The 143,814-nt window shown below is 40.9% G+C and overlaps 1 protein-coding gene and 1 pseudogene across 2 annotated transcripts; both read left to right on the top strand.

Annotated features, from left to right (window-relative positions):
* The first annotated feature begins 38,042 nt into the window (after positions 1-38,042).
* On the top strand, positions 38,043-123,850 carry ranbp9 (RAN binding protein 9). 2 transcript variants are annotated; one of them, XM_041183604.1, is made up of 14 exons: positions 38,043-38,492; positions 54,733-54,844; positions 68,279-68,331; positions 70,856-71,023; positions 75,896-75,918; positions 89,656-89,840; positions 91,208-91,320; positions 92,403-92,511; positions 93,080-93,276; positions 102,751-102,901; positions 105,141-105,262; positions 108,394-108,485; positions 115,845-115,956; positions 122,588-123,850. In XM_041183604.1, the coding sequence occupies exons 1-14, from the start codon at positions 38,303-38,305 to the stop codon at positions 122,716-122,718; spliced, it is 1,758 nt and encodes a 585-aa protein (XP_041039538.1). In that variant the 5' UTR covers positions 38,043-38,302; the 3' UTR covers positions 122,719-123,850. The 2 variants fall into 2 exon arrangements, with proteins under 2 accessions (XP_041039538.1, XP_041039537.1); XM_041183603.1 differs by having other exon boundaries at positions 38,045-38,492; positions 108,394-108,545.
* On the top strand, positions 51,710-51,828 carry LOC121276642 (annotated as a pseudogene).
* Positions 123,851-143,814: the final 19,964 nt, after the last annotated feature.

Genomic DNA, 143,814 nt, shown 5'->3' with positions numbered 1-143,814 from the left:
ATGAGTAGAAAAACAGTGATGTTGCCGAGCAACAGGATTCCAGAAAGGCAGGTCCCTTACACATACACACACACAAGCTAGAAACAGCAGTTTGTTTTGGAAGCTGTTGGAGTTCATGTTTTGAAGACAGCTGCCAAGCAGAAGCAACCTAGAGGTCTCAGATAGCCAGTTCCAAGCTAAAGCTGATTGAAAGTAGCTGCCAGGAGAAACTGATGAAACAAGAACAGATAGCTAGTCCCAAGCTAAAAGAAAGCCTCCAAAATCCGGGGCAGTGAAACAGGGGAAAGTCCCAAGAAGACCTAGCCAAAGGAAGGACAGGAACCTGGAAAAAACTCTATTAAGTGAAGTTAAGAGTGAGGGCCAGAGAAAGAGGCTCCAAGCTTCAAATTTAAAGAAACAAAAGCTGCAGAAAGCACATTTAAAGCAAGAACAGCTTGCAAGAGGCAAAAGGTCCAAAGAGACAACTGAAGGTCTGTAACTCATGTTATGGGCATGTGATGCAGTGGTGTACTGTTGGTGGCTAAGTCAGTGAGAGAATGTGCTTGGCAGACAGCTTGAATGCATGTGGTGACCCAGAGAAGAGGACCATCAAGAGAGTTCAAAACCCTGGAGGTGAACCTTTGCAGAAGGCAACTAAGAGAAAGTATCGGTTTGGGAGAATATTCCAAGGTGAGGTTTTGCAGAGTGGAAATTGAAACCCTTTGTGTAAAAGACAGAGTGCAGTGAGACCGGTTAGCTCACAGTGTGACAAGCGTCCAGGCAGAGCTGAGGGGAGATCCATAGCACCTGGTTGAGGTGGCATCTGTCACTTGGCTTCAGACTTTCACTTGGTTTCAGAGTATGGTGTGTCTGACCACAGAGTGCCTATTGGTCTACATAGACTGTGTACTTACTGTGAACATTAGAGTATAAAATAGCTTTATAACTTGTGTTATCCTTACAAATCTGTATATTGAAGGTTTGGTTGTGGGTGAAGGAGTATTGTAACATAATTCATCTTTTCTTGTTGAATAAATGTTTTATTCTTTTGTTAAAGTTCATCAGCTGACTCCTGTGACTCTGTTCAGTAGCTACTTTCCATGTATCTAAACAAATAAAAGTTAGGATCTATCAGCTGGGATCCACCCTGGGATCAGGATTGTCCAGTGGTAACCTCAACTGGGGATCGTAACTATTGTGATGGTCAATAAATGTGCTTGAGAGGGAAAAATATATACAGATTGGCATGGCATTATTCACAGTGGGCCATATATGTATGCCATTGTCAAAGAACATGATACATACATCCAGTGAAAGAGTTTGGAAGAAACCTACCCAGTGACTAGTTCCTGAAGATATATTTTCTTGCCAACTGACATAGTTCCATTCGCATAAATGTTTTTGAGACAATTTAAATCAAAGTCCCCTTCTAGCATTTAGAAAATATTATGAAATAAAAGCTTTTTTCATACTGTCTCAAGCTCTAGCTGTGTGTTTCTCTCACTAAAGTAAAAATAGGCTCTTGAAAATATCTCTCCTGTCCAAACTTAACTTCCAAAGTTCATGTGTTAGCTTGTTTTGAGGTTATCTGGAAAAACTAGTTTTGCTGAAGCTTCCAACATTTAGTTATACAACATAGTTTACCTGCTGGAAATCATACTGCGCATTTACTGGTGTTGCCATGTGCTGGCAATTGTAAGCACTCATGTTTGCTGGCAGATATAGGCCAGAATTTTACAGCTGGCGCTCTGTCAGGCGAGTGTCCCGATGTTAGCGCGTCTGCATGCAATATTGAGATTGGCAGGTGCACACTGAGATCGGAGTTTCACCCACCGACGATTAAAGGGCCAATTAAGGCCATCAAAAAGCCTATTGACTGAGATTTTATGTTGCCTGTGCAATTTTGCACTCGTTGCACAGGCCAAAAGGGCAGGATAAAAGACCCCCTGAGCTCAAGCACTTTTATTCTATTTGTGATTTTGCTGCTGTCATATTTCTGAGTTTTGCCAGATTACCCTTTGATTGCCCTAGCTTTCTAAGCTGGTTCACCTACAAATCGGTGCCAAAGTTTTAACAAAATATATCAGTCTGTACAAACCATGGGGAACATTGACATTTACAAAAGATATTGGCCTTAAAAATCCATGGCCATTTGGCATATTATTATTGTAATTATATTAGGGGGGGCTTGACCTGAGGGTAGAGGCTCTGAACATCAGACTCCCCATGATCCAGGCATTCATTATGACCCAGCATACAGATACTGCAGCTTTGCCATCTGTGATGTCCCAACTGACCCAGCAGTAGACATGGAATATGACCAGATCCCTGCATAATTCAAAACAGTTTTTTAAAAAGGATTCCCCTACAAAAAGGAACAACCACATTTGTTTACAGCCCCAGCAGCCCCTCCCTCACTTCGCCCTGCATCACACCACTAGCCCTAGCTGCAACAGCTCAGCCGGGCAGTCCAGAGCTGCTACAATAGCAGGTAGACCAGGTGCGACCTTGTTGGCAGAGGTGTGTATCATATTGGAGCATTCTGCTCTCTCAAGTTCAGTAGGTTATGGGTTCAAGTCCCACTCCAGAGAGTTGAGTACATGGGCTTACAGTCCCAGCTCAGACCTGAGTGAGTGCTGCACTGTTGGTGGTGCCAGTGTTCAAGTGAGATGTTAATCTGAGACCACGTCTACCCTCTAAGATGGATGTAAAAGATCCAACATTGCTGTCTGTTGGAGCTTGCTGTGCACAAATTGGCTGGCTGGCACATTTTCCACATTATAGTAGTGATTACATGGTGAGGCATTCTGGGATGTCCTGAAGTCATGAAAGGTGTTTGAGAAATGCTTATTCATTATCTTTTCTTTCTTCACTGATGTAAGTAGATGAAGGCACCACCCCTCAGCAACTCTTTCCTCCTCCTTTCTCCCCCACCCACAGCTTCCTCACTGCTGCCACAAAGTTTAGTTGGTTCAGTGGCAGATACTGGGCAGGACCTGTAGATTTTCGAGGCATACTTCAGAGCAAATACAGTAAGTCAGCAAAGGTTTTAGTCAAGATCAGTTCATAGCCGAAAAGCCACTGTATTAATACCAAATTTGTTTCCATGTTGTGTGACCTATCTGTTTTTCCACTGGAAGTTTAATTGATGTTACCAAAGTCCTGGGGAATACCATTGCCCAACTCATTCTCATCCCTGCCTGCACTGTCAGGCCAACTGGAAGACATGTTTCATGCTGAGTGAGCTTTTATTGGCCACCTGGCGTGAAATCGCATTGAGAATGCAACCTCACCCGGGAGCTAATTCTACAGCTGCTTCTGGGCCTGCAGACGTTGTGCCCACGCCAACTATGAAATTCAGGCCATAGTTACATGTCTTTAGTTATAGACTGGGTAGAGTACCAACTCAGACTCCTAGATTTTTCAGAGGCTGGGGCCTCCTAGTAGTTAAGTTTATTGTATAATCTTTATTTCTTAATGTCCTATGTTGCAAACTTTATTTTCACAATTGTCAATCCTGATAACTGCACCCAACAATGGAGCATTTTCAAAAAGTTTTCTTATGTTTCCTGCTTGTCCATTGTTACTTTTATATATGCTGGATAGGGTTCTACAATTTTGATTCATGTATTTGCTATCTATGCAGTTCTGATTTGCTATTTGAATATTAAAGCTAATCAATTTGAGTCAATGAAAGAGTGATGCAGGATTGGGGAATGGATGTAGTTGTACAGTTTTTTAATATGTTTGAATTTCCTCGTGCATTGTTCATGGTGAGTGGGAGAACACACCTTTTCAGAACAAAAGGATATTATGCCTTTAATGCAGAGTATTGTACTGGGATCCCAAATTTACAACAATATATTAATAGTTGCTTAGAAGTACAGAACTTGAGTATTACTGAAAAAGAGCCATGCTGCTGAAGCTTCTTGTCTGGCCTGATGAGTGCAAGACGAAAAGCTTCAACAGCATGCTCTTTTGTTAAACAATATATTAACTACATATCATTCTGCTAGTTTTGGTGTTAGTTTGAGGATCAAATTCTATGACTAGGTAAGTTGCCTGGGGAGGTGGCAGTACTAAAATCTGTGATGGGGATTATAATAACATGGCTATTGAATATTGATACTTAACATGACTATTCACCACGGGTCTATATCAGATCTGATATGTACCTCCGCTCCAATTGTTTCACCTTTGCGTCATATGCCTTGGTTGCTAACAGGCATAGTACTTCAAAGGTACATCATTAACTCTAAACTGCTTGGGGATCTCCTAAGGTTGGAAATAAAAGAACAATGCAAATCCATAAGAACTGTGGGGTGAAATGTGAACTCTCACAACATGAGAGAGGAAGGTTCTGAAGTCTAGCAGGATGTGAGGGAAAAATAGAATTTGGAGAGGTTTCTTGAGATGTCCCCTGAGATCTGTTTTAGTTGACTCATAGAAAATGGATGTATTTGTTTTTTCAGACAACAGACAAACACATGGCTTGCTGACAAACAACCCATGGTATTCTAATTTTCTAAAATGATCCCAAACTATTCAAATGTTCATATTTGAGGCCATTACCATGAGAGGCTGATCAGAGAGATACAGGGCTCTAGTGGGGGAAGAATTGGAAAGAAATGGCTTGATATTTCATTCCCAAAAATATTGAATCATGTTCCTGGAGCTGCAGCTGTATAAACAGATCTTCTGTAATAATGATGCTGTGGAATTTAATATCTAAATAGAGTACAAGTGTAATTCACTCTGCCTATTTCTTTATTCCCCTTCTCTCTGCTGTGTATGTTTCAGCTGAACTCTTTCTGAAGTTAAAAAATGTTACTTGCTTTCATTTTGCATAGAAATTTCTGACTAGCCACAGGTGTGCTTACTGCATTACCATTTTACCCAGATGTCGTAATTTTAGTCAAAAAGCTTTCGGTAAATGTACTACTAGACATGTACCACCATTCAGTCTCTTGGCCCTTTTACCAATGTCTAGAATTTGAACATGAATTTATCCATCTTTGTGGAGGATCTAGGTTTTTGACCAGCAGTTGCAAGACTAGTGCTTTAATTTTTTTGGATTGGTGAGGTAAGTGAGCATTGTCAAAAAATTGCGGATACCAGACCCATTCATGCTCTGCATCCAGAGAATGGTTAGATGCTGCTTGCTTTCACCCTGATGCTGGAACTGCTGATTATTGGTTGCATTTGTTTTCTTTAGGCCTGGAGCAGGTTTCCTGAGTGGTCGAGTTGACCACAAACAAAGCTCCCCTTTTCATATAGTATGGAAGATGCCTTTACCTGCATTGGACTTCATTTCAGTAGATAACCTACTACTGGGGAAGTGGTGGTGTAGTGGTAATGTCACTGGACCGAGATCCAGGGTAATTCTCTGGGGGCTTGGGTTCAAATCCCACCATGGCAGATAGTGAAATTTGAATTAAATAAAATATCTGGAATTAGAAGTCCATGAAATTGTTGTAAAAACCATCTGGTTCACTGATGTTCCTTAGGGAAGGAAATCTAAGCCTACTTCAGACTCATGGCAATACCATTCAGTTCTCAAGGGCAATTAGGGCTGAGCAATAAATGTTGCAACTGCCACATCCTGTGAATAAAACAAAAGACAATAAGCATTAACCAGTGATGAAAAATACTTGCATTCTGCTTTTGGTTTCATTAACATATTAATAAACGTACAAAATGTATGCCACATTGGGTAAGATTGATTTAAAATGTAAGCTCAAATTCATTTTAAATGCATTTTCATTTGTTTTCAAATCATTTAGTAAAGCAAACTTCATTACTACATGGTGAACAGAAACAATTTGACTTCCATCCAAGAAAAATTCAAACAAAATAAAACAGACATTTAAATCAACTATTTGACTGCCTTTCTCGAATAAATATTCAGCTTAAATCTTAAATTTTACTGGAATAGAGCTGTTAAAATTAATGTTCCTATTTTTGAATTACCTGAAAAAACAAAATTTCATGAATAGAGATATCCTGCCTATTGCAGTGAGAGAGTTATGGTGGTGCATGCTGTGAAATGTTACTCTTTTTGATTGGAACTTAAAAGAACTTTGCAATTATGAAGTGGTAATTCTGGGAAATATATCAATAGTAAGCCTAGATTTTAGTCTTGAGGTGAGCCCTTTAAGTAAAAGCCTTAATGTGTATGCTCAGAAACAAAAGATGATCTTAAGAGTAGGTTTAATACTGTTATGATGAGTATGCAATTTTTAAAATGATTTTGTGCTACAACCCTTATTTTCGAGTCCTGAATTGATCAGCTGACGAAATAAACAGGAAGCAAAATATATTTCAAGAATGCTTTTAAATGTGTTGGTTTGCTACCTTTTGTTGGCATCTTGATTGCTGGCCATTTTTGATTTGTATTTTTTTAATGTTATGATTGGTTTTCATTCCTCCATGCTACGTGCTGAGATGGTGTCTTTCTGTTCAGGTGTAATTTATTAAGTACAACATTTCAGTAAACAAGGTTCAAGTGTAATATAGAAATCTTCATTTGTGTGATGGACAGAAAGTGCATGCTTCTGTCAGGTGAAGCTTCTATGTCGACAAGCGGACTCCAACAAGCCTCAGTTTGAAACAAAAACAAAAATAGCTGGAAAAACTCAGTAGGTCTGACAGCATCTGCGGAGAGGAATACAGTTAACGTTTTGAGTCCATATGACTCTTCATCAGAACTAAGGAAAAATAGAAATGAGGTGAAAAAATGCTGGATGAGGGGAGTGGGACAGGTAGAGCTGGATAGAGGGCCAGTGATAGGTGGATGCAAAGAAGAGATTGCCAAAGATGTCATAGACAAAAGGACAAAGGGGTGTTGATGGTGGTGATATTAGCTAAGGAATGTGCTAATGGTGACATTAAGGGTAGAAAGCAGGACGAGCAAGTGACAGGTAGCCCTAGTAGAAGTGGGGTGGGGGGGAAGGGATCAAAGTAGGCTAAAAGGTGGAGATAAAACAATGGATGCAAATAAATTTAAATATAATAGAAATAGGTGGGAAAAGAAAAATATATTTTAAAAAAACATTTTCTTTTAATTATAAATTATTGGAAAAAGATGGATCGGAAAGGGGGTGGGGAATGGAGGAGAGAATTCATGAACTGAAGTTGTTGAACTCAATGTTCAGTCCGAAAGGCTGTGTCTAGTTGGAAGATGAGGTGCTGTTCCTCCAGTTTGCGTTGAGCTTCACGGGAACTTTGCAGCAGGCCAAGGATGGACATGAGGGCCTGAGAGCAGGGTGGTGTGTTGAAATGGCAAGCGACAGGGAGGTCTGGGTCATGCTTGCGGACAGACCGAAGGTGTTTCACAAAGCGGTGACCCAGTCTGCATTTGGTCTCTCCAATGTAGAGGAGACCACATTGGGAGCAGCGAATGCAGTAGACTAAATTGAGGGAAGTGCAAGTGAAGTGCTGCTTCACTTGAAAGGAGTGTTTGGGCCCTTGGACGGTGAGGAGAGGGGAAGTAAAGGAGCAGGTGTTGTACCTTCTGCGGTTGCATGGGAAGGTGCCGCGGGAGGGGGCTGAGGTGTAGGGGGTGATGGAGGAGTGGACCAGGGTGTCCCGGAGGGAATGGTCCCTGCGGAATGCTGACGGGGGGATGGGCGGTTGGGGGGAGTGGTGAAGGGAAGATGTATTTGGTGGGGGCATCATGCTGGAGTTGGCAGAAATGGCGCAAGATGATCCTTTGAATGCAGAGGCTGGTGGGGTGATAAATGAGGACAAGGGGGACCCTATTATGGTTCTGGGAGGAAGAGGAAGGTATGAGGGTGGATGCGCGGGAGATGGGCTGGACATGGTCGAGGGCCCTGTCAACCACCGTGGGTGGAAAACCTTGGTTATGGAAGAAGGAAGACATGTCAGAGGAACTGTTTTGGAAAGTGGCATCATCAGAACAGATGCGACGGAGGCGAAGGAACTGAGAGAATGGGATGGAGTCCTTACAGGAAGCGGGGTGTGAGGAGCTGTAGTCGAGGTAGCTGTGGGAGTTGGTAGGCTTGTAATGAATATTGGTGGACAGTCTATCACCAGAAATTGAGACAGAGAGGTCAAGGAAGGGAAAGGACGTGTCAGCGATGGACCATGTGAAAATGATGGAGGGGTGGAGCCTCAATTTGAAATTATGCAGGCATGAATAGAGGGCTTTTAATTTGTTAATGAGATTTGGATGAGTTTGCTAAGCCATTATTTCTTGCCCATCCTTAGTTGCCTAGAAAGGTGGTGATGGACTGTCATCTTAAAAAGTTCCAATCCTTATGATGGTGGTCCCGCAGTGTTGTTGGAAGAAAATTCTATGATTTTAATCCAGTGAATGTGAAGAAAGGGTTCCTGCTTCTCAACTTGCATGGCTGGGGCTTATGGTTAAAGTAAGCTGTTGAACTACTGCTGTATATTCGGTATGTCATGTAACACACTTGCAGCAGAAGAAATGCATGTAGAATTCAGTTATTAGATTGTTATGGCCTTATTGTGTCGAGATAAAGGTGGGTTTTCCACCACACTCTGGAGGCTTGTTAATGATAGAGTGGCTTTGAAGGATCAAAAGGTAAGTCACTGGTCAGAGTACCCATCTTTGTCTGTCTTTAAAGTTTCTAATCAGTGACTCCTGAGACTGCTTATCCAACATCCAGTACTTCTTCCAATTAAACATTGAGAAGATTGAAACCATTGTGTTTGGTCCTTGTTCCAGACTCCATTCCCTACCTACTAATTCTATCTCCCCAGCATCCGTCTGAAACTAAGCAAGTATGTTCGAAACCTTGATGTTATATTTGACCTCAAGATGAAATTCCAACTACATATTTGTACCATCACTAAGATCACTAAGACTGCTTACTCCCACCTCCATAACATCACCCAACTTCACCTCGGCCTCAGCTAATCTGCTGCTGAAACCCTCATGCCTTTGATTCTTCCAGACTTGACTATTCCAATGCACTCCTGACTGGAATCCTACCTTCTACCCTCTGTAAACTTGAGGCTTTTCATCTCTTAACTCACACCATGTCCAATTCACCTATCACACTTGTGCACATTGACCTACAATGGCTCCTGGTCAAGCATTGCCTTGATTTGAAAATTCTCGTCTTGTTTTTCAAATCCTTCCAAGGCCTCACCTCTCCCTATCTCTCTACTCTCTGCCATGCCCACAATGATCAGATATATGCTCTCCTCTTAATTTTGGCCTCTCGAACATCTCCAATTTTAATCATTCTATCATTGGTGGCAGCACCTTTGGTTGCTGAGGCCCTAAGCTCTGAAATACCCTCCCTACACCTCTATGCCTCTCCACCTCAATTTCCTGACAACATATCACATCTGCATTGCTTTACATCCTGAAATGAAGTCAGTGTGAAAGGTACTTCACCCCCACTTGCCAAAGGTAAAGAAGAAAATTGACTCAATGTTGAAGCAAGGGGCTATTACAACTGTGACAGAACCAACAAGCTGGTACTCGGGGTGGTCCCAGTACAAAATCCAATAGATCTATCAGAATTTGTGCAGATCGTACCCAGCTGAACAAAGCAGTTGAATGCAAAGTTCATCCTATGTCATCTGTGGACGAGAGCTTAGCAAAACTGGGAAAGAGTTCAATCTTCATGAAGCTAGATACAAATAGTGGTTTTTGGCAACTACCCTTGATGAAAAGGCTAATTTGCTCACAACCTTCATTACACTGTTTGGGACGTTTTGTTTTAACAGGTTAACATTCGGCATCACATCAGTGCCAGAAATCTTCCAGAAGACAATTGCACAAATCCTAGAAGGGCTGGAGGAAGCCGTGGGTCACATGGATGATGTCCTGATCCATGGATCTACTCAGACAGAACATGACACCAGAGTGCAAGCTGTACTACAATGCCTACAGGAAGCAAGACTTACACTCAACAACAAATGTGAATTCTTGCAGCCAAGGTCAAGTTTCTTGGGCATATTGTGGAATCATCAGGTGTCAGAGTTGATTCACAGACACAAGAGAAATCAAGGATTTTTCAGCTCTTCAGAACATGACTGAACACATTCATGGGTATGGTAAACCAAGTCGTAAAATTCTTGCCCAACCTAGCTATTGTCAATGAGCCACTACGTCAGCTGTTATGACAAGACATGGTGCTGGGAGGAAACACAACTGTTCTTTTGAGAAAATAAAAGGGATACTGCTATCACCTAATGTTTTAGCTCACTATGACCCAGAGCTTCTTCTATAGGATGCTGTACTCCTTCCGATACAAACTGATGGAAAACTTAGACCAGTTTATTATACATCCCGTTCACTGACAGAGACTGAGCATTGATATGCAGTGATAGAGAAAGAAACAGTAGCTGCTACATGGGCTTGCGAAAAGCTTGCAGATTATGTTCTTGATCTCCACTTCAAGATAGAGATAGACCACAAACCCTTAATGACATTCTTAAATTCTAAGGAGTTAGTGAAAATGCCTCCACAAGTACAACGATTCAGACTGATGATGATGAGGTTTGATGCAAAGACGAAATATGTTCCAGGAATACAGCAGACGCTTTGTCCTGTATCCCAGTGGCAAGGCCTGAACAAGGTGATGTAACCCTTGTTGAAGAGGTAGAAATCTTTGCATCAACAACTCAGCGACTGAATGAATTCAGAGATGCATAGAAATCTGACAAAGAATGTGCTCAGGTCAGAGAGTGCTGTGTCAAAGTATGGCCAGTATACATGCTAGACAATCCCATTTTCAGACAGTACTGTGAACAGATGGGACACCTCAGTGTAATTGATGATTTGCTTATCTGTGATGAGAGATTGGTTATTCTGAGAGTTTTGAGACTTGATATACTGCACCGATTGCACCAAGGATATTTGGGCATCACAAACTGTCGAGCCAGAGCAAGATATTCTGTTTGGTGGCCAGGTCTCTCAAAATTGTTGGAAGAAATTAACTATTATTTATGCTATTCATCATCAGGAGTAAAGGGAAACATTGATGTCATCTTCCTTTCCTTCAAGACCATGGGAATATCTTGGGATGGACCTCTTTGAACACAGAGGTAAGATGTTCTTGATAATAGTAGATGACTACTCAAGATGAATAGAAGTCAACCAAATGCAGGTCACATTCTGAAGCAGTGATTACATTGTTGAAGGAGATTTTTGCAACACATCAAACCCTAGACCTTGTAATCTCAGACAACAAACCACAGTTCCCCAATGAGTACTTTAAAAAGTTCTTAATTATTATTTATGCTATTCATCATCAGGAGACAAGGGAAACATTGATGTCATCTTCCTTTCCTTCAAGACCATGGGAACATCTTGGGATGGACCTTTTTGAACACAGAGATAAGATGTTCTTGATAATAGTAGATGACTACTCAAGATGGATAGAAGTCAACCACTTGTAGGTCACATTCTAAAGCAGTGATTACATTGTTGAAGGAGATTTTTGCAACCCCTCCAACCCCAGACCTTGTAATCTCAGCCAACAAATCACAGTTCCCCAATGAATACTTTAAGTAGTTCACAACATCATATGGATTTGTCCATTCTACCAGTTCACCAAGATACCTGCAAGCCAATGGTGAAAGTATTGCAAAAAAGAATGATGATATCCAACTTGCACTTCTGAGTTATCATTCAATTCCACTTGAAAATGGTTTAGCACCATGTGAACTCCTCACAGTGTGAAGACTGACAATGCAACTCCTTACTCTCCCACACACACGAATGCCATGAGTACAAGCTTGGAAAAAGTGAAGGAGAAAGAGGACAAATATCATTCCAACCAGATGTGGAACTTCGTCAAATGTCACCAAGCATGAAAACTATCAGACCTCCAACCAGGAGAGTCAGTTTGGATCTGAGACCAAACTCACTATGGACAAGTGGTTGAACAGAGACCACATCCACCGCCCTCACTCATTCCAACTGAAAATTGTACAGTGAGATGGAACAGACATGCATTAGTTCCCCACGGAAGCAACCTCCTACTCAGCTACCCAACTGAATAGACCAAAGATGCTGTGCGAGATCCAGATGACAACCAGATTGATGAATCAGAGTCATGTACAAATTCTCCTTTTGCCCAGCTGAGCCTGAGAGATCACATGCAGGACTCAAATCCCCTATCACCTCCAAAGGAGCACTGGACCTGTTCAGGTAGTTTGGTGAAACCACCACAGCAATTGTCCCTATAAAAAAGAAATTGAAGTCAGAGGTACACGGGAGATGTAGTAGAATAGGGAGAATCAGAGACTTTGGGGAGGTGTAGCATAAGGGGTTAATTGTAACTGTGATATGCTAATGTGACACAGTATATACCATCACAGGAAGTGATGCAGTGTCTCATGATCTTGCTCTCTCTTGATTGAAAGATGAAGCCACTGTAAGATGTGTTCCATTAAAGTTAATGTTTTCCTTACCTCAGCAGACTCTGTAAATATTCTATGTTAGCGCAAGACCAAGAATATTATAGGGCAAAGCATGATCATTAGATCCAACTGATGGCTCAGTTGGTACATTACATAAGTGTAGCAGATGAAGTTCAGTGTAGGAAAGTTTCTTTTTTGGGCCTAAGATAGATCAGAGCATTTTCTAAATGGTGAGAAGCTAGGAACTGTGGAGATACAGAGACCTAGTACAGAACTCACTGAAAGCTAGTGACAAGTACAAAAATATAATTTAAAACGCTGGTGGGATGCAGGTTTTATCTAAAGGTGGATGAAATATAAAGAGATGGAAGTTATGTTATGGTTAAATAAAGCTCTGGCTATACTTCATTTAAAGTACTGTGTTCAGTTCTGGACACCACACCTCAGGAAGGATATGTTGGCTTTGAAGGAGGTGCAGCACAGATTTACCAAAATGATAACAGGGCTAAAAATCTTATAGGGATAGATTGCATAGATTACATGTTTGCATTCCCTTAATATCGAAGATTAAGAGGTGATCTAATTGAAGTCTTTGACATAATTAATGACATTGATATGATAAATAAAGAGAAACAATATTTTCTGGTAGGGCGCTTCTAGAACAAGGGATCGTAATCTTCAAATTAGAGCCAGGCCATTCAGGGGTGATCTTCAATTGAAGATTTCAAGACTAAGATTGATAGATTTTTATTGGGCAAAGGTATTAAGAGTTACTGAACAAAGGCAGGTAGTGGAGGTTAAGGTACACCTTCTTGAAATCAAGTTAATAATATTGTAAAGATCAGTTAAATTCAATCAAAATTAATGCTTTTTTGACATTGAATCAAAAATGCACTGTTCAGAAGTCCTACATTTTGTCCAGCTCCAGTTTGGGCCCTTACTACACAAGAACAAGAGGCTTTGTAATCTTGAAGCTGCTCCCTGTAGGCGAACTTTAACAAAAGATTCTGAAACTGTTATTAAATTGCAAGTGCTTCTTTCTTATTGATCTGTGCCTGACAGATCATATTCCTTGAGGATTAAATAGTGGAAGGTTTGCACAGAGATTTGACAATTTGGATGCACTGTAAGTGAGTTAATATATTGGAATGCTTTCACTATATTGAAGATTATTCCACTTTCACTATACAACTGTGCCAAGACTTCATGTGATCCTAAACTAATTCTGGCATGGTGATGAAACAGGCAATGTAACTGATTTCCAAACTAAGTTGGAATTGAAAACATGCATCAATCTCTTAAACATAGCCCCACACTCAATGTTATTCATATCTTTTTGCTGTAACTGGCTCCTCGGTTGCTTGGAAACCATTTCAAATGCCTAAGCATTAACACTTTGGAGTTGTAAAAAGGATAAAAATGTTAAATACTGTGCAGAGCACAGTGAATATCTGTTTCTGGCTCATCTTTGGGCACAGGGGATGTTTGTAGCTTTGAAGAAACAATTTTCTACAATATTTTCTTTTATAGTTCTATTTTCCACAAAACTCTGTTAAAGTTAGCATTCTTTAAAAAGATCGGTAATTTTTGGGGGGAGGGAGAAGCTAAGCATTTAACCAAATTAAGCTTTAAATCTGCCATTTAGTGCTTTCTATTGATTATTTCAATGAATATGAGGTACACTTAACAACATTTTTAGTTTTCTAGTTTAATGAAGGGCTAACCTGTCTTTTATCTCTACAAATGCTGACTGACCAGCTGTGCGTTTCCAGTATTTTTGGTTTTTATTTCAGATTTCAAGGATTTGCAGATTTTCTCGTACTGTTTGGTTTGCTGCCATTTCTGTTCTAGGAATGCCAGCCTTGAAGTTCTGTTTTTATCATTATGCTTCTTGTTCTCTTTTGGTATCTTTTATCTTATTCACCATCATTGTAATCCTTTCATCCTTTACATTATATAACAATATTTGCTGTTTATGAATTTTAAGTTTAGTTTTGATTTATTCATGTTAAAGAATTCTCTCTGTCCTCAACTTCTCATGGCAACTCTTAACTAAGGAATTCTGGGAGCCTAGGTTACTTTCTTTGCCAAAACTTGAGTACAAACCATGTCCTGTTTTACAGTTCAATAGATATTTATTTTGAAAATAATAAACTGACAGAAGTATGCATGGAGAAAGCTACAACAGTCAAGAGCTACAGCATAGAACCACATGATTTAATAAGCCAGGAACTGGCATTAAAACTATGCTAGATGCGTCTTATAAATGCCTACTGATGCCAACATTGAGTATTTAGAAATTGAAGTTAGCTCCCAAATCCAGTCACAAATGCTAAAGACTTGCAAATTTATCGCAAATTGGTATATTATGTCTTTTTGGCACCTCCCGTGTGGCGTTTGAGTATCAAATACTTGTTTGTACTTTTTGTCACAGAGATTCCCCAACTAATGGAAGCAATCTCTGTGTCAACCCCCTTCAGAATCTTGACAGTTTAATGATATATTAAGTGGAATAGAAAAGTTAACCCTGACTATTGGGTACTAAACGATGCCTTGCAGATCCTGGGAATGGAGAATTTCGGTTATGAAGGTAGATTGTCGGGGGGGGGGTGGGTGCGGTTGTGGTTGGGATTATTTTCATTGGAGACGAGAAGGCTGAGAGGAGATCTGAGAGAGATATTCAAAATCATGGATAGTGAGAAACTGTTCCCATTCATGAAAAAATCAAGAACAAGAGGGCACAGTTTTAAAGTAATTGGCAAAAAAAACAAAAGCGTTATTAAAAAGAACTTTTTCACGCAGAAGGCAGTTAAGGTCTGGAATGTACTACCTGAAAGTGTGGTGGAGGCACGTTCAATTGAAGCATTCGAAGGGAATTAGACTGTTATTTGAAAAGGAACAATGTGCTGGGCTGCTGGGCAGGAGAATGGTACTAGGTGAATTACTCATGTGGAGAGCTGGTGCAGACATGATGGGCTGAATGGCCTCCTTCTGTACTATAATAATTCTGTGATTCTGTGAGCAGAATTGTTATGGCACATAAGGATGCTACTCGGCCCATCATGTCTGCCCCAGCTCTCCGAATGAGAAACTCGCCTCATTCCATTCTCCCGCCTTCTCTCTGCAACCCTGCTTATCCTTTCTTTTCAATTAACAGCCTTGTCCTTGTGTCCACTGGAACCTTGCTCAAATGTAAACGTTAGATTTTCTTGAAAATATTGTTAACAGCGCAATTCCTACTCGTCTCCCAGACTCCAACCACTAATTTCTAGTTCTTGCACCCAAAGCTGCAACAATAAACATTATAGCAGATAAAGAACAAAAGAAAGACTTGCATTTTTACTATGCCTTTCAAGTTGGGAAATCAGGCCCAACATGCATTTGAAATTGCAATGGTTAGTTTATACTATGTTTTAGCTAAAATTAATTTGCATAATCAACTTAAAATATTCATTGCACAGCATGATAGAATGTAATGATTTTTTCTTTCTATTAAAATGTATTAATTCATGTAACCTGGCGCAGTTTTATTAGATCCATTTTCAGCTGTATTATCACCAAATATAAGAATTTTAATAAGGGTGAAGTGTCCTTTACCTATGGGCAACATGATTTAAAATCAATGGAAATTACTTTTATAAAGCTATACTGAACCATTCAATACTTTCATCAGAGTACACTAGCCATTTTCTTGGAAAATTATTATTTTTGATATAAAAAATGATTTTACAATACGCCTACAAGTTCCTGTGCACCGAAGAAAATGACTGTAATTTCAAGAATTTTCCAGAACCTGTGCAATCACTGGACTCTTGCAGTTTCGACTTGAGGGTGCAGCTAGTTTGTGGGCGGGACCTGATTCAGGCAAATTGAATCTTGAACCATTGTAAAATATAGCAGAAAACATGAGCACAAGTGGTTCGGGTGTAACTCAATTATATATGAAATCCCTGGATCTTTTGCACTGGCTTAGTTATGCCACTCAAATTATGCTGATATAACTATCTGAAAGATCAGCAACTTACATTTATATAGTGCCCTTAATGCACTTGGGCTGGAGGAGATTGCAGAGATTAGGACAAGGAAGTTTTTGAAAACAAGGATGAGAATTTCTAAACTGCAGCGTTGGGTGACTGAGAGCCAATGTAGGTCAACAAGTTGGGATTTGTTGCAAATTAAGGTAAAGGCAACAGAATTTTGGGAGAACTCAAGTTTACAACAGGTGCAAGGTGCAAAGCTGTCCAGGAGAGCATTTTAAAATTCAAGCCTCAGGATAATAAAGACATGGATGAGGGTTTCCACAGAAGATGAGCTGAGGTGGGGTGGAAATGGGCGATGTTACAGAAGTGAAAGTAGGCAGTCTTGGTGATGGAGCAGATATTGAGTCAGAAGCTCACCTCAGTGTCAGACAGTACACCAAGGTTGCAAATTGTCTGGTTCAGCCTCAGAAAGTGGCCAGCGAGAGTAATGGAGTTAGTGGCTAGCGAAGAGTTTATGGTGGGGACTGAAGAGGATGGCACACAAAAACAATCAGAAAATTAATCCTGTTTTATTGCCTTAAAGTTATTTATTTTTTATCTGTGATACAGAACTCCTTGTGAATTTCTGTATTTAACCACTTCAACTGAATAGACCTACTGGGAAATGTCCATTACTTCTCCATATATTCTTTATTTAAGTTTTATTTGGGCATTGATATTCCATTGGTTTGTGGTTATATTAGATGATTGTGTGACTTGTTTCTCATAAAAGATCCTAATCAATGTGCAAATCAATCAAACAAGATAGTTTTAGTTTTTAACAGTCTGGCATGAAAATGGACATTTCAATGATCCGTTGTGCTTGAGAAACACTTTGTGACACCTTGTTGTACTGTCCAATGTGTCAGCATTGTGAATTCAATTACAGATACTCAGATTTCAGTTGCAGAGTTAGTGAGGGATCAGGGAGTGTGGGGGTAGTGGGGGGTGGTGGGTGGTGCTCAAGGCCCTTCTAATAGCTTTGGAGGACCATCAAGAACAGTCAGCATGGTTTTGTTAAGCAGAGATCATGTCTGATCAATTTGATTGAATTTTTCGAAGAGGTGACCGGTGTGTAGATGAGGGCAATGTATTTCACATAGTCTGCTTGGACTTCAGTGAGGCTTTTGATTAAGGTCCCGCATGGGAGACTGATAATGAAGGTAAGAGCCCATGGGATCCAAGGCAATTTGGCAAATTGGATCCTGAATTGGCTGAGTGGCAGGAAGCAGAGTGTGATGGTCGAGGGCTGTTTTTGTGACCGGATGCCTGTGTCCAGTGGGGTTCCACAGGGATCGGTGTTGGGTCACTTGCTGTTTGTGGTATATATAAATGATTTAGACTTGAATGTAGGAGGGTTGATCAGTAATTTTGGGGTAAATAGTGAGGAGGACAGCCTTAGATTACAGGAGGATATAGACGGGCTGGTCAGATGGGCTAATCAGTGGCAAATGGAATTTAATCCGGATAAGTGTGAAGCGATGCACTTGGGCAGGACAAACAAAGCACAGGAATACACGATGAATGGTAGGACCCTGGGAAGTACCGAGGATCAGAGGGACCTTGGTGTGCATACCCACTGGTCCCTTCAGGTAGCAGGACAGGTAGATAAGGTGGTTGAGAAGGCATATGGGATACTTGCCTTTATTAGCTGAGGCATAGAATAGAAGAGCAGGGCAGTTATGCTGGAACTGTATAAAATGCTGTTGGGCCACAGCTAGAGTATTGCATACAGTTCTGGAATCCGCATTATAGGAAGGATGTGATTGCACTGGAGAGAGTGCAGAGGAGATTTACCAGGATGTTGCCTGGGTTGGATTGAGTAGACTGGGGTTATTTTCCCTGGAGCGGAGGAGATTGAGAGGGTACATGATTGAGGTGCACAAAATTATGAGGGGCATATATAGGGTAGACAGAAAGGAACTTTTCCCTTTGGTGGAGGGATCAATAACCAGGGGACATAGATTTAAGGCAAGGAGCAGGAGGTTTAGAGAAGAGGTGAGGAAGAATCTTTTCACCCAGAGGGTGGTGGGAATCTGGAATTCACTGCCTGAAAGGGTGGTAGAGGCAGAAACCCTCATAACATTTGAGAAGTATTTGGATGTGCACTTGCGATGCCATGGCATACAAGGCTATGGGCCTAGTGCGGGAAAATTGGATTATAATAGCTAGATACTTGTTTGACCAGTGCAAACTCAATGGGCCAAAGGGACTTTTTCTGTGCTGCAGACGTCTATGATTCTATGACCACCCCAAAATTCTCTGTCACCTGTCTTTGGCCTCTGGGTTCAGCCTGCAGTTCTAGGGCTTGGCCCTCAGACTAGGTATGTTGGCACTCTCCAGTTCCCACCTCAGTCCCCTTCCTCCTAAGTCAGTCAGATGTCGAGTTTGACCCCCATTCCCCTAGTTGGCCAAACCTACCTCTGCTACTGTCGCACTCCAAAAAGTTTCCTTTCTTCATTGGAAGTGCCAACTGTACATGGAGCATAAACATTTCAAATAGTTGATAACCTGTTGATCAAATGAAAGTGAGAGACGGAGTTATCTATTACCTTATGTTTTTGAATAATTTCAAAGGGTTAAGATAGTATTCCTTTGGGAAGTCTGTTTTATCGGCAGTCAGTTTCAGTGTTCCAGCCAGAAGAGAAGTTCTATGTTCAAACTTTGAACCCACCAACAGAGAAAATAGATCAGTTTTAGGCTGTAGTCTGTTTAACAGCATTAGAACTTAGCTAATTATAATACATTGAATTCTTTTTTTAAATTCATTTTTACAGGATGTGGGTGTTGCTGGCTAGACCAGCATTTATTGCCCTTCTCTAATTTCCCTTGAGAAGGTGGTGGTGAGCTGCCTTTTTGAACAGCAGCAGTCCTTGTAGCTTTAGGGAGGGAGTTCCAGGATTTTGACCCAGCGACAGTGAAGGAATGGAGATATATTTCCCAGTCAAGATGGTGAGCGGCTGGGATGGGAACTTGCAGACGGTGGTGTTCTCTTTTGTCTGCTGCCCTTGTCCTTCTAGATGGTGGAGGTTCTGGGTTTGGAAGGTGCTGCCTAACGAGCCTTGGTGAGTTTCTGCAGTACACCTTGTAGATGGTACACACTGCTGCCACTGTTCTTTGGGGATGGAGGGAGTGAATATTTGTGGAAGGGTGCTAATTAAGCAGGCTGCTTTGTCATAAATGGTTTCAAGCTTCGTGAGTGTTGTTGGAGCTGCACTCGTCCAGATAAGTGGAGAGAATTCCATCACATTCCCTGATTTGTACCTTGTAGATGGTGCACAGGCTTGGGGGAGTCAGGAGGTGAGTTACTCGCCGCAAGATTCATAGTCTCTGACCTGCTCTTGTAGCCACAGTATTTATGTGGCTAGTCCAGTTCAGTTTCTGGTCAATGGTAGCCCCCAGGATGATGATCGTGAGGGATTCAGCAATTGTAATGATATTGAATGTTAAGGGGTGATGGTTAGATCCTCTCTTGTTGGAGATGTCATTGCCTGGCACTTGTGCTGCGTGAATGTTACTTGCCACTTGTCAACCCAAGCCTAGATATTGTCTAGGTCTTGCTACATTTGGACATGGACTGCTTCAGTATCTGAGGAGTTGTGAATGGTGCTGAGCATTGTGCAATCAGCAGCGAACATCCCCACTTCTGACCTTATGATGGAAGGAAGGTCATTGATGAAGCAGCTGAAGATGGTTGGGCCTAGGACACTACCCTAAGGAACTCCTGCAGTGATGTCCTGGAACTGAGATAATTGACCTCCAACAACCACAACCATCTTCCTTTGTGCTAGGTATGACTCCAACCAGCGTAGAGTTTTACCCTTGATTTCCATTCACTCCAGTTTTGCTAGGGCTTCTTGATATCACACTCAATCGATGTCAAGGGCTGTTACTCTCACATCACCTCTTTTGTCCATGTTTGAACCAAGACTGCAGTGAGGTCAGAAGTTGAGTGACCTTGGTGGAACCCAAACTGAACATCAGTGAGCAGGTTATTGCTAAGCAAGTGCTGCTTGTAGCACTGTTGATAACCCCTGTCAGCACTTTACTGATGATCAAGAGTAGACTGATGGGACAGTAATTAGCTGTGTTGGATTTGTCCTGCTTCTTGTGTACAGGTCATACCTGGGCAATTTTCCACATTGCTGGGTTGATGTCAGTGTTGTAGCTTGGCAAGGGGCACCGTAGGTTCTGGAACACAAGTCTACAGAACTATTGTCGGAGCCCAGAGACTTTGCAGTATCCAGTGCCTTCAACCATTTCTTGTTATCACTTGGAGTGAATTGAATTGGCTGAAGACCGGCATCTGCAATGTTGGGGACCTCCGGAGTAGGCTGAGATGGATCATCCACTCGGCAGTTCTGGCTGAAGATTGTTGTGAATGTTTCAGCCTTGTCTTTTACATTGATGTGCTGGGCTCCTCCATCATTGAAGATGGAGATATTTGTGGACTCTCCTCCTCCAGTGAGTTGTTTAATTGTCCATCACCATTCATGACTGGATGTGGCAGGACTGCAGAACTTAGATCTGATCCATTGGGTGTGGAATTGCTTAGCTCTGTCTATCACTTGCTACTTATGCTATTTGGCAGGTAGTCCTGTGTTGCAGCTTCACCGGGTTGATACCTCATGTTTAGAAATGCCTGGTGCTGCTCCTGGCATGCCTTCCTGCACTCTTCATTGAACCAGGTTTGATCTCCTGGATTGGTGGTAATGGTAGAATTGGGGATATGCTGGGCCATGAGGTTACAGATTGTGGTTGATTACAATTCTGCTGCTGCTGATGGCCCACAATGCCTCATGGATGTCCAGTCTTGAGTTGCTAGATCTGCTTGGAATCTATCCCATTTAGGACAGTGGTAGTACCACATAATACAATGGAGGACATCCTCAATGCGAAGAAGGGGCTTCGTCTCCACAACAACTGTGCGGTGGTCACTCCTACTGATGCTGTCATGGACAGATGCATCTGCAGAAGGCAGGTTGGTGACGATGAGTTCAAGTATATTTTTCCCTCTTGTTGGTTCCTTCAGCACCTGAGGCAGACCCAATCTAGCAGCTATGTCCTTTAGGACACAGCCAGCTCAATCTGTGGTGGTGCTAACCAGTCACTCTTGGTGATGGACATTGAAGGCCCCCACCCAGAGTACGTTCTGCGCCCTTGAACCTTCAGTGCATAGAGGAGCACTGATTCATCAGCTGAGGGAGGGTAGTACGTGGTAATCAGCTTGACCTGATGCCATGAGACTTTATAGAGTCTGGAGTCAATGTTGAGGCCTCCCAGGGCAACTCCCTCCCGACTGTATACCACTATACTGCCACCTCTGCTGGGTCTGTCCTGCTGGTGATGGTGGCGTCTGGGACATTATCTGTAAGGTATGACACCTTGAGTATGACTATGTCAGGCTGTTGCTTGACTAGTCTGTTCTCTCACTTTTGGCACAAGCCCCCAGATGTTAGTAAGGAGGACTTTGCAGGGTTGACAGAGCTGGGTCTGCCATTGTCATTTCCGGTGCCTAGGTCAATGCCGGGTGATCCATCCGGTTTTTATTGGCTTTTAGCAGTTTGAAACAACTGAATTACTTGCCAGGTCATTTCAGAGTCAACCATATTACTGTGGATCTGGAGTCACATGTAGGCCAGATCAGATAAGGACAGCAAATTTCCTTCCTTAAGGACATTAGTGAACTAGGTGGGTTTTTATGACAATGGTTTCATGGTCATCATTTTGGTCATCAGACTTTTAGTTCCAGATTTTTATTGAACTTATTGTGGTGGGATTCAAACCTGGGTCCCCACAGCATTACCCTGGGTCTCTAGATTACAGTGACAATACCACTACACCACTGCCTCTCCTTCTGAAGTCTAAGGAAGTTAGAGGGTTAGAGCCTTACTCCACACATGCTCTCAGACCTGTTGAGCATTTCCAACATTTCCTGTTTTTATTTTAGATTTACATCATTTGCAATACTTTGAAACAAAAGCTAAATTCTTGTACAAAAGCAAACTCTATGTGTAGAGAGAATGTGAAATGGGGATTTATTATTTTATCCATTGGGCAGAATAGTGAAGTTTATGATTCATTAAACTGATCTATTCAATAAAACGATCTATTGCTTTCAAGCTGGAATCTGTTTTTTCCAAGGAGAATCATGTGATACATTTGCGCAGACATATATTGTTTACATGGGTATTGGGTAGACTATGACATGCTCCAGATGGGGGGGATTGCAAGGTTCACATAAAATGCTGAACCGGTGAAAATATCTAGGATGAAAATTGGAAACGTGATAACTTGCTTCCTTCTTTACACTTCCAATATATCCTAATGCTCTCTAGTCCTAGAAAAAAATCTACCCTCTAATTCACTAATTCACAATTTCTTATCCTCCAGCTTGTCACCTATACTAAAGTTTAACACTTCCATCAAACTGCTTCAGAACTGCCATTCTTCTGCTTTCAATAATTGAAAGGTGTCTAAATTAGTGATTGAAGCTGCCAGAAAATCAGCAATCAAGAGCCCCATCAGCAGGTTCATATATGGACATTGATTCAGATGTGCCAAACACAAATGAGCTTCAGTTGAAGGATTGAAAAAAAGACCTACTGGATAACTGCTGCACAAATAACTAATCAGTGTCCAAGCATAGTGACGGCAGATCAGAGGGAGGATGAAACAATTACATATGTTAAAGCACAGTTAATAATCCTATACTTGTTTCTGAGAGAATAATCATACAATTGAATCACTGGAAGAATTCATGATGCACATGGATGAAACTGAAATACTGAGAATTATTCAAAATGTTTATGTTAGTTCACTAGCAGGAAAATGGATCCACAATGAATTGCAGCCATAAAAACAATTAACATTAAACATTACTTGGGAACACTCAAGTCCTTTTAATATTAGTTTTACAATAAAGTATGTTTGCAATTTTATGGGTACAAATTAGTAACAGTAAAGTCAGCCAACACTTAATTTTTTAACATCTATTTCATTCTAAATAACACAAGGACGATTAAAACAAGGTACAGTTAACATGATTGCCTTATCAATGAAACATCATTGTTCCTTTCCAGGTACACTATTCTCGGAAAGTGGACAGCAATGGCCAATGGGGCAGGTCAATGTCACTGGGTGGCCATAATGCAGAGTTGCACTAGATAATTCACTTTTATTTCACAAACCATATTGTCACCAGTAACTGCTTCTGCTATGTTAATAATTGCGTTTTATATAATTAAAAGCCTACTCAGAATTTGGAGTTGACATGAGGTGAAGAGGCAATGTATCGGCTGGTGTATGTACAAATTTCAAATTGATAGGTATACCTCTAATAATGATATTAGTCAATGTAACAATTGTTGGTCTTCAAGTGAAAAGGGCACTGTGGGTTTAAACACAGTAGTTAGACCAGTGAGTGCTACCATAGTCAGTTATCTATTTCAGTGTTCTAGTCTGAAAAAGAGGATTCTGATCTTCATATCAGTTGTAGCCCATTGGCAACCTCACTAGCAACAGCCTCAGTGATTAAGCCAATGGTAGTATAAGGATGTTCGGCAGAGGGATGGATGTGGGACTGGAGAACAATACTGTTCATGGTATGCTGTAGAGAGTCACATGATAATAGACTATCTGTGGATTAGAGTCTGGAAGAAGCCATCATGGACACAGCACCAATACATGGCAGTACCTTGCAGATGTATATAGTTAAGGATTACCAATAAATGGTTTATGTTCAAGCATACAAGCATTCAGACCTCCTAATGCAACACCAAACAACCTTACAACATGGTGGCAATAAAGGATGGACCCCGAAATCCCAGGGAAGCTGGAGAAAGAATGCAGAATCTCAAAGCACGAAGGGCTAAAGAAACTGAAGCCTGACCTGAAAGAAGTGTGCCTAAATTGAAGACACAGTTGGAGATCACCTTAAAGGAAATTGAAGACATAGTTGGAGATCACCTAAAATACATTCCATTGCAGATGTGGAGGGAATGTGGAGGTCCATTTCCAGACCTGATCGAACGTAGAGTCAAGGGACCTACCTAGATCAAGAAAGGCTTCAAAAAAATTCAAAAAAGGGAAAGAAGGTTGAAAAGCAGATGAATCCACTATGCAGATGAAAAGTAGAACCTGAGTGAATGCAGAGTCAAGGGACCTGGCCAAATCACAAGAAGGGTGAGCAAAATACAGTAAAAAAAAACTGAAATTACCTTTTAAAATAGGCAGCGATTGGGATCAGAAAATCCAGGGTGCAGCTTCATGAAAGCTGTAGCAACGGGTCCACAGCCATAACATGAGATGGCCGAGCTCGACTGAAAATAAAGGGTTTTTAAAATGACAGGCAGAGTTTTAAAAAATCACCTTCCAGTTGATTCCCAGGCTTGGAGGGGCTGATGGCTGATGCAGATGACTTGTTTTGACATTTCCTGGAGAATCGATTAGTTTGAAAGAAAACAACCCTGTCGATGCAGCTGGAGTTTGCCAAACCCGACAAAGCACAGGAAGAGCAGAGAGAAGGAAAAAATCTGTGGAGCCATCTTGAAGAGTAAAAAAATTAAAGCAGTACTCACCTGCTGTAAAAAAAGGGCCAAAGATAGTAAATTAAAACTACCAGACCAGTGAGTGCTACCATAGTCAGTTATCTATTTCAGTGTTCTAGCCTTTGGCAAGGACCAAACCAGACCCAAAATTGGGTGCCTTGGAGAAGAAAATGTTTAGATTATAGTACATCAGGATTAAGCAACAAATCAGAACATGTGCAGGTTAATACCTTTTTATACTTGTTTGGTGTATTTGCCGAAGAAGTAATCCTAAGACAAGGTATAGATGAATCCTCAACTACACTTAATGAGATATTAAAAGCCTTTGACAAGTATTTTAAACTCCGTGTTGTAGAGAGCGCAGACCTTAAAAGAACACCCCCAATAAAGCACCAAAAGGGCAAAGAGACTCCGGAGTGGAGTAGACAGGAGTCCCCAGGGCGAGAGACAGGAGACCCCCAGAGCAAGGGAGACAAGAGATCCCAGGCTAAGGGTGACAATGCCTAAGCAAAATGCAAAATGATCACAGACCATGTCAGTGCAATAAAGTGCACAAGCTGAAGAGTTTATGCAGAAGAAAGAAGAGGCTGAGAAGTAGTCGAAAGGATAAAAAAGAAAGCTTTTTGAAAATGCCAAAACATTACCCAAACTGCAACAGCAGGTGTCAGTGCAGAGTGAGCAGCTGGCCATGAATAAAGGAAAGCTATGTGAGATAACAGAAAAGAAACAAAACCTGCAAAAAGAAAATGATACAATTCCAAAGGAAAATGTTTCTAATAAAGCTGAGTTGAAATAACTCAACCAGAAGTACAACCAAGCACAACGGCAGGCCGAAAAAGTACTCAAAGAAGTTGTTGCCCTGAAAGACTCTTTGTAGCATCAATGTGTCGCCCTGGATAAACATGAGGGGCTAAAAAAGATGTTGAATGCTACTTCAGCAAAAGCTGTGTTGGAACTATCAGTAGCATCTAATCAATGCACTGAAGCACACCATGAGTTGGCAAGAGGCTAACAAAAAAATAAACAGGTGAAAGAATAGCTAATTATCCTTCAAGATCAAATGCAAAAGGAGCACATAAGCCTTCAGCAGCATGAAGAAATGAAGACTGTCTTGAACAGCAGAATGGAAGAATAGCAGAAGATAGTAGGCTTTGCAAAGAAAAGGAAAGCCTGGCGATGGACCTTCACACGCTACAAGGATCCTCAGATCAAAATTCATTCCCCTGGAAAATTACAAAAAAAAGCAAAATGAATTTAATGTCACCCTGAACGAACTGAAGAACCAGTTGGCAGAAAAGACTCAACAACATTCAACAATCCAGGAGGATGCCAAGAAAGAGTCTGAAGAGCTGAAGAATCAGCTGAATGGAAAAGAGGAGATATTGAAAGGAAAAGTCTTATATCCTTCCAAGTTGCGAGTGGAAAATGAAGCTATGAGTAGCACAGTTACAGAACTGAAACAAGTTAAGATTTTGCTGGAGACAGACCTGGCCAACAGTGAAACCAAAATGAAAGGCAAGGACAAAGCTCTGCTGCAGGTGGAGAAAGAAAAGACAGAAATAAGATTGGAAAATGTAAATCCAACCCTGAAAGTCAAGGAACTAGACGAAAAAGCACTCTGTGCCTCAAACATACTGAGAACCATTGAGTTGTTGATAAATGACACAGTTGAAATGAAAACCAAGAATTGAGAATGTCAAGAAAAAGTTGAACAGTTGCAAGAGAAAGTAGAAGTTCTCACAAAGGAGTGTGAAGAGCGTTGGAAACAATTAGCAGACTCTAAATTAAAGAATGTGAGCTTGAAGGATAGCACACATGAATTAGGCTCTGCTAAGGCAAAACTGTTCAGTTTAGAAAACCAACTTTCATGTACAAAAGATGACTTTGCTAATGAAAAATTAAAACTGGATGGAATTCAGCATCATGCAAAGAGTAATGAAATTGTTGAAGTTCGATCCAATCTGAGATGCGCAGTATGGAAGAGCAAATACAGGCTTTAAAATCAGATGACTCTGAAACAAAGGCAACTGAATATACCAGAGTAGCTGCTGAGCTGAATGAAAAGATTCATAAGCTTGAAAAAGGATTGGAAGATGAGAGAGTAAACAAATATTTGGCTGAAATTGTGCAACAAGTGGAAGTTAATGTTCCATTTTTGAAACATCAAAGTCCAACAAGAACATGATGGACTCAATGGAAAAAGAAAATCTGAGTCCGCTATAGGAATGAAGAGTGAACATTTCCTTTGGAAGGAATGGGACAAACCCACAGTGTCTGAACAAATCAGACAAGTTGTCAATAAAGAGAAACTCAGATCGAAAGAGCGCAATAAGTAAATCCGAGGAGAGTCCAAGAGGGAAACCCTGGGACAGGCAATCAGCAGCACCTAGAGGAGAGTGTGAGAGGAGGACCCCGAGCCAGGCAGTCAGCAGCACCTAGCACCTAACATCACAGAAGAAACACAAATTCATTGGTTGGCGAGAACACTCCCTGTTAGGGAGTGTCAGCAAGTGCCCAAGAATTAGAAAAGCAAATTCTTTTTAAAAGAAGGAGCTACTTACATTTAAGTAAGAAACACAAGCAATAGGGAAATCAAGTTAAGTCGAAGCCAGGTAAAAGGAAGTTGCTTAAGTATATATATTGCATACTCTGGGGGTAGTGTATTGAGATGGATAGAAAACTGGTTGGCAGACAGGAAACAAAGAGTAGGAATAAACGGGTCTTTTTCCGAATGGCAGGCAGTGACTAGATGGGTACCACAGGGATCGGTGCAGGGACCCCAGCTATTCACAAGATGTATTAATGATTTAGATGAGGGAGCTAACTGTGATATCTCCAAAGTTGCAGATGACACAAAGCTGGGTGGGAGGGTGAGCTGTGAGGAGGGTGCAGAGATGCTTCAGTGTGATTTGGACAAGCTGAGTGAGTGGGCAAATGCATGGCAGATGCAATATAATGTGGATAAATGTGAGGTTATCCAATTTGGTAGCAAAAATAGGAAGGCATATTATTATCTGAATGGCTATAAGTTGAGAGAGGGGAATGTACAACGAGACCTGGGTGTCCTCAAACACCAGTTGCTGAAGGTAAGCATGCAGGTGCAGCAGGAGGTAAAGAAGACAAATGGTATGTTGGCCTTCATAGTGAGAAGATTCGAGTACAGGAGCAAGGATGTCTTGCTGCAATTATACAGTGCCTTGGTGAGAGCATACTTGGAATATTGTGTGCAGTTTTGGTCTCCTTATCTGAGGAAAGATGTTCTTGCTATATTTGGAGATATTACAGTTAGCTCCCTCATCTAAATCATTAATATATATTGTGAATAGCTGGGGTCCCAGCACCGATCCCTGTGGTACCCAACTAGTCACTGCCTGCCATTCGGAAAAAGACCCGTTTACTCCTACTCTTTGTTTCCTGTCTGCCAACCAGTTTTCTATCCATCTCAATACACTACCCCAGAGTATGCAATTTATATACTTATGCAACTTCCTTTTACTTGGCCTCGACTTAACTTTATTTCAGCAAAGGTTTACCAGACTGATTCCTGGGATGGCGGGACTGACATTTGAGGAGACATTGAGTCGGTTAGGATTATATTCACTGGAGTTCAGAAGAATGAGGGGGGATCTCACAGAAAACTATAAAATTCTAACAGGATTAGACATGGTAAATGCAGGAAGGATGTGGTGGGGGAGTCCAGAACCAGGGGTCACAGTCTGAGGATGTGGGGTAGACCATTTAGGACTGAGATGAGGAGAAATTTCTTCACCCAGAGAGGGGTGAGCCTGTGGAATTCGCTACTACAGAAAATAGTTGAGGTCAAAACATTGTATGTTTTCAAGAAGCAGTAGGATATAGTTCTTGGGGCAAAAGGGATCAAAGGATATGGGGAGAAAGCAGGAGCAGGCTATTGAGTTGGATGATCAGCCATGATCATACTGAATGGCGGAGCAGGCTCGAAGGGTTGAATGGCCTACTCCTGCTCCTATTTTCTATGTTTCTATGTAAACCAAAGTAAAATAAAGTTAACGCAAGAGAAGAAAGTTGAAACCATGGCAGGACAGCTCGGTCATGTGGAATGCTTGTTTTGTAATATGTGGGAAATTGTGGTGACTACCAGTGTCTTAGATAACCACATATGCAGGAAGTGTCACCAGCTGCAGAACCTTGAGCTCTGGGTTTCGGAGCTTGAGTGGCGTCTGGAATCACTGTGGCACATCTGCGAGGCTGAGAGCTACGTGGATAGCATATTCAGAGAGGTGGTCACACCGCAGTTTAGGAGCCTGGAGGCAGAAACAAAATGCGTGACTGCCAGGCAGTCCAAGAAAATTAGGCAGGTAGTACAGGAGCTCCCTGGGATCTCACTCACCTATTGATTTTCCTTTTTAGATAATTGGTTCCTTGGCCGAGTGCAGTCAGAGCCAAGTTTGTGGCACCACAGGCAGCTCTGCTGTACAGGAGGGGAGAAAGGAGAGGGGGAGAGCAGTAGTAATAGGGGATTTATTAGTTTGAGGAACAAACAGGCATTTCTGTGGCTGTAGACACGACTCCAGGATGGCATGTTGCCTCCCTGGTGTCAGGGTCAAGGATATTATGGAGGAGCTACAGAACATTCTTCTGGGGGAAGGTGATCAGCCAGAGGTCATGGTCCACATTGGTACCAGTGATTTAGGCAGGAAAGGGGATGAGGTCCTGAAAGCAGACTTTGGGGAGCTAGGAAGGAGATTGAAAAGCAGGATCTCTAAAACAGTAATTTCAGGATTACTCTCAGTCTCTCTTGCAAGTATAGAAATAGGAGGATTGCGTGAACAAACACGTGGCAGGAAAGCTGGTGTAGGAGGGAAAGTGTCAGATTTCTGAGGCATTGGGACTGGTTCTGGGAAAGGTGGGACCTGTACAAGCTGGATGGTCTTTACCTGAACAGGACTGGGATGAATATCCTCGCAGGGAGATTTGTTAATGCTGTTTGGGGTCGGTGGGGGGGGTGGTTTTAAACTAGATTGACAGTGGGATGGGAACTTGAGGGCAAATTTAGAGCAGAGAACTGGAGATGGAGAATTAATGAGTGACTCCAAAAGACAGAAGCAGCACACCTTAAAAAGTGTCCAGCACAAGAATTTGGCAGTTTTAGAAGGTATAAATGTAAATGCAAGGAGCATAGAAAATAAAGCTGATGAGCTGAGGGCACAGATAGACACAAGGCAGCATTTTTCATCACTATAAAGGAAACTTAGCTTGGAGGGACAAAAATGTCAGTTCAACATCCCTGGATATAGAGATTTCAGGCAGGAAAGGAAGATAAAAAAAAGTTGGGGGTGTAGCATCACTGGTTAAAGAATCAGTTGTGAGGCAGGATGAAATACTAAATGAAGCATCAAATGAGGCCATATGGGTTGAGCTCAGAAATAAAAAAGGGGCAGCCTCACTGCTGAGAGTGTACTATCGACGCCCAAATAGTTGAAGGGAGTTAGAAGGGCAAATATGTAGACAGATTTTTGAGTGCAAAAACAATAGGGCAGTAATCATTAGGGACTTCAACTATCCTAATATTGATTGGGGTACAAACAGTGTGAAGGGCAGAGAAGGCACAAAATTTTTGAAATGCATTCAAGAAAAGTTTTTTAGCCAGCACGTAACAAGCCCAGTGAGAGGGGGTGCAATTCTAGATCTAGTCTTAGGAAATGGACTGCAGCAGTTCAAGAAGGCAACTCACCACCACCTTCTCAAGGGTAGCTAGGGATGGGCAATAAATGCTGGCCCAGCTAGCGAAGCCCAGATCCTGCAAATGAATAAAAAAAAATGAAGCTGGGCAAGTGGATGAATGAGCAGTGGGGCCCATTTTAGAGATAATAAGCATAACATAGTTAGATTTAGCATCATTATGGAAAAGGACAAAGATAGAAGTTTCTATAGGTATGTGAAGAAAAAAAGATTGGTTAAGCCAAACGTAGGTCCCTTACAGCCAGAAACAGGGAAGTTTATAATGGGGAATAAAGAAATGGCTGACCAACTAAATACATACTTTGATTCTGTCTTCACAAAGGAGGACACAAATAACATACCAGAAATGTTGGGGAACACAGGGTTTAGTGAGAGGGACAAACTGAAAGAAATCAGTATTAGTAGGGAAACGATGTTGGGGAAATTGATGGGATTGAAGGCCGATAAAACCCTGGGGTCTGATAATCTACATCTCAGAGTACTTAAGGAAGTGGCCCGAGAAATGGTGGACGCATTGGTGGTCATCTTCTGAGAGTCTATAGACTCTGGAACAGTTCCTACAGATTGGAGGGTAGCTAATGTAACCCCACTATTTGAAGAGGGAGGTAGAGAGAAAACAGGGAATTATAGACCAGTCAGCCTGACGTCAGTAGTGGGGAAAATTCTAGAGTCCATTAAAAAAGATTTAATGGCTGAGCACGTGGAAAACAGTGGCAGAATCAGACAGAGTCAGCATGGATTTATGAAAGGGAAACCATGCTTGACAAACCTACTGGAATTTTTCAAGGGTGTAACTAGTAGAATTCATGAGGGGGAGCCAGTGGATGTGGTTTATTTGGACTTTCAGAAGGCTTTCAACAAAGTCCCACATAAGAGATTGGCGTTAAAAATTAAAGCGCATGGGATTGGGGGTAGTGTATTGAGATGGATAGAAAACTGGTTGGCAGACAGGAAACAAAGAGTAGGAGTAAACGGGTCTTTTTCTGAATGGCAGGCAGTGACTAGTGGGGTACCACAGGGATCGGTGCTGGGACCCCAGCTGTTCACAATATAGATATTAATGACTTAGATGAGGGAAGTAAATGTAATATCTCCAAATTTGCAGATGACACAAAGCTGGACGGGAGGGTGAGCTGTGAGGAGGATGCGGAGATGCTTCAGTGTGATTTGGACAAACTGAGTAAGTGGGCAAATGCATGACAGATGCAGTATAATGTGGATACATGTGAGGTTAACCATTTTGGTAGCAAAAACAGGAAGCCAGATTATTATCTGAATGGCTATAAATTGAGGGAGGGAAATGTGCAATAAGATCTGGGTGTCCTTGTACACCAGCTGCTGAAGGTAAGCATGCAGGTGCAGCAGGTGGTATAGAAGGCAAATGGTATGTTGGCCTTCATAGTGAGAGGATTCGAGTACAGGAACAGGGATGTCTTGCTGCAATTGTACAGGGCCTTGGTGAGACCATACTTGGAATATTGTGTGCAGTTTTGGTCTCTTTATCTGAGGAAGGATGTACTTGCTATAGAGGGAGTGCAGCGAAGGTTTACCAGACTGATTCCTAGGATGGGGGGACTGACATATGAGGAGTGCTTAAGTCGATTAGGATTATATTCGCTGGAGTTCAGAAGAATGAGGGGGGATCTCATAGAAACCTATAAAATTCTAACAGGACTAGACAGGGTAGATGCAGGAAGGATGTTCCCGATGGTGGGAGAGTCCAGAACCAGGGGTCACAGTCTGAGGATATGGGGTAGACCATTTAGGACTGAGATGAGGAGAAATTTCTTCACCCAGAGAGTGGTGAGCCTGTGGAATTCGTTACCACAGAAAATAGTTGAGACAAAAACATGGTATGTTTTCAAGAAGGCATTAGATACAGCTCTTGAGGCGAAAGGGATTAAAGGGTCTGGGGAGAAAACGGGGGCAGGCTATTGAGTTGGATGATCAACCATGATCATAATTAATGGTGGAGCAGGCTCAAAGGGCCGAATGGCCTACTCCATCTCCTGGTTTCTATGAATGGGAGTAAAATTTTGAAATTGGCGGAAGACAAATTTTACAAAGCTGAGAGGTGAGCTGGTGAGAGTGGATTGGATTAGAAGAAAAAACTGTTAAATCAATGGGAGGCATTCAAAGGCAAAATTCTATAGGCACAATGTAGGCATGTTCCCCCAAAGAAAAAGGGTGGTGCTGCCAAATCTAGAGCCCCCTGGTTATCCAGAAGCATACAGGCCAAGATAAAGGAGAAAAAGAAAGCTTATGACAGTCACAAAATATTTTTTTAATTCATTCACGGGATGTGGGCTTTGCTGGCTGAGCCAGCATTTATTGCCCATCCCTAGTTGCCCTTGAGAAGGTGGTCGTGAACTGCCCTCTTGAACCACTGCAGTCCATGTGGTGTAGGTACACCCACAGTGCTGTTGGGAAGGGAGTTCCAGGATTTTGACCCAGTGACAGTGAATGAACGACAATATATTTCCAAGTCAGGATGGTGAGTGACTTGGAGGGTAACTTCAAGGTGGTGGTGTTCCCATCTGTCTGCTGCCCTTGTCCTTCTAGATGGTAGTGGTGGTGCATCTGGAAGGTAGTGTCTTAGGAGCCTTGGTGAATTCCTGCAGTGCATCTTGTAGATGGCGCACACTGCGGCCATTGTACGTCGATGATGGAGGGAGTGAACGTTTGCGGATGTCGTGCCAATCAAGTGGGCTGCTTTGTCCTGGATGGTGTCAAGTTTCTTGAGTGTCATGGGAGTTGCACTCAGCCAGGCAAGTGGGAGTATTCCATCACACTCCTGACTTGTGCCTTGTAGATGGTGGACAGGCTTTGGGGAGTCAGGAGGTGAGTTATTCATCACAGGATTCCCAGCCTCCTACCTGCGCCTGTAGCCACAATATTTATATGGCTACCGAGTTCAGTTGCTGGTCAATGGTAACTCCCAGGATGTTGATAGTGGGGGATTCAGCGATTGTTAAGGGGTGATGGTTAGATCCTCTCTTGTTGGAGATGGTCATTGCCTGGCACTTGTGCTGTGCGAATGTTACTTGCCACTTGTCAGCCCAAGCCTGAATATTGTCCAGGTCTTGCTGCATTTGGACATGAACTACTTCAGTATCTTAAGAGTCGCAAATGGTGCTAAACATTTTGCAATCATCAGCGAACATCCCCACTTCTGACCTTAAGATGGAAGGAAGGTCATTGATGAAGCAGCTGAAGGTGGTTGGGTCTGGGGCACTACCCTGAGGAACTCCTGCAGTGATGTCCTAGAACTGAGATGACCAATCTCCAACAACCACAATCATCTTCCTTTGTGCTAGGTATGACTCCAACCAGTAGAGAGTTTTCCCACTGATTCCCATTGACTTCAGATTTGCCCCAGAAATAATTCTGCAAGACAGGATAAACTGTCACTTAGAAAGGATTTGCCTAATACTGTAGAAAGCCTAGAGGAGTATAGAAAGTACAGGGCTGAAGTAACAATGGAAATTAGGAAAGCAAAGAGAGGATACAAAAAATTATTGGTAGGTAAAATCAAAGAAAATCCTAAGATGTTTTACCAGTACATTAAGAGCAAGAGAATAACTAAGGAAAAGGTAGGGCCTATCAGAGATGTACATAGTAACTTGTGGGTTGATGCAGAAGATGTGGGCAGGGTTCTGAATGAGGACTGTCTTCATTAAGAAGAGGAATGATGCAAACATTCTAGCTAATGAGGAGGAGTGTGAAATATTAGATACAATAAGCATAGTGAGAGAGGAAGTACTGGAGGGACTGGCATCCTTGAAGGCGGATAAATCACCAGGGCCAGATGGATTGTATCCCAGGCTGTTGAAAGAAGCCAGGGAGGAAATAATGGATGATCTGAGGATCATTTTTCAATCCTCACTAGGAGAGGTCCTAGAGGATTGGAGGCATGCGAATGTTGTACCCTTATTTAAAATGGGTGCAAGGTTAGGCCAGAAAATTATAGGTCAGTCAGTCTGACTTCAGTGGTGAGCAAGCTATTGGAAACAATTCTGAGAGACAGGATAAACTTAGAAAGGATTGATCAGGGATAGTCAGTATGGTTTTTGTTAGGGGAAGCTCTTATCTTGCTAACTTAATAGATATTTTGAGGAAGGAGAAGTGATGAGGGTAGTGCAGCGGATGTTGTCTACATGGATTTCAGTATGGTATTTGACAAGGTCCTACATGGCAGACTGGTCAGGAAAGTGAGATCTCAAGGCATAGAAGGGAAGGTGGCGGGTTGGATCCAAAATTGGCTCAGTGGCAGGAAACAAAGGGTAATGGTCGAAGGATGTTTTTGCAAATTTAAGCTGTTTCCATTGGTGTTCCACAGGGCACAGTGTTGGGGCCCTTGCTGTTGTTGTATATATTAATGATTTAGGTTAAATGTGGGAGGCATAATTGGGCAATTTGGAGATGACACACAATTGGCCATGTAGTTGATAGGGAAGAGGATAGCTGTCGACTCCAGAGTGATATCAATGGTTGAGTGGGCGGAGAAGTGGCAAATGGAATTAAATCCAGAAAAGTGTTAGGGAGGGCAAACAAAACAAGGGTATACTCAATAATTGAGAAGTTATTGAGAGGGGTTGAGGCAGTGAGAGACCGTGAAGTGCATGTCCACATGTCCTTGAAAGTGGCAGGACAGGTGGACAAGGTGGTCAAGAAAGCATATGGAATGTTTTCCTTTATTGGGCGAGGTATTGAATACAAAAGCAGGGATGTAATGATGGAACTGTATAAAATGCTGGTTAGGCCACAGCTGGAATATTGTGTACAGTTCTGGTCACCACATTACAGGAAGGACATAATTGCTCTAGAGACAGTGCAAAGGAGATTTACAAGAATGTTACCAGAGCTTGAAAATTGCAGCTATGAGGAGAGATTAGATAGGATAGGGTTGTTTTCCTTAGAACAGAGGAGGCTAAGGGGTGACATAATTGAGGTGCACAAAATTAGGAGGAGCCCTGATAGGGTACACAGGAAAGTCTTATTTCCCCTAGCTGAGGGGTCAATTACCAGTAGGGATAGATTTAAGGTAATTGGTAGAAGGATTAGAGGGGACATGACAAAAAGCTTTTTCACTGGTGGACATCTGGAATTCACTGCCTAAGTTGGTGGTTGAGGCTGAAACATTCAACTCATTTAAAAGGTGCCTGTATCTGCATCTGAAGTGCTGTAAACCTGCAAGGTTACGGACCATGTGCTGGAAAGTGGGATTAAAATGAGCGGCTAGTTTCTATTTCTCTTTTTGGCCGGTGCAGGCATGAGGGGCTGAATGGTCTCTTTCTGCACCATTATTTTTCTATGGATCTAAATGGAGAGAACCAAGTGCTGGAAACACAGAGTACTCCAATTTCAATGCCAAACTAATAAAGCAACCCAAAACAACTGAGACTACCATTCCTCCAAAAATGACAGAATGAGATCTGGAAGAATTATAAAGCCTCCAGATCGTCTAAATTTATAAAGTCAGAGACTTGGGGGGGAGGGGAGTGATGGGGGATAAGAAGTAGCAAGTAAAGAAGTTTGTATTGTAAATATATTGGGGTAAGGACTTGGGAGCAGGTCTAGTATAAGGATGTTCAGCAGAGCAAGGGTTAATGTGGGACTGGAGAACAGTACTGCCCATGGTATGATATAGACAGTCATATGATGGTAGGCTTTGTGTAGCAGAGTCTGGAGGGAGACAGCACCCAGGTAGGGCAGTACCTTGGAACTGTACATAGTTATGGGTTACCAACAAATGTTTTATGTTCAACCATACAAGCCTCCAGATCTCTTAGTGAGACACCAAATAACCTTACAACACCAACTAACAAGGATCTTGTAATGATGCTACTCTTGTCAAACTGCCTATACCTACAATAATTTGTGCAAACCAGGAGCATGCTTCAAAGAGCCGTACACACACAGAAGCACATCATGCCATAGCAGAGAACTGAAACATGCACAAATTGCAATACCAGATGTTGATTTTCAAAGGGGGTGGGGGAGGGGTTGGAAAATAGTCAGATAACAAATAAAGCATCAGAAGAGTAGGGGATTATCCCATGTCTTGGCTGATATTTATCCCTCAATCAACATTACAAATCAGGTTAACTTGTCATTATCACCTTGCTGCATTTTAACTGGTCATTATCACCTTGCTGCATATAAATTGGTTGCCCATTTCCTACATTACAAAACCGACTACACTTCAAAAGTATTTAATTGGCTTTAGAGTGCTCTTGGACATACTACCTCGTGAAAAGCCCAATATAGGTGCAAGTCTTTTTTTCTTTCACACACACACACACCCACACCAAAGATAGGGAGCACCATCCCAAGTGGTGTCAATCAAGCCACAGCCCCTCAGGTCCTGGGGAAGCTGACCTCGATCACTGCGCAACTACCTCCAGCACAGCTGCTGCTTCAGCCCTTATCCTGTCCCAACCTTACCCCAATCACGAATAGAACTCTGCCCCAGGCATGACCCTAAGATTCCTGTTGCTTGTCATTTAAATTCTCCACCATGTCCCCACTCTGACATCTCCTTGGCCTGCTACAGTATTCCAATGAAGCTCAATGCAAATTCAATAAACTGCATCTCATCTTTGAACTTGGCACTCTACAGCCTTCTGGACTGAACATTGAATTCAACAATTTTAGATCAAAACCTCTGCCTCCATCTTTCATTTTTTTGCTGGTTTGGTTTTCCTTGTTTCCTTTTTTAATTCCTTCACTTTGCATTCTGATGGCTGCTCCTCATCTGGACACATCTTTTGTCCCTTTATCCACTACCATGAAATCTTTTGTTATTTAGCCTCTTCTTCTCTCTACGGTATCACAGACCTTCCCTTTTGTTCTTCCCCTTTCACTTCCTTAAAGTCTATTCATTTCTATCTTTCCTTAATTCTGATGAAGGGTCATTATTAACCTGAAATGTTAACCCTATTTTTCTCCACAAACGCTGCCTGACCTGCTGAGTAATCCCATGTTTTATTTCTGCCCCAGGAGAGCCGGCACTGTCCATCGGAACCCTGACAGCTCTTCCCCCACCAGTCCTGCACAACCCCACTTCTTTCCTTCACCTATTACCCCGCAGCCCCTTCCCCTCCACCTATTACTCCGCAGCACCCCCCACAAGCCTGCACAGCCCCACTCTTGAACCCCCACCCCCAATCCTTCTCCAGTTCTGCACAGCTCCACTCCCTGAACCCTATCTATTACCCCCTGCCTTTACTCACTCCCTGATCCCCTGTCTACAGCCCCCAGCCCCGCCCTCTAAGCCTTTGGCTCCGCCCCCTGGCCGCGTTGGCTGTGCGGCTTCGAGCGGGCAGCCAATGAGGAGTTGGTTAGCGGCGGCCTGTCAGTGAGAGGAGACAGGCGGATAGACGGACGGAGTAGCTCGGATGCAGCAGGAGCGGCTTGGTTGGGGACGGGACGGGACGGGACGGGACGGGGGAGGGAGGCTGGCTCTGAGTGAGTGAGCGGCGGGTACATAAGGTGCGGCCGCGGAGCGGGGACAGCAACAGTCGCCGCTCCGGGTTTCTCAGCCTCCTCATCCGGGGCTCAGGGCCCTATTCGGACCGGCTCAGCCAGGCCCGGCCCGTTCCACATCTACCCACAGCCCAGGCTCAGGGCTCGGCCTTCCCCATCCCTCACATACCCGCATCCATGGCCGGACTGTCGGCGGCGCACGGAGAGTCGGCTCTCAACCTCCAGGAGAAGGAGCTCACCGAGCGCTTCAAGCGCCTCTACCCGGCTGTCAATGAGCAGGAGACGCCGCTGCCGAGATGTTGGAGCCCGAAGGACAAGTACAGCTACATTGGCCTGTCTCAGAACAACCTGCGGGTCCATTACAAAGGTAAGCGGATAGGGCCTGGCACCCAGGGGCGGCCTGACACTGGTACTGAGCCCAGCTAAAGGGCAAAGAGGGTGGATGGCAACCTGAGCTCATAGGCACCGACTGCCAGGCAGGCCCCTGGCCCCACATAGCAACAGTTAACACAGGTAGAGAGGCAACCGAAGCGCAGCAAATACCGACACAGGGGTCAGGTCTCGCACCTCAGTCACATACAACTGATGGAATAAGGCGAGTGCCAAAATTCACTGCGGCACCGATCTAGGTACAGGCCGAGACTTGTACAGAACAGTTCGGACCTCCAGACTTCCGTACACAATGAGGAAATGGGTGTGGGGGTTGGCGGAGAAGCGGGCCTTGAACACCATAACCGTAAATAATATCTGTGCTTTGGCCTGTTCAGGTTATTTGTTGAGCACTATCAACAGAATTAAGTGCCGTTCAAATACTTGATGGGTATAAAGAGGCAATTCGTAGAAAAAGACTTGAACCTAAACATATCTTACACTAACATTTTTAAAATACACTGCACATATGTAGAAAACAAAGCTAATTGCACAAAAAAATCACTTAGATGAAAATGGCCCTAACTGCTAAATGATTGTGGAATATGAGTGAAACCGTTTATATATTCTCAGTAATAGTTATTTAAATTAACAAACTTTTAAACCAAGCACATTATGGTAAATCAAGTCTGTGGCAAAGGAATGGCTCTGCACATGTCAGAGACATGTAAGAAGATATTATGTGAACAACTGGTAATCTTAGTTTAAAAAAATTAAACCAAATAAAGGTTTTTAAACAGAACCAGAGATGTGGAAGCAAGAGCAGATCAACATTGACAGTTAAGTAGGACTCAGGCTGTAATGAGTTACAGTGCTACTTTTCTCATTTTTGGATGGAGGGTGAGAGCAAGAGAAGAATGACCTGGCTATGAAATCAGTCTGAATAGAATGAATGACTGATCTGTTTGCATCCCGGGTAAGATGAGTTTGAGCAAATGGGCTGAGTTCTTCACAATCTTCAGTGCAAAACCCCACAGCAATTCTATAATCTTACAGTGAAAAATCATAAGGAATGGATAGATTGAAAATTGAGGGGAATGAAAAAAAAGGGCAGAGCTAGATTCTTTCAGAGGTTCTAAATTTTAGTTTCATGGCTGCATGTGTGTCTGCAAACAGTGTAAAAGGTACTAATGTCGGCATAAATATGCTAACCAATGTATTGCTCTTAATGTATATGCAATCCTTTTCTGTTTGACCATTTTGGACTTGCATGGATCTGAATGTCCCAGCAGTCAAGCCATAGAGAAGAGATTAATTGACTTGGAACCAAGAATCATAGTTATAGTTTTGGATATTTTTTGTTCAATATTTTTAAAATAGTCCCATTGAAATGTAAACGAGAAACTGGCAACAGCTCACAAATTTTCTTTAATGTGCTAAAAATTTTAATCACAGCTTTGAATTTTTTGATCAGGATTCATGGTATGTCTTGTGTGTGAATCCTGGGTAACTTTATACTTAATTCGTTAACAATTAGACTTTGTAAACTTAATTTCATTGTACAGTAAGAATATAGGTGAGAAATACCTCTCGAGGATGAAAAATTTAATGAAGCTGATTTCATACCAAATCAAAACAGAAAATGATTTGGACCCTGTGCCTATGTGATTTTTTTTGGTGGATGTGTATTACTTACATTTTGTCTGCCATCTTGTCAAATCAAACTTAATGTTGTGATTTGCTTCACATATTCTGCTCAAGCATCATCAGCTTGTATTCAGATTTTTTTTTACAAATATCTCTTGTTGTCTCCCTTCCCCCATGTACTCAGATGTCAGGGTAATATTATCTGTGCTTTTAATTTGAGGTATCGGTACTCGATGATGTCACTTGAACGCAAAGTGTTCCATTCTGCAGAATGACACCAAAGCACAACTGCAGTTGTTTACCAAGTAAATTATTTAGTGAATGGAGTATTGTATTTATTGCTTCTCAGAAACCAGTCTACGATGATCCTTTTTTTTAGGTCTTAGCATTGTCCCATCTTGGTGTTGAAGGAACCTATGACCCCAGTGAGATTCATTGTTAGGTAACGTCAAGTATTTGTGTATTGCTATAACAGAACTTAATTCAAATTTTGGAAATGAAATTCTAAAGGTAAACTGGATCTCGCTCAACCCATCATTCTAGTGTTGCACTGTAGATGAATCTAATCATCTACAAATAATACCATGGGATCTTTAACTTCTACCTGAACCATTGGAACAAGATAGGTTTCATGCAAAGTGCAGATCTTCTTTTAAGGCCTTGGCACTGTACAGAAGTGTCAAGTGAAGTTATGTACTGTACTCGAATCCTGGGATGAGGCTCAACTTCTTAACCTGCTGACTTGGGTGTGAGGTCCATCGTCCAAACCAAGTTGATTCCATTAATGCAACATGGTAATCACAACACCAATTTGAGTAAAATAATGAGGTGAGGCCCTATTTCTGTATAAGCTGACATTGACAACAAACTGGAAATCAAGCAAAAAAACTGCAGATGCTGGACACCTGACTGTGTTTCCTGCATTTTTTGTTTCAGATCAGGTATCATTTGAGAACTCAGATGAGTTGGAAGTCTCAAGCATTAGATGAGTGAAGTTTCAGGTGTATGCCCTTTCTCTGCACAAAGGGTGTGTATCTGAAATGATACCTTACCCATTCTTTTTACAGATGCTGCCTGAACTACTGAATGTTTCTAGTAATTTGAAACAATTTGTCTTTTAACCCTGTAAATGGAAGATTGTATATTCATTGTAGGTGTTATTGGTTGAGGCAAGGGTGATATCCAGGCTAACAGTTCTTCCTCAGTTAACCACCAAAACAGATTATCCAGTATTCATTCACTTGCTGTTTCTGGAACACCATTTGCCAGTTTGCGTAGCAACCCTTAACCCTTTATTTTGTTTTGGAGACAGCTTGCTATCCATTCTGCTACTTAGCCCTGACTTCATATGCTCTGACCTTAGTCATGAGTTTACTCTTGTGGTACCTTATCAAAGATCTTTTGAAAATCCAAATATATTGCATCTACTACATTACCCTTGTCGACCCTTGCTTTTACTACTTCAAAGAATTCAATAAGGTTGGTCAGGTATGTCCTTCCCATTTGAAATCTGTGCTGATTACTCTTTTTTATATTTTCAGCTTATAGATGTTTATCAGTTACATCTTTGAGTAAAGATTCCCTTATCTCTCCTACCACCGACATTCAACTAACTGATCTATAGTTCCTTGGATGAGTTTTCTCGCCATTCTTGAAATATAATAACATTAGCTGTCCAAAATTCCTTGGGTGTAATTCCCTTTTGTAATGAATTTTTATATATGTATGTAATTTTGCCTCTGATATTTATTCCCCAACTTCTTTAAATATGAATGAATGCAATCCAGTTGACCAAGGGTTTTACCCTTGCTAACTTTGATTAGTTTATCAATTATCTCCTCCCCTCCCCCTTGCACAATTTTCAATCTTAAATATCTATAATTTTCTTTTGCTCTTTTCTTTTATCATCTTTCCCACATTTAATCACCCTGGTAAATAATGAGGCAAAGTCACTATTCAATGTTTCTACCATTTGCTGTGAGTTTACCCTCTGTGGCCTTGTCCTGATTTTTCTTCTGTGTGTCTGAGAATCCTATTTTTATATTCCTTGATCATTTAATTTTTTATGTCTTCTTTGCTTTCCTAATTTTTCTTAATGTCGTCTTTCCGAACCTATCAATGCGCTTTTGGCATCCTCTTTGTTTACATGTTTGATGTATGCCTTTTTCTTTAGTTTCAATTTTACTCACATATTTTTATTCATTCATATTTCGTTATTGGTTACTTTTTTTTAACAGAACATATATTTGTCCTGAACTCTATTGACTTTTTTTCTAAATATTTCCCACTGTTATTCAATCTCTTTGTCATTTTATTTTTCCAGTTTATCTTCCTCCGATCCATTTTCATCCCTCAAAATCAGTTTCTTTTCTCCATGTATTACTATGGACTTTGTCTTTTTTATGTCTTTCTCAATCATTATTTTAAACTTATGTTATGATCGCTATTGCCTAGATATTCCCCCACACTTACTTCTCTTATCTGCTCTGGTTCATTTTCATTACTAGATCTAGCAGTGAATCCTGTCTGGTTGGGCCTCTTGCATACTAGGTAAGAAAGGAGTCCTGAAAAAAGTGTTCTTGTGTTTGGGATGTGTGTTTTTTTTTTCTATTTGTAGCATTGTCTGGAGCCACTGGGTTCAACTGAAAAGTTATTGACAGAGGAATAACCTGTGCAATTGTATTGACATATTACAGTTTATTATTGGGCAATTATTAATATTCTTATAGCATTTTAAAATTTCATAATAAATATATGGCATTGGAATTTACCATATGTTTAGCATATTGAGATTTTTTAATACTGCCATATTAGTATTATGCATTGGGCTCCTGGCAGCAGCATTGTGAGATAGCACACAGCAACCCTTGGAATTGCACCAAACAGTGATGCATTTCATTAAATAGCACAGTGGAGTTAGATGTGAGGTTAGAAAGAGAAGGAAATAAACACATTGTACAGTGTTTCATGGATGTTGCAAACAATGAGAATGTATCTTTTTGCACCACCACGTATAGAAAGTTTAGGTATGCTGCAATGAAAAACTTGTCCCCTATTGTGCAATACTGCATTGCATCTGTATAGTTTTTGTTGATGTATAATCACAGAATCATAAGATCACTTAACATTGGTTTGTGCTGGTATTAACAAAAAATCAAGTTGATTTGTCTCTAGTAGACTAACCTGATAGTCCGTTGAGATGATAAGGTAGTAGTGGAATGATGAAATGTTTAAAGCTAATTGTTAAAACCCAATGGACCCTCTATATTTCATCGTAGCATTTCTGCACTGCATCCAAAACTGTTAGATACTAATACAAAAGTAAAATACTGCAGAGCCCGGAGATCGAAAATAAAAATGGAAAATGCTGGAAGTACTCAGCAGGTCAGGCAACATCTGTGGAAAAAGGAACAGAGTTAAAATTTCAGGTTGAGGATCTTACAACAGAGCTGTTAGATTTTCGCTTTGTTTTTCAGATTGTCCATACGTGTTATGTAAGATCATAAGAAATAAGAGCAGGAGGAGGCCATTTAGCTCATCGAGCGTCCTCTGCCATTCCTGATAAAATCATGGCTGATTTGACTGTGGCCTTAACTCGACTTTCCTGCTTGTCCCTTCCCCCTCTATTATCCCGACTCTCTTGTAGACCAAAAACCTAACTCAGTCTTGAATATATTCAGTGACCCAGCCTCCATTGCTCTTTGTGGAAGACAATTCCAAAGATGAACAACCCTAAGAGAAGAAATTCCTCCTCATCTCTGCCTTAAATGAGAGACCCCTTATTTTTGTACTAGTTCAGGATTCCCCATGAGGGGAATGTCAGTATGTTTCATCATTTTACATTCTATAATTGATTTTTTTTGTTAATTTGAAATTTTGAATATATATTTTAACGATCTTGTTAGAGTTTTATTGGTTATTTTCTATTTTTGTTTTATGAAAAAGTAAAATCAGCTGTGAAAACCTCCACAAAGTAGATCATTTTGTTTCATCCCAAATTCAGTTGTTTGTTTTATTTTGTTAAAATTAATGTTTCCTTTGCATTGTGGTTAGAACCATAGAAAAGTTACAGCACAGAAGGAGGCCATTTGGCCCATCGTGTCCATGCCAGCCCGAGGACACCCAGGTGTCCTTTCTAATCCTACCTTCCTGCACCCGGCCCATAGCCCTGCAGCTTACAGCGCTTAAGGTGCAGATCCAGGTACTTCTTAAAAGAGTTTAGAGTTTCTGCCTCTACCACCAACTTGGGCAGCGAATTCCAGACACCCACTACCCCCTGCGTAAAAAAATTTCTTCCTCATGTCCCTCCCTACACCTTCTGCCACTTATCTTGAATCTCTGTCTAGAATTCTCCACCAAGGGAAACAATTTTATCCTGTCCACTCTATCTATTCCCCTCATAATTTTGTACACCTCAATCAAGTCACCTCTCAGCCTTCTTTGTTCTAAGGAAAATAACCCCAACCTATCCAAACTCTCCTCGTTGCTGCACTTTTCTAATTTTGGCAACATTCTTGTAAACCTCCTCTGCACTCTCTCCAGAGCTATTATGTCCTTCCTGTAATGTGGTGACCAGAACTGTTGTGGTCTCACCAGTATTTTATACAATTCCAACATTATATCCTTTTATATTCTATACCTCTGCCAATGAAGGAGAGCATTCCATATGCCTTCTTTACTTGGTTGCTACATAAAATAGTACATTATTTCAGATGAAGCTATTAATTTTTTAGTTTTCTTTTGACATTTTAGGGCTTTTTGTCTTTAAAGCATTAAACTTTGTGTACAGATTATACTTTAAAAAAAAATACAGGGCCTATCATAGCAGATGGTCATGATGGAGGGCATTGGCAAGAGTAGTTTGGGCTGGGAACAAAGTGTAAGTGGTAGTACACTAAGAACTGAATGCATGGTTTTTGGTGTTATAGTCTGTTTCCATCTCAATTGCTAATTCCCCACTTTAACAGCTATAAACTATGAGAAGAGTCTCCCCCACTCTACGATTCTCAGGTGAAGACATTTCCAAAGCAATGTCCTACCTCTTGCAACATTGGGAATGGGAATCATTCAATATTGAATGGGGCACTAGAATCTGTACTAGGCAAGCCATGGCAAATTTACTTTCAAAGACATTTCTCCACCGAGTTCTGGTACCTCTGCTGCCACTGCTTTTGCCATTTGGGTGATCCAAGGCTCTTTACCCCTTGCCCATGCAAATCCTATAGGCCCAGGACCACCTCCTCCGTTTTCATTATGCAGTTGTTTTAGGCTCCTCTTCCTCAATGGATACTGGAAGTTTATAGTTAAAGTGTCCCTTTTCAAACTTGACCTAATTTTCCAACAAAAATTGGCAGTGTTATGTTTTGATATGAATGTAAATTAGCCATTTAGGAATGTGAGGCAAGACATGATTAGACTTGCTGCAGAAATTAGATTTTGAGGTGCTTTGGGTTCTAGAGCCCATTATTGTGTGTAAATTTTTTAAAAATTAATTTATGGGATGTAGATGTCTGGCTAGGCCAGCATTTATTGCCCATCCCTAATTTCCCTTGAGAAGGTGATAGTGAGCTCCCTCCTTGAACTACTTCAGTCCCTGTGGTCTAGATACAATCACAGTGCTGTTAGGGATGGAGTTCCAGGATTTTGACCCAATGACAGCGAAGGAATGGCGATATATTCCCAAGTCAGGATGGTGAGTGGCTTGGAGGGGAGCTTGCACGTGGTGGTGTTCCCGTGTATTTGCTGCCTTTGTCCTTCTAGATGGTAGCAGTCGTGGGTTTGGAAGGTGCTGCCTAAGGAGCCTTGGTGAGTTTCTGCAGTGCATCTTGTAGATGGTGCACATTGCTGCCACTGTTCATTGATGGTGAAGAGAGTGAAGGTTTGTGGAAGGGGTGCCAATCAAGCAGGCTGTTTTGTCCTGGATGGTGTTAAGCTTCTTGAGTGTTATTGGAGCTGTACTCATCCAGGTGAGTGGAGAGTATTCCATTACACTCCTGACTTGTGCCTTGTTGATGATAGACAGGCTTTGGGGAGTCAAGAGATGAGTTACTTGCCGCAGGACTCCTAGCCTCTGTTCTGCTGTTGTAGCCACAATATTTATATGGCTAGTCCAGTTCAGTTTCTGGTCAATGGTAACCTCCTGGATGTTGATAGTGGGGAATTCAAAATGGTAACGCCTTTGAATATCAAGAGGCGATGGTTAGATTCTCTCTTGTTGGGGATGGCCATTGCCTGGCACTTGAGTGGTGCGAATGTTACTTATCACTTGTCAGCCCAAGCCTGGATATTGTCCAATACTTGCTGCTTTTGTTCAAAATTTAGAGATTAATGCATTCCTATTACAGTGGCGTAATGTTGATCATTGAAGACTCAGATGATATTATGTTCCACAAGAGTAAAATCTGATCGATGCACCTGTAAGAACTTTGACATTGTGTTACATCCTTGAGCTCTCATACAAACATACATTGGTAATTTTATAAAATTTCACTTAGTGATTCTATTTCTGAACTGGGAAGAAGACTACTTTTGCGTCTTTAATTTTATGGCATTATAGCAGTTGAATTCTGCAATCATATATTGCAGGAGGAAAGCAAAATTGGTGGGGCCTTAAGCCTGTGTTATTTCCTGTCATATGACCTACTGCCTGACAAATATGGCATGTTGTGAGACAGTTGATGCCAACAGCTAGAGAATCATAGAATGGAGACAGCACAATGGAGTTGCACTTGTGCTGGTTCTCTGTGAGACAACTCAGCTGGTCTTATTCCCCCCTGCCTTTTGCACATAACCCTGCAAATTCTTTATCTTGAGAAAACCATGATTGAATCTGCCCCCAACACACCCTCAAGCAGTGAATTCCAGATCTTAATCATACTCTGTGAGGAGGGGAAATAAAAGTTTTTCTCTGGTTCTTTTGCTGATCACTTTAAATTGGTGTCCTCTTGTTCATGACCCTTCCACCAGTGGGAACAGTTTCTCCCTGCCCGGACCCCTCGTGATTTTGAACACCTCTATCAAATGCGTTCTCAACCTTCTCTAAGGAGAATGGTCCCAGCTTTGCCAATCTGTCAATATAACTGAAGTCTCCTATCCCTGGGACCATTCTTAAAATCTTTTCTCCTCCTTCTCCAATGTCTTCACATCCTTCCTAAAGTGATGCCCAGAATTGTACGCTCCTTCATTTGAGGCTGAACCAGAATTTTATTAAAGCTCACCATACCCTTGCTTTGTACTCTCTACTTCTGTTAATAAAACCAAGGATCCCTTATGCCGTATTAACTGCTTTTTCAGTCTGCCCTGCCACCTTCAATGATTTGTGCACATGTTCCCCCAAGTGTCTCTGTTCCTTCGTGCCCTTCAGAATTGTGCTCTTTTATTTTGCCTTTCCTTGTTCTTCTATCAAAATATATCACTTCAGACTTCATTGAATTCATCTGCTATATGTCTCCCCATTCCACAGTTTATCTCTGTTCTCTTGAAGTCTATCACTATCTTCCTCACAGTTTATGACTCTGGAGAACACCACTTCTTACCTTACTCCAGTCCAAAAAAAACAATAGTGCACCATTACTTTGTTTCCTGTCATTCGGACAGCTTTGCATCCTGGCAGTCAATGTGTCTTTTATTTGATAGGCTTCAACTTTGCTAACAAGTCTGTTATGTGGCACTTTATCAAACACCTTTTGGAAGTCCCTGTGTACCTCATCAACCCTCTCTGTTAACTCATTGAAAAAATTCAATCAAATTAGTTAAACAAAATTTGCACATTTGCCCAAGTGACTATTATTTTCTCCCTGGTTATCATTTCTAAAAGCTTTCCCACCATAGAAGTTAAAGTGACCTGTAGTTGCTGAGCTTATCCATTTACCCTTTTTTTAATCAAGGATGTTACATTTGCAATGTCTTAAACATTTCCTTCAGGAGTGAAAAGCCTGTTAATCTGTAAGAATTTATTCGCAGAATTGTTACAGTGTAGAAGGAGGTCATTCGGCCTATTGTGTCTGCACCGGCTCTCTGAGCATTTTAACTTAGTGCCAATCTCCTGCCTTTTCCCCATAACCCTACACATTGTTTCTATTTAGGTAATTATCCAATGCCCTCTTGAATGCCTCAATTGAACCTGCCTCCACCACACTTCCAACCAGTGCATTCCAAAACCTAGCTACTTGCTATGTATAAAGTATTTTCTCACCTCGCATTTACTTCTTTTGCAAAACACCTTAAAGCTGTACCCTCAGGTTCTTGATCTGTTTACGAGCAGGAACAGTTTCTCCCTAGCTACTCTGTCCAGGTCCCTCATTATTTTGAAAATTCTATCAAGTCTTCTCTCAGCCTTCTCCTCTCCAAGGAAAACAGTCCCAACTTCTCCAATCTTTCATCGTAACTGAAGTGTCTCATCCCTGGAACCATTCTCATAAACCTCTTATGCAGTCTCTCCAATGTATTCACATTCTTCCTATAGTGTGGCTCCCAGAACTGAACACAATACTCCAGCAGAAGTCTAACCAGTGTCTTATATAAGTTCTTCATAACCTCCCTGCTCTTGTACTTTATGTCCCTATTAATGAAGTCTAGAATACTGTATGCTTTAGAACCAGCTCCCTACCTGTCCTTCTACCTTTAATGACTTATGTACATTTACACCCGGGTCTCTCTTTACACCTGCACACCCTTTAGAATAGTATCCTTTAGTTTATACTGTCTTTCCATGTTTTTTGTACCAAAGCATGTCACCTCACACTTCTCCACATTGAACTTTATCTGCCACCCATCTGCCTGCTGTGTCGATGTGTCATTGTCCTTTTGAAGTTCTACACTCCTCCTCACAGTTGACAATTCTCTCAAGCTTTGTGTCGTATATCAGGAAGAGCAAGGGTCTCAATACCGACCCCTGGGGAACTCCACTACAAACCTTCTTCCAGTCCGAAAAATACCCATTAGTCATTACTCTCTGTTTCCTAACCCTCAGCCAATTTTGTATCTACATTTCTACAGTCCCTTTTATTCCATGACCTATAACTTTCCTCACAACTCTGTTTTGTGGCACTGTATCAAATGCCTTGTGGAAGTCCATATATACCGCATCAACGACCTTGACCGCATCAACATCTCTGTTACCTCTTCAAAAAACTCCAAATTAGTAAGACACGATTTTCCTTTAACATATCCACGCTGATTCTTCTGAATCAATCCAAATTTTTCCATGTGACTATTAATTCTATCCTGAATAATTGTTTCCAGACGTTTCCCCACCACTGAAGTTAAACTGACTAGTTTGTAATTGCAGGGCAGATCTTTACAACCTTTTTTTGAATAAGGGCGTAATGTTTGCAATTCTCCAGTCGTCCAGCACTTCCCCCAACTCCAGGGAACATTGAAAGATTATTGCTGGTGCCTCTGCGGTCTCCACTCTTACTTCCTTCAATATTCTTGGATGCATCTCATCTGGTCCCGGTGCCTTATCAACTTTAAGTATCAACGACTTATCCAATATCTCCTTATCAATTTTAAACCCTTCTAGTGACTGTGTTTCCTCCTCTGTCACCATGGCCTGGACAGCATCCACCTCGTAAGTAAAGACAGTTGCAAAGTATTAACTTAACATCTCAGCCATGCTTCCTGCCACCATGTGTAAATCCCCTTTTTGATCCCTAATCGGCCCTTGTCTTCCTTTTGCCACCCTTTTACTGTTGCTGTGCTTATAGAATACTTTGGATTTCCCTTTATGTTGGCTGCCAGTCTTTTCTCATAATCCCTCTTCGCTTCTTGTATTTGCTTTGTCACATCACTTCTGAACCTTCTGTATTCAGCTTGGTTCTCAATTGTATTTGCTACCTGAAACCTGTTGTAAGAACACTTTTTCTTCTTGAACTTAATTTCGATCTCCTTTGTCATCCAGGGAGCTCTGGATTCGTTTGTCTTCCCTTCCCTTTTGAGGGAACATACTTTGACTGTGGGAAGGTAGCCCATTGCTCAGCTGCTATTTTTCCCACCAACCTTTGGTTCCAGCCTATCCGGCCCAGCTCCATTCTTGCCCCAGTGAAGCCCGCACTGTGCCAGTTGATTATTCTTACTCTGGATTGACCAAAACCCTTTTCCACTGCAACCCTAAACCTTATGATACAATGATCACTGTCACCTAAATGTTGCCTTACAGTCACTTGATCTACTTGGCCCATCTTATTCCCAAGAACCAGGTCTAGTAGTGCCTCCTTTCTTGTTGGACTGGACACATACTGCTGTAGGAAATTCTCCTGAATACTTATTAACTGCAATTGCACTGAAAATCTTTATTTGGCTATTTCCCTTCCTTTTACACATCTTGAATTACTTACTTTACAGATAATAAGTTGAACCAGAAAAGTAGGAGGGACATTTGCTGAACATTTTTTGAAGTTCCAAAAAAGAATATTGAATTATATAGTGTGTGAATGTTTACATAATTTATTAGATTAAGAAGCTTCTTCAGGAAGATTCACTCCACTGCAGAGGTCAATTGAACCTTCTAAACTTGCACAATGAGCAAAAGATTGGCAAATGAAGCTCAACACAATGTGAGGTAGTACATTGTGGTAGGAAGAATAGAGGTCACATATTACTTGAAGGTGCAAGCGTGGGTGGGATGGAGGAACAAAGGGATCTCAGAGTACAAATACACTAATCACTAAAAGTTGTGCCACAGGTTAGTAAGGCCATGAAAACAAACCAAACATGGCTATATTTGTTGAGGGATACCATTCAAAAGTAGGGAAGTTATGCTAAACCTATATTGAATTTTGGTTAGATGATGCTTAAGAGTACTCCATGGAGATCTTGTTGCCATATTATAAAAATTATATGGGGACACTGGAGAGGTTGCAGAGAAGATTTACAAGGATGATACCAGAAATCTGCGGATATATGTATAAGGAAAGGATTGACAGGCCTGGTCTCTTTTGTCTTCAGAAAAAAAAGTTGCGGGGAGACCTAATAGAGGTCTTTAAAATTAAGAAAGGTTTTGAGTGGATACAGAGAGAATGTTTCCTTTTGTGAGGAAGAGCCTAGCTAGAGGCTACCAATATCAGTCACCAAGACATCCAATAGGGATTTCAGAAGAAACTTCTTTAACTGTAGTGAAGTGAGAATGTGAAACTTTCTACCACAGATTGGTTGAAGCAAATAGGGTAGATGCATTTAAGGAGAAGCTAGGCAAGTATTTGAGGAAGAAGAGAATAGATGGCTACAATGGTAGATTTATGAGAAAAGATGGGAGGAGGTTCAGGTGGAGCATGGACACTAGTATGGATTAATTGGGCAGAATGCCCTGTTTCTGTGCTATATATCCTCTGTGGGTTCACATTTCAAGGTTAGTGCCAATGGCTTCACAGTTAACTCACAGCCCATATGCACTCTTGGAGATTGCAGCATGTAAATAGAATTCGGATGAGGTGTTAAACCACTTGTTCAGGTGGGCATAAATGAGATGTCGAACAGCTGGGCACCAGGATACAACAAATGCTATAGCATCCCAGCTGTCTGCTGAAGACCTGTGCTCCAGAATTAGCTGCATCTCCAGCCAAGCTGTTCCAGTACAGCTATACTAGTCTGAAAATGCCCGATTTTGTCTGATCTTGGAAGCTAAGCAGATTCAGGCCTGGCTAGTACTTGGGTGGGAGACCGCCTTGGAATACCAGGTGCAGTGGGCTTTTTATACAGAAATCTGAAAACCATGGTCTCGCTCGTCAGTTGAAGGTTTTGCTTAACTAAAAGAACTACAACATTGGCATCTACCTGACAATGTGGAAAATTGCCCAGGTATGTCCTGTCCCCAAAAAGCAGAACAAATTCAATCTGGTCAATTACCACCCTGTGAGAATTCTGTCAATCATCAGCAAAGTGATGGAGTAATTAACAGTGTTAACAAGTAATACTAATTCACCAATTACCTGCCTGCCAATGCCCAGTTGGGTTCCGTCAAGACCATTCTGCTTCAGATGTCATTATGGCCTAGGTGCAAACATGGACCAAAAAGTGAATTCCTAAGATGAGGTGAGAGCGTCTGCCTTTGACATCAAGCAGCATTTGACTAAATGAGACATCAAGGAACTCTAGCAAAATTGAAGTCAATGGGAATTGGGGCAGTTGGTGGGTGAAAAACTCCACTGGTTGGAGTCATACCTAGTTCAAAGGAAGATTGTATGGCTGTTAGAGGCCTGTTATGTCAGCCACAGTGCATTGCTGCAGCAGTTACTTAGGATGATGTCCTAGGCCCAATGATCTTCAGTTACTTCATTAATGACCTTCTGCCCTCCAACACTCCTGAATTAATTTTTATTTAAAAAAAAAAAAATCCTGTGACCCTATTCAAAGATGGGCAGGAAGTTCTCCCAATATCCTGATCAATACCCTCCACAAACTGTCACCACAAAACAGATTGGCTGAGTATTTATCTAATTTCCTGTTTGTGGTTTCTTGCTATGAACTTATTGGGTTGTTATGGTTGCCCTTCAAAAATACTTCATCAGTTAAGAAGTCGTTTGAGATGCCCTGAAGGGTGCCATATAAATCCAAATTAACATTTCATGTACATATTTGCAACTTTTTATTTCAAGAAATTAATCATTATTTCCCAGCCCTTGAACATATTATGCTATTTGATCTTAAAACTAATTGTGAGTAATGTCTTTCTTCCTGTATTGCATGGAGAATAAAATGCAAGAAAGAGTAAACAACAATATGCATTCTAGAAACTGAAGGCAAACTGCATCCTGCATTATAGAAGAAGGAAAGAACTAGCATTTATATAGTGGTTTATAAGTCCCCCATAATGTTCCAAACAACTTGCCAATCTAATAAAACTGGAAATGCTGGAAAAACTCCGCAGAGCCTGCAGCATTTGTGGAAAGAGAAATGGAGTCAGCGTTTCGAGTCTGACTTTTCTTCAGACTTGAAGCGTTAACTTTGTTTCTCTCTCCACAGATGCTGCCGGACCTGAGCTTCTCCAGCATTTTCTATTTTTATGTCAGATTTCCAGCATCTGCAGCATTTTGCTTTTAACTTGCCTTTATATACCATTGAAGACGCCTCAAGTTGGCTTAAAATGTAGACAAAAGCACCAACTTAATTATGCACAGCAAGATCCCAAAATATGCAATTTAGTAAATGACCAAATGATCTTTTTTATTTGTGGTAAGGGATGGATGTGGGCCTGGTAACTAAAAGAGCTCCCTGCTCTTTGGGTCTTTTATTTAGGTTCAACCACTGTTTAATGGCAATTCCAACAATGCAGCACTCCTTCAGTACTGCACTGAAATGTTAACCTAAATTACATACTCGCATGACCATAGTGGGATTCGAATCATATACAACCTTCTAATTCCAAGTTGAGAGCCTCCTGAATTAACCAAAATGACATGCAGAATTATATTATGTGCCTGATATTAAGAAGCATTTGCTGCTGTTGAGAATTCCAGCTTTGATGTGTATTGTTTCTACTTCACTAAATATGATGTTTTTCAGCTAGTTAAGAGTGTATTATGGATGTTATCTTTGACTCTTGATGTTGCTCTCATATGTTTTTTTTTAAAAGATTTACTGTCTACAACTTTCACTGTTGGTAGAATCTGAAATAGTCAGGGTACGTAGTTCTTTGTCCAAGTTGAAAATATTTTCAATTTTGAGTTTAATTTGTCTTTATAAAGAAATATAACTCTCTTGGTCATGGGGTTATTCATTGGACACTGATATATTTGAGAGGACTTATACAGGTGGGTAATGATTAATCTATATAGTGACTTGAGTACGAACTTAATTTGTTTATACATTCTGAATGCTTAGATTTTTAAATTAACAAATGCAAGATGCAAAGAAATAGTATCTGCAGTCTCAATTGGATATGATCTTTAATGTGTTTTTTTTACTCCATTCTGCATTTAATTCAATTTTGATACTTTTCCCCACTTGGCATTGATCATGCTTTCAGAATTAGGGTCTTTAATCTGCATGGCTATTCATAGTGGGGTTTAATATAGCCCAGCTAAGAAGATGACTATTGATTTGAAATAGTTATTCTATTCATGTCAGCATTGGGTGTTTGATTTTTTTCTAAGCTTTTGTTAAATATTTGAGTAGCAGTAATAAATCTACAGCTTTTTAAAACCTGTAATTAAAATTATAAATCACTGGTTGTACAAATGGTTATAATTGAAGATTAGGTTGTAAACCTCTGTTGTTGTCCTGTAAGCTGCCCTTGCTGAGCCTACTTTGCTCCAGGACATCCATTTATTGTTTAATTTGCTCCCTGTGGAAATTCCTACAGTCACTTTGCTTTTAACTGCTGATTTCTAACTTCAGAATTGGATTTAAGTTGTTTTTGTAAGTGTCTTTTTTTGAATCTCGATCTAAATTTATTTTTCAATAATTTGAGTGAAGGAAGTGAAGCATTAAAAAAAGGACAGTTACCTGTAACATATTACTCCCTTGAAGCATGTGCCATCTAGATTTCCATTGGTTAACTTACTATGAATGATTGCTAGGACATTTTCCACACATAATAGAATTTTTAATAATATGTTACAAGCTCAATTTTGCTCTAAATTTTGTGCCTTCAGGTCATGGTAAAACCCCAAAAGATGCAGCTTCAGTCCGTGCAATGTATCCTATCCCTGCTGCTTGTGGGATTTACTACTTCGAGGTGAAGATAGTCAGTAAAGGACGAGATGGGTAAGAGTGAATGAATTTCTGTGCTTTGTTTATTTCATTGCAGAAATTTGCCATGTAATATATATTTGAGCCATTTTTAAAAATGCAGTGTTCCTGTAGGGTAAATGCCAAGTTTGATTTCTGGGGACAGTTGAGTACATTTAAGGACATAATCTTCATTCATGAAAGTTTGTCAGCCAGCTAACCTTTAGCAAGGCACCAGCAGCTGCCAGTTCTCAGCTAAACTTGCATTTATATAGCATCCTGGTACATCCTCGGGACATCCATGGTATTATTTCTGCAGTGCAATCACTTGTTATGTAGGCAGGTGTACCAGCCATATATGCACAGTGAGATTCCACAAACAATGAATGAAAAGACTGACCAGTTAACCTGTTTTGGTGATGTTAAAAGGGGAATGTTAGATAAATGCAAAGGAGTGTCTTTTGAAAAGTGCCGTGTGATCTTTAAAATCCATTAGCTAGATGGGTCCTGGAATTAACAACTCATCCCAAAAATAATAAATCTGATCAGTACATTACGGAAGTGTTCATTAAGTTTGTTCCTGGAAAAGCTTCTTTTTGCCCTTCCCCAAGAATCACTTAGCACTACACTTCCATATCCTCAATTGCCTACCCACTGGCCTTCATTCCTGAAGATTTTGTCAATCTACTAAACTGCTCCCTCATCTCTATTTTTGATGCCCTTGTGCCCAGCAAAACCTTTCTGCTTTCCTATCCCAGTCCTTTCCCCGGTATGGTCTCAATTTCACCCCTACCCCCACCCCCACCCAACCGCCTCATGCCAAGGGGTGCGGACATGAGTATATCTGGTGACAAACTAGTTTATCTGGTCTATGTCAAACACTCTCAGGCCTCACTCCCTTCTGCAAAAACTGCCTACTACTTCATGATCATCTTGAAGAGTGAAGACAATCCCAGGTTCTTTTCTCCACTGCCTACTGTCTCCTTAAACCCTTGCTCTGCCCACTAAGCCTTCAAGCATGTATGTCCAGATACTTACATGGAAGCTGGAAAGATGCGGGTGAAATCAAAAACAGCTGAAGAATCTACCAAAGCTGAGGGTGTGAGAGGCCTCATTAACGTTTTGTAGATCTGTCTCCCGCCCAGCAACTGGCCACGTTGATAGCCAGGCCTATGGGTGATAGGGAAGGTGGGCTGAGACTCCCATGACTGGGTGGGTGGCGGAGATAGCAATTGGAGCTAGTTGGTGAATGGCTAGACAGCAGAGCTGGAAGAATTTAAGGCTTTGTTGTAGGGCTTGGTGGGTGTATACTGCTGATCCTCCTGGCCCACAACTTGTGCTGAAAGAACCACTTACCTTGGAAGTGGAAGCTGAATGTTCTCTATATCATTGACAAGTAAACTACAAGCCTGACATCTGTCATAGAGAAATTGATAGAATCCATTATTAAGGAAGTTATAGCAGGACATCTAAAATATTGTGATGTGATCAGGCATAATTTGGCTTTGTGAAAGGGAAATTGTGTTTAACTAATTTGTTAGAGTATTTTGAGTAACAAGCAAGGTGGATAAAGGTGAACCTGTAGATGTGAGGTATTTGGATTTCCAAAAGGCATTTGATAAGGCAACGCATCAAAGGTTACTAACAAGATAGAACATGGTATGGGGGTAACATATTAGCGTAGATAAAGGATTGGTTAGCTAACAGGTAGCAGAGAGCAGGGATCAAAGTTTTTATTTTCGGGTTGGCAAACTGTAACTAGTCGGGTGCTACAGGGATCAGTGCTGGGCCCTCCGCTATTTACAATCTACTTCAATAATTTGGATGAAGGGACCAAATGAATGGTAGCTAAATTTGTTGATGACACCAAGATAGGTAGGAAAGTAAGTTGTCAAGAGGAAGTAGAGAGTCTGCAAAGAGATGTAGACAGACAGGTTAAATAAATGGGCAAATGGCGATGGAGTATAATGTGGGAAAATGTGAACTTGTCCACTTTGGCAGAAAGAATAGATAAGCAGTATACTATTTAAGTGGAAAGAGATTGCAAAACGTGGTGTTACAGAGGGATCTGGATTCTTGGTACGAATCACAAAAAGTTAGCATGCAGATACAGCAAGTGATTGGAAGGCAAATGGAATGTTGGTGTTCATTGCAAGGTGAATGGAATATAAAAGTGGGGATGTTTTGCTGCAGCTGTATAGGGCTTTGGTGAGACCATATCTGGAATACTGTGTACAGTTTTGGTCTCTTATTTGAGAAAATATATACTTGTGTTAGAAGCATAAGACATAGGAGCAGAAGTAGGCCATTTGGCCCATTGAGCCTGCTCCGCCATTCAATGAGATCATGGCTGATCTAATAATCCTCAATTGCTGCCTTTTCCTCCATAATCCTTGATTCCCTTACTGATTAAAAACCTGTCTATTTCAGCCTTGAATATACTTAACAGCCCAGCCTCTACAGCCGTCTGCGGTAAAGAATTCCACAGATTGACCACCCTCAGAGAAGAAATTCTTCCTCATCTGTCTTAAATGGATGACCCCTTACTCTGAGATTATGGCCTCTGGTCCTAGACTTCCACAAGGGGAAACAACCTCTCAGCATCCACCCTGTCAAGCCCCCTAAGAATCTTATATGTTTCAATAACGTCGCCTTCATTCTTTGGAACGCCAATGAGTACAGGCCCAACCTACTCAACCCGTCCTTATAAGAAAATCACTCCATATCCAGGATCAGCCTTGTGAACCTTCTCTCAACCGCCTCCAATGCCAGTATATTTTTCCTTAGATAAGGGGATCAAAACTGTTCACAATATTCTAGGTATGGTCTAACTAGTGCCTTGTACAGCTTTAGCAAGACTTCCCTATTTTTATACTCCGTTGCTTTTTAAATAAAGGCCAATATCCATTTGCCTTACCTATTATCTGCTGAACTTGTATGCTAGCTTTTTGTGATTCATGCACAAGGGCTGTCAAATCCCTGTGTGCTGCAGCTTTCTTCAGCCTTTCTCAATTTAAATAATATTCAGCTCCTCTATTCTTCCTGTCAAAGTGCATAACCTTACATTTTCCCACATTATATTCCATCTGCCAAGGTTTTGCCCACTTGTTTAAGCAGTACAGAGAAGGTTGACTTGACTCATTCCTGGGTTAAAGGCCTTATCCTATGAACTAAGGTTCAACAGGTTGGGCCTATAACTTTTTGGGTAAGAAGAATGAGAGGTGCTCTTATTGAAAAATATGAGATCCTGAGGGGACTTGATAAGGTCAGTACTGGGACAATGTTTCCACTTGTGGGGGAGACTAAAATTATCGCACGTTATTTAAGAATATGAGGTTTCCCTTTGAAGACAGAGATGAGAAGAATTGTTTTCTCTAAGGGCCATTAGAACGTGGAATTATCTTCCCCCAGAGAGCTGTGGAGGCTGGGTCATTGGATTTATTCAAGGCCGAGTTAGATATTTTTAATAGACAAAGGAGTCGATGGTTGTTTATTCTTTTATGGGATGTGGGTATCGAAGGCTGGAGCAGCATTTATTGCTCATCCCTAATTGCCTTTGAGGTGGTGGTGAGCTGCCTTCTTGAACTGCTGCAGTCCATGTGGTGTATGTACACCCACAGTGCTGTTAGGTAGGGAGTTCCAGGATTTTGACCCAATGACACTGAAGGACCGGCATTATAGTTCCAAGTCAAGATGGTGCATGGCTTAGAAGGGAACTTGCAGGTGGAGGTGTTCCAATGCATCTGGGGCCCTTGTCCTTCTAGGTGGTAAAGTTAGGGTGTTTGAGAGATACTGTCAAAGGAGCCTTGAGTTGCTGCAGTGCAATTTGTAGATGGTGCATACTGCTGCCAATGTTCGTCAATGTTGGAAGGAGTGAATGTTAAAGGTGGATAGGGTGGCAATCGAGTGGCTGCTTTGTGCCAGATGGTGTCAAGCTTTTGAGTATTGTTGGAGCTGCCTTCTTCCAGGCAAGTGGAGCGTATGCCATCATGTTCCTGACTTGTGCCTTGTAGATGGTCAATGGGCTTTGGGGAGCCAGGAGGTGAGCTACTCGCCAGAGTTCCTAGCCTCTGACCTACTTTTGTAGCCACAGTATCTGTATGGCTGGTCCAGTTCTATTTCTGGTCAACGTTAACACCCAAAATGTTGATAGTGGGGGATTCAGCGTTGGTAATGCCATTGAATGTCATGGTGTTGAATTCCCTCTTGTTGAAAGTGGTCATTGCCTGGCACTTGTGAGGCACGAATGGTACTTGCCAGTTGTCAGCCCAAGCCTGAATGTTGTCCGGGTCGTGCTGCATTTCGGCATGAACTACTTCAGTTTCTGAGGAGTCACGGATAGTGCTGAACATTGTGCAACCATCAGCAAATATCCCCACTTATGATGGAGGGAAGATCATTGATCAAGCAGATGAAGATAGTTGGACTAGGATACCACCCTGAGGAACTCCTGCAATGATGCCCTGGAACAGATATGATTGACCTCCAACAACTATAACCATTTTCTTTGTGCTGAGTATGACTCCAATCAGTGGAACTTTTCCCCCCTGATTCCCATTGACTCCAGTTTTGCCTGGGATTCTTGATTCCACACTCAGTCAAATGCTGCCTTGATGTCAGGGCAGTCACTCTCACCTCACCCCTGAGCTCAGGTCTTTTGTCCATATTTGGACTAAAGCTATGATGAGGTCAGGAGCTGAATGGGCCTGGTGGAACACAAACTGAGCATTAGTGAGCAGGTTATTACTGAGTAAGTGTCATTTTATAGCGCAGTTGATGACCCTTTCCATTACTTTACTGATGATCAAGAGTACACTGATAGGGCGGTAATTGGATTTGTTAGGTTGGAGTTTGTCCTGCTTTTTGTGGACAGGACATACCTGGGCAGTTGCCACATTGCAGGGTAGATGCCAGTGTTGTAGCCATACTGGAACAGCTTGACTAAGGCCACAACTAGTTCTGGAGCATGTCTTCGGTACTATTACTGGAATGTTGTCATGCCTGCTTTTGCAGTATCCATTGTCTTCAGCCATTTTTTGACATCACATGGAGCGAATCATAGTGGCTGAAGACTGGCAGCTGTGATGCAGAGACCTCCAGATGAGGGTGAGATAGATCATCCACTCGGCACTTCTGGCTGAAGATTGTTGCAAATACTTCAGCCTTGTCTTTTGCACTGATGTGCTAGTCTTCTCCCATGATTGAGGATGGGGATATTTGTGGAGCTGCCTCCTCCTGTTAGTAGTTGTTTAATTGTCCACTACCATTCATGATTGGATGTGGCTGGACTGCAGAGCTTAGATCTGATCTGTTGGTTGTGGGATTGCTTAGCTCTGTTTGTTACATGCTGTTTTCACTGTTTGGCATGCTAGTAGTCCTGTGTTGTAGTTTCACCAGGTTGACATCTAATTTTTGGGCATGTCTGGAGCTGCTACTGGCTTGGCCTCCTGCACCCTTCATTGAATCAGGCTTGATCCTCCAATTTAATGGTAGAGTGGGGGATATGCTGGGGCCATGAGGTTACAGGTTATGGCTGTATACAATGCTGCTGCTGATGACCCACAGTGCTTCATGGATACTCAGTTTTAAGTTGTTGGATCTGTTTGAAATCTATCCCATTTAGCATGGCGGTGATGCCACACAACACAATGGAGCATATCCTCGAGGTGAAGATGGTACTTTGTCTCCACAAGGACTTTCTGGTGGTCACTCCCGCTGATACTGTTATGGACAGATGCACCTGTGATAGGTAGATGGGTGATGATGAACACAATTAAGTTTTTCCACTTGTTGGTACCCTCACCATCTGCCACAGGCCCAATCTAGCACTAGTTAGGACTTGGCCAGCTCGGTCAGTAGTGGTGTTACTCAGCCACTCTTGGTGATGGGCATTGAAGTCCCCCACCCAGAGTACATTCTGTGCACTTGCCACCATTAGTGCTAACTCCAAGTTCAACATGGAGGAGTACTGATTCATCAGCTGAGGGGGGCATGGGGGATAGGTGATAGCAGGATGCTTCCTTGCCCATGTATGACCTGATGCCATGCGACTTCATGTGATCCAGTTTCAATGTTGAGGACTTGCAGGGCAACTTTTTCCTAACTGTATACCATTATGCTACCATCCTGAATGAGTTTGTGCTGTTGGTGGGACAGGACGTACCTAGAGATGGTGGTGGTGGTGTCTGGGACATTGACTAAGATGTGATTCTGTGAATTTGACTGTGTCAGGCTGGTGCTTGACTAGTCTGTGGGATAGCTCTCCAATTTTGACAAAAGCCCCCAGATGTTAATAAAGAGGCCTTTGCAGGGTTGACAGGGCTGAGTTTGCCATTTGTTGTTTCCAGTGCCTGAGTCAATACCTGGTGATCCCTCTAGTTTCATTCCTCCTTGTAGACTTTGTAGCGGTCTTGATACAACTAAGTGGCTTGCTAGACCATTTAAGAGTCAACCACATTACTGCGGATCTGGAGTCACATGTAGGCCAGACCAGGTAAGGACGCAAGATTTCCTTCACTAAAAGGCATTAGTGAACCAGATGGGTTTTTCGACAATGGTTTCATGGTCACCTTTACCGAGACTAGCTATTTTTAATTCCAGATGTGTTAATTGAATTCAAAATGCAGCAGCTGCCGTGATGGGATTCAAATCCATGTACCCAAAGCCTTAGCCTGGGCCTCTGGATTGCTAGTCCAGTGACATTACCGCTACGCCACTGTCTGCGGGGAGGGGAGGCCAAGACAGGAAAGTGGAGTTTAGACCACAACCAGATCAACCATGATCTTATTGAATGGCAGAGTATAATGAAGAGCCTACACCTGAGTCCTATGTTCCTATGACCCCTGTGAAACCCGTGCAGCAGCAGTAAATTTTGAGTTGGGTCCCAGTTGGACTGTGGAACCCTCATTTTAAATGTTATTTAAGTGCCCTGCCTATCTTGGATATCTTCATATCTGCCGCCAAGGCAGGTTGGGTTCACATTGCCTGTGTCTTCCTTTTAAACACCTCTTCCGTTCATCACAAATGGGATGAATATCAAGGCCATAGTCATTACGGTCTGTAAGTCCTTGCTTAAGTATCTTCACTTCCCTCTCCTTTTAATACCCTTCTTCGACTGCACCATTGGATATCCTGCATAATATATTCTTCTATTGTTCAATATTCATTCATTTCTGATTATGCCTCTGTAAAAAGCCTTAAAACATTATTTTACTCTAAGGCATTATATAAATGTTTTTTGTAGCCTTTATTTAAATGCTAAAACTTGAAGCAGGGCTTGTACTCACAATCTGTTGCTACCGAGGTAAGAGTGCTACCAACAAAGTCAAACTAAAAGATAGTGTCTCTGCCATGATACAGTTCTGCAGACCCCAGCAGCCCAACCTAGGTAGGGAGTATCATCAGGCTATTGGGTTGGAGGCTTTTGGCATTGCAGCTGAGCTGGAGAATGGAGAATTAAGTACACTTTTTCTAACAATAGTCACTAGGTAATGAGCAATAGCAAGAAATTAAATTGTCTTACTTTCCTTTCCATGTCAAGGGCACTGAAACCAGCTGTATCAGCTGCTGCATTGTGGCTGAATCAGCACAAATTGTGATTAAACTGTAGCTTGAAACAGTAATGTGTGAAAGCTTTGGAAAGTAGGAAAAGACAAGTGGCTCAGCCAGTGGTTAATTTAGATAACAATAGTGGACTCTGCTTGTGTTGTACTAGGGAATTAAAGGAGGTAGGAAAATTGAGATATTTAACTTGCAACCTCTTCCTTCAGATTGATCAACTGATATTTTAGCTCATATTCTTTGAGTTTAGAATGTTAAACAGTGATATAATTGTGGTATTTCAAATGATAAAGAAATTTACTGGGGTAGCTACATATATATTATTTCCTCTGGTAAAGAAATCTAGAATTAGACGATATAATCTTAAAATTAAAGTTAGGCTATTCAGGGGTGAAATCAGGAGCATTTTTTTATACAAAAGGTAGGTTCATACAAGTTTCATACAAATTTTGAATTTGCTTCTTCCAAAAGACTGGACTTTGGGTCCCAGGTTAGTTGAAAATGTCATGACTGAGATTGATTGAGTTTTGTAAAGTACCATATCCAGAGATATGGAGCAAAGGCAGGAAACTGAGTTGAGGTACATACCAGCCATGATCTAATTGAATAGGGGAGCAGGTACAAGGGGCTGATTTAAAAAAATATATATATATTTATTCATGAGCTGTGGGTGTCGCTGGCAAAGTCAACAATTATTGCCCACCCTAACTACACTTGAAAAGGTGGTGATGAGCCACTGCCTTGAACCACCATGGTCCATCTGGTGTAGGTACATCCTGTTAGGAAGGGAGTTCTAGGATTTTAACCCGGTGATGATGAAGGAATGCCAATATAGTTCCAAGTTAGGATGGTATGTGGCTTGGAGGGGAACTTGCAGGTGGTGTTGTTCCCATAGTGTCTTGGTTCTTCTAGGGAGTAGAGGTCATGGGTTTGGAAGATGCTGTTAAAGGAGTACAGGTGAGCTGCTGCAGTATAGCTTCTAGATTCAACACACTGCTGCCATGGGGGAGTGAATGTCTAAGCAGGTAGATGGGTGTTAATCAAGTGGACTAATTTGTTTTGAATGGTGTTGAACTACTTGAATATTGTTGGAGCTGCATTCATCCAGGCCAATTGGAGAGTATTCTATCACACTCCTGACTTATGCATTGTAGTTGGTGGGCAGGCTTTTGGAGGTCACAGGTGAGTTAGTCACTTCAGAATTCCCAGCCTCTGATCTTGAAGGTGGTGCTGAGTCATCTCCTTGAGCCATTGTGTTGTCCTTGTGTTGGCAAACCTATCCACACAGGCCAATGAATGGCCTACCCCTGTCCCTATGTTTCTCAGTATAGTTTAGATCTGGCCAATAACCCGCCAGCACTCTTGCTCTGAATGCAAAAAAATATAATTCAGCTGTTATTGTCTTTGACCAACTTATTTTGGTTTCAACTAAGATTCTTCAAGCAATTGTGTTTATTCCTGGTAAAGATTAACTGCTGATTTGAACATTTTAGTTGAAAAATTTTAAACTTAGCTGGTTTTTATGATGAAATACTGTGTTTAGAGAAGCTGAATTTAAATACCAAGCTAGAATGCCAATAGCCTAAAAGATGAGGTTTTGTTAGCATTTGGACACCCCTGCACACAAAGATATGTCATTTTGATGTCAAATACATTTTACTTGGTGTTGGCTTCCCAATTAAAAGAAATGCAATGTGAATGGCAAAATCGCTAGTGTGACTGAACACCAAGTTTGGGAAGAGTTAAAAAGGTAAACAAGGAAGTTATGATTAGCTGACTCCATGATTGAACTTGGAAAGCACGGGAGGAGGAGAGGGGGGAGAATGAGTTCAGTTGGAGTAGGAGACAGTGCTACAAACGTTAATTTTGAAATGTGCCTGTGTATGCGTGTGATCCCTTCTCTTTCCATCTTATAATGGGCAACTGAGCAAAGGCCTGAAGAATGTTAACCATTTCTTATGGAGAGAGGGAAACAAAATGACTGGCCTTTTTTGTCCTAAAATCATAGAATGAGCACAGAAAGAGACCATGTGGCCGATTGTGCCAGATTTTTTTTTTAGTAGAGCTATCCAATTAGTCCCACTTTTGCACTTTCCCCATGGTCCTGTATTTTTTTCCTTCACGTATTTATCCAATTCGCATCTGAACCTGCTTTCAAGAAGTACATTCCAGGTCATTACTCACTGTGCAAACAAAAGGCAAAAAAAAAAGAGACGACAATCTGTGTCCTTTGGTTAAGATCCTTCTGCCACTGGAAGTGTTTCTTCTATTAAAACCATTCATGATTTTGAATGCTACCTTCTTAATCTCCTTTGCTGTTGGGAAAACAACCCCAGCTTGACCAGTATCTCCACATCTCTGACGTCCCTCATACCTGGCACCATTTTAGCTGGCTCCAAAGCTTTGACACCCTGCAACTCTGGGCATTCAATTTTTGGAGCACAGTGTTTCAGTTGAGGCCTAATAAGTGTTTCATAATGTTTTAGGATTTTTCTTGCTTTTGTATTTCATGCATCTTAATAAAACGAGGGATCCCTTTTTTTATCAGACATCTCAACCAGTCCTGCCACCTCTAAAGTGTGTGTATATGCTCCCAGGTGTCTTTGCTCTTTAAACTTTAAAATAATGCCCTGTGCACCCAAGTCCAGTAATTAATATGTATCAAAATGAGCAGAGGTCCTAATACCAATATTACACCCCTGGTTAAGATAAGGAGAGGGAAGACCTCAGCAACTACACGCCGGGCAGCCTTACATTGGTGGTGGGGAAACTTGTAGGGACAATAATCCAGGACAAAATGAATCAGGATTTGGAAAAGTACAGGCCCTCCAGTCTGAAAACCTACCGTTTACCATGACACTTTGCTTTCTGTTCCTTAGCCAATTTTGCACCAACATTGGACAGGTCAACGTACCAGCGTTGATACTGTCCCTTTTATTTAATCCATTAAGCTTTAATTTTGCTAACAAGTCTATTATGTAGTATTCTATCAAATGCCGCCTTTGAAAATTCGTGTGCACATCAACTATCTAACCTCTCTGATTCTTTAGCGAAGAACTCAATCAAGTTGGTTAGACATGAGTTTGTTTTAATATATCTGTGCTGAATTTCATTTATTAGCCCCTACTTTTCCAAAGGCCAATTAATTTTGTCCTGGATTATTGTCTCCCCATCACTGAAGTAGGGCTGACTGGCCTGTAGTTGCCGAGTTTGTCCCTCTCCCCATGGGTCCTCTGTCACTACTTCCTTATCTAAGGAGAATTGGGAGATTATGGCCAAAGCATCTGCAATTTTGCAGCCTTGCTTCCCTCAGTAACTGAGGATGCATCCCATTCAGCCTGGATGACTGTCTTCTACTTGGAGGCCTACTATCCTTTTCAGTACTTCCCTGGTATCTATCTCCATCCTATCCAATTTCTCTATCTCTTCCTTTCACTGTGACATTGACAGCATCCTCTTCTAGTAGAGATGTGAAGTATTCATTTAGTACCACAGCCATGTCTTATGTTCCCATGACAAAATGTCCTTTTAGGTACTACCTAATTGGCCCCACCGTTCTTAGATTATCCTTTTACTATTTACATGTTTATAAAAAGATTGCTGAGTTTCCTGTTGCGTGAAGCACTAATCTATTCTCATACTCTCAACTCCTCAATCCCCATTTTAGATCTCCTCTGTACTTTCTATATTCAGCTTGATTCCCTACTGTATTACATAAGCCTCCTTGTTCTGTCTCATTTTAATCTGTATATCTTTTGTCATCCAGGAGCTTTAGTTTTGGATGCAATCCAAAGATTATTACCTCTGTGGCCCTGCTCTTTGATTTCCTCCTGAGCTTCTGAGTGCAGGATCTCAATCCTTTTCCTTCCTATGTCATTGATATCTACATGGGCCATGGCTGTCCTCCTTGTCCCTGCTTCCTTAAAATGCTCTGCATTCTTTCAGTGGTGTCTTGTACCCTAGCACCAGGGAGGCTGAGATTTTTATTTTTATTTTTACACCAGACCATGTAGGACTTGTGCAACGGCATCAGAAACATCTGCTGACTGTTGAATCCTTTATGACCATGGCATTTCTACACTGGTGTGCATTCGTTCACCCCATGTTGCTGTTTGTATGCTCTAGACTGCACTCCAATGAGGTCTCATCACCTTCACTGATATTCAGCCCAGAAGATTCCTTTTAGTGCCTACCATTTCCTACCTGCTGTGTGGCCAACCAACTTACTATCCTTCTGAACCCTCCCTAGCTGTGGGCTGACCACCACCTGGAATGCATCTAGGAAATTGTTTTTCATGTGCCCTGCAGTGACTCCTATCATGTTAAATGTAATTTGGGGGCAAGAGGAGAACATAATTTTGGAATGCCTGTGACTAAATGTGAAGGGATGGAAGGAAGAGAATTAAATATCAACTATGCCATTCTGATTTGAGAGAGAACTAGAAAGCCATGAAACTTGTTGGAAGATCAGAGTTTAGAGATGCATTATGAACTTTGAAGATATGACTCTTTGACAGAGTATTTGTTTTGTTAAAATAGGCATTTGCTAACATGGTAACTTGATATGCAGCTTGTAGTGCCAGTATGATGACTCAAAATTACAAGATGTCTTCAAGACTGCAAGTTCTGCCAGGTCCTTGTAAAGGAGCTGGTTTAGGAGTTGGAAACTGATCCACACCTTTTGTATGCAAGGATAATGAAGCAAAAATACCCCACACCTCAGTGACTTCTCCTTTTTCTCCATTCCCTCACCTACCTCCTGCTCCCCTACTTTTAAGGAACACTTGAATTCTTTCTGGTGTAAGGAGGCAATTCAGTGCTGTTGTTACTATATCTAACTCTCAATCTCCTTCTTAACAAGTATCAATTGAATTTCCTTTTTAAAGGCATCCATTGATTCCAAATTAACTACTGCTTCTTGGAGTCAGTTCAATACATCCACTCTACTGTTGAGATTGGAAACAGATTTTTCTAATCTGTAATCTTGCTTGAGGCTTGCAAATTTTGTATGTGTGCTCTTCTGCCCTGGGTTTGATACCACTTGCATAACTTTCCCACTTCAATATTAAACTATTTTAAAGGTCAGTATTTTTTCGAATGAAGATAAGTTTCAATTGCTTGAACTTTCCTTCTTATTTCTCTCAAAGCCTAGCGTTGTTCTGGCCACTCACCTAAATAATTTTTAACGCATCTGTATTCTTTGAAATGGGGCCGAACAAACATACTCCATAATGTTGAGATTTTCATTGATCTACAATGGTAGCATTGCTTGTTCTGATTTGTTAATATTCATTAAGTTAATTATTAATTAATTGCTGATTGTCTTTGAATGTTCAGGACACTGGTAGATGCAGAAATCATCAAACATTGTCATCTTTAACCTCAATATCTAAATTGATAGGAACCTTCAATTCTCATTTGGAAACATTACAATTGCATTGTGTAGAACCACTTCTAATAGAAGCAGTTGTGCATGTCTTTGCTTTCATTGATGTGGAATATGCTCCGGTGTGCATCGATGTGAACAGCCAAATTGCAGTAATACACAGCTGCAAGTTTTGTTTTCAGATTGCAAGTTTTTCCTAATGACTAAGGGAAGTGTGCATAGCCAAGAATGTGAAAGTGGCTAGCTAGAAAATATAGTGACCAACTGCTTTCTTACCACTTGAGCCATCAGTGCCAAGACAGCATGCCTCTTGGGGTATCACTACATTGGTGGATGCACTAATACTGGCTCAGATGGTGCTAATGTTGGTTGCCAACAGCAGCAGCGGTATGTATGGTAAGTTAAGCTGATAAGTATTCGAGTTACCTCAGGGCTTTATGCAACAATCTTATAAAAATGTTGTGCAGAAAGGTAACTGTGTAAACTTCATTGACTGAAGAAACTTAAGAATGATTTTATTACAGGTACATGGGCATTGGGCTTTCTGCTCAAGGTGTCAACATGAACAGACTACCAGGTAGGTGCTTCATTTTAGATTGCTTCTTAAAGGATCACAATGTTTGTAACTCTGGAAACCTGAAATATAAACAGCTCATCAATAAGCACTGAAAAGAGGAGAGAACTGGAAGGATGCTCCTGATGTTCCTCTGACTTACTGCTTCACCTACTGTCTTATCTTATTCTGACCTTCCCACCTTTTGATCTCGAGGACTGTACCAGCCAAACTCAGTGCAGACTTTAGGAACATTAACCTTGATTTTAAAACCCCAACAACAGACGAGAGAGGGGCAGGGTTTAAAACATCAGGTAATCTAACTCCATTTTGATCTTGATATAATTTTAAGTGCAGGAATCAGGCCAAGGATGAGGCTCCCGCACAAAGCAGTCGGTGTCTAATTAGCATGAAAGTAGTGACATATTGACATCATTGATGCTGCGATTTAAATTTAATAGTGCATGAGGGGAAGAAGACCTGTCCTGCAGGGTTACCGCCTGATGATCCAAGGTGGGAGTTGCAGGCTCCCAAAGTTGAGTGGCTATTTTAGCACACTCTGTGGGCCAGGAGAAGCAGGAGTTTCCCACTGACCCCGGTCACCCCCCACTGTCCATAATTGGCCCTCCAAAGAAATCAACAGCCTCTTCTCTGATTAACGAGAAGCTGTTTCAAGGGGAGGTGATGGCGTAGTGGTATTGTCACTAACTAAAAATCCAGAGACCCAGGGTAATTCTCTGGGGACCAGGGTTCGAATCCTGCTGTGGCAAATGGTGGAATTTAAATAAAAGTCTAATGTTGATCGTGAAACCAGTTGTTGTAAAAACCCATATGGTTCATTAATGTCCTTTAGGGAAGAAAATCTTAGTCCTTACCTGGTCTGGCCGACATGTGACTCCAGACCCACAGCAATGTGGTTGACGCTTAGCTGCCTTCTGAACAAGGGCCGTTAGGGATGGATAATTAATGCTGGCGTGGCCAGCGACATCCACATCTAATGAATAAAAAAAAGCTAAGTATGCCTCAACATGGCACTAGAAGAAGAACCTGTGTTCCCATGCTCTTATGATTAACATGCCCGATTTATACTGTATTTTTTAGAAGAAAGATACTTTTTTAATTTCAAATTATTAAAAAGCTCATTAATTCTACTCTTTTGGATGTGGGTAAATTTCAACAGCTTCAGCTGCCCTTTTCTGCATACCCACCTTTTCCCAGAGCATGTGGCCGTCACTGTGCCATAGTAAACTTAACATATGGAAGTCATATCTTGCCGAAAGACTGTATGTTATTTATCCTCAGTTATAGAAGTAATTTTATTTTTCTAATTCAATATGGTGTTCCCCCTATCATGTAGTTTTGAGGTAATTTTAGGGCATAAAACTTAGTCTGTTTATGAGCACTCCTTAATTTTACAAGGATGGAAGCATGTTATTGAATCTATATTAATTAAAAATTATAACCAATGGATTGAACTATTTACAATGTCTTATTGTGTTGATTCTATTACAACACAAATTGTATCTAAGCAATCTACAAGAAAATGTTACAAGGCATACCTGCATCAAAGTGCGAATTATTTTTCAATATTCTAATGGACCTAATGTGTTTCTAGCACTTCAAAAAATGCTACAGATCTGAAATAAAGACATAGGCTCAGATTTTTCGGCCCTCTCGCAGGTGGGACCGGATGATTCTGGTGGTGGGTGGGTACAGAAAATTCTGCCCATTATTTTTCACCTTTAATAATGATGCAGCCACATGTATTTTTTTCTTTATAAGAACCTCTACCTATCCATCTCTATTTTGTCCTTAAAAACCCTCTTTAAATCCCAACTCTTTTGACCTTCATGCTTTCTAAATTTCCTCTCGACTCCAATTCCAGTGTTAACTAATTACGATTCCATAAAGTGCTTTGGGATTTCTTTTAGGCTACAGGTACGAAACAAATGCAAGATATTGTAAACGTGGAGACAATAGTCTGGTGCATTTGCTTTGATCAATACCTGCTCTTCTTTCCCCCAACACCCCCATCCAGTCACCTTGTGTCTGTACCTACTTCCTGTCAACTTTTTCTATTTATAGATATGGGATATAAGAATTTATAATGGAAACTATGTAATTATCGTACTGTAATTAAACCCTCCTTCCACCTGAAAACTACATTTTGGTTTTGTCTCACCAAGTGTAGTGCCAGGGGAGATTGACTAATATGTTTTATGAAAGTGCTTACACAAAAAAAAACACTTTTTTTATCTTTACTTTGAAGTTTCTACTGCCTTGGATTTGGAATTATATTGATAGCTGAGCACTTTGGGTGGAATGGCAGGGTGGGGGGAAAGGGAGTTGTTTTCTGCAAGAATTGATGAGGACAAACTGCTTTTCAAATAAATTAACATATTTAGTTGTGTGGGTCCAATAACCAATTTAGTCACCAATTGCTTTAAAATCAGTAGTTTGAAATCTGTTTGAAACTGCTGTATTCCAGAGTACATATTCATGTTTAGCATTATACTGTTTGTTTATTAATGTGAAACTTTCGTTTTAGGCTGGGATAAGCATTCATATGGTTACCATGGGGATGATGGTCATTCATTCTGTTCCTCTGGGACTGGACAGCCCTATGGACCAACCTTTACAACTGGAGATGTAATTGGGTGCTGCGTAAATCTGATCAATAATACCTGTTTCTACACAAAGAATGGTCACAGTTTAGGTATGAATTTATAAGGATAATTCAGGTTTATGTAGAATGTTAAACATTTGCATGATCAAGTCATTGAAATTTAAGTAATTCTTTCACTTTTACACTTTAAATGCAATTCAGGAATTTCTGAGCTCAAGAACTTTAATTCTGATTCTCAGAGATAAGAGCTTCATTTATACTTGGAAGGAGCATTTTGAACATAATGCTAAGAAATGTTTAAAATTGAAATAATTCATTGTATGGTGTTGTATTAATGGAAGGACATAGGTTTACACATTTTGCTTTACTTACTTACCCACCCTGCCCTTTCTTAATTTAGCTAGCTGTCAATCCCTGGTAACAATTGTTATCTGCCTGAATGCTGTCCTTGTTCAATTCTTTGGTAATTAGAGTGATGTTTGTAGAAGCAGTGTAAAAATGTCTTTGATTCCTCATCGGCTCTCTATCCTATCCTTGTTCCTCATATTCTTTTGGAGTGTTTAAATATCTTTGTGCAAGTGAGGAATGCTATAGAATGCAAGTTGCTGTCTCTTGGCGTGTTGGGGAAAAGAAATTGTACATAGGCTAATAGCACAGTAACAAAGATGAAGAGACAAGATTTTGTTTTAACAGTATTGAACTCTTCTGTTAGTCCCAGGCTTTGAGTTGATTAACTTGATTTGGAAAAGGGGTGGATTTTGCAACGGGGGAGTATGTTTTCACTCATTTGTATTTGCTCACATCACTGCTCCTGGCTAATGTGGTCTGAAATCTATGTTTACACGTTTTTGTTTTTCAAATCCATAGCTCCTAATCTTTGGTTCTGGAAGAATAGATAGTGTTGTAATAAACCAAACGTAGATGTCTGGTGGCCAAAGATATCAGTTCATGATCAGCATTTCCCCACTAAACCTTTTTTTAAAAAGACATTCGACTCTCAATCTACCTTGTTTTTAAAGTTATTTCTTTGGATGCCTTCTATCATGGGAGACTGCCAAGGCTCTTCTCCAAGCTATTATTACTTATATGGCTCTGAAACTGGTTTTTTTAGCTCCAACAAGAATCTTTGATCATGTTGGGTTTGTTTACTGCAAAATGAGGGCTTGATGCTTTGACCATGGGGACATGGGAGGAAAACTTTCTGGTGCACAAGATCTGGCCCAGGCAGACTGCTACGCCCATAAAGCGGAAAGTTTCTGGTTTGTTACAGGTCCAGATAAACTTGATGAAAGAATCTTGTGCAGATAAGTTTATTCAATGGAGAGCTGTCAGCATCTATTCCTCACCACTTGCTAAAATACTGTTAACCTGCCTAGAATCATCCATTTCTCAGTTTGCTCACCTAAACTAAACAAGTTTTATGAGAGTTAGATACTCTTCAACTTGTAGATCTTTTCCCCACTCGTGTTGCAATGACATGCCAAGGAGTAGAATACTATTTTTTTTATTTCAAAATTTGACTTAGGCAGATTCCCTCAAATCTTGGACCTGCATGATAACTTGGATCACCTTCTCGCTGAAGTACTTGAGAGAGGAGAGTTCATTTGTAATCTTTTTTAACCACCCCCGCAAAAAAAAAGTAGCCTTTGAATGAACCAGATCAGCGCATTTATTTTACCTGAATGTTTATTCTTGAAGCTTCAGTTATTCTTAAGCCTCATCTTGGATTCAGTGAGCTAAGGGAGTTGAAATCATTCCTTTTTCAGTTTTTTAATTGCTTACCAAAGTACTCCTAACTCATTGAGTGAGATCTTTTTTAACTTGTTCAGCTGAACGAAATAGATTTTAGGAAGGATAGATGCCCAAATTTGTAGATATTTTCCCTCCCACTGATATTGTAATATCATGCAAAGAGTTGAATGCCACTTTTTTAACATTCTGAAATTTGGTTAGTGCTGATTTTATCCATTAGCAGTATATTTTGTGTAGAAACTCGAGTATTGTTTTCATCCCCAGTGAAGATTTAGGAACTGATGTGATTTTGTGATGTGCATCAGAATGGTGATGTGGATAATAGAATCTTTCTCCATACTAAGGTTTTAAACACATGACATTTGACCTAATCAGCATTTTAAGAATGGATCTTGCTGGGCTCTTAGGTTGTGGAATTGGACCAAATCTACAGCAACTGCGATTTTCGAGCAAGGCTATTATACTTTTTTGATGTTAAAATAAGTTCATATTTGGGCAGTACTGATATCAGGCTTGCCCAAGGTGATTTTTGTTTTTACACATTAGTCAAATTAATGGATAGTATCTCTGATTTTTATCCCAAAACACCTATAAAAATTCTAGTACTAAAAACTGAATTTGACTTTGTTAATCACAATCAGCTGGCATGTCCAATGCTGAAATCTGCAGAGCACGTTATTGGTTTTTATCTTTTTACATTCTTGGAGAGCTGAGGCAGGCTATCCTTTGTGCCTAGTAATTTCAAGGAGAGTGTTCAAAGGGAGTCCTTTGTTTTGTCACACATTTTAAATAGTGTAAGTTCTTTATTCTTAGATCATTGGTGATGTAAGATCACCTTCCCCTGACTCTGACTTCTGGGTAACTTGAACTAAAAGAGAATTGACTTGATCCTTTTGCTCTAGGTGACAGAGCATGTTGCTTTTTTATAAATTAACCAGATGTAGTTGAAGGAAAGTATAAGATTTGAAAGCTGTGAAATCGGTGTTAATTTTTTTCTTTGTAATTGGGTGGCTAAATCCATCACCTGAAACAGAGATACTTTTAATCAAGCTCTTAATGAAGCACGTACAGACATAGAATAATCATTTTTTAACTGTATGTATGTAAATGCATTTTTCACATATGCATGCACACTATGAAGTATGGTGTTTGTGGGAAGTGTGCATCGATGCATATAGGAACTGACCTAATCTGGCGATTCCTTTTTTTTTTGCCCCTATATCCAATCTAAGGTGAGTCCACCTTGGATGTCGCCATTATGCCAGATTGGAGATGAGGCTGATAGTCCTGTTGGAATCTTTAGGGAGGTGGTGAATTTTGCTCCAAGTTGTATACAGTAACACTAGGGTACTTGAGGCTCTCCAATCTTGAAGACCAGAACTCAATTACTTGGACTTTGGCTAGCCAAAAACGCTCTGAAATTTTCAATGAAATTTTTATTGTTGGGCTTCTTTCCCAACTTCTTTTAGAATTTGATCTTGTTTTTGATTAATTCTGGTGTCTGGAGTACTATTGCCTTAAAAATAACCAGAAAATGTTTTTAGCTTCTCAAGGAATTCATTTAGAAATGCATGTGGGCTGAATCTTTTTCCACAAGCCTGGTGAGTTCTAATTCAGGCTCTAAATAATACCTGTCAAGATGTTGGACTAGGCGCCCTGGAAACGAAGGTGAGGCTTATGGGGTTCTTATCATTTCCTTCTGAAGGTATGCACATTTCTTGGTGGAAAGTCTTTGACTTTTTTAGCCATCCATTTAAGCTCATTGTTCTGTTTAAGGACAATGTCAGATAACTAAAGGTAGCACAAGGGTTGGAACCTGCAGTCTTGGTGCTGTCACCAAGTTTTAAAATGTAGAACTTCATAACATATAATTTTTTTATTTTAAAAAGTAGCAATATCCTAATCTTGGATCGAAATGACCTAAGGAGAAACTATGAATTTCAAAAGTACTCTAACAGTTTGGTTGCCATGTTGCAAGATTATCGTTTTGCCACCAGCGCCATTTGATCTAAATTGAGTGGGTTCTACACTTTTAACTTGTTCTATGGTGTGTGTGTGTGTGTGTGTGTATTATGTACCATCTTCCAAACTGTATCTGACATTGGTCCACATTTCTGCTGTTGGCAATTATGGTTTAATGTAGCGGAAGAGTTATCAATGCAATTGTCAGGAACTAGCTTCCTTCAGTTACATTCCTAAAAGATATTTTCTCAATCTGGCATGTTTTTAGAGCTACTTCTTCATGGATTTACCCAGCCCCCAATTTCAAAAAGTGTTTAAATTATGTTATAGAGGCAATTGCAAAGAGGCATATGCTTTTCTCATCAGCTGCAGGTCAGTAAAATGCAAGTGCTACTCAAATATTTGCCTATTAATAGAAATCCAAAGTTTGATCTTGATGGTTTAGTGAGTAGCTGAGCCATTTAGACCAAGAAGGTTCTTGATTATTACTGAGTTATTTGATGTGACGTGGCTTTGTAGTGGCGATAGAGGGAAGGGTCGCTATTTGCCTCTGCCCTAATTTCCTATTTTAAAGAAAAACTAGTTCTTGCTCTACATTGCTGTTCAGTGGTCCCTGTTGGAAGTGCTTGTGAGGTCTGGAAGCCTGATTTTAGTTTTGTTTTCCTATCTCACCATGATCAGTCATTTGAAACTTGCTGTATCAGCGCATAAGTAAAAAATGACCATTTTGCACAATGTACTGGAGGACGGTCATGAGGCCATACCCCAGCAATAGGTTGATGTTTGCAGGAGAGAATGGGAAGAAATTTAGGAGAATTTTAAAAACAAATTTAAATTAATATCAATTGTTCGATGTATAGTACGCACTTTAATCAATCTGCTTCAATATTGCTTTTGAGCTATTTTACCTTTTAAAGTGTTAAAACAGGTTGCTATTAATATTGCTGGATGGTTATGCATAATCTTGTTGGTCGTCTTCAAACTGAGTCATATAAGGTGACACCAGATCTCTGTTGAAAATGGCAGCTCCGACAAATGGCTAATCCAATTAAATCAGCACATTGAGTTGCATATGAAGACTGAGTAAAAATTATAAGAATCCTGCAGTACTAATACTGGTGTACAAGTTTTCTTTTCCCCATGAGAGTAGTAGTCATTGAGAAGTGAGACTTTCACACTTGTATAGAAAACTAGTAAGACGCAGGGGTCTGTTGTTACTTACATGCTGATATTTTCTTTTTACCACAGGTATTGCTTTTACAGATCTACCGGTAAGACAATTCTTTTTACAATATTTTTTCTAAGCTCGTTCCTATGTATACAAACACAAAATGCTGCAGATGCTGGAAATATGGAAGAAAAACAGAAAATATTAGACATATTCAGCAGGTCAGGCAGCATCTATGGAGAGAAACAGTTGACGTTTCAGGTTGATGATCCAAGGTCAGCAACCTGAAACGTTAACTCTGTTTCTTTCCACAGACGTTGCCTGATCTGCTGAGTATTTCCAGCATTATCTGTTTTCATTTCTTATTTATGTATTTATTTTAAACTATGTTTGAGCATGGGTGACTGAACAATTTTATAACTTTTGTCAAATTCCTGTTACAACTGACTTGATTACAAATGTTTTAGGGCACTAAATTTCCATATTGTCTTGCCTTATGTCGCTTCATTTAAATTTTGGGTAGTTTGAATTCATTTTTGGTGCAGAAAAATAGCTTCAAAATTTTGCCAGATGTGACATGCTTTTTGGGTGGTTTTTTTTTACTTCATTCTTGATTATCATTCTGATAGGCAGGGCAATTATCAAACTTGAATCACATTACGGTTCTCTGTGAAATCATAAGGTTCTGCCCTATCCTCTAGTGTCATGTTCATTCCAGAATTAAATAATGCTCTAGAGCAGCGGCTTCAATAAAAGACCTCTGCTGTTCTTCAGGGGTGGAATTCTTCTGGCAACCAGAGGGTGATTATTGTGATCAATGGACTTGACAACTTGAAGACTTTCCTTGGGGGATAATGAAGAGGAAAAAGAAGAGCACAAATTGTGGTCTAGTGGGTCCCAGTTGCAAATTGGAATATCTTTCTGGAATCTCTGTTTGACATTCATCGTTAGTAGCTGAGTTTTTAGGATACTTTCTCTTTCTAAGTGGACAGTTAGTAAATAGTTTAGGAGAATTTAGGCCTATGCTCCCTCCTGTTTCCCACAGTCTTTTCTCAGCTACCCTGGCACCATCAGGAAATAATGGAGTTGCTATTCAACTGAAAGGATCACTCTGACCTTCCAGCTGATGTCCAACATGCATGTTGTTAAAACATCCAGCCCACTTTTCTGTGTCCTAGGCTGGTTCAGCACACTCCTGACTTGTGTTTTGTAGATGGTGACAGGCTTTTGGGAGTCAGAAGGTGAGTTACTCACTACAGAATTTCTAGCCTCTGACCTCTGTAGCCACAGTATTTATACAGCTGGTCCAGTTAAGTTTCTGGTCAGTGGTAACCCCCAGGATGTTGATGATGGGGAATTCAGAAATGTCAAGAGGCGATGGTTGGATTCTCTCTTGTGGAGATGATCATTGCCTGGCACTTGTGTGGCGCAAATGTTATTTGCCACTTATCAGCCTCAGCCTGAATGTTGTCCATGTCTTGCTGCAGATGGTCATTGACTAATTCAGTATTTTTAGAGTCACGAATGGTACTGAACATTGTGCATTTATCAGCAAAAATCCCTAACTCTGACCTCATGATGGAGGAAGGCTGTTGATGAGCTGAAGATAGTTGGACCTTGGACACTACCCTAAGGAGCTCCTGTAGTAATGTACTGGAACTGAAATGATTGACCTTCAGCAACTATAACCATCTCCCTTTGTTTTAGATATGACTCCAAACAGTGGAGGGTTTCCCCCCAGTTCCTGTTGACTTCAGTTTTGCTAGGGCTCCTTGATACCATAGCTCTCATCTCTGGGGTTCAACTCTTTTGTCCATGTTTGGACCAAGGCTGTCATGAGGTCAGGAGCTGAGTGCCTCTGGTGGAACCCAAATTTTGCGTCAGTGAGCACATTATTGCTGTGCAAATGCCACTTGATAGCACTGTTGATAACTCCTTCCATCACTTTATTGATGATCCAGAGTAGACTGATGGGGTGGTAATTGGCCGGGTTGGATTTGTCCTGCTTTTTCTGTACAGTACATTCCTGGGCAATTTTCAACATTGTCGTGCTGTAGCTGTACTGGAACAGCTTGGCTAGTGGAGTGGCTAGTTCTGGAGCACAAGTTTTCAATACTATTGACAGAATGTTGTCAGGGTCCATACCCATTGCAGTATCCAGTGCCTTCAGCTATTTCTTGATATCACCTGGAGTGAATCAAGTTGGCTGAAGACTGGCAGCTGTGCAAGGTTACAGGGATAAGGCAGGGGAGTGGGATTAGGTAGAATGCTCTTTCAGCAAGCCAGTGCAGACTTAAGGGACCGAAAGGCCTCCTTCTGTAATATAAGGATTCTGTGATGCTCAGCATCTCCGGAGGAGATTGATGATCACTTGGCACTTCTGGTTGTGGATGGGTGTAAATGCTTCAGCCTTGCCTTTGCATTGATATGCTAGCCTCCTCCATCAATAAGGATGGTGATGTTTGTGGAGCTGTCTCGTCCATTAGTTGTTTAATTTTCCACCACCAGTCACAACTGGATGTGGTAGGACTACAGAGCTTAGATCTGATCCCTTGGTTGCGGGATCGCTTAGCTCTGTTTATTGCGTGCTGATTTCGCTTGACATGCAACTAGTCCTGTGTTGTAGCTTCACCAGGTTGACATCTCACTTTTTTAGGTATGTCTGTTGCTGTTCCTGGCATGCCCTCCGGTAATTATCATTGAACCAAGGTTGATCCCCCAGCTTGATGGTAATGGTAGAGTGGAGGAAATGTCGGGCTATGATGTTACAGATTGTGGCTGAATGAATGCTGATAGCCCACAGCGCCTCATGGATGCCCAGTTTTGTGGTGCTAGATCTGTTTGATATCTATTCCATTTAACATTGTGGTGGTGCCACTCAACACAATTGCGGGTGTCCTCAATGTGAAGACAAGACTTCGTCTCTGCAAGGACTGTACTCATATTGTGATGGGCAGCTACATCTGCGAGAAGTAAACTGGCGAGGATGAGGTCAAGTAGCTCTTTCCCTCTGGTTGGTTCCTGCCGCAGACCCAGTCCCAGAACTGTGTCCTTTGGGACTTGGTTGCTCAGTCCACAGTAGTGCTACTCTTGATGCTGGATGCCACCCTCAGTGCTTCTTCCAATTGGTGTTCAACGTGGAAGAGTACTGATTCATCAGCTGAGGGGAAGTGTGGGGGTTGCCACCTCTAGTGGGCCTGTCCTGCCAGTGGGACAGGACATTCCCAGGAATGATGTTGGTGCTGTTTGGGATATTGTAAGGTAAAATTTGGTGAATATGACTGTCAGGTTGTTGCTTAACTAGTCTGTGGGTCGGCTCTCCCATTGGAAGAATTATTGAGAAATAGAGGGCGCTAGTGATTGGCAAAGGAATCAAAGGCAACATGAGAAAAAAACTTTTATATGCAGTGAATAGTTATGTCTTGGGATGCACTGTCTGATAGACTGGTGTGGCAGCTGATTCCGTCATGGCTTTCGAAAAGGAATTAGATAAGCATCTGAAGAGAATAATTTGCAGGACTACAATAAAAAGGTGGAGAGTGGGACCAGCTCAATTGCTCTTGGGGACAGCAGGCATGAGCTCAATGGGCTGCTTCTCTCCTGTAACTACTCTTTGATTCTATGAAACAGTGGAGGCCCCAAGAGGCTTAGGAGTCCAAGTACACAGATCATTAACCCCGTGAAAATAATCAAATAGCTAACAGAATGCTGGCCTTTATATCTGGAAGATTAGAATACAAGGGATTAGAGATGATATTCAGTTGTACAAAGGCCAGATTAGACCACAACTGGAGTAGTTTGAACTGTTCTGAGCACCAGGCCCTAGGAAAGATATATGGGCTTGGAGAGAATGCAGTATAGAATTACTAGATTGATACCTGGACCCCATGGTTTGGACTGAGGGAAGATTGGACAGACCGAGTTTGTGTCCCTTGGAATTTAGAAGTTAAGTGGTATTTTGAAGTATTCAAGATGTTAAGTGGAACAGATTGGGTTGTTTGGCAGAATCTCTTTCCTTTAGGTAGGGAGTCTATGCTAGGGTGTGTGGTTAAAACATTTAGAGCCAGGCCTTTCAGGAGTGAAATTAGGAAACGCTTAATGCAAAGGGTTATAGAAGCTAGGAGCACTCTTCTGCAAACAAAACTTAATGCTAGATCATTTGTTAAATTTAAATCTGAGATTGATTTTTGTTCGTCCAAATTATTGTGATTTGGGACAAAAGTCGGTATATGGATTTAGAATGCAGACCAGCCATGATCTTATTGATGGCAGAACAGGTTTGAGGGGTTAAATGGCCTACTCTTATTCCTATGTTCCTCAAAGAAGACCATACCCAACATACATGGCCTATAGGCAGAGGATAAACCTGCTCAAAGAATGAACACCAGTGTCTTAGGAGACTTAGGGTGTTGCACGTGGTGGTGGCAGGCACTTGTAGTCTGCTGGAACAAGATCTGATGCCGACTAAACCTGTGGTCATGCTTTACCAATGGTTAAGAAAGTCATCATTGCACTCAACATTTTTGCTTCTGGATCCTTCCGGAGTTTTGCCAGAACATTTGCAGAATCTCTTAGTTGGCAACCCAGAAATGCATAAGACAATGCATGTCAATCATGTCTACTTTGCCTGTAATGACATCAGTCAGAGTGAGCAGGTGTTGGGATTTGCTCCTCTGGCTGGCTTTCCACATGTGCAGGGCGCCGTCAACTACACACAAGTAGCAATTAAGGCACCCATAGATCACCCAGGAGTATTCGTAAACTGCAATGGCTTTCACTCTCATCAGTGTTCAACTGCAAGAACATTTTTATTCAGGTATGTGCAAGATTTCTGGGCAGCTGCAATAATGCATTCACCCTATGACAGTCTGTGTTCCCAAATGTCTTTGCACCCGGAGGCAAGGTTGCTGGTTGAGTACTTGAAGACAAGTGATATCCAATTAAAATTTGCTGCTGATACCTCTCAGAAACTTGAGGAATGAAGCCCAGAAATGCAATAATAAATATCAAACAACCACCAGATGTGTCATTAAACAAGCCATTGGTATGCTGAAGATACACTTTCAGGAGCTTGGGGGGACCTGGAGGCAGCCTTCAGTACGTACCATCCAGTGCTTCCCAGCAACAAGACTTGGATCTGCAGGAGGAACAAAGCCTATGGAAAATTCCGAGGTGGAGCAGGCGATGAGGGCAGCGCAGCACCAGCGGCGCACATTGCTGCATGGGATGCCCTGATTATTGCCAAATTCACTTAGCTTCTGCCAGTGCACTTGTCCCACAAGCTCATGCAAAAAACCATTTTAGACTGTCACCATCCTTCCCATCACCCCCAAAAAATGCCACTAACTGGGAGTCCTCAACAACGACTCCGGCCCCCAAGAAGTCTCATGGCATCAGATGAAACATGGGCAAGGAAACCTCCTGCAAATTACCACGTACCACTCCCCCTGCTCAGCTGATGAATAAGTACTCTTCCATGTTGAACACTACTTGGAGGAAGCACTGAGGGTGGCAAGGGTGCAGAATGTACTCTGGGTAGGGGACTTAAATGTCCATCATCAAGAGCGGCTAATAGTGCCATCACAGACTGAGCTGGCCGAATCCTAAAGGACATAGCTGCTAGACTGGGTCTGCAGCAGGTGGTGAGGGAAGTACATACTTGACCTCATCCCCACCAATCTGTCGACTGTAGTTGCATTTGCCCATGACAGTATCAGTAGGGTGATCACCACACAGTCCTTCCGGAGACCAAGTCCTGTCTATATATTGAGCATACCCTCCATTGTATTGCGTGACACTACCACCATGCTAAATGGGATAGATTTTGAACAGATCTAGCAACCCGAAACTGGGCAACCATGAGGTGCTGTGGGCCATCAGCAGCAGAATTCTACTCAACTACAATCTGGAACCTCATGGCCCAGCATTTCCCTACTCTACCATTACCTCTGAGCCAGGGGATCAACCCTGGTTCAGTGAAGAGTGCAGGAGGATATGCCAGGAGCAGCACCGGGTATACCTAAAAATGAGGTGTCAGCCTGGTGAAGCTACAACACAGGACTACTTGTGTGTCACACAGCATAAGCAGCAAGTGATAGACAGAGCTAAGCGACTCCACAACCAACAGATCAGGTCTAAGCTCTTCAGTCCTGCCACAGCCAGTTGTCAATGGTGGTGGACAATTAAACAACTCACTGGAGGAGGAGGCTCCACAAATATCTCCATCCTCCATGATGGAGATCCCATCACATCAGTGCAAAAGATAAAGCTGAAGCGTTCGCGCCAATTTTTAGCCAGAAGTGCTGAGTGGATGATCCATCTCTGCTTCCTCCAGAGGTCCCCAGCATTACAGATGCCAGTCTCCAGCCAATTCGATTCACTCCATTTGATATCAAAATATGTTTGATACTGCAAAGCCTATGGTCCCTGACAATATTCCAGCAATAGTACTGAAGGCTTGTGCTCCAGAGCCTGCTGTGCCCCTAGCCAAGTTATTCCAGTACATTTACAACACTGGCATCTACCTGGCAATGTGGAAAATTGCCCAGGTATATCCTGTACACAAAAAGCAGGACAAATCCAACCCGGCCAATTACCGCCCCATCAGTCTACTCTCCATCATGAGTAAAGTGATGATGGATCATCAACAGTGCTATCAAGCAGCACTTGCTTAACAATAACGACTCACTGATTTGGGTTCCACCAGGGTCATCAACTTCTGACCTCATTACTACCTTGGTTCAAACATGGACAAAAGAGCTGAATTCCATAGATGAGGTGAGAGTGACTGCCCTTGACATCAAGGCAGTATTTGAACGAGTGTGGCATCAGGGAGTCCTAGCAAAACTGAAATAATTGAGAATCGGGGAAAACTCTCCACTGTTTGGAGTCATACCTAGCGCAGAGGAAGATGGTTGTGGGTGTTGGAGGTTAATCATCTCCGTTCCAGGGTATCACTGCAGGAGTTCCTTGGGGCCAACCATCTTGTTCCTAGGCTCAACCATCTTCAGCTGCTTCATCAATGGTCTGCCTTTCATCATAAGATCAGAAGCGGGTATGTGCAATCACCAGTGAACAATGTTCAGCACCATTTGAGACTCCTCGGTTACTGAAGCTGTCCATGTCCAAGTATAGCAAGACCTGGACAATATTCAGGATGGACTGACAAGCGGCAAGTGCATTTACACCACAAGTGCCAGGCATTGACGACCCCCCCACCACCCCCCACTATCAACCTCCTGGGGGTTACCATTGGTCAGAAACTGAACTGGACCAGCCATATAAATACTGTGGCTACAAGAGCAGGTCAGAGGCTAGGAATCCTGTGGCAAGTAACTCACCTCCTGACTCCTCAAAGCCTATCCACCATCTACAAGGCACAAGTCAGGAGTGTGATGGAATACTCTCCACTTGCCTGTATGAGTGCAGCTCCAACAACATTCAAGAAGCCTGACACTGTCCATGATAAAGCAGCCCGCCTGATTGGCACCCCTTCCGAAAACATTCACTCCCTCCACCACCATCAACGAACAGTAGCAGCAGTGTGTACCATCTGCAAGATGCACTGCAGAAACTCACCGTGGCTCCTTAGGCAGCACCTTCCAAAACCCACGACTGCTATCATCTAGAAGGACAAGGTCAGCAGATACATGGGAACATCACCATCTGGAAGTTCCCCTTCAAGCCACTCACCATCCTGACTTGGAAATATATCGTCGTTCTGTTGCTGGGTGAAAATCCTGGAATTCCCTAACAGTACTGTGGGTGCACACCACAGGGGCTGCAGCGGTTCAAGAAGGCAGCTCACCACCACCACCTCGATGATAATTAGGGATGGGCAATAAATGCTGGCAGGGTCAGTGTTGCCCACATCCTGTAAATGAATTTTAAAAATCTAATAAAGCTGTCCTGTCAAAAACTAAGCACCCTCCTCACACTCCCCATTGATTGCTGTTAATTCAGATCCTCCCATTCATCAGCAAACAACTGAAAAGGCCACATGCCATCAGCAAACGAGAATGCCAACATGAGAAAGTAACGCAAAGCAGTAATAATGTGCTTCAAATTAAGAAAAGACATTTAATACCACAATGCAAAAGACATCCACGTGCCTACCTTTGTACAACTGCAAATCTTTATTATTTTTTTTCTCGTGCTTCTACGTGATGCAACCTTTATGGCTTGAAGGAGGTTGAGGAAGCTGCTCACACCTTTGCTCTGACTGTTGAGACCCTCTTGGCTGATGTCCTCTGGGTTTTGGAGCCTTTTAAACACTGCCAAACATCACCCTATCTGTGCAAGTGCACTCTCTACCTACCTTCGAAACATGATGCAGTATGTTGGATGTTGACTAGGGGCTGGAGTAGGCTGGGGCACTGCACAAGGAGTGAAAGCTGTTTGTGGGGAGTTCTCATTTCCTTGTGCCTTTTCATTACCATTCCTTTCACAGACCAGCAACACTCCCATGCTGCCAATTGCTGGAGGACACTTTGCTGCAGATCAGGGGGGTGCTGCAAGGTCAAGGCTGGGATATTAATTCACCTTTTTTTAGGTGAAATCCAGAGTTTGCATACCCTTGTTGAAGGCCTGCATTGTACCTGTTCAATTGCCTCATTTGATACTCCATCAATTGACCACTTTATCCATGGAAGAAAACACCAACCCAATGGCCTGCCACAGAATCCCACTCATTCTTGAGGCATACATCTAGAAAATCATTGCAATCATGTACATTGTGCAATATGCGCCCAGGAATTTCAAGCACGATCCCTACAGCTGTTTAATGATTATCCTCTTCAACAATGGTTCCTGGGATACTTCATCTGTGTCTAGCTGAGCAGAGTTTGGAGAAGCCTGTGCCCACCAAAGAGGACTCGCCACTACCGTCCCTGAAGACCCCATCTACTCTTCCTCACTTGAGGTGTGAGTCATCTTTTGAAAACCTAACTATCTCTTACTAGTCCCATTGACCTGTGAGTATCTGAGCTGGTGCATGATTTGTGTAAGTCCTGTGACGGTGCACCCTCAAGGAATTAAGTTCCTTGAGGAGTTGTCTGCAACTTCAACCAACTGCTGGATTCATGAGGATCCTGTGGGGGATAAAAGATGTGATAGAATACAAGGTAAGAATGTTGGAAGTTACTCATTATAAATATGTTTCATTTGCTGTTGACACCATGTCAACATGACTGAGTATCATATGCCATGTAACTGTCTGATATTTAATCCTATGACTGGTTAGTTGTGAGCTCCCCATATCTGATGACCAGGCATGTCAGGACTCTGCTGATCTCTGTTGCTGCCTCCCCCAAAGTTATTAGTGAGGTGGCTGGACAGCCACCTCCGGTTCTCTGCTTCCTGCTCTGCTCTCTCCTGCAAGGAAGGAAAGAAGATTCCTTTGAGTGAGAATAATGGCGTATTGATTGGATGGAGAGAATTTATTGAGGGTGACTGAGTGAGAGGCATGACATTAAATAAAGGGATGAATGCCTGTGATGGATGGATAGATGGAGACATAAGGAAGAGCATAGACAGAAGAATGAGAGCACTTGATGCTGAGGAGTATTGTGCTGCAGTAGGCTTGAGAAGGTAGAGTGAGAGGGTTGGGATGATATGCGCATCTGGATGTAGGTGAATGTGTCCCTGCTCTCTCTTTCCTGTGCTTGCTACATCATTAAACTCCTTCCTGCTTTGGTTACAGGAGCATGACATTAAGCTCCTGCTGTTGGCCTATTCTGCCACTTCCAACCTTGCTAACTTGGTTTCGCAAGCAGGCTTGCTCCTCCCATTGGTAGGGAAGAACATCACCCACTGGATCCCCACAGCCCCAGCCCACAACCAGGCATCTGTGTAGCTTTGACCATCTTGCTCCCATTTCTGACCTTCCTCGTTTCCAACTCCCTCAACTTGCATATTTGGATTGTCCTTTCAAATACTGGAGTTGACATCATGTCACCTGGGCCATTATCATGCCTGCCAGCTTATCTGCACGTTAAAGTCCAGCCTTGTGTACAATGTATTTGAAATCTTTCACTAAATTTGTCTTCTGGTCCCATTAGCCAGACTTTCCTTGAAATAATATTCTGGAATGAAAACAGAAAATGCTGGATTCAGATAGGATTGTTAAATGGGGAAAAGATACAGAAATACCATAAAGTAGGTTCCGATGAAAAGTTATTGACCTGAAATATTAACACTCTTTTTCTCTGCACAAATGTGTTTGACCTGCTGAATATTTCCAGCATTTTCGGTTATAATTTTGGAATTCTCACATCTGCAGTATTTGGCTTTTGTAATATTCTGGATTCGCTTCAGCACTTCTATATGCATTGATGAGGCATTCAACCAATAGACAAGTGTGTTTTTGTTGTCTTCCCTCTTCCTTTACGGATGCATTCATTTGTTTGAGGCTGAAATGGAGTTAAATTCAAGCTTACCTCTTGCTGTTTCTTGCAATGAATAAAGCATCATTAATATATTGGAAAAGGCAAGGAAATGGGATTTAAGGAAGATGCTTTGGCTGAATTGATAAAAGTATAATTGTGGTAGGGTGCAGTGATGCTTTCATCTTTTGGAACGTAGATATGGGGCTATGTGTTTGCTGGCCAGATCTCTGTACTGTAACTGCCAAGCTATAGTACCAATTTTTTTCCCTTGGATCTGGTGGGGGAGATGGTAGCATAGTGGTAATGTCACTGGACTAATAATCCAGAGGTCCAGACTAATGCCCTGGAGACATGGGTCCATGACATCTGGTCGAATTTAAATAGGTGCGATAGACTGGTTGAATAACTTTAATGCTATGATTTCTATGATTCTGTTTAAATGGAACGAAGTATGTATTTGAAAGTGCATCATTTCTGCAAGGGTGTTTCTTGGATCAGAAAACTTGGATCTTTTAATGTAAACATTCTAAATTTGAGGGAGTTGGAAATCCCTTGCTGCTGCCTTGCAGGTTATTCTTATAACAGGAATAGGAGAATCAGTTTGTGATTGTAGTACTAGACAGCCATATGCAATGGAGGGGGCTGGGGGAGACGGTTGGGGATGATCACTGAGAATTACTGTTGAAGGAGCCTCCCCTTTTATCTTTTCCCCATTTAACAATCCTACCTGAATGGAACAGGCGGTGGCATAGTGGTATTGTCACTGAACTTGTATTCTAGTGACCCAAGGTAATGCTCTGGGAACCTGGGTTAGAATCATACCGTGGCAGATAGTAAAACTTGAATTCAAGAAAAATCTGGAATTAAAAGCCTGATGATGACCATGAAATCATTGTCGATTGTTGTTAAAAACCCATCTAAAAGGACATTAGCTAACCAGGGAAGGAAATCTGCTGTCCTTACCTGGTCTGGCCTACATGTGACTCCAGGCCCACAGCAATGTGGTTGACTCTTAATTGCCCTTGTTCAGAGGGCATTTTAGGGATGGGAAATAAATGCTGGCCTAGCCAGCGATGCCACACCCTATGTCCTGAATAGTTTTTAAAAAATGGATAAATACTAGTAGTATGTAAACTAGAGTTACAACCTCTGGCATATAATATCTTAAAGAACAAAGAAAAGTACAGCACAGGAACAGGCCCTTTGGCCCTCCAAGCCTGCGCTGATCATATTGCCTGTCAAACTAAAACATTTTGCACTTCTGGGGTCCGTATCCCTCTATTCCCATCCTATTCATGTATTTGTCAAGCTGCCTCTTAAACACCACTATCGTACCTGCTTCCACCACCTCCTCTGGCAGCAAATTCCAGACACTCATTACCCTCTGCGTAAAAAAACTTGCCCCACACATCTCTAAAGTTTTCTCCTCTCACCTTAAATCTATGTCCCCTAGTAACTGACTCTTCCACCCTGGGAAAAAGCTTCTGACTATCTACTCTGTCCCTGCCACTCATAATTTTGTAAACTTCGATCAAGTTGCCCCTCAATCTCTGTCACTGTAGTGAGAACAATCCGAGTTTCTCCAACCTCTCCTCATAGCTAATAACCTCCAGAACAGGCAGCATCCTGGTAAACCTCCTCTGCACCCTCTCCAACGCCTCCATATCCTTCTGGTAATGTGGCGACCAGAATGAGTTATTTAGTATTTTGAAAGGAATTGAAGGGTAGTTATAGAGAAACTTTGGGGGTAAGACCAGTCCATCCAGAGAAGAGGTCAGGAAATACTTCTTCATATGCAAAAACTATTAATCTCAGAGTTCCACACTTCTACCGCTCTGTGCATGAAGAAGGATATCTATCAAAGGATATGAAGTTAGGATACAGATCTGTCATGCTCTAGTTGATTGGGCAGTACAGTGTCGAAGGGTTGGATGGCCAACTGCTGTTTCTATATTACTATTGCTTCCTTTCCTTTGAATTCAGCATCTGTGATTTTTCCAGTAATCACTTATCTTAAAACTAGAAAAGCACATTCTGCAAGTCTTTCGTATATGTACCCATAGGCTCAATTTGGAGGTTCTGTTGGGATCTTGGTAATTAGGAGATTTTATGGATGAGTGTCCCCCCAAAGCAGGGCTTCATATGTGAGAACACTAACATATTGGCATGGAGGATAGTGCGGGTGTTCACTAAGGGAACATCCCAACACTTCTTTTGACTAGAGCTCCTGTACACAAAGCTCTGCAAAGTGGGGCACAAGTTTGTAAATCTGTCCCTTTCTCTTTGGAGGAGAGACAGAAGTGTTTGACTGTAGCGATTTAGCCATACAGAAGGGATGGAAAGGAGAATATTTTGTCACGTTCATGGCAGATGAAGGCAAAACTTCACTTCAAGTGGCTATGTTACCCCAGTCATGTAATGTCATAAGTACTAAGTGCATGCTGGAATACATGGATCTGTATAGCAATTACCCATCTTAGAGAGGGTTGGGGAAGTTAATTAGCTTTTCTTTTTCTTCCACTGGGACTGCTTAGTGCTCCATACCACTCCAGGATCAGCAAATATAAAAGTATAATTGTGGTGGCGTGCAGTGATACTTTTGTCTTTTGGAGCCTGCCTATGTGCTTGCTTGTCAGATCTCTACTGTACCTGCCAATTTTTTTCCCCTTGGATCTTGGGAGGTGGGATGGTAGGGAGAGAAGGTGGTGTAGTGGTAACATCACTGGACTAATAACCTAGAGGCCCAGACAAATGCTCTGGAGGCATGGGTCTGTGGCAGCTGGTGGAACTTAAATTCAGTAAAAAGAAAATCTGGAATTGATAACTGGTCTTAGTAATGGTGACCATGAAACTATCATTGGCTATTGTAAAGATCCATTGGTTCACTAATGCCCTTTTAGGGAAGGGAATCTGCTTCCTTAACTGGTCTGGCCTGGATGTGACTCCAGATCCACAGCAACGTGGTTGACTCGTAACTGCCCTCTAAAATGGCCCAGTAAGCCACTCAGTTCAAGGGTTTAGGGTTGGACAACAAATGCTGGGCTTGCTAGTGACACCCACATCCCATCAAAGAAAGAAGAATAAAAATCTTTTAAAATTTCTTTTGCTACTACTGCAAAAGCATTATTGATTAAAAGTACTCAGGTGCCCCCCCCCCACCAAACTATTTACATTTTTACCCTGACCAGTTTATTCTACATTCATGTTCAGTGTTTGTGAATTTTAAATTGCACTATATTATCCTTGGTAAGATGGTATAAAATAAGTGTGTGAGGATGAAATACCATTTAGCACATGTTGATGCTTCTAATGAGAAAGCAGAAGTTTGCAAGTTTAATTCATCAGGATAAATATTTGCAGTAATAAAATTTAGCTGCAAAACTGCCAGGAAACTACTGGGCTGTTTGAAGAGTCTAAAACTTGCAAATTGATTATTTTTTTTTTCTCTTGTTCAGCCAAATTTATACCCCACAGTTGGACTGCAGACACCAGGGGAGGTGATAGATGCTAATTTTGGACAGCATCCATTTGTTTTTGATATAGAGGACTACATGCGAGAATGGAGATCTAAAATTCAGACCCAGATTGAAAGATTCCCTGTAGGAGATCGAGAAGGGGAATGGCAGACAATGATTCAAAAGTAGGTGACACATTGTCTGTTATCTACAGTAGCATTTTTCATTTATAAATATTTAAAGGAGTTTTCTTTCCTGTGATTTAATTCTGATTTAGATTTAAAGGATAGATGGATTTCTTCTTGCATCTATTAAATACAACCTGTATTTCTTAATGTTAAATGCTACAAAGAACATGCTCATATTTTAATTCTTTTTATTAACTACAATAAATCTGGTCATAGCGACTGAAAAAATATTCAGCTGAGTGCTGCATTTTTAAATCTTTGTAATCTTGCCCTATTTGAATGCATCCTCTTAATGCAGATCCAGTAAGAGACTGACCTGACCTGGTTAAGGAACCGTAGAAAATAAAATACAGTCCCACACCTCTCAAACGATAACAAAACAATATTTCTGGGGCAGGCAATCAATTTGAAATTGTGAGAAACCCTCCTCCTCTCCTATCCAAAGGAATCTTTCTTTTTCTCTTGTTTTCTTTCTCTTTTTTCCCTTCCCTAAGGTTTACAAAGCTACAAAAAAAATTGTTTTGATTGCAGCTAAGAATAGCTCAGTGCTTTGCTGTTGCATTGGCTCAAAAGAGATTGGCGTGTAAGTTTAATTAAAGGATGGTCTTAGTTACCTATTAATTCTCTAGTTCAGTTTACATGTGTTCCTTATTGCTTAAAGCAGTAAATTTTTCTTCCCTGTCCTACATGCTCACATGCCCTCTTTCTCCATTTATCCCATGCGGGCACCCTTTATCTCTGTTTCTCGCATATACACCCACTTATCTATCTCGTATCACTCCTCCACTACTGCTGTCTGTATCCTGTGTTTGTGGCCTTTCTCTCATGTACATGTCTAAAGCCTACTGCTACCCTTTTAATTACATATTTTAATTGTCTGAGTAGATAACGTTTTTTGATTTAACTTTTAAATCCTCTTGGTAACAAAATTGCATTAACAGAAGAAAGAATTAGCAGAGGCACACTTGTTTGTGTAAATAAACCATCATAAATTTAATGATTTTTAGATGCTAACTTATTGATGTTTATTTAGTGCATTTTTGTAGACAATCTATTGTTTTGTGCGATAAGAGTTTGTGCATGTGTATGTATATTTGTGATGTATGTGCTTTCCTGCAAATATATTTACAAATGTCATAACTCTGCAAAACATGTAACCTGAATGTTGAAATCATTGGGGAAAACATGTTTTGTGCATGCTTGCAAGATAGTTTCCATTGAGTTTGGTAAGCGTTTCCTGTTATTGCACATGTACAGCCTGGTGTAATCATCTTTATACTAGATTTTTTAAAAGCTGTATTGTATTGTGAAATACTGCTGACCTTGGACTGTTGTGTAACATTTCTTTAAACTTCAATTTCTAGAATGGTTTCATCTTACTTAGTGCATCATGGTTATTGTGCCACAGCTGAAGCCTTTGCCAGGTCCACAGGACAGGCTTTCCAGGAGGAACTAGCATCCATTAAGAATAGACAAAGTGAGTCTAAATTGAACTATAGTTTGATTCTTCTCGGTGACATTGTTTAAAATGGTATTTTTAAAAATTATATTTCCTTCCGAATTTACTTTTTCTTTCACTTGGATGTCCAAGTGATGAGGGTGGGAGCAAGTAAAAATAAAATTTGCAGAGCATGCCGAGCATTGTGGCCCGGTGATAAGCATGTGAGAGATTGATAGCATTCAGAGGGATCTCAGCCAGTTAAGCAGATATTCTAAGAAATGATGGATGGATTTTTACCTAGATAAGTGTACGTTTATGCACAATGAAACCTTAAATATGTGTGCATGTTAGCGATACTCATGAAGGCGGATTTAGTTCTGTTTACTGATCATTAACTGAAAGTATCCAGTCAGTTTAAAATTGCTGTCAATGTATTAGGATGAAGTTAAAGACTTTATGTTGAAGCAAGTTATCTTAATGCATTTGGGTTACTGTATATTGCCTCAATGGAATGTTTGATGCTTTGGGAAAAATTTAAAGAGTGATAGTATACAACTAAGGTTATTCTGAAGACATTTTTTGTAAGCCTGCATGTGTCCATTCTAGTGATAACCATGCATTACAGAGTTGACTTGAAAATATATGTTCAAAATTTAGTTGATTAGTATTAGTGAAATGAATGATGTACTGGTAGACGACCTCAGTTGTAGGTTAGTGTTTGAAGTACTAATTTAATTTCTAAATTGTAAACTTGCATAATATTAATGGTGTTCCACATGATCTTAGTCTTGTGACATCTGTGTATGCAAGGAAACAGCCATGAAAAAGTGGTAATCATGGTAGGAGGCTGAAAATATTTTCACTCCACTTCATTTTTGTAGTTGTGAAATCCATTATTTGAAAAGGAGAAGGAGATTTGAAATGTTAAATTGCAGGTATAATAAATGCAGACCTGATTTTCCAATGGTATCCCGTTCAAGTTTAATAGCTTTCTTAACTATAGCAAGTTAATGCCAAAAGAACCATATTTCTGCAAACTTTGTGGAATTGCACGTTATCTGTTAGATATGCCACTTTTGGTAGAGATGGCCACAGTGAATTTATATTTACTTCTTTAGGAATTCAGAAACTGGTACTAGCTGGAAGAATGGGAGAAGCAATTGAAACAACGCAGCAACTATATCCAGGTCTACTTGAAAGAAAATCCAACCTCCTTTTTATGTTAAAGTAAGCTGCTTTCCTAGCAATGCAACATGACTGTTTTTTGTATTGCATGAAATTTTCATTCTGCATATGACCTATGTCCATGTGACCTGTTTGATAACCACAGCTGAAATAGTGGTTCTTCTTGGCACTTCTTTGTTGACCACTGAGATCTGGGTTAAAGAAAAAACTTGTCTTTGCATAGTTAGGTATATTAAAGTTAGAAATTCAAAGAAATTATATGTTCTCTTTCAACCCTAAAAAGTGTTTTTCAGGTGCCAAATTGATTTTGACTTAGTCAATGCTATTGTTTTAAGCATTATGGTAAACTATAGATCGGAGCTTTCTACAATTAAATGTAACATGTTGAAGAATAGAAGTGGACCTAGTCATGTGGTAATCCTATTTATTTGGCAGGGTTAGGCTTAAAACAATTGCCATGATCTACCTTGTTACTGACTTCTTAAACAACTGGCTGCTAAAACAGAATTACAAAATAATGGGCGATGATTATAGGGATGAATTATTTTAATTTAAATATTATTGTACCATTAATGGAGTTTGAGAAATGTTTGTTTTGTATTCACCCTAGAGTCCGCCAGTTTATAGAAATGGTAAATGGAACAGATAGTGAAGTGCGGTGTTTAGGAGGTCGAAGTCCAAAGTCTCAAGACAGCTACCCAGGCAGCCCTAGAACCTTCAACAGTCCTAGCATGAGTCCCAACCATGGGAGCAATATCCACATCCTAGCAGCATGCAAAGGGAATGGTGCACACACTCACTTTACAGGTAAATAGCTTGGATAGAATCACCAGGCAGTGTTAACATTTTTTTCTGTACCATTCACTATTACAAGAGCAAATTGCACCGTGTTTCCTCGCTAACAACTGAAGCGTAGATCAGACTTGTATTTGATCAGTCAGTTTTACGCCAAATATGAAAGCAATGTGAAATTAATATGGCAAGTTCATTATGGCTTGTGTGTCCGTCTGCTCGCCGTGCCTCTCTCTCTTGCCCTGAATAAGATCACGTAAGATTCTGGTCATTGTGATTACATTCCACATATGTATATTTAGCCTAGGCATCTTAGCAAATGGGAGAAACTGTAGTCCAGACCCTTATGCAATTTACAAACATAATTCTTTTACTACTGCGCCCTGTGATATTGCAAATGACTCATGTTTGTTCAGTATAGATACTGTGTTTCCTGGAGTTTACAGCGCAGAAAGAGGTCCCTTTGGCCCATTGTGTCTGTGCTGGCCATCAAGCCCATTTTCCAGCACTTGGCCCATAGCCTTGTACGCTATGGTATTTGAAATATTCATTTAAATACTACTTAAATGTTGTAAGGGTTCCCGCCTCCACCACTCTTTCAGGCAGTGAGTTCCACATACCCTCACCCTCTTGGTGAAAAAAATTTTTCCTCAAATCCCCTCTAAACCTCATGCCCCTTCCCTTTAAATCTATGCCCTCTGGTTATTGAACCCTCCACTAAAGGTAAAAGTTTCTTCCTATCTGCCCTATCTATGTCCCTCATAATTTTGTACACCTCAATCAGATCCCCCTAAGCCTTAATAATAATAAACAAAAGCAGAATTACCTGGAAAAACTCAGCAGGTCTGGCAGCATCGGTGGAGAAGAAGAGTTGACGTTTCGAGTCCTCATGACCCTTCAACAGGGCTAGGTGAATCCAAGAAGGGGTGAAATATAAGCTGGTTTAAGGTGTGTGTGTGTGTGCGGGGGGCGGGGTTTGGGTGGGGGGAGAGAAGTGGAGGGGGGTGGTGTGGTTGTAGGGACAAAGAAGCAGATCATCAAAAGATGTCACAGACAACAGAACAAAAGAACACATAGGTGTTGAAGTTGGTGATATTATCTAAACGAATGTGCTAATTAAGAATGGATGGTAGGGCACTCAAGGTGTAGCTCTAGTGGGGGTGGGGGGAGCATAAAAGATTTAAACATATTTCAAAATAATGGAAATAGGTGGGAAAAGAAAAATCTATATAATTTATTGGAAAAAACAAAAGGAAGGGGGAAGAAACAGAAAGGGGATGGAGGAGGGAGTTCAGGACCTAAAGTTGTTGAATTCAATATTCAGTCCGGAAGGCTGTAAAGTGCCTATTCGGAAGATGAGGTGTTGTTCCTCCAGTTTGCGTTGGGCTTCACTGGAACAATGCAGCAAGCCAAGGACAGACATGTGGGCAAGAGAGCAGGGTGGAGTGTTGAAATGGCAAGCGACAGGGAGGTTTGGGTCATTCTTGCGGACAGACCGCAGGTGTTCTGCAAAGCGGTCGCCCAGTTTACGTTTGGTCTCTCCAATGTAGAGGAGACCACATTGGGAGCAACGAATACAGTAGACTAAGATGGGGGAAATGCAAGTGAAATGCTGCTTCACTTGAAAGGAGCGTTTGGGCCCTTGGACAGTGAGGAGAGAGCAAGTGAAGGGGCAGGTGTTACATCTTTTGCGTGGGCATGGGGTGGTGCCATAGGTGGGGGTTGAGTTGGGGGTGATGGAGGAGTGGACCAGGGTGTCCCGGAAGGAACAATCCCTACGGAATGTCGACAGGGGGGGTGAAGGGAAGATGTGTTTGGTGGTGGCATCATGCTGGAGTTGGCGGAAATGGTGGAGGATGATCCTTTGAATATGGAGGCTGGTGGGGTGATAAGTGGGGACAAGGGGGACCCTATCATGTTTCTGGGAGGGAGGAGAAGGCGTGAGGGCGGATGCGCAGGAGATGGGCCGGACACAGTTGAGGGCCCTGTCAACGACCGTGGGTGGAAAACCTCGGTTAAGGAAGAAGGAGGACATGTCAGAGGAACTGTTTTTGAAGGTAGCATCATTGGAACAGATGCGACGGAGGCGAAGGAACTGAGAGAATGGAATGGAGTCCTTACAGGAAGTGGGGTGTGAGGAGCTGTAGTTGAGGTAGCTGTGGGAGTCGGTAAGCCTTCTCTGCTCCAAGAGAAACAGCCCCAGCCTATCCAGTCTCTCTTCATAGCTGAAATGCTGCAGCCCAGACAACACCCTGATGAATCTCCTCTGCACCCTCTCTACTGCAGTCACATCCTTCCTATAGTGTGGCGACCTGAAGTGCACACAGTACTCCAGATGTGGCCTAACTAACGTGGTACACAACTCCATCTTAACCTCCCTGCTCTTGTGTTCAATGCCTCGACTAATAAAGGGAAGTATCCCAAATGCCGCCTTAACCACCTTAAGGTGCCATCAAGCAGTCCCACTGCCTTCAAGGATCTATGGATGTGCACACCAAGGTCCTCTGATCCTCTGCACTTCCTAGGTTCCTGCCATTCATTGTGTACTCCCTTGCCTTATTAGCCCTCCCAAAATGCATCACTTCAATCTTTTCAGGATTAAATTCCATTTGCCATTGTTCTGCCCATCTGACCAGCCCATCTATATTGTCCTGTAGTCTAAAGCTTCCTCCCTCGCTATTTACCACACTACCAATTTTCATGTCATCTGTGAACTCACTGATCGTACCTCCTACATTCATGTCTAAATCATCAGTGCACACTACAAACAGCAAGGGACCCAGCACTAAACCCTGCACTACGCCATCGGACACAGGCTTCCAGTCACAAAAACAGCCTTCGACCATCACCCTTTGCCTCCTGCAACTAAGCCAATTTTGCCATTTCTTTCCTCTGCAGCACTTTGCTTAGGAGCATTCTACTTGTGCAAAGTTTTAAACTAATTTATTGGCATTTATTTCCCTTGTTGTTTAAGGTTGTAAATATTGGATGTTGCTCATGTTTCCAGGAAATAAATTTTAAAATGTGCTTTACAGTATTTCATTTGAAACTGAAACAAGTTGGTTATTGTCATTCTTGTTCAGGGCTACAAAAGAAAATATTTAACTCTGTCTATAGAACCAGATAACAGCACCCTTGACCATAAAGAATACTTGAAGGGTAATAAGCTTGGAGTCCAAGTACTGAAACTGTCTGAATGAAACACTTGAGTCTTAAGAACAGTCTTTCCAAATAGTCCAAAGAAAGTGGGCTACCACAATTTGTAGAACCATCAACGGAGAATTTGCAGATATCTGTGACATTTCGAACAATTCTGCCATGATTTATGAAAAATGTTTGAACATCAGACTAGTTTATTATGTCTGTGTTCCTTAATGGTACTAGTACTTCATTTTTGCAAACTCTCAATTCCCTCTTTTGAGCTTCTGGCTACACACAACTGAAGTTATAAATATTACAATAGTTGCACGAGTGGATTTGGTTTAAGCAGGAGAGTTGGCGAGTTTCATGCCCTCAAGGAAAGTGCCTCCTTGTTTGACAGATTTTTATTTTTAGTGTGATGTTATCATTTTATTATTCATTCCACCTAAAATGCTGTTGTGTTTCTTCTGGCTTAGAATTCACTTCTTAAAAAAAATTCCTTCCATTTACTTGTATCCATTTTGGATCTCATTTTCAAACACACAACAACAATGCAGCTAGTAAAATATATTCACTGATACTCCTCGAAGGGTGTTATAAAATAGAAAAATATCTCCTAAAAGAAGTAGCATAGGGCAAAAAGTGAGCAAATGCCCTTTCTTTAAACAACCAAATTATGAGGAAAGGAATTGGTATTACTGCTAGTTAATGCCTGATTAACGAGCTCAGTGCAAACTTTGCCACTTTAACCTAATCTTGTCTTCTCCTACCGTGACTCCGAATAAGCTTTTTGATATGTACTTTGAGGAGTTCAAAGTGTTAGGCATTTTCTGAGGTTTTGGTTTTACGTTCACCACCTTTCAGGCTGAAGCATATTTAGAACAATTTCCAATTTTACACCCAGTTTCTGTCACATCCAGGTCAACCAGATGGAAGAAAATTCTCTTTACTCCAAAAATATTTCTGCTGACTAATCATAGAAAAGCATTCCCTATGATAGCTGCAATCCTGCAACCTCAGTAAAGTTGTTGATAGGTGTTCCTGACCATTGCCCAGTAGAGCTAGACTGAGATTGCCCAAACTCATTTCATGCAAAACCTATGTGATCTGCAGACTGCAATCTTATGACTATGTAGAGAGGACATGAAGTGCCAAAACACAGAATTACCCCAGCTTACCTCTGATTATATTTCTCCAAATCTAACCAAATTTTAGAATCCATCTTCCACTGATTCTTCTCTTTTCTAAACCCCAAAATCTCTTCAGTAATAAAATTCAAAATTTTACATTTTCAATGGAAACTGATATCTTAATGACTTGTATCTATTCATGATAACTTGAGATAGTTTAGAAAAAAAACACTTGTCATTCAAATATGATACTGCCATCTAGAGAATGTTGATTGAGAGCACAAAGTGTACTTTACATACTGCACTGTATTCCTTATTGTGGGCAACACAGCAAGTGTAACGAATTCAGACAGCCCTGCTTACAATGCTGCAAGGGTTCAATTAATTTCAGTCAGTGCTGGGGAGCCATTAGGCACATTATATTTAAATATTAAATTGATTAGACTGATGCCTTCAAACCCCAGTCAATTCAGAAGTCCTGGTACTGCCCAGACAATCTCACTGAAGCAATTAGAGTCTTACTGAAGTAGCTTCAGTGTACAGTCGAGATTAATCCAACTGGCATGTAAATATCAGGGTTTATGTAATTTGGATTATTTTCAGAAGGGTGGGATGGTGCCTGGCAATTAAACCTTTTTCTCCAAACAGCTGGCAGGTCCGAGGAGAAACACAGGTGAGGGCTGTGTCAACGTGCAGGTTAGATGGTTTATCCTTTTATGGATCTGAAGATCTCTGCATGCATTTCCTCTACATCCCATGTAATGCAAAAGGTATATTAGTTCCCTGCAAAGGAAATAGCTCTTTTGACATCTTGGCAATAAATGGAGGCAAGGTCCCAATGCATGGCAGAAAGGATTTCCTTTCTGGAGAAGATGAGTTTGGTGGGTAGTGGTCAAATATTTTATTCAAATAAAGGCTAATAGATGGTTGCTGAAAGACAACTTCAATAACTTCTGTCATAGACCTGCAGTTCAGTGCAGTACTGAGGGAGTGCTGTGTTGTTGATGCTGTCTTTCAAATGATATGTTAAAATGAGGTCCAGACACATTGCACTTCTGAAAGTAAAAGATTCCATTGCACTATTCAAAGAAGAGCAGAAAGTTCTCCAAGCATCCTGGCTGATAATTCCTTGTCAACATTACCATAAACAGATTATCTGGTCATTCAATTATTCTGTTGTTTTCAAAATAGCTGGCATACTTGTCTAATTTTACTGTATTCTAATGTAATTCACTGCTGTTAAAGCAGTTTAGAATGTCCTATCTTATATATGAAAACAAGTTTTTCTTTCTTGCAGGGTATACACTAACAGTGCTTCTAATGTATTTGTTTCAGGCGCTGCTCAGTCTGTTGTACCAAATACAGTAATTCCTTGCTTAATGTTGTAGTTGCTTTCCTGAAAAGTGCAACATTCAGTGATTCAGATTTGCCCATTACAACCAATGCAAAAATTCTAGTTGGGTTCTGTAGGATCTTTCTCATCAGAAAAAAAATTAGAACATTATACCCTGTAAGTTTGAAATACTATACATTCCTAAATTCCTACATTGTTAATGAAATAAATTTATTTTATTTTAAAAGTTAAAAATGTGAAAGAAATATGCTCTTTCTCCTTACTCTCCTACTGTGACTGCCCTGCTTGTTGCTTTCCTCTCCTGAACCCTTGTGATGAGCAGGAGTGTCAGCGAGCGGGAGAGGCCACTCCAAAATGGCACTGACCTGGCCATGCAACACTGTATTGGCCCAGCACGAAATGATGCTAAAACAGAAATCCCGGCACTAAGTGCGCATACTGGCCCCGTTTTATATGTGATGTTCAAGTGGAGTGATTTAAAACAGGGCGAATTTGAAATGGGGAGTTACTGTATTCTAAGCATCTTCAACATATGTTCAACAATTGTTTAAAGTTAAAAAAATCATGTGTCCATTGGGTGACTGACTTTTTGTAAGCTATTTTGAAATGATGGCAAGTGTGCCCCTTGATTGGTCCCAATTGAAAAAGAAAAGATTTGCATTTTTATTGTGCCTTCCACGACCTAGGGGCATTCCAAAGCGCTATGCAACCAGTCAAGACTTTTTAAATTTTTCCACTGCAAGGTCTCAAATAATTGATCTGTTTTTAGTTGTTTCGCGAAAAGTAAATATTGGCCGGGACACCAGGGAGACCTTCCTTGCTCATAAGAAATAGATACCGTAAAATCTTTAACATTCATCTGCAAGGACAGATGGTTCTGTGGGAATATAATGTGGGAAAGTGTGAGGTTATACACTTTGGCAGGAAGAATAGAGGAGCTGAATATTATTTAAATGGAGAAAGACTGAAGAAAGCTGCAGCACACAGGGATTTGGGGGTCCTCGTGCATGAATCCCAAAAAGCTAGCATACAAGTTCAGGTAATAGGTAAGGTAAATGGACTGTTGGCCTTTATTTCAAAGGGAATGAAGTATAAAACTAAGGAAGCCTTGCTAAAACTGTACAAGGCACTAGTTAGACCATACCTAGAATACTGTGAACAGTTTTGGTCCCCTTATCTAAGGAAAGATATACTGGCATTGGAGGCAGTCCAGAGAAGGTTCACTAAGTCGATCCCGGGGCTGGAGGTATTTTCTTATCAGGAGAGGTTGAGTAGGTTGGGCCCGTACTCATTGGAGTTTAGAAGAATGATAGGCGACCTTATTGAAGCATATAAGATTCTTAGGGGGCTTGACGGGGTAGATGCTGAGAGGTTGTTTCCCCTTGTGAGAGAGTCTAGGACCAGAGAGCAAAATCTCAGAGTAAGGGGGTGCCCATTTAAAACCAAGATGAGGAATTTCTTCTCTGAGGGTAGTCAATTTGTGGAATTCTTTACCGTAGAGGGCTGTAGAGGCTGGGTCATTAAGTATGTTCAAGGCTGAAATAGACATTTTTATCAGTAAGGAAATCAAGGGTTATGGGGAAAAGGCAGGAAAGTAGAGTTAAGGATTATCAGATCAGCCATGATCTCATTGAATGGCGATGCAGACTCGATGGCCTGAATGGTTCCTTAGTCTAATGTCTCATCCAAAAAATAACAGCACTGATGATGCAGTGCACCTTTCGTACTGTACTGGAGTGTCGGCCTAAATTTAGCGCTCAAGAATTTAGCATGTGACTTGAAGCCACAGCCTTTGTCTCAGAGACAAGATACCACTGAGCCATAGCAGACACCCTAGTTCTCAATTAAGAGCTTGCAGAGCAATAAACAATAAACTGATTAATAATTAAAACTTAAGCCCTTATTGTAGATCAGCTGTAATTGGGATTCTGGCATTTTAATTCAGTTCAAGAAAACGTCCCCTTGTTTTATGCATACCAACAAAGAAATTAGTTTCCATTATGTAGATATGTGCATAATCCTGAAGTGTGTGTCTTTCACAAGGCAATTCAGGCAATCTTGATAGTTTTCTAGATTAGAGCTGAAGACAAACCAGTCTTAATACCAGAAGTTCAGAGGCAGCCTTTCCACCCAAATCTATCCACACCCCATTCTCCTTCCTTGATCATCTTGGTGCCATTTATAACCATAGTTCTTGTTTGACATACTTGTTCTAGGGTGTTCAAAAGTTGGACTTCCAGTTTTATTGTGGTACAAGGAATCCTCACTTGCAAAGACTATATAACTGGGACCAACAATAAGAAGAACATGTTAAAAGAGCATAAGTCCCTTGAGGTAGTAGATCAGTTATTGCTGGCGTGTGATTGCACTTCAGTGGTTGATTTGTCAACCCAAGGGATTGCGAGTGTTTGGATTTATGTATGTTGCATATGCTTGGTTATGCCAATGACTGCTGTCTCCTTGAAAGCAGATTCATTATTGTCCCACCTGTTCCACAGCTGCCTCATGGGCATCACTCAATTAAGTTCCATTTGATGTCATGTCTAAGGTTATCACATGAAGCAAGCTTCACATATTTTACTTAATATTACTGTCTAGGTATAGCCATAGTGCAAGAGCAGCACCTTTGGCTAATTTTTTTTATGTTTCTATCCTGATGGTTAGTATTATAGCTCCTTTCACTTTTTTTTTCATACCATTGGAGCGTGCAGAGGATATGGCATTAACTGTTACCTACCTGCTACTGTCCTTTATTGCTTGGACCTCTATCACATGCCTGAATCCTAAATCAGAGCACTAAGTTTGTACTTAGATGCTTCAAATAATTTAACAGCCATGCTACTGTGTATTTTAAGCACTTTTGAAGTGTAGTCTGTTGTAATGTTGGAAATATTACAAAAGAAGAGAAATAAACCTTTATTCCAATTCCCCTCACCAAACCAAGTAAATTGCACTCACTGGAAGGAAACCAGGCACACCTACAAACGGATGGCCATTCCCTCACCAAGTTACAATTAGACCGATGGATGGCCATCAACCTGAAACACTACCTCTATTTCTCTCTCCATAGATACTGTCAGACCTGCTCATTGTTTCTAGCATCTTTTTTAAATTGAAATTTCCAGCATCTGCAGTATTGTGCTTCTGTACAATTAGACAGTCACTTGTGTAATACCAACCATTTGTGAGTTTAGCGAGTCTCCATATTGAACTCTGAAAGCTACTGCAGTAGCCTAAACTCAAGATTCAAAGTCCTGGGAACCTGGAAGATTGTGCTTCAATGGTGGCTTCTAGTAAAGCATCAAAATTAAGGTTATTTCTCTTGAGGAATTTTCAGGTTTTCTTGAAAGCTTCATCAAGCCAACAAAAAATACCAGTGTCCCTGTTTGAAGTAATGCTGTGACCTGAACTTACCTGATAAGCTGTCAAGAGGTTCACTTTCTGCACCTAAAACAAATGTTTTCTTCCACTTGGGCTAATCATGGTTCTTCACCTTCACTGACACTTTTTTGGTCTGATGACTACAATCTTCTCATTATCAGGATTTGGTATGTTGGTTAGGTTTTATTTCACAAAATACCTTCTTGAAGGGTGTAAATGTTTATAGTGATGGCACAGAAAGTTTAACAAAAACCTTTCATGACCCTACAAAATTTGGTATCAAAAATTTGGTTTTAAACTTTGTTTAATGTCCTTTTTCTCCAATTTATATATAGAAAAAAAACATCACCTTAGTTGTGCAGTATCTGCCAGTAACCCTTTTCCTGAGTCTCCCCTTTTATCCTCTGATATAACGTGTGCATTTTGCTAAAGTAATTGAGCAGGCAAACCATAAAAGGTTGATGTGTTTCATTTTTTTGACAGGTTATGAAAATAATTGTAGCAATGGTATAATATCAAACAAAGGTCATCAATCCAGCAGTCACAAGCACCCGACCTTGTGTTTAAATACATCAGAACTAAACAGTTTAAATGCTGCAAGATCTCAGCAATCAAACAGCTGTAGCAGAGACAAGTAAGTGTTTTAGTTTAAATTTTCTGTCTTCAACTTTTTGTTTTTCTGAGCTGGAATTATGAATCCAGCATATTTACTTCAAACTGAAAACATCGTTTCATACTCCACATACTCCAACCTGTTCCATCACCCCACCCCCATTTCAAGTCTTTTTTCTAATTAAGTTTACATTTTCTAGTATAATTAAACATCCTCAAGGACTAGCTGCAGTACTGAAGATGAGTGTGAAAACTTGTCAGCTTGTGGAACTAATCTGAATGATAAAATGTAAAGTAAAGCTGAGAATTAAACTTAAGAGTCATCTTTTGTAAAGTGCCCAGCAGTTAGTTTTGTAGCTGTGCTGCCAGACACCTAAAAGTTATTGGTGACAGCTAGTGCATAACACAACCCTCAGTGTGAAGGAAGGACCTCGTCTCCACGAGGATTGAAGACACATGTGGCACCAACATTGCTAAACACTTGGAACAAATTTAGCAGCTCAAAACTGGGCATCTGTGAAGCTCTGTGGGACATCAGCAGAATTGCATTCAACCACAATCTGTAATCTCATGGCCTGGCATATTCCTCGCTACCTCTACTATCAAGCCAGGGAACCAACCCTGGATCAATGAGGAATAAAGAGAAACAAGGAGCAGCACCAGACATAGCTGAAAATGAGCTGCCAACCTGGTAAAGCTACAACATAAGATTAAATGCATGTTAACCACTGGAAGCAACATTCTATAGACAGAGCTAAGCTATCCCACAACCAGTGGACCAGATCAAAGCTCTGCAGTCTTGAATTGAACAGGGAAGCTCTCCACTGGTTAAAGTCATACCTAGCACACAAGGTAATGGTTGTTGGAGGTCAATTGTTTCAGCCCCAGGACATCACTGCAGGAGTTACTCAGGGTAGTGTCCTAGACCCAACAATCTTCAGCTACTTCGTCAATAGCCTTGCCTCCAACACAAGGTCAGAAGTGGAGATGTTCACTGACAATTAGTGTTCTGCAACATTCTTACTCCTGAGATACTGAAGCATTCCATGCCCTCATGCAGCAAGAACTGGGCAACATTCGGGCTTGGGCTGATAAGTGGCAAGTAACATTCATGGCATACAAAAGCTAGGCAATGACCATCTCCAACAAAAGAGAATTTAACCATATCCCTTGGACATGCCATGGCATTACCATTGCAGAATCCCCCACCATCAGCAACCTGGGGTTATCACTGACCAGAAGCTTAACAGGATCAGCCGTATATGTGACAAAAAGCAGATCAGAAGCTGGAAAATCTGTGGCGAATTAACTCGCTTCCTGACTTCCCAAAGCCCATCCACCATGTACAAGGCACAAGTCAGGAGTGTGATGGAACATACTCCTCTTGCCTAGCTGAGTGCATCTCCAACAACACTCGAGAAGCTTAACACCATACAAGATAAAGTAAGTTGCTTGATTGGCACCCCAAACACTACCTTAAACATTGACTCCTTCCACCACTTGTGCACAGTGGCAGCAGTGTGTACCATCTACAGGACGCACTACAGCAGATGCTTCAATAGCACCTGTGAAGGACAAAGGCAGTAGATTCATGGGAACACTAACATCTCCAGGTCACAATAGCCATTCCTTCACCGTTACTGGGCCAAAACCCTGGCTCCCTTCTTAACAGCAGTGCAGGTATATCTACACTACATAGACTGCAGCAATTCAAGAATACAGCTCACCACCATCTTAAGGGCAAATAAGCTTGGGCAATGACTGCTGGCCTTGCCCCCATACCTCACGTCCCAAGAGTGTTTTTTTTTTTAAAATCCAGAAATGTTATTTTTTGCCTTTTTGTGGGGTGGGGAAATAGAATGAAGAAGAGACAGAGTTTTGTTGCAGCTTGGCTATCAAAACCTACTGTGAAGCCACTTAGCCTATTGACGTATTCTCCATGTCAGTTAAAATGTCTGAAGGAGGTCTGAATAAATTAGCTGTTCTTTTGTACCATCTCGTGGCTCATGGCAGAAAGCATTGTTGTGTGGTTGAGAAGAATTGGTTATAACTTTTGGGCAAGATAAAAGAATGGGGCTTTAACTATTTACAAAAGGGGGTGGTAGGGGAAATTGCTGGCGCATAAAATTCTGTATAGGTCTGTTATTGTTTTGCTGTTTAAAATTACTTCAGGCTGGATTGAGGGCAGATTTTGCAAAACAGAATGCAATTTTCGTTATAAATCTTACAATGCTGTCATTCTTATTTATCTTATTCTGTAGCACTGATATAGATATGGAGACCGAGCACTACACCAATGGGGTGGCAGACTCTTCAACTAATGGCCTCCTTAATGGCAGTTCAAAGCATGACCATGATATGGACGAAAATGATACGGATATGGGTATGAATATTTAACTTTACAAATGGGAAAAGGCAGCCTATTGATTTTGAGTGTAGACACTTAGTCAGAACTTAATTCTGAACAAAAGTCTGCATCGAAAATGTTACTTTCTTGCCCCTCTCATTACAGATTGACTGACTGATCTGTACATTTCCAGCATTTTCTGTCTTGTTTTGAATTTTCCCTTTGCCTTTCTATGACACTGATGAATTGTCTGTGTAGCAAAATGCACTGCTAACTGAACATGCTAATAAGCATGGGAGTAAGCATAATTCATTTATCAAAATAGAGGGTGCCCAGTAGAATGCTGTCACTTTTCACTCTAAGGTCAAGTAAGGCAAATTGCCATTTACAAAAAAGACTTGATTCCCATCACCCTCTAAGGTTTATCTCCTTTTCAGTCTTCCTTCACTCCCCTACTGCTTTGCACTGCAACTGTGACTCTCTAAAGATTTTCCTGTCGTATGGTTGTTGAATATTGATGCAAAACTGTGGGGAATTTTGACGATATAGACCACAAGCCACTAAGCAATCAGTTTGAGAAGGCTTAGCTTTATTCCACTTGCTACTTTTACAACCAGCACACAAAAGACATTTGCAATCCAATTTGTGTAGGTTGAATTTGAAGAAGGCCCCCAGAGTGTAGAAGCATTTTGTTTCAACCCATTGCTATGTTCAGTCTCAATACCCTAATCATTTTACTGAAATATAGTGAAACCCCGTAAATTTGGGGCATCCAAGGGATTTGTGACAGGTGTCCTTATTTTCGAAATGGTCATGTACACGCAGTAAGCCAGAGGTCCCAGCTATGTCTTCTGCAGGATTTCTCTTTTTTCCCCTTCACCTGGGGTTATGCCTAATTTTGGAGCTCTGCTAGCAGGATATGTTTAATTAATTTCCTGTTTAGTGGGGTTCCTAGTTCTTTGCAATTTCCAAGACCCTCTTCTATTGAGAAAGGCTTGTCCTGGAATCTGGTAACTTGCATAGGACAAGGTGGCTGCTGTAGGGCTGCAATACGTGGAAGATCTCAGCCATATCGTAGAATAGAATGGTTACGGGCACAGAAGGCTGTTGTGCCTGTGCTGGCTCCCTGCAAGAGTGATTCACCAAATGTCACTCCCCTGCTTTTTTTCCCCATGGCCCTGCAAATTTTTCTTTTTCCATTAATGATCCAATTCACTTTTGAAAGCTATGATTGAATCTGCCTGCACCACAATCAGACAGTGTGTCCCAGATCCTAAACACTCGTTGCATGAAAAGGTTTTTCTTCAAGGTGCCATTGCTTCTTTTGCCAATTACCTTAAATCTATGTTTGATCCTTCCACCAATGGGAACAGTTTCTCGCTGTCTATTTTGTCTAGTCCCCTCATGATTTTGAATACCTAAAATCTCCTCTTAATCTTCTCTTCTCCAAGGAGAGCAGCCCAAGCTTCTCCAACCAAGTTAAGTAACTGAAGCACCAGATCCCTGGAGCCATTCTCATGCATCTTTTCTGTACACTCTCTATTGTCTTCACATCCTTCCTACATTGTGGTGCCCAAAACTGGATGTAATACTCCATTTGAGGCTGAACCAGTATTTTATAAATAGAAAGGATGGGAGTGAATATTCTGTAGACCCCTGCCTTGGACCTCCCCCCTCCAATGTGCTGTGGCTGCTAGTGTTGGAAATGCTGGGTGGTGAGTAGGAGCTGTTAGCTCGTCAATACCTGATGAGCTGGTGGATCAGAGTTGCCAACTCTGGTTCGAGGTATTCTTGAAGCTTGATCACACGATGCCATGTCAACATGGCATCTGCCCATATAATGTTGGATCAGGTGACATCAGATCACATAACTTCTGGAACTGTTATTGGATTTACTTTTATGAAACAGTTGGGTCCCCTGTAGTTGAGAATTGTGTTTTGTTGTACTTAGCAACTGTTGCATGATAATTACAAGAGCCAGTTGGCCACCCAAGAACAGGCAAAGTGGGGAAAAGGGGAAACCATTCTCTTCACTTGTTCTTCAACCCTGCTCCCAGGCCCTCATTCTCCAATATTCCTGTACTACCAACTCTTGAGCCTGCCGCCACCGCCCCCCACCCCAAAACCATGATTTCAGGACATGCATGATTTCTCACATATAAAATCTCTATTACACTAAAGCTGTTTTAACATCTGCTGGAGTCCTACACTTACCATGTGTCCAATGTTCGAAGTTGTAAACAAACTTGGTCCATTGAAGGGTGTCCATAGTTTCTAATTTGCGAGCGCCTGGGGTTTCAAATGCAGTGTGTGTCTATTACAATATAAATTATTTGGAACTGTTGAGGGGCCTGTACTATGGGGGTGTTGCAATTCACATTTACATTTTCACTCATTCATAATAATCAAAATCCCCTGTGACAAATCAGTGTCCCTTTAACATTCTGCTTGGATGAAAACAAGCCATGTAGTTTATTAATATTTTATGGTAGGCTATTTTTTTAAATTACTACATTTATTTTTTTCTGTACAAAATGTTTGCTGACAATCTAGTTTAATAGTTTTAAATGCTAATTCTCCTGTGGAGATGCAAGTAATGTGAAAAGGAGAATTAATTAAAGCAGTATAATCTAAATGTGGCTTTCTTGTTGCTGTGCAACAGCTGTTTACTATTGTGAAACTAGAGTGGCATCTTAGACACACTATTTCTTTATTAGGTATGGGATATGGAGCAAACATTGGTAAATGGAGTTAAGATACACATCAGCCATGATCTAATTGAATAGCTGAACAAGCTCGAGTGGCTGAATGGACTACTCCTGGTCCTATGTTCAACTGAATTCAATGGCAAGCTTGAACAATATTTTGTAGGTTGTGTTGAAAGGAAGCCCACATAACTGCAATTTACCTAGGCTAAAGTTAAACGCCATCTATATTTTGAACTTTGCATTCATTTACCTTTTTTTTACTGTATAAGGCTTCAGTCCAGCTTTCAGTTTTAGCAGTTAGGCTTTCCAACCAATGATTCTGATGTGCTCAATCTACTTGAGAACTTTTGCTTCCTGATTCAAATGCACTGGTTGCTTTTTAATTTTATTCAGCGTCTGACTGCTATCTTATTTTAATGTAAGAAATTAGATTGATGTTTTTTCATGGATTCTTGACAGAAATAGACTTGACTCAGTCACGACGCCAACTTTGTGGTGGCAGCCAGGCAGCGATCGAACGCATGATTCATTTTGGGCGCGAACTGCAAACCGTGAGTGAGCAGCTGAGAAGAGAATGTGGCAAAAACACAGCCAATAAAAAAATGTTACAGGTACCAAAGTAATACAGATTTGGCTTGGTATGAAACTTGTAGTGTTACTGAAAATGATAAATTAAGAGCGAATTAATTTTAAAAACAAATCTCAGGAAAGACCAAGCATACATGTCTGTTTGGCTCCATTGGTAACCTTTGTTTCCTCTGACTCTAAAGGTTGTGTGTACGAGCCACATTGAGGATTTAAGCACCATCTAGGCAGGCATGTTAGTGCACTCTTGCGCGCACGCGCTCTCTCCCTCTCTTTCTCTCTCTCCCTCTCTCTGGTATACGGAACGCAAATATCAGAACTTGCAGACAACATCAACACAGGGAGTCTGTTTAATTGGAGATTTGAGGACAAAGGTTTAGTATACCTGACAGGTTTAGTATACAGATGCCAGAAAATTTAATGTGGACTGATATGTTTTGGTGTAAAGAAAGATGACATCTTTTAAACATCTATCGTTTTAAGTGCATAAGAGCACAAACCTAGGGGTTTCAGATACACAGATCTTTGAAAGTGGGAGGGTAACCTGTTAACTTTTTAAATGCATATAGGATTCTAGGCTTTATAGCTGAGGGTGTAGAATATAAAGACAAAGCGGCAGTGACAAAACTTTACAAATCATTGCTCTGGCTGCCACTAGAAGTATTTGTCCAATTTGGTCATATTTTAGGAATAATGTCAAGGCCGTGAGCAGTTGTAGTATAGATTCAGTAAGACAATGTCAGGGTAAAAAGGCTTTTGTTATGAGTAGGAACTGAATCATCTTCATTAAAATGAAGGTTAACTAGATGGCATAAACATAATTTATAACTATCAAAGACGGGACGAGAAATATTTTGAGTTGTTAAGATGTGGAATTTTCTAACCAGAAACTGTGGTGGGTGTAGAATCCATAGTGGTTTTAAAAGGAATTTTGGATAAATGTTTGTAAAAGAAAATAACTAAAAGGAATGGGACAAAATCATAAGCTCTGAAGAGAATTTACAGAGTTGGAATGAACTGATCGGCTTCCTATCTTATTGTAGAAACTGACAATTTAATTTGGAATTTGTTTGACAATCCTCTCCCTCCCTCAGCACCACCTATATTGACTTCTTTTCAGTTTGCATGATTTATTTTGCTTCAGAAAGCAAACCCATAAACTGTCAGTCCTGATGCTATTTTTTCCCCCATCAATTAATGAGAAACCATATTCACAACACAAAACAGTAAACTGTATCAATCCATCTTTTAAAATGATAGACTCTGGTCTATTCCAATCTGAGATTATGATGCAGTCATCTAATTAAGCTGCAGTTATCTGTTTACTTTCCTGTTGGCATGGTCTTCAGTTTGAAAACCATTGTCTCAAAGGGGCTGGTGTTTAATTTATTTGCTTGGTGTCAGTTTCCTTACCTAATTTATCTGTACTATTCAGCTAGAAGAATCAGAACTGCCATACCTCTAGCTATATGCTATCTACATTTTTTTTCCTTTACAAGCCAATTCAAATCAGCCGTTTGGTAGACTTGCTTCATAGAATCTTTGTTCTTCAGGCGTGCTCTTAGCGTCTCTCAATCATGCCCATGCTGCGCCCTCTTACATCAGACATCTGCATGGCAGTCCCCAGTGCTCTGTTTTACTTTTGACAGTCCAGTATTGTTGCACTCCATCAGAATCAAGGGCAACATGCTGTCTAGCTGGTTGGAGATGAGATATGACCACACGAGAGGTCCACCAGTGAAGTAGAGGAATGCTACAATGAAGCTCACATCTGTACTTGAGTGCCATTAGCATGATGTAGGGCAGTTAATGTATCTAGCTGACCAGGGAATTCCTCTGGTATGTTCTGTGTTTTTTGTAAATAGGACTCTATTGCTGTGTCTTAATTTTTACTCTTCAGAAAGGCTTGGAAATGATACTTAAGGATGAAACTGAGTTAGAAGCTGAAATCCCTTTGAGACATCATAACTTGAACAGGGTTACAGATAGCTGCTGGCAGATCACAGAATCCTTACAGTGCAGAAGGAGGCCATTTGGCCCACCCAGTCTGCACTGGTTCTCTGAAAGAGCATCCTACCTAGCCCCACACCCCTGCCTTATCTCCATAACCTTGTGCATTCTTTTTAGATAGCATTCTTTTTAGATAGCAATCCAATTCCCTTTTGAATATCTCAATTGAACCTGCCTCTGCCACCTTCTCAGGAAGTTTGTTCCAGACTCCAACCACCCTCTGGGTGAAAAAAATTCCTCACTCACATTTACTACTTATGCCAATTATTTTGAACCTGTGCCTTCTAGTTCTTGATGTTTTCTTGAGTGGGAGCAGCTTCTCACTATTTACTCTGTCCAAACCCCTCAGGACCCTGATTATCTCTATCAAGCCTCCTCTCAACCTCCTTTTCTCCAAGGAAAACAGTCCCAATATCTCCAATCTATCCTCATAACTACAATTTTTCACCCCTGGAATCATTCTTGCGAATCTCCTCTGTACTCTCTCCAATGCCTTCACATTTTTCCTCAAGTATGGCCCCAAGAACTGAATGCAGTGCTCCAGATGAGGCTTATGTCTTAGGCAAGCTGAACATGATGACCTTACTCTTGTAATCAACACCACCATTAATAAAGCCTAAGATACTGTATGCTTTATTAACTGCTCTCTCAACATGCCCTGCCACCTTCAATGACTTATGTACATATACACCGAGGTCCCCCTGTTCCTGCATGTCCTTCAGAATTTCTCCCTGTGTTTCATACTATCTCTCCATACTCTTACTGCCAAAACGCTTCTCTGCATCGTCTGCATGGGGGAGACGATGGCATAGTGGTATTGTCACGGGACTGGTGACCCAGAGACCCAGGGTATGCTCTGGGGACCCGGGTTGGAGTTTGAACTCAGTAAAAATCTGGAATTAAAAGTCTCTAACAATGACCATAAAACCATTGTCGATTGTTGTGAAAACCCATCTGGTTTACTAATCATCTTACCTGGTCTGGCCTACACATGACTCCTGATCCACAGCAATGTGGTTGACTCTTAAATGCCTTCTGAAATGGCCTAGCTGGAAGCGACAATGAGCGTAAAGCTCAAGCTTGATCATGTCAGGGGATCAACCCTGGTTCAGTGAAGAGCGTTGAAGGTCAACATGCCAGGAGCAGCACCAGGCATACTTAAAAATGAAGTGTCAACTGGGTGAAGCTATAACACAGGACTACATGTGTACCAAACAGCATAAGCAGCAAGTGACAGGCAGGGCAAGTGATCCCACAACCAATAGATCAGATCTCTGCAGTCCTGCCACATCCTGTCATGACAATTAAACAACTCACTAGGGGAGGAGGCTCCACAGACATCTGCAGCCTCAATGGAGGAACCCAGCACATCAGTGCAAAAGATAAGGCTGAATTTGCTACAATCAGGAATCCATCTCAACCTCCTCTGGAGGTCCCTGACATCATGGATGCCAGTCTTCAGCCAATTCGATTCACTCCAAGTGATATCAAGAAACGGCTGAAGGCAATGGATACTACAAAGGCTATAGGCCCTGACAATATACCAGCAATAGTACTTGCTGCCCCCTGATCCAAGCTGTTCCAGTACAGCTGCAACATTGGCATCTACCCGGCTATGTGGAAAATTGCCCAAGTATGTCTTGTACACAAAAAGCAGGACAAATCCAACCCGGCCAATTACTACTCTGCTCTCGATCATCAATAAAGTAATGGAAGGGGTCATCAACAGTGCTGTCAAGCGGCACTCGCATAGCAATAACCTGCTCACTGACGCCCAGTTTTGGTTCTGCCAGGGCCACTCAGCTCCTGACCTCATTACAGCCTTGGTTCAAACATGGACAAAAGAGCTGAACACCCGAGGCAAAGTGAGAGTGACTGCTCCTGACATCAAAGCAGCATGTGGCATCGAGGAGGCCTAGCAAAACTGGAGTCAATGGGAATCGGGGAAATACTCTTTGCTGGTTGGAGTCATACCTAGCACAAAGAAGGGAAGATGGTTGTGGTTGTTGGAGGTCAGTCATCTCAGCCCGAGGACATCACTGCAGTAGTTCCTCAAGGCAGTGTCCTAGGCCCAACCATATTCAGCTGCTTCATCAATGGCCTTCCTTCCATCATAAGGTCAGAAGTGGGGATATTCGCTGTTCACCATTCATGACTCCTCAGATACTGACGCAGTCCATGTCCAAATGCAGCAAGACCTGAACGATATCCAGGTTGGCAAGTAACATTTGCAGCACACAAGTGTCAGGCAATGGCCATCTCCATGGTTGGAGAGAATCCAACCATTGTTCCTTGATTTCAATGGCATTACCATCACTGAATCCCTCACTATCAACATCCTAGTGGTTACCATTGACCAGAAACTGAACTGGACTAGCCATATAAATACTGTGGCTACAAGAGCAGGTCAGAAGCTAGGAATAGTGCGACAAGTAACCCACCTCCTGACTCCCCAAAGTCTGTTCACCATCCACAAGGCAGAAGTCAGGAATGTGATGGAATGCTCTCCACTTGCCTGGATGAGCGCAGCTCCCACAACACTCAAGAAGCTTGACACCATCCAGGACAAAGCAGCCCGCTTCATTGGCACCACACCCACAAACATTCACTGCCTCCAACACCAATGCACAGTAGCAGAAGTGAGTACCACCTACAACTTGCACTTCAGGAATTCACCAGGGCTCCTTCGACAGCACCTTCCAAACACCACCACTACCATCCAGAAGGACAAGGGCAGCAGGTAGATGGGAACACCACCATCTAGAAATTCCCTTCCAAATCACCCACCATCCTGACTTGGAAATATATCACTGTTCCTTCACTGTCTCTTGGTCAAAATCCTGGAACTCCCTAACAGCACTGTGGGTGTACCCACATCATGGACTGCAGCGGTTCAAGAAGGCAGCTCACCACCACCACCTCAAGGGCAACTAGGGATGGGCAATAAATGCTGACCCAGCCACTGAAGCCCACATCCCATGAATGAATTTTTTAAAACTTTATCTGCCAGTTATCTGCCCATTCCTCCAATATGCCCATGTCCTTTTGAAGTATAAGACTATCCTCATCACAGTTGACAATATTTCCAATCTTTGTATCATTTGCAAATTTTGAAATCATGTCCTGAACACCACAGTCTGGGTCATTAATATATCAAGAGGAGCAAAGATGCCAACGCTCTGGGGACCTCTGGGGAACTCCACTACAAACCTTCCTCCAATCTGGGGAAAAAAAAACATTTATCACTGCTCTCAGTTTCCTATTGCTCAGCCAATTTCTTATCCAATTGCCTACTCTTCCCTTTATTCCATGAGCTAGAATTTTGCACTCAAGTTTGTTGTATGGCACTATCAAATGCAATTTGAAAATCCATATACACCACGCCAACAGTGTTGCCCATATCACCTTTCCCTGTTAGCACCTCAAAAAGCTCCAGCAAGTTAGTTAAACAAGGTTTTGCCTTGATGAATCCATGGCTTCCCTTAAATATCCTGCACTTATCTAAGTGACTGTTGATTTTGTCCCGAACTATAATTTCCAGAAGTTTCCCTGCCACTGAGATCCAACTGACTGGCCTCTAGTTGCCAGCTTTATCCTTTCACCCATTTCTGAACAAGGTGTAATATTCACAATTCTTCAGTCCTTTGGCACCACCCCTGTGTCTAAGGGAGAGAGGAAGATTATCATTAGTGCCTCTGCAATTTTCAATCTCACTTCCCGCAGTACCTTTGGATGCATCTCATCTGGTCCTGGTACTTTATCTATCTTAAATAAAGATAGCCTTTCTAACACCACCACCTCTTCCTCAGTTGTGAATTCTTCTAGTGTACCAGTTACCACCTCTCACCTGAGCCTGGGTAGCATCTTCTTTGTAAAGACAGGTGCAAAATGCTTGTTTAATACCTCCACTATTTCTCCTGTCTCCACTTGCAAGTCCCATTTTTTAAAAATCCCTAATCGACCATGCTCTTTCTTTTACCACCCTCTTTATTATTTATATGTTTATAGAAGACCTTGGGATTCCCTTTTATATTAGCTGCCAGCCTCTTTTCATACTTTCTCCTATTATTAGTTTTTTTCACTTCCCCAAGTAAGCTTCTCTAATTAAATTAACTAATTAGAGACTTTCAGCAATGTTTAATTCTGGTATAACTATGCAACATATGCACTGACCAGAGTGCTTCATATAATTTAAACCTACAACCCTTGGGAGCACACCATTAAAAGCAGAAAGTTCACTGAGGGTCTGAATTTTGCTAATATTTCATTGCAGCACAACTTAATTTTCAATAAAAATGAATCTCAAATATATTTGAAACAAGAAAAGGCATAAAAGATTGCTGGAGCTTTGATTACAAAGTCATTTAGTTTCACCATTGTCCAATGGGCCATTTTTAGTTTATTTTTGTCCTATTCTAATACTTGAGTCAGGTCCTAAGATGTAGATGTGTGGTTTTCATGATTGAGACCGCCCTCCTTTCGGGTGCTGCTAGATCCTGCAATGGAACTGCAACAAACAGACTGCTTAACCTGAGCGTGGAACCTCCACACCTTAGCCTGCTGACCTGTGAAGGCATCTGAGGGAACTGAACAGAGAAGTTTCTAATAGTATTCTCCTGAGGGGAGGCAGAATCCTCGGAGCTGTCTCCTGCTCTCCCTCCAGGAATGGGATCGGATATTGTCAAAGATCTGCAAGAGAACAGATCTTGGGGATTAACATACTTTAGTAATTCCATGTGAAAGAGTACTCTGAAGACCTTACATAATGGTGCTTTTAGCTATCACGCAACTCTAGATATTGCTAACCCCTCACTCTCAAATTAATTTCTTGCCTTTTCACGCCATATGCAGGATTGAAACTTTGTCTTGCCGTACAATATTCAAATGACTTAACCCTACAATTTCTGAAAGGTCAGCACCTGATGAAGTTTCTGTCCAGCTGCAGTTCATGGGTTTGGAATGAAAGGTCCAGTGTCTCTAAGCACTGTGCCATTCAGTGCCTTATGTGTGCTTTCTTTAACAAACTGAATCATGCATTTGTCAACTTGGCTTCCACATTATTCATGGAGTCATCCAATAATTCAGAATTAAAGATATTTTTATTACAACTCCTAAAGTTATGATTACCATAGCATTATGTTTAAGATCAACAGAGGCTGTGTATTTTTGCTTGTGCATCACCCAAGTGTGATTTGATTTTTGTCAGATTTATAAGCTGTAATTTAGTAAATTGGACAACTTTCTCTTAAATGCCTTCCTATATTGACTTAGTTTTTATCCACTGTTCACATTTTTAATACCTTTGCACCATTCAGGATGCATTTAGTCTGCTTGCCTATTCTGATCCGTGGAACAGTCCAGTAGGATACCAACTTGATATAGTGCAAAGAGAACCTGTGTGCTCAGCATTAAATAGTGCTATATTAGGTGAGTACAAGTGGTATATTTGAATGTTACATTAAGTAGGTGTTCATTAAGACTAGACCTAAAACTGTGTTTTAAAACTGAATGTTAACTCTTTCTGTTGCCCATAAAACATGATTAAATTGGAGAACGCTGTTTAATTCATCAAGCTATGGCGTACAGGCAATGTTTGAGTTAACTGAAGGTAGACAACATCTCTTAAGATTAAAAACAAAAAAACTGCGGATGCTGGAAATCCAAAACAAAAACAGAATTACCTGGAAAAACTCAGCAGGTCTGGCAGCATCGGCGGAGAAGAAAAGAGTTGAAGTTTCGAGTCCTCATGACCCTTCGAAGGGTCATGAGGACTCGAAACGTCAACTCTTTTCTTCTCCGCCGATGCTGCCAGACCTGCTGAGTTTTTCCAGGTAAATCTCTTAAGATTAATTGGATGTGATTAAAAACCTGCCTGAGAACCGTAATCCTCAAAAGTTGATGAATAAAGTATCAAACCTAGACTTCATAACACAGCAATATTTGCTCATCTCCACAGGATCCAATCTTTGTGCTTCCCTCCACCACCGCCCTTCCTTCCCCACCCTCCAACCCACTTTCTGGTTCAGCCCATATATGGGAACATTAGTTGGGGTGATTGCAACCTCTATCTCAACTCATCATGCTCTCTGCTCTGAGTTTACTGCCCTCTTGCCTTCCCTAAATCTCTCCCTCCATGTAAAAAAACATCCAAACCCATATTCATGGTCATCCCCTTGACCTTGCCATCTCTGGCGGTCTTGCAACTCCTATCAACTGCTGAGACTGTTTTCTTTTATTTTGTTTTGTTACTTTAAAAACCATCAGTTGTAACAACCACAGAATCAGGTCTCTAACAAGAGTAAGAGGGGAAAAATGAGAGTAAACTTGCAAGCAACATAAAAGCAGACTGCAAAAGCTTCTATAAGTATATAAAAAGAAAAAGATTAGTGAAGACAAATGTAGGTCCTTTATAGTCCGAAACAGGAGCATTTATAATAGGAAATGGCAGAGCAGTTAAACAACTATTTTAGTTTTGCGCTCACGGAGGAAGACACAAATAACTTCCCAGAAATGCCAATGAACCAAGGGTCTAGTGAGAAGGAGGAATTGAAGGATATTAGTATTATGAAAACAACAGTGCTGGAGAAATTAACGGGACTGAAAGCCGATAAATCCCCAGGGCCTGATAATCTACATCCTAGGGAACTAAAGGGGATGGCCATGGAAGTAGTGAATGTGTTGGTTATCATCTTCCAAAATTCTGTAGATTCTGGAACAGTCCCGGCAGATTGGAAAACGGCAAATGTAACCCCACTATTTAAAAAAGGAGGGAGGGAGAAAGCAGCGAATTACAGGCCAGTTAGACTATCAGTAGTAGGGAAAATGCTAAAGTCTGTTATACAGGATGTGATAACAGGACACTTAGAAAATATCAATGGGATTAGACAAAGTCAACATGGATTTATGAAAGAGAAGTCATGTTTGATAAACGTAACTAGCAGAATAGATAAGGGAGAACCAGTGGATATGGTGTATTTGAATTTTCAGAAAGCTTTTGATAAAGCCCCACATAAGTTAGTGTGTAAAATTAAAGCACCTGCAATTGGGGGTAATATATTGGCATGGGTTGAGAATTGTTTAGCAGACAGGAAACAGAGAGTAGGAATAAATGGGCCTTTTTCAGAGTTGCAGGCTGTGACTAGTGGGGTACCTCCGGGATTAGTGGTTGGGCCCCAGCTATTCTCAGTATATATCAATGATTTAAATGAGGGAACCAAATGTAAAATTTCCAAGTTTGTTGATGACAAGGAACTTGGTGGGGATGTGAGCGGGTGAGGAGGATGTTAAGAGGCTTCGAGGTGATTTAGACAGGTTGAGTGAGTGGGCAAATACATGGCAAATGCAGTATAACATGGATAAGTGTGAGGTTATCCATTTTGGTAGGAAAAACAGAATGGCAGAGTATTATTTAAATGGTGGTAGATTGGGAAATGTTGATGCACAAAGGGACCTGGGTGTCCTTGTATACCAATCACTGAAAGCAAGCATGCATGTGCAGCAAGCGGTTAAGAGGCAAATGGAATGTTGGCCATCATTGCGAGAGGACTTGAGTATAGGAGCAAGGGTGTCTTACTGCAGCTGTACAGAGCCTTGGTGAGACCACACCTGGAGTATTGTGTGCCATTTTGGTCTCCTTGCCTAAGAAAGGATAGACGTGCCATAGAGGGAGTTCAGCAAAGGTTCACCAGGTTGATTCCTGGGATGGCAGGATTGTCGTATAAGGAAAGATTGGGCTGACTAGGCCTGTATTCATTGGAGTTTAGAGGGGACCTCAATGAAATGTGTAAAATTCTGACAGGGACAGATAGATTGGATGCAGGGGATGGTATTTCTGGCTGGGGTGGTCTAGAACGAGAGGTCACAGTCTCAATATATGGGGTAGGCCATTTAGGACTGAGATGAGGAGAAACATCTTCACTCAGAGGGTGGTGAACCTATGGAATTCTCTACCACAGAATGCTGTGGAGGCCAAGTCACTGATTATATTTAAGAAGGAAAAAAATGGGAGAAAGTGGGAATATGGCGTTGAGATTGGTAATGGCTGATCCTGATTAAATGACGGAGCAGGCTCGAAGGGCTGAATGATCTACTGCTCCCATTTTCTGTTTCTATGTTGGATATTGTAACATGAGTACTGTGGCAAATGATGCCATGAGATTGCAGTGTGATTAAATGATTGTGTGCTGAGCTCATGATTCACAGTAAGAACTGCTTTGCTCAACTGTACCCTCACCTCCACTTTACACTAGTCTCCAATAAAGCCAATACTCTCTCTTACCCTGGCCACTTCCCGTAATACGACCTTTATTGCTATTACCTCAAGAGAATTCCCTTAACCAACTTAAGAAGATATGGTGAACAACTGCTTTAGCTGCTCTCCTCCAGATCTGGTTGGACCACACAAAGCATTATCGGGTCCTGTTCTTGGCCACTATTCACTATTCCACAATCATCCTGAAATGCAAAAATAACCACCTGGCTTCTTTGGTGAAAACCATCTTTTTAAAATGCCCTCCCCAACTCCTCCACCCTCACCTCCAGCAACAAGCGTAAGAGCTCATGGATTTCTTTGGATGGTCTAGATCTTAATGACAATCGGCTTTCTCTGCTGCATCCTTCCCGTACATCAGACCAAACTTCTTCTTTTGCAGCCCTAAACTTGTGTCTTTCAATTTCTTGCCTGTCTCCTCTCATGCCTGCTCTGAGCTCACCTTGTCCATGATGCCTCCTGTATCCTCGACCTATTCCCACTAAACTGCTGACCACCCAGTTTCCTTTCCTGGTCACCATGTTAGCCAGTATTGTTAATAGTTCTGTCTCTGTAGCTGCTGTCCCTATCTTCTTTTAAATCTGCTGTCATTGAGCCTCTCCTCAAAATCGAGCTTGACCCCACCGTCCTTGAAAACTACATACGCAACCACTCCTTCCTCTACAAAGTCCTGGTTAGTATGGTTGCCTCCCAAATCTGATCCCAGCTTTGTCAGAACTCCTTGTCTGAATTCTTCCAATCTGGTTTCGGCCCTGCCACAACTTGAAACAGCTCCTATCAAAGTGTCAAAAGACAACCTATGTGACTGCAACAAAGATAAACTACCCCTCTTCATCCTTCTCGTCCTTTGACATGCTGACCGCACTATCCTTCTTCAACGCCGCTCCACTCTCATCCTGCTGGGTGGGACAGCTCACGCCTGGTTCCATTCTTAACCTCTAACCAATAGAGAATTACTCGCTACGGCTTCTTTTCTCACTGTTCCACTGTTACCTCTAGTGTTCTCCAAGGATCTCTCCATGGCCCCTACTAATGCCCATCTACATGCTGCACCTCAGCAACATCATCCAAAAAGCACAATGTTAATTTTCACATGTATGCTATCAGCACCCAGTCCTACCTCACCACCAGCTCTCTTAAATCCTCTCCTGTTGCTAAGTTATCAGACTGCTTATCTGACATCTTGTACTGGATGAACAGAAATTTCTTCCATTTGATTATTGGGAAGACTGAAGCTAATGTCTTATGTCCCTAATCCAAATTCTGTTCCCTAGCTACCAACTCCATCCCTGGCAACTGAGTCTAAACTAGACTGTTAGCAACCCAAGATAAGTTTGCACACCACTAAGACCACCGATTTCCACCTCCTAACTACGCCCCTGTCTCAGCTGAACTGCTGAAAACCTCATTCATGCCCTTATTACCTCTAGACTCTACTATTACAATGTGCTCCTGGTCGACCTCCCATTTACAGTAAACTTGGGAACATCCAAAACTCTGCTGTAAGTGTCCTTACTCTCACCTATCACCTCCGTGCTTGCTGGCCTACATTGGGCCCTCAGTCAAGCAATACTTTGATTTTAAAATTTTTCTCCTTGTTTTCACATTCCCCCATGGCTTCGCCCTACCCTATCTCTGCGACCTCCTCCAGTCCCACAACCCTCCCAGATATCTGCACTCCTAATTTTGGCTTCCTTAATTTTTAATCACCCCACCATTGGTGGCTGTACCTTCAGTTCCCTAACCTCTAAATTCTGGAATTCCTTCCCTAAATGCTGCTTAAAACCTGCCTCTCTGACCAAGCTTTTGGCCATCTGCCCCAGTATTGTCTTATGTAACTCAGTGTTTAATTTTACTTGATTACTTTAAAGGCACTGTATAAATACAGGTTGTTGAAACCAGATGATCTCAGTGTGATATTGTACTAGCACCAGTTTTCCAATCTTGATTTTTCGTTTCCTTCATCTGTGGTGTCAATGTTGAAAAAAGATGGGCCAGTTGAAGCCCATCTGGTATCGTAGCATCCAACTTACGAATAACCATAATATTTGTCTTCTATTAAATCCTTGGCTCATTATTCCAAATAGACTTTTCACTCTGAGTAATGGATTACTTCCCAATAACTATTTTAAACTTAGTGTGATTTTAAATTTACTCTTGAGCCCTACTTTCCTGGCTTGATTTGAAGTGGTGCCTTTTCTCTCTCTCTCTCTACCCCCCACCCCCACTTAGCAACTGCACTTGCAGATTACAGAGTTTGAATTTGTGGCAACAAATTTTAAGAACAGATGCAAATTTTAAACTCTCATCCCAAATCCACAGTGTGCAGTAACAGATTGAATTTTCCTCTCTCTTTCTCTTTCCCTCCCAACCCAACACACCCCTCACTATAAAAAGGGGATTAATGCTAAGGGAAGGGAGGAGGTGGAAGATGATAGAAACTTAATCCTGGCATTTGTCTTCCAAGTACATTAACAGAAAATATATTGTCTGCAGTAGTACATACACATGCAAGGCCACCCCACAGCACTCTCGCCTTCCTGCACTCCCAATTTCCACATCAGAATGCTTGCAGCACTCAGAATTACCTCATAGAAGCATTACAGGCAAGCTTGTGCTTCTCAAGCCCCCTCCCTGGTCATTTGGAACAACAGCTACTTGTGAGACTTGCCATAAATGAATTACAAGCTTTGCACATGGGCCTAAGTGAGATTTGATCCACCAAATATTGAGGGAGGAATGGAAATGAGATATGGAGATATATGTTGCAATTTGGATGTGGTAAATTGATGTGATTAGCTGAAGATCATATTGTGCTTTGGACGGATTGCAACAAGGTCAACACTGCATCTCTTCTAGTCTTGTCCCAAAATTCATTGGCATGTTATTGGCATGTACAGAAAGCTATAAAAGACTGACCTTGCAGTTACTGCAGGTCAGGTCCTATGGCTATAAACATCTAAATGCAATGGTCAGTTGCAAAAGCGGGGAGGGGGGGCATCCTCCTTTTGGCATCCAGAAAATTCCTAAAAGGGATCAGCAGATAATATAGAAAGTGGAAACCATTGAGCTGCAATCCTGTGACTGTAGCCCCACAAACCCCTGTCGCAATGACCTGAAGCTTTAAAAAAAAATCTATCTTAATGAATCGTGCTACAATCCCAGTTTTAAATGTCCTGTCTTGCATTCTCCAATAATATCCTGTAATGCTGTATAGTAATTCTGATTATATGAATGAAATTTTAAAATTGTAAGGAGGATGATTTGTCTAAATGAATCTTTTATACCTTCTTTAAACACATTTTATGAGAGCAATACTTTTGCGATCTAATCCATTGCACTTACCAATATTTAACATTACTTTTCAGGGGAAACAATGAATCAGCTTTTCAAATTTGTCTAATTGTCCAGTTGACTTATTTGGAAGCATTCTTGCCTTGGAATCAGAAGATTCAAACCCTGCTGACCTTGAGCCATACACTTAGTTGTCAGTCTTTGGAAGAGATATTATGCCACTATTTGTAAAGCAAGAACAAGAAATTCTGGCGAATGTTTTGTTTTGCTAAAGAGACATTAACTGTTGTTTATCTCAATTGCTGTTCATGGGATGTTGACTTTGTGTAAATTGATGGATCATAGTGTTTGCGGGTATTGTTCTTTTGAACGTACAGGATGCATCATGTGGCTGTTTATTTCACAATGTTGTATAATCCCTAAATTGATACAATTGTTCATTTTACTGTATTGGAGTTGCAGCCAAATTTACTTATTTTGTCTTTCCTATTTCAGAGTCTCACAATCTGCCAAAGCAACCCCCACTTGCACTCGCCATTGGACAGGCTTCAAAGTGTTTGGAGTTGATGGCCCGATTGGGAATCGGTTCTTGTGCGTTTGCCACAGTGGAAGAATATTTGCACTAGCTATGCATTTGTACAGCTCATCCCAGAGCTACCTTAACATTAGTGACCATATTCAGCACCAGGTCTGCTCAAGGGAAACTGACTTTTAATTTCCAATGATCTTTTGCGGACAGATTGTAAATGTCATTCTACTTCTGCTTCCTAGTTTACAGCATGGTCCAGCTGTTTTCTAACTTATATGCACAGTTCATTGACATGTTTTGCATTATTTTTTATAGCAATGTCTGGAGGAGTTGTAACAGTGTAGTATGTATATCTGTTTCAGTGGAACATAACTGTGCTTCCTTATTAATTCCTCAAACATGTCAAAAGGTTTTCATCTGAAGTGGGCTGATTGAGGCTCCAGCTAAAATAAATGGTTCATCATATGGGACAGTGTCATTCATTCTTAAATATTTGGAAGAGAAAAACTAATTGGCTTAAAAACAATTTAAAATATGCTTTAATTAAAATTAAAGTGAGAATGTGAATAAAAGTATTTAGTTACAGATTAAAACCAAAAAACTAGGTTTTTTGTACTTTATTAAAATGTATCTTTTGTGATAAACCAAAATTTAAAATTGCTGTTGTGTGAGTGGATCTCCAATGGTGAGCATGTCTAATACAAAATGGATAAAAATGTTTTCCATCCCTCTGATGTACATCAAAAAGTTAAATGCTTGAGTAATTTGGTAGATTCTTTAAGTATAGATGGATGGAGAGTGAATTTTTTTTCCCTCCCGAGAGTATTGTAAATCTTCATTACTCAGGAGCTGAATGGACAGTCTCAACACTTGTGAACGATTGCAGCGTGTTGGTTTGTGTTTTTTTTTAATCTCGCCAGGTTGTCTATGTGCACATGCTCTCCATCTCCATCTGTTCCCCGCCCTCTCTCCAAACATTGTTTAAATGCAGAGAAATATGTTCTACACCCATCCTTTTAACCATTGTAAAATAACAGTGTTAAGTACTTGTCAACACATTGTGTGGTAATGACATTATTTATATTAAACCAAATACTTAGTCAAAATCTGCAATGTCTTAATTTAAACTTTGTACACTCTGCATTTTTAAGCAGTGCTTGAGTGAGTACTATACTGCAATAAACAAATGTATGAATCGTAATTAATCAGCTATTAAAGATTTAAATCTATTGAAATGGATGGTGTTTATTTACTAGTCACAGCAGCATTGTCTACATACTGAAAATGGAAACCATTTTTAAAATTATGCACCATGATGGGTTAATATTGTCTTATCCTCCAGCAGGCTCCAGAAAGCTTCAGCCTGTACAAAATTTATGGATATTCAATGCTTGACTCATACTCGTACTGTTACTTTTGAGGCTAGGTGCTAACATGATTTGGCTTGGCAGTCATCCTATATGTCACTGCTTATTGTAATGCATAGTCGTTAAAGCAAATATTTTAAATACAGTATTCTTAAGTATTTTAAGCATACTTTTTTTTCAGCCATGTTATTTATCATAGGTCAGGCTGATTTGTAACAGTGTATGTTGTGACACTGGAATCTTTGAAAGATGTTATATTTTTATTTCCCCTTAATCCAAGAAAAATCAATTGAAGTTGCTTTGTCGTTGTAAAGACAATCAAAACTTTATTTCAAGTGGCTTTACTTACAACTGTAAAAAATTCCAGTTGTAATGTCGGGCAATGTTTATTGCCCAGCCAACTCCTCCAAAAATCAATTATCTGGTCATTTATCAGGGCTTTTTGTGGGCCTTGCTTTGTGCAAATTGGCTGCTGCATTTCCTTACAATAGTGACTGCACTTCAAAATATTTATTTAGCTGTGAAGCGCTTTGGGACATCCCGTGATTGTGAAAAATGCCACACAAGAACAAGTTCATTTATAATGTGCATATTAATTCATGATATTGTATTGAAGACTTTCTATCACTCTTTATTCTTGCCTACCCTGCTGTAAAATATTGTGGTAATTAACATGCACATTTTCCTTGAAGAAATTTACAACTGAACAGATTATCTGCAGTAATAAATTATTACATAAATATTTTACTGGATATAAAATTGTGTGGTTCCCAAAATGTTAATTTGTAGGTTTGGGGCAGGGGTTACAATAAAACATTTAAATGCTTAAACCAGTTCAGGGCTGGGCATGTGGCTTAATGAAATGCACTAGGCACTACATACATAGCAGTTGTAACTAGGCAAGAGGTACCAAAAAGTCAGATTTGCTAAAGACTAATTATCTGTACATTGAGCAGATGATGCAGACTGGCATGTAATTTTTCAGTTCCTATTAGCATTCAGCATTAACGATGTATGCAATAAAAAGGTACTGGGACATGGGATATCTAAAATTGGTTTTAGCCCATTGCCAGTGTAACCATTGTGGTGGAGAGAACATTTATTAATATAGCCTACGCCGTATCCTCAGACTGTGACCTCTGGTTCTGGACTCGCTTCCATTGGGAACATTCTTCCTGCGTCTACCCTGTCTAGTCCTGTTAGAATTTTATAGGTTTCTGTGCGAAGCCCCCCCTCATTCTTCTGAACTCCAATGAATATAATCCTAACCGACTCAATCTCTCATGTCAGTCCCACCATCCCAGGAACCAGTCTGGCAAACCTTTGCTGCGCTCCGTCTATAGCAAGAACATCCTTCCTCAGATGAGACCAAAACTGCGCACAATATTCCAGGTGTGGTCTCACCAAGGCCCTGTATAATTGCAGCAAGACATCCCTGTTCCTGTACTTGAATTGTCTCGCTATAAAGGCCAACATACCATTTGCCTTTACCGCCTGCTGCACCTGTATGCTTACCTTCAGTGGCTGGTGTACAAGGACACTCTGGTCTCGTTGCACATTCCCCCTCTCAATTTATAGCCATTCAGAAAATAAAGTTAGTGGCCTCTGAAAGTCACGAGTGAAGAGCTATCTGATTTTTCACTTGCCCTGCTTTGAGGTGTTTGCTGTGTGCTCGGCAATTCCCTGTGTAGTGACATTGAAAACTCAGTTGGATGAGGAAATCAAACCTGTCTCCCTCCGTGTGGTATTTCAATGTTTAACACAACTTCAATGCTTTTGAGTATCAATATTCTGTATTGTAATTTGAGTTGCCAATGGTTACCTACTGGAGCAGTGACATTTCTTTCTGTCCCTGCTTTTCACTGTGGTGCTAAGGCATAGAAGAATCCATCTGCCATATTTAGACTCCATCACTATTTGAATTGCCCTGTTGAGTTTTAGTTCAATCATTTAAAACCAAATCATTCAGCTATTCATTAGCTACATTATCTACTTTCCCCATAGCATTGCAGACAGGTGTGTTATCTAATTTTTCATTTAGGATGTACATGTACGGTGTTTCAACTTGTGATTAGTTTTTCCATGAGAGAAATGTCCAAAAGAGCTTATGTACATTGAGAAGTTCCCACAGGAATCATTTGCTTAAAGGTATGATTATAAGGAACGTAACTAGGACTTTGAGTGATTACTGTATCAACCTAACATCTTTCAGTAGCTTTGTACAACAATGAAACATTTGTCCAGGCCAAGAGTTGTATGGTAACTCGATGTAGTAAAGGCTGGATGAAATTATCAGCCCAACATGCTTTGTTAAATGCCATGAGTGCTGAAAGGCAATGTAACAATTTCTCTTTTCCTTCCCCCTCAAATTGTTTTCAGGAACTCAAACAGAACTGAATAATCTTGGAGTTTGCTGCTTTAGTTGAATGAGCTGTGATAAGTTGTGGCAGTGTATGTAAAAGTAAAGTTCTTGGTTTTAGAAGGAAAGGCATGACATGAATGTTATTCACAATCAGCTTTGCATTTGGTGAAGGAAATTAACTTTTTCCAAACCCAGTATTTCAGAGTGACACAAAAACTCATGAAATGTGAATTTCAGTAGCATTTATATTCTACAAGTGAACTGACCTACTCTGGGAAAGAACCAATTAAAAGAAATTGCAGGGTGTAGGTATTCCTAGCAAGGCCAGCATGTATTACCCATTCTTGGATGCTCTGACTGAGTGGCTTGCTGGGTCACTTTGGAGGGCTGTCACAAGAGTCAATCACATAATTAGCCACACCACATAAGGATGACAGATTTTCATTCCTGAACCAGTTTGGTCTTTGTAACAAACAGACTAAATAAGTCTGGTCACTAAATAAATTTAGAAAAAACAATTCCATTTCTCAAACTGTCATGGGGGGGATTTGAACTCATGTTCTCTAGTAATTCAGCCACATTCCTACAAGAATTGGAGGCTATATCCAATTCACAAATGGCCAACACAGGATTGCCAAAACAGTAATAAGACTAAAAATAGACTTTCACCAATTGGCCATCATAAAGTCATGACACAATTTTAACCCCAAAACACATTATATTCTGGAATTCCATGCCAGAAAAAAAGTGTTCACTTTGGTTAAACCAGAAAGTCTGATCATGTCAATAGTTTATTCCTAAATGCTGTTCACTAAAAATTAAATGTACATTATAAGAATCAGTGGTAAAAAAAATGTTTATTGCTGCACTGTATTGGCAGACTTTGTGCTTCCAATAATTTCTTCAAATTAACTTGTAAAGGCCAAACAACCAATAATATCTTCACTAAATATTTTATGGAGATCACATATAATATTAGAAGTTTCAAGCCATCTTTCTTTATATAGAAACAAATTCAACAGTCGTCCTTGAGTATAAGAATCACAAAAGACACCATCAAACTAAATAATAAAAGCAAAATATTGTGGATGCTGGAAACCTGAAACACAAAATGCTGGAAATTCTTCAGAAGGGTCATACAGGCTTGAAACATCAACGATTTCTTTCCTCACAGATGCTGTCATAGCTGAGTTTTTCCAGCATTTCCTGTTTGTGTACCATCAAGTCAATGACTATTAACTGCACAATATTACAGCACAAACAGCAAAGGGCTTCCTCAAGAAGTTAGCATTAATGTACCGAATTCATTAATGCCCAGAGTTTTCTTCAAGTCCAAGAGATATCCCATTTCATCCATTTAAGAGCCCCATGTAGACTTCCATTTTCTCAGTAGCTCCATTCTTTCATTTTCCAGTTAAACCATGATTCTGAAGCCATAACTTGCGAAACTTTACAGCTGCTCGTTTTTGTTTTGCACCTAAAAATATAGGGATGTCATATTAATGATATGGAAATATAAAATCTATGCCAGGACACACAGCCCTGGAATATGCAATGAAAATAACAATGAGGCCATCAGTGCTCATTGTTATAGGAAATGTGACAGCATTTCCAGAGCATACACATGCACAGTTAAACAGAAGTTGGTCAGATGTACTTTATTCCTCCAGAGTGCGTATTTGCAGTTCTCACCAATAGACTCAGTACTGAAATGAATGCAACAGCATAAACTTGATTGCCCACTAGTTCTGCAGCAAAAATAACTGAAAAAAAGTTGACACTCGGAAGTCAGTGAGATTTTAACAGCATGGTAAGTTACAACTACTGCTGAACAACCTCTCTAAGTGTTAATTTTATAAATGTGGAACCTCATTCCCTAAGAAAATTAGTGTTGGAGATTTTTAATTGTCTGTCTGTCTCTCTTTTACCTTACTTCCTTAATGCCATTTGTATCGCCCGATCCTTATTTTGCTTTCTGCGCATCATTTCAGTCCAATTTATATTTCCTGATTTAGAATTTGTGCATCAATCTGATTTGTTGATGAGCCTCTCACATACCCCAGATCCCCAGTAGAGTTACAATGCTGGAAAGAGATGCCGTGAGATGAATGCTGCCTCAGAGCAGAATTCAGGCCAAGATTCCAAAGAGTAGAACCAGGCAAAGCACATAATGAACCTCACATGCCAGCTATGCATAATACAATATCAATCTGACAATATAATACTTGGACAAGTCTTTATTTGCAGTTCCTATGATAACTCATTTTCCTTAAAATAATGTAGCACGTATATTCACAAAGACAGTTAACACATGCTCCAGTTTTGGAAATCGGAAATGAAAGCCAAAAATGCTGGTCAGGCAGCATCAGTGGAGAAAAAAACTGAGTTAATGCTTCAGGTTGATGACCTTTTGTCAGAACTAGAAAAGGTTGGAGATGTTTTAAGCAAGAACAATGGTATGGAAAGGGGAGGGGAGTGGAACAAAAGGTCTATGATAGTGTGGAAGGCAGGTGAGATTAAATGACAAAACAAATGGTGGTGCAAGCTAAAAACAAGATGGTAATAGCACAAATAAAAAACAGAGGGTCCAGTGGACATGTAAATGCAAAAGAATCACAAATGGTCACAGCCCAAAAAATGGGAGCAGAGATTATGATCTGAAATTGTTGGAATTCCATGTTGAGTCTTAAAAGCTGTAAAGTGCCTAATTAAACCAAAATGCAGTTCCTTCAGCTTCACTGTAACAGTGTAAGAATCCAAGGGCTGAGGTGTCAGGGTAGGGTTGGGACAGAAAATTAACATGACAGATGGCCAGAAGCTGAACAGAAGCATCTTGTAAAGCCGCCACACAATCTGCGGATGTGGAGGATGATCCATTGAATTGGAACGCTAGTAGGGAGGATGGTGAGGTCAAGGGAAACTGGTCTACTAAATCACCCCAACACTTCCCCCTCCATTTTCCCAAGCAAGTACAAGTAAACAACCCTTTTACCACCACCTATCCTACTATCAAAGGCCGTAAACATCCTTTCCTCATAAAAAAAGAACCTGTCCTTTGGTTCTTTAAATTTATCATACTATATTCATAAATCACGATTTGGTCTATAATGGCGGGGACTAAATGCAAACTGGGTGGGTGTTTTGTGAAGCATGACCGTGCTTCTGGTTGCATTGTCATTTTAGTTCTCTACCCCTTTCATTGGAACAGTGTGGAAGGCCAAGGACAAACAACACTGAGGTTGAGAAACCTCTTTTGATTAAACACTTTATAGCCAACTGGATTCAACACAGAGTGCAATAATTTCAGATCATAACTCTGCCCCATTTGTTTTCTTTTGGACCGTTGATGTTTCTGCTTTTCCCTTTTATGCCTCATCTAGGCCCATCTTTTTGTTTCTTTAATTGCTCCATCACCATCTCCTTATGCCTTGCACCATTATCCTTTTTGTCATTTAATCCTCCCTGCCCTCCATCTGATCACAGACCTGCCCTTTTGTTCTTTCATTCCTTTCCCCTGCCACTGTGCTTGCTCGTCAGATCTCTAACTTTTCCAGTTCTGACAAAATGTCATCAACGTGAAACACAAACTCCGTTTCTCTCTCCACAGAGTCTACCTGAGCTGAGTATTGCTAACATTTTGTTTTTATTCAAGTTTTGGAAACTCTTTTTCCAACATCCTTAGCATTATGTCAATATTTACATACCCCAACATTTGTTGACGAACTGCATTGCAGCTTTTTTCTTTTGAGCTTTCTTGTTTTCAAGTGAGAAATATTCATTGACTGTAGTTTAAAAACACAAAAAATCAGAAGCATAGTTAACAGAAGTGAAAGGAGAATGAAAAATTGAAATTTTGGAACTGAATGCAAAGACAAAGATACCACTGCCTCTCCTGCTGCCTGGACCATAAAGCCGATTATTAATGAAATCTCTGGCATTTTTGATCTGGTGATTTGTTTCCCCTTGATCCTTTAATCGAATGGCCATATAGCTCTCCTTCCATCTGTAAGAGCATGACACTGTTAAACAAAGTAAAACTACACAGCAAGGCTTCACTAAGAGATCACAGTGGTCGCACTGTGCAGTCGTAAAAGGGGTGCAGGGTAGAGTGTAAGATTGGGCATTTGATGAAGGGGGGGGGAAAGGTGCTGCTTTTTCCCTCCAATCCTTGCTGTTGTTCATGCAAGCATAAGGCAAGTTCTGTGTTAAAAAAAAGCTAAGTATTGCTGAAAAAAAGAGACATGCTTCAAAGCTTTTCATCTTGCACTCAACAGGATAACTTACAAGAATTTTTCAAGAGTAGCTGAGCAGTTAACTGTTCTATGCTGCAATCTTCAACGCCTCCATCAATTCAAGCCTGCTTGCCAACCAATCAGCACTCTTCACATGCAATATAATTGCAGAGATTAGACAGGCATGTAGCAAAAGCAGATGGGTTTTAAAAGACTAACTCATGACAGAAAAGTAATAAGTTTTTTTGAGCATGTCCAGGATAGTTTTCTGCAATAAAGTGTCCAAGAATCAGCAAGAGAGCAAGCCATATCAAATTTAGGAATGAATAATGATCCAGATTTAGTTAATTAACAGCCTCAAGATGGGTGAACTGTTAATTAATATCAATCACAATATGGTCAAATTGAATGCGGTTTTTGAAAGGGAAACGTGAAACAGCTAAGATTCTAGATTTAGGGGAGTCTGACTTGCAAAAAAAAGCCATGGGTGACTAAAGAGACAACATAGAACTAAAAAAACTACAAAAATGGGCAAAAAAAAAATCCCCGGGGAATGGGAGAGCCCAGCAAATTTGCCCTTTCAACCTCTCAAATAGTCCGTGAAAAATCAGAGATGGTCACCCCCATACACATCAGCTTACATTATGGCTGAACAATTGCAGGCACAGACATCTGTGAAAGTGGGAAAACAATGCAGAGTTTGATTGGAGGAGAAACAGAGCTGTTCCCCCAATCTCAGATTCTGTCTCTCCCATACTAGCTGCTCTAGCTCTTCCAATCACAAGTTCCCTCCTTCCCGCTCTTGCTGCTCCTTCAGAGGAATTGTTGATTAAAGGAGAAGAAAGGGTGAAAGGTTGGGAACCTTAGATTGGAGGCTGAGGAGCAGTTTTGACCTAAACTGAGCTAGATTTTGATGTCAGTTACCTGATGTCTACACACTCCTCAACATCTTCCTCCAATCCACTATCTTCCTCAGGTTGCTGCACAGAATTACAATCTTCACCTTAAATGAAACAAAACAACTTAAAACACTCTATGAAGGCACACAGGTTACACAAACACAGGAAAACGTAACATGGCCAGATTTTTATTGAATTCAAATTTCACCATCTACCATGAGGTAGATTCAAGTATTGGCACACAATCTACTCCACCTAACTTAAATTATACAATAAATCATGTAAACTATATTTTGTACATCATTATTCAAATGTTCCACTTTCACCTCGTCAACCCACCAGTAATTTCAGCTTAAAATTAACCCAATTCACTTTAAAATTCCTCATGTGTACGATGAATGGTCAAGATGAAAAGCCACATAAAATGACCTCTATTCCACTAACAGCACTACATGACAAGTGTAGAAGTGAGTTAACATCAGTTTAATCCTGGGATATAAATCAGATCCCACAGCTCCTTATTATGCATCTCAGCGTGTTTACATTTCAAAAATAATATCAGAACGTGACAGGCTGCCATAAAGACAACATATAAAAGTCTAAGACATTATGAATGTGCAGTGTTAGTGCTAATGACATTTAGATAACTAATTGAGGGAGGATTTCAGCACCAAAGCATCAGAACACAAACAATTGGTAAGTTTAAAGTGGAAGAACTTCAAGCAGATAAAATTGTTGAACAGTGAATGTTTTTTAAAAAGTCACATAATCCAACAGTAAGACAACATTACGCTGTACCTTCTTTACTTGAGTCAGGTGCCTGATCATTCCTAGAAGGCAAAGCAAACCATTCAGTATGTGATAAAAACAAAAAAACTGCGGATACTGGAAATCCAAAACAAAAATAGATTTACCTGGAAAAACTCAGCAGGTCTGGCAGCATCGGCGGAGAAGAAAAGAGTTGACGTTTCAAGTCCTCATGAAGGGTCATGTGGACTCGAAACGTCAACTCTTTTCTTCTCCGCCGATGCTGCCAGACCTGCTGAGTTTTTCCATTCAGTATGTGGTTCATCATACTGCCGGTGTCCTGCAGTATGCAGTACAAGCTTCAGCTAAAGTTCTTAATAAAATAACTGAAAGGTACAAACTAAAATAAAAAAAACACTGGCAATATCCCAAAACTTGTATGTTCTTCAAACAAAGGCAAAGTCATTTTCCACAAAGAAGACACTATATACAGTTTTTTGGGGATGGGTTGGGAAGAGAACAAGGATATTTCTCAGTTGCTATTAGTCCTGTTTTAAACTATTCTACTTAAAATTAAATAATTTGCATTTATATAACCCCTCATCATAATCTCAGGATATCCCAAAACTTTTTACATTATGTAATCAAACTGGGAAGACAAATTTTGCAGAAAATATTTGAGCAGACAAATAACCACATAAACTGTCTTTAGTGGTGATAGTGGAGGGAGGAATGTTGATCAGGATTTGAGAACTCCCTGCTTTTTGTTCAATAGTGCCAAGGTTATTTTACATCCACTTGAACAAGAAGGCAATCCATTTTTTCCCTAAGAAAAAGATTAATTTACTGCTCATTCCTAATGTAGTGATTGTTTTACAACTTTGTGAGTTGCAGTGCCATTTTAAGAATTAACCGTATACAGCAGAGATGCCAAGTTCCTTGAATCATAGTGCGTCAGTTTGGTTTTTAATGGCTATCCAGCAATTTTCATGGCACCAGCACGAAAATTATTAGATTTAAGTATGTTTCACAAGACAGTGGAATTTGAAACAAAAACAGAAAATGCTGGAAAAACTCAGCAGGTCTAACAGCATCTGTGGAGAAAAAAACAGAGTTAACGTTTTGAGCCCTTATGACTCTTCTTCAGGACTCTGAAGAGTCACATTTTCTGTTTTTGTTCCAGATTTCCAGCATCCACGGTGTTTTGCTTTTATCTTAGTGGAATTTGAACACTTGGCTGCTAGGCCAATACTACAACCACTTCAAATATCCCATCTGAAAAAGGTCACCAGATAATTTAGCTCTCCCTCAGTGTTGTACTGAAAGGTCAGCCTATATTTTCAAATCTATAGTGGGGATTCAACCTTTTGACTCAGGAAGTGAGAATTCTATCCATTGAGCCAAACTGGCCACAACCTCTAACTGACTGGGGAGGCTTTATGCACCAATTTTACTTTCCCTCACTGCAATTAATTTCATGATGTAGTTTTATCCCTTTACTTGCTGATCAGAATTTGAAATCTCCAGCCTTAAAGCTGGGACCAAAGTCAAACAAATAGAGAGTCAGGTTTCTGGGCAGATAGTGATAAAAGTAGTTCTTAACAAGTAAAAAAAATAATGTATGTGGCAGACACTGCAAAAATAGTAAAAGATTATAAATTTGAATGGGTTAAATCCATTTTTAACTGTTTCTTCAGGGTTAAACACAGCAGCTGCAAAAAGTTTAAATTCTGTGTTTCCTCTCCATATTTTGAGCAATTTGCAGAATTGACTTCGAGCCAGGACCAACTTGATTTGCTAATTGTTTATGCTCATGTCATTTAAAGTTTTATATAGTATCCTGTAGCAGCAACAAAATTGTGTCTGCCTTCAAAATGAGTACAATCTAATAAAACTCAAGATCATTAACAGCAGTTAACAGCTTCTAGATTTCCCCTCTTCTGAGAATTTTGACAATGTTTAATCTATCATTTTAACATTACATTTTAGTAGGAAATGCTGCACCAAATCTGGCACTAATGAACATTGTACAGCAGGTTGGTATTTCAATCCCATGCATTCAGCTAAGTGAAATGGTATAAACCCAGAAAAGTTTTATTCTGTCCATTAGAAAATTTGGGATGTCAGGTTATTCAAGCAATATTAACAATGATCCTTTTAACTTTTAATTAAGGTAGATGTGAAAGGCTTGTAGAAGTAGGACTTGGTACTACCACCAGGGAATTTTCACAGGTGGTGTACAATGAGTGCAGCTGATGGTCACATTAATTTAAAAAAATTCACCAGGTTTTTCTTAAAATGAATCCTCAAAGAGAATGAAGATTAAGGTTTGTGGAAGATTGTTCCAGTCCTTAATCGTTAGTTGGACAACTCATTTACCTGATGCTTGTGGTAACAATCTGAGATCAAACCAGTCTGTTCACAACCTTGGTGTCATATCTGACCCCATGATGAGCTTCCAGCCACATAATCACACCATCACTCGGATCACCTACTTCCACTTCTGTAACATCGCCTGACTTCACCCAGTCTCTGCTCTTCTGCTAAAACCATCATTTGTGCCTTTGTTACTTCTAGACTTCAACTTTCCAATACACTCCTGGGTGATCTCCAATATTCTACCCTCTGAAAACTTGAGGACATCCAAAACTCTGCTCTCCGCTCTTAACTTGCACCAAGTCCCATTCACCTATCACCCCTGTGCTCTCTGGCCTACAATGGCTGCCGGTGAAGCAACATGCTGACTTTAAAAAATTCTCATCCTTGTCTTAAATCCCTCTATGGTCTCACCCTGCTTTATTTTTGTAAGCTCCTCCAATCCCACAACATCAGGGATATCTACTCCCCTCTAATTCTGGCCTCTTAAGGATTCCACCACTGGCAGCCATGCCTTCAACTGTCTAGATCCTACATTTTGGAATTCCCTCCCTACACTTCTCCACCTCTCTATGTTTCTTTCTTTCATTATGACACTCTTCTAATGCTACTGCTAAACCTACTGCTTTAACCAAGCTTTTGGTCATCTGTTCTGATATCTCCTTACATGGTTCAGTGTCATATTTTTGTTTTATAATGTTCCAGTGAAGAGACTTAAGATGCTTTATTAATTAAAGGTGCTTCATATATAAGCTGTTTTTGTGCAGTTTTAACTAGAACCCTAATGTTAACGAGTGGTGGGTTGGTTAGATTTTCAGAAGGAACAGGTTATTTGTGATAAATTAAGGTATTAATTTTTATTTTCTGACACCTTTTAGTTTCTATTGTTCATTTTATTTAAAAGTGCATAAACAGAAACCATCCAGATAACTTGCTAAAATGTACTCAAATAGCTTCATCAACACATTTGTTCCTATTATCTCATGCCTATTCCAGTGGGGCTGAGCCATACCAAATGTACCCATATTTAGATCAGCGCACAGAGTTTAGATTTGAAAGCAAACCTGTGATCCTGATTTTGATTACTTAGTTGGCTTTAGCCAAAAACATTCACCAATAGCTGTTGGCCAACAAATGTCATATTACCAAATTTTCTTCAAATCTTTCACAAAGTTGATACACAATTGGTCAAGAAAATGTCTAAATAATTATTTTTATTTTATTTTAAAAGACAATGCTTACAGTTTAGAATGAAAAAGAAATGTGGCAACTGCAGCATTTAGAATAATGTTAATTTTACAAGCTAAGACAGATCAGACATATTAAACAGGTAATCTATCTTTATGAAGACTACTATTTACTCAGATTTTGTTTATTACTTTAAATTATTACTATAAGCATATTCTATACATACATAAATTGATTGTTTAAAAATTGCCTACTTACTTTTCTGGGACTGAAGTGATCTCTTCAAGAATGCTATCTGGAAGTAACTTGCGTTTCTAGTTTAATAATCAGCAAAATAGGAGGAGAGAGATTATCAAATAGACATATCTGATATCATGCCATCTAGACGGCAGAAGCAAATTCCAACTTATTGAAAAAGGGTATATCCACCTTATATGCGTTTAAAAAAAGCTACAATAAAAACTGAAGCACTTGCCTGTATAACACACCTAGTTCAACTGCTTAGTGTTTAACATATCATAAATCAAATGATCCTATGACTGTCCACAAGCAAGTTTCCAATTTCAGTCATAGCATAGAAAATAGGAGCAGGAGTAAGCCATTCGGTCCTTCAAGCCTGTTCCGCCATTCAATTTGATCATGGCTCCCATTCTCTACCCATACCCCTTGATGCCTTTAGAGTCGAGATATCTATTTCCTTCTTAAATATATTATGACTTGGCCTCCACAGCCCTCTGTGGCAGAGAATTCCACAAGTTCACATTTCTCATCTCAGTCCTAAATGGCCTACTCCATATCCTGAGATGAACCCTTGTTCTAGGCCACCCCAGCCAGAAGAAACACCATCCCTGCACCCAGTCTGACAAGCTTCATCAGAATTTTATATGTTTCAATGAGATCCCCTCTCATTCTTCTAAACTCCAGTGAATAAGGGCCTAGTCAGCCCAATCTCTCCTCATATGACAATTCAGCCATTCCAAGAATTAGTCTGGTGAACCTTCGCTGCAATCCCTCTATGGCAAATATATCCTTTCTTAGGTAAGGAGACCAAAACTGCAAACAATACTCCAGGTATAATCTCACCAAGACTCTGTATAGCTGCAGTAAGACACCTTTGCTTCTGAACTTGAGGCCTCTCGCAATGAAGGCCAACATGCCATTTGCCTTCTTAACTGCTTGCTGCACCTGCATGCTTGCTTTCAGTGATTGGTGTACAAGGACACCTAGGTCCCTTTGTACATCAACATTTCCCAATCACCATTTAAATAATACTCTGCCATTCTGTTTTTCCTACCAAAGTGGATAACTTCACATTTATCCACATTATACTGCATCTGCCATGTATTTGCCCACTCATTCAACTTGTCTAAATCGCCTTGAAGCCTCTTAACATCCTCTTCACCTCTCACAGTCCCACCTAGTTTTGTGTCATCAGTAAACTTGGAAATATTACTTTGGTTCCTTCGTCCAAATCATTGAGATATATTGTGAATAGCTGGAGCACTTATCCCCGAGGTACCCCAATAGTTACCACCTGCCACTCTGAAAAAGACCCATTTATTCATACTGTTTCCTGTCTGCTAACCAATTTTCAATCCATGCCAATATATTATCCCCAATCCCATGTCCTTTAAATTTGCACTCTAACCTCTAATGTGGGACTTTATGAAAATCCAAATACGCCACATCCGCTGGTTCTCCCTTATCTATTCTGCTAGTTACATCCTCAAAAATCTCCAGTAGATTTGTCAAACATAATAAATCCATGTTGACTTTGTCTAATCCCATTGATATTTTCCAAGTGTCCTGTTATCACATCCTTTATAACAGACTCTAGCATTTTCCCTACCACTGATGTTAGGCTAACCAGTCTGTAATTCCCTGTTTGTTCCCTCCTTCCTTTTTTAAATAGTGGGATTACATTTTCCACCCTCCAACCTGCTGTGACTGTTCCAGAATCTACAGAATTTTGGAAGGTGACAACCAATGCATCCCATATGTCCATGGCCACCTCCTTTAGTACACTGGGATGCAGATTATCAGTCTGGAGACTTATCAGCTTTCAGTCCCATTAATTTTTCCAGCACTGTTTTTTAGTAATACTAATTTCCTTCAAACCCTCCTTATCAATACATCCTTGATTCCCTAGTATTTGGCAATGGGCAGTGTAAATGGCAGCAAGACAGCAAGTGCAAGGTGACTGGAACAAAAGCTCTGAAAGCAAGTCAACTTCTGTTGATTTTAGAGCTGTACTGGCAATGGTCTGGGAGCTGGGCTCCTTGATGGCTACCCACTTACTTGGCTGGGAAATAATCAAGGTGCAGCACTCAAAATTCTCCAGAGAACATTCCCAGTCTAAACAATGACAGTGGTCATGAAAAAGCACCAACAAATAGTGACAAAATAATGCAGGACATGTTGAACCAGCATTCACATCATTACACAAATTCAGGGAACTCTGAAACAGAGCACAATGATGACAAACATGTACAACACTTTGTAGGAGTTAATGACAATTAGTATATTCTTGACTAACCCTGTATTTGCATTCCAAAAGACCAGAAAGACTATTCAAAATTAACTTTTTAATCAAATAAAATTATTCTAATTGTTCAGGTTCATTTTAAACTTTTTCCCTCCCATTTTAGCACTGCACTACTGCTTGTTTAAACAAGAGACAGAGTATGCACTTTGAAAAAGTCCAGATATCACATCCTGTACCAGTGAACACACAGTATGAACTACAAATATGTACAGTGGGGTCAAAATATTTGTGTCATTGTGGACATTAATGTATTCAGCTTTTTCTTAAACTTTGGGTAGCCATTGTCTGACTTAAATGAAAACCACTCACAACAGCATGAGTACAGTCACCAAAACATCTAAATTCACCTGTGAGGTTTCTGTTTGCCCAATACGGATGTACAGGGAACCATTGTAAGCAAATACAGAGAACTTAAGTACAGATTGGCAGAGTTAAGGCTTAGGGTGCCAAGTGTATGGAGTTGTTTAACCAGCTCATTAAAGTTGCTTCCTGCTTGTCGAACCAATAACATCTTACTCCAGCAATGAACAAGGGTTATCAGGAATGTGCATGAAGAATCCCAGCCCATTTGTTGGCTAGATTGGCTGGTCAATCATCAATAGTCCCCTGCAGTACTTTGCAACAGCTTGAATTGCCCATCTTGTTACTGACTTTCTTGCAGGGTTGACTTGGTTTTGAGTTTCCATCATTAAGTGTGTCACCTTGGAGGCATGTTCATTTCAAAGAGGCCCTGCTACCTTCCCTTCCTTGCCCATCTGCCACTGCCCACCCCCCCCTCCCCCCCCCCAATCCAGAAGGTGGTTACTAGTTGATCTCATCTGTCACAAGAGATACAGGAACATAATTTCATATCCAAGGTCTTGAATCTTCCTCCTTTACTTCTATAAAATGTGCTTTTAAAAAAAGGTAATTTCACTCCACAGGAAAAAAGGAAAATCCCACATTCCAGTATCATTTTATTTGATTATTTTAGCCACTGGCTGATTAACAACACAACTGAAATGATCACCAATCTCCATCCCTGTCTTAGCTCATCTGAGACACTCATCCATGCCCGTAGAACCTAATGCCTTAATTATTCAAATGCTGAACGAGCCAGCCACCCATACTGCACCCATTTGACTTCATCCCAAACATTGCTGCCTGTATTCTAACTCACACCAAGTCCCATTCACGCATGTGCCTGTTGACATATTCAGGAGCCTGGTCTGGCATCACTTGGATTTTAAAATCCCTCTATGGCTTCATTCTCCCCTATCTCTGTAGCCTCCTCCAGACCCAGAACCCTCCAAGATCTCTGCGATCCTCTTTTTTTGCACCTCGTACATTCCAATTTTAATCGTGCCACCGCTGGTGGCCATGACTTCAGCTGCCATTGTCCCCAAGCTCTGGAATTCCCTCCATAAATTATTCTTCCTCTTGCTGAATGTTTAAGACACTGCTTAAAACCTAGCTCTGGCCAAGCTTTTGATCACCTGCTCTATTATCTCCTTATGTTGCTGAGGATCAAAATTTGTGAAGTGCCTTGGGATGTTTTATACTATGTTAAAGGCGCTAGATAAATACAAGTTGTTGTTGTCACAGCCTTGACCAATGACAAGAACCAACAATTAATGTAAGTTACCAAGCCAGTAATGAAAATAGAAAGAATTTTATCATGGTTCTCCCCACCCCATCTTATCCCAACCAAAACAAAATGTATAATATAGTAGGACAGGCTATTGGGATTCTTCAGTTTCGAAATCATACAACTCAACTATAATTTTGCAAAGCAGGAAAAACTGAATAAACATTTTCTCACAAAATCAACTTTATGCATAAACATCTATGGGATGGCCTCTAATATTGAAAGGTTCCGTGAAAAGTTGCAATAGCAGTGCGTTCTGTAAATTATATGTTCAGCTGTTTAAAGTGTGCCTTGTTAGCACACAAAATCAAATTCAAAAATAAATGATTCAAGTTTGTTTGGTATGATGACTAATAACCTTACCTTCTGCTCTTTGAATAACTGTTCCTTTCTTTTTCTTTTCTCTTTCAGCAAGGCTTTGTCTCTGAAATATTTTAAAAGCATAATTACAAATAAAAATGACATTCCTTTTTGACAATTTGAGTTTAAGTGTGACAATGTGCTGCACAAAACCACCCATTTGCCAATGCACTGTCCCTCCTCATCCATTTCACAAATCACATTCTCCAAAAACATATGTGCCCAGAGATGAACTATTTGGGGCATTATCAAATTACTTTGTAGAGAAATTGAAATTCGTTGCATTTTAAAAGTAGTGTGCCCAATTCTGGGCACACTTTGGGTGCGATGTCACGGCTTTGGAGAAGGTGCAGAGGAGATTGACTAAAATGATATCAGGGATGAGAGAATTCAGTTATGTGCAGACACCAGAAAAACTGAGGTTGTTCTCCTTAGAGTACAGAAGGTTAAAAGGTTATCTAATACAGGTGCTAAAATTATGTAGGGTTTTGATAGAGAATTCAGGGAGTAAACATCCATTCTGGCAGGAATGTGGATAACCAGCATATGCAGATTTAAAATTATTAAGATGCATTGCTTAAGAGTAGTGGAAGCAGATTCAATAGTAACTTTCAAAAGGAAATTGATATATACTTTAAAATAATACATTTGCACAAATATGACAAAAGAATAGGGCTAATTGGATAGTTTTTTCAAAATGTTGCCACTGGTACAGAGTGGCCTTCTCCTGTGTTGTATGATATTATAATAAATGCAAATTAATTTCCAAAAGCTGATCATGGGACTCATCTTTGGATCTGAATAAAGATTGCAACTAAGGAAGTAGGAATTATGTTGGTATTTGCAATCAATGGTAGTAGTTTTATTCTTTCATGGGATGTGAACATCACTGGCAAGGCCATTGTTGTTCATCCTCATGTTACCAGTTATGCCTGCACATAACTGAATTTTCTCATCCCTGATATCATTCTAGTCAATCTCCTCTGCACCTTCTCCAAAGCAGTGACATCCCACCCAAAGTGTGTCCAGAATTGGGCACACTGCTCTTAAAATGCAGTGAATTTCAATTTCTCTACAAAGTTTACTCTGGATTCTGTATTGTCTTCTAACCTCTTCCTTAACCTACCGTGCCACTTCCAGCAATTTCTTCAGCCATGGGTCCACCCATTCCACCAGTCTGTCTATGCCTCACATCCTTTAAAAAGTACCTGGATGAGCACTTGGCACATCATCACATTCAAGGCTATGGGCTAAGTGCTGGTAAATGGGATTAGGTAGGTGGTTAGGTCAGGCGTTTCTCACGAGTCAGTGCAGACTCGATGGACCGAAGGGCCTCTTCTGCACTGTGAGATTCTGTAATTTGATAATGTCCAAATAGTTCATCTTTGGGCATGTTGTTTTTGGAGAATGTGGATGAAAAGGTGAGCCACATTCTTAAGCAGTCCATCTGATCTAGGTACATCCACAGCGCTGTTGCCATTATAGTTTCCAGTGCATAGGCGAATGATGGGAGTTGTGTCCAGTTTTATTCTTCTTTGACTTTTCTGTAGCTGTTTGGTTCAACTGAGTGACTTGCTAGGCCATTTCAGAGAGCAGTTTAGGGTCTGGCCAGATCAGGTAATGATGGCAGATTTCTTTCCCTGAAGGACATTAATGAGCCAGATGTTTGCTTATGACAATCTAGTAGTTGCAGGTCACCACGGAGACGAACTTTTAATTCCAGATTTATCAATCAAATTTAAATTTGACCAGCTGCTGTGGTGAGAATTGAACTCATGTCCCCAGAGCATTAGTTGAGGCCTCTGGATTACTAGTCCTGTAACATTACCAATACACTATCATCCCCAGTAGTTAGTAGGGCCATATATTGCATGAGAATATATGTCACAGGAACAGGAAATTTGGCCCAACTAGTCTGTACTGGTGTTTATACTCCATACAAATATACTCGCATTCCATATGCCTGATCTCAGCCTTTCAGCATATCTTTCTAGACTCTTTTCTCTCATGTTCTTGTCTAGTTTCCTTTTGAAAGTATCCAAGACTTAAATGCTTCTTATGGTAACAAGTTTCACAATCTCACCACTGAGTAAAGAAATTTCGCCTCATTTCCTATTAGATTTATTGGTAACTAACTCATATCTATTGCCCTTAATTTTGGATTCTCCCACAAGTGAAATATTCTCTCCACATATCACCCGCCCACTCGGGACCAACCCACTGAGCACTTTATCTCCTTAGTTACTGCCTATTGGATATAGTATCTCCTAAAATGATGTGCTATATGAATGAAAACACCAGATTTGAGCATGAGGGAAACACCAGCAAAGTGTTCAAGTGCTCAAGCAAGAAAATGGCGCTCCAACATGGCAAAGAACAATCAGCACCAATTGTGTTCTGGATGGAGAGCAAGAGCAATTCTGGCATGTCTCATTGCTGAGAATATTGATTTACACAAATCACTCTGTTCTCAAAGGGCAACTTTCAACTGCTGGACAAAAACCCAGAAACTAAAATGTTCAGGGAGATAAATTTCAAAATTTGATAAAAAGACTGCAAAGTTTCATACTGAATGTCGAATGAACTTACACTTGAAATACATTTACTTGCTTTGTGTACATACCTAAAGGCCCCCACCTCTGATATAATTTTGGTAAATGTCCTCTGCATCTTTTCAGTGGCCTTGACATCCTGTCTGTGTGATGCCCAGAATTTGGCATAATACTCTAGCTGAAGCCTAACCAGTGTTTACAGAAGTTTAGTACAACTTGATTGGTTTTTATACTCAATGCCTTTCTTCATAAAACTAAGCATGCCAATGGTATTTTCTTTAAAGCCTTCTCGACTTGTCCTGTCGCCTTCAAAAATGATTGTACTCACAGGTGTCTGTTATTGCACTCCCTTTGAAACGGTATCACTTACAAAACATACAAACATGAACATGAATTAGGAGGAGTGGGCCCCTTGAGCCTGCTCCGCCATTCAATAAGATCATGGCTAATCTGACTGTAACCTCAACTCCACATTACTACCTACTCCTGATAACCTTTCAGCCCCTTGCTTATCAAGAATTTATCTAGCTCTGCCTTAAAAATATTCAAACACTCTGCTTCCATGCCTTTTGAGGAAGAGAGCTCCAAAGATTCTCAACCCTCAGAGAAAAAATTTCTCATCTGTCTTAAATGAGCAACCCCTTATTTTTAAACAGTGACCCCTAGTTCTAGATTCTCCCACAAGCGGAATCATCCTCTCCACATCCACCCTGTTAAGGCCCCTCAGGATCTTAAAGGTTTCAATTAAGTTACTTCTTACTCTTCTAAACTCCACTTAATCCATACTGCTACTCCTGATTCTTCCTACCAAAATAGATTACTTTACACTTCAGCATTAAATTTCATCTGCCGTGTGTCTATCCATTTTACCACTATCTAGTCCTCCTGAAGCCAGTAACTGCCCTCCTCTTTGTTTATCACAGTTACGAGTTTCATTA

The sequence above is a fragment of the Carcharodon carcharias genome, chromosome 3, assembly GCF_017639515.1.
Source record: "Carcharodon carcharias isolate sCarCar2 chromosome 3, sCarCar2.pri, whole genome shotgun sequence".
Taxonomy (NCBI): Eukaryota; Metazoa; Chordata; class Chondrichthyes; order Lamniformes; family Lamnidae; genus Carcharodon; species Carcharodon carcharias.
The sequence above is the reverse complement of the archived record's forward strand: the minus strand, read 5'-3'. Positions and strand labels throughout refer to the sequence as shown.

Bases quoted from the DNA above. Each gene is read 5' to 3' on its own strand.
- ranbp9 (XM_041183603.1), top strand. From the start codon at position 38,303: ATGGCCGGACTGTCGGCGGCGCACGGAGAGTCGGCTCTCAACCTCCAG. The intron at 92,512-93,079 runs GTAAGCTGCTTT...TATTCACCCTAG, and splicing joins AACCTCCTTTTTATGTTAAA to AGTCCGCCAGTTTATAGAAA. The intron at 105,263-108,393 runs GTATGAATATTT...GATTCTTGACAG, and splicing joins CGAAAATGATACGGATATGG to AAATAGACTTGACTCAGTCA.